This window comes from Ochlerotatus camptorhynchus, unplaced genomic scaffold (assembly GCF_037179485.1).
Source record: "Ochlerotatus camptorhynchus isolate MF236.1 unplaced genomic scaffold, CSIRO-AGI_Acam_v1.1 ptg000228l, whole genome shotgun sequence".
Taxonomy (NCBI): domain Eukaryota; kingdom Metazoa; phylum Arthropoda; class Insecta; order Diptera; family Culicidae; genus Ochlerotatus; species Ochlerotatus camptorhynchus.
In genome coordinates, this window is record NW_027040718.1 from 71716 (window position 1) to 207963 (window position 136248).

General features: G+C 39.6%; 1 protein-coding gene across 1 annotated transcript; it reads left to right on the top strand.

Annotated features, from left to right (window-relative positions):
* The first annotated feature begins 46190 nt into the window (after positions 1-46190).
* LOC135704003 (calexcitin-1-like) lies at positions 46191-121026 on the top strand. The gene is made up of 6 exons (XM_065225367.1): positions 46191-46297; positions 60591-60643; positions 60718-60837; positions 85488-85564; positions 108024-108159; positions 120831-121026. Exons 1-6 carry the CDS (start codon positions 46237-46239, stop codon positions 120939-120941), a joined length of 558 nt encoding a protein of 185 aa, XP_065081439.1. The 5' UTR covers positions 46191-46236; the 3' UTR covers positions 120942-121026.
* Positions 121027-136248: the final 15222 nt, after the last annotated feature.

Sequence of the window (136248 nt, forward strand, 5' to 3'; positions counted from 1 at the left end):
GGATGAGGTGAAGGAAAATATTAAAAATTTTGTTTTGGGACGCACAGTTGACAAGCCACAAAACAAGCGTTTCCACACCGCTAAATCTGGTGATAATCCTATGTAAACACCCAGCTAGGTCGTTCGACGATCGGTTGCTCACAGCTTCATTCCACACACATGCCAGAACAGGAATTGTCTGCGTGTACCTCCCGACAGGAGCGAAGATTTCATTAAAGGCTATTAGCCTTTGTACGAACACAACTGTCATCAATCCATCTAGACGAGGCAGCTGAATGACCTATTTAAAGGGGAAACAATGGTTAGCGTAAGTTCATAATCACGACCACCTATAATTATTCATTAGAAATGCCTTTTGTAAATCAACCGCCAGTACAACATGCCCAGATATAACGACATCACCATCCTCACGGTACTCCGAGCGGGATGCTTTGGCTAGCTGAAGATGTTCACTGTATTGCTTACATGTAGCACAAAAGTCGTTTGATGGTGGAGCATTTCTCGTGTCCAAGTTTTACCATCGATATGTTCATATTCTTCAGGATACGCCCGTAAAATTGATAGCTGACACCGATCTCGTGAGTTGCCTGGTAATTTTGGTGCAGGGCCGTTTTAGTTAAATCCGATGGCAAATACATCCGATTTGGAGCATGAGCACGTCGATAATGTGATATGGTCGGTTTGTATTTATCAATAGGTGCCCTGACTGAGCAGCATTGTTTTCAGCATCATCAACGAATCGGTAGATAATATTTCTGCAATAAGGTCAAAACAAACAATAGGTCTAACGCATTAGTTCTATGATCAACGTATTGAGAAAGAATTTTGTACACACGGTCGGCGATTCGTCCCTTGCCACAGCTCGAATGTGAAAATCATACGAGTGACGCTTCCTGAGCTTATCGACGGTGAAACGATGTCGGGTATGTCTTTGCACGGCTTTACGCTGGACCCTTGCTCGTATGAAACATCCGGCGTCCAACAAAAAAAATTGTTGGTGTCGATCCTGTCATCTTTGGAGACCAATTTGGCACATTCCTTGGTGCAGTCACAATTCTTCAAAATTGCAGCATGTGCACGACTCCATTTCTCCACCATATCGAGCTTCCGGATTTCTTTTTTGGTCCTTTTTCTCGGAGCTTGGCTTGACTCCTCGATATCTCCGTCCATCTCAAAAAAGCTGTCATCCAAATCATGAACGTACTTCAGTGAACACCGGTTTTCTGACAATGAATCGTTGCTGGGGATCTTTTCTGCACCATCAATGGAGAAGATTCGAAAAAATACCGTTGCAAAGTCTCATGCTCGTAACGCGAAAACCACTCACAGTCCCTAACTTCAAGATCGAATCCTGGACACTCTTCATCGGAACTTTCCCCGTACCCGTAAGTTTTTATCATTTCCAAAGCAGATATTGTGTAAGAACCCAGAAAGAATTTCTTTTACACAGAGAAGAACGCGACAGATTTTATTTTCGACCGTATTAAAACGCCGACAGCAAACTAAAAGCATCAAGGCATGCTGGGACTGATATGCGGTTACTTTGTTCCATGATAGACAAAATAACCGCGTGTCAGTCCCATCGATATTTTTTTCTCTACAATGGATTAAATTTTAAATTTATTTCACCTAATTGTATCAAAAACATTACTTCTCATAGTATAACGTAATAGCATAATACAAAAAACATACGAAACAGAGTTGGTTGGAAATGCTAACATGAAGCTTTTAGTGTGATGATTTATTAGCTAGAGAATGATCTTTAGAAGAGGGTAGGTGGATACCCAAGTAACATTGCAAGTTTTATAGTGGTTTTAAAGCATGCTACAAGTCTAAATCATGGTCTACAGAACCCTCATAAAACCAAAATTGTTACTTGGGTAGTTCCGTTAGAGTACGGCAGTTTAAAAATTGAATAGAAGTTGAAAATGAGCGAAGGGCCATTAATGCGACAGTTTTTTGAAGATAGACGCACATCTTTTGCCTAACCCGTACGATGTACGCGGAGACTTGAAGTATGTCTCCAAGTCTACAGGCAAGAAATGTGCGTCCCTCTTTTGCTCATAAACTGACTGCGGCTGTGGAATAGTTCTAGCGACGTTTTCATCACTACCTAAAGCCCCACGTTTGCGAGAGCATTTCCAGTCGATGGTGTGTTATAATGCAATTCTTCTTTACCCAACTATTGTGTTGCTCCTCTCGTCATGACCAACGTGATCATCTCAGAGAGAAAGCAGTAGGGTGGTTGTTGCGTGCTGTACCATCATCAGGCTGTGAAACGATTAAAATGATTTCACCTTTCATCGCTGTTTTCTTGGTTTGTTAGTTTTTCATATGATTTGATTTGATTTGATTCTAGGCAGTATCGGCTACAGGAAGCTATTACTATTAAAATAGTTAACAATGCCTTCAGAACCAGATCAGACGTACGTCACATTTGTCTAAATATACATATTACTCTCCGAATCGTTCCACTGATTTCTATTATTAACGATTTTCTAAAATAGAGACTTGGATAGATCAACTCAGTAATGTAACGAGGCTTGGGTTTTAACCCATGATCTTTTACCTAAAGGTTGCTTCATAGTCACAATCTACGACCGACTTAACAAAAAGCTTTTCAAATGAAGCGACGTCCCCGAAAGCAGCCTGCAATATCTTCCAAACTGTATCACGCATACACCCTTTCTGATATTCATGGTTTAAACAATTAAACTTTTGGTTATTAACTGCGCTTTATGCTCTCGGAACCCAATGATGGCGGTTTATTCTGTTGCGAGAGAGCTTGGGATTAAACCCATGATATTCTGCTCACTAAGCAAAAACGATCCTTCCGATCCGATATAACACCATGGCAAAGCACCTTCTGGATCTTTATGCCCGCTATCTGTCCTCTGTCTTAATACTTCCTTCAGCGAAAATAAACTTTCTTGCATTGCCATGGTAATCTGGGAGGAGGTTTGCGTCTAGTGCTTTCCCCATTCGCGGCCACCAGCTACCAACCGTCCACTCTTCGGCGTTTCCATCGAGGCATCCTTCAAATTCCTCGCAATCTCCGAGCACTTTTGCAAGCGGAAAACATGCTGATTTATGGCAACGTTGGCACCAGAATCACCACCAAAACCCAGATTGTAGCCACAAAGCAATAAGATATCTTTTATTCTCAAAACATTTTTGGAATATCATTCAGAAATGGATTAGGAAACCTTCTCACTATCGCCATGAAATTTTCTTCAGAACAATCAATAAATTCAACTCTGAACTCTCTTTAAATTTCCCACCTCTGCACACAATTACCAAGGAACTCTTCGTACAATTGACTTGGAGTTTTAGTCAAAGCTCTTACCGAAACCCCCTTTTCTAAAATACGTTTGGTTTTCCTAATGGTTCTTCCAAGAGACTGTAGCTTGGAAATCCCGTCCTTTACACTGATATTGAAATTTTTACAAGATCAAGTTTATTATTTGTCTGGATAGAACCCAATTTGTCGTCTAAATTCATGGGCTACTCTTGTTTTTCTCGGTGATTTCGGATTCGCGGCATTTCCTGATTTCTCGATTTCCTGTCAGCGTGAATTTGTCAATGAATACAGCAATTTTATCATGAGTTTTTTTCTGATTTGGAGAAATTTTTATAAAATTCAAATAAGGTCAATAGAATACAGAAAAAAATCAACAAAATTTAGAGAAGCTTAGTAGCCTCAGATCTTGATGTATTGTCTGTTCCTGATTTTTCATATTATTTCCCGTGGAATCCTTTAGGATCTCATTTGAATTTTCGTAAGAATCTTTGTCGAGACAAAGTAAAAACGCGTGGACTGTCCTTGAACGTTTTGTTAATTCTGGTTGATTTAAGAAAGGTACAACAGGAGTGTACAAACGAGGGGGAAGACAGTGAGATATTAAGAGCAATCCAGAGTAGCTCTGAGGAACTCTGATGAACGATTTTATTATCTCGATTTTTTTGACAGCGCAGCCCAAGCAATTCAGTGCCAACATTTCAAAGGGGCGTAATTGCTTTTGTAAACAATGGCTTTAGCCGCCGATTTCTCGCAAATAAAAGCCCACCCTTCCAAATTACCAATACTAGCTGGTACAAGAAACATTTCTCTACCTGCTGGTGTCATTCATTTTTATGGGTGAGCTTTGATTTGCGAGAAATCGATGACTAAAACCATTGTTTACAAATGCAATTACGCCCCTTTGAAATGTTGGCACTGAATTAAGGGGGTAGTACAGTTTGAACGTCCAAAAAGTAAGGCATTTTCGTTAATTTTTTAAACAATAAAACACTCGGGGAAGGCAAATATGTTATAACCCATTTATTAGTCATCTTTCGAACTACAATTTGTATTTTTTTAAACTCGATTGGCGTCTCCTCATGGCCGGTGCACCAGGTCGCGTGGGCGTCCTCGCGTGGAAGTCGGAAAACGGCGTGGGAAAATACTCCTTTCCATGTGATCCTGGAACATAAATCAAACAAAAATCCTGATTAGTAATGAAATTTGGGTTAGAAATACGTATTCCGATTTTTTTTAAATAAATTTTTTTCAAAAGTTGTGGCCTTAGAAAAATAAGTTCATTTTTTCACGCTAAAAATGCTTACAAAATCGTGGATTAAAAATCCATTTTTGACAAAATCGAAAATGAGGATACGTATTTCTAAGCAAAATTTAATTCTGAACAAGAAAACCTAGGCGATATCCAAATTTGATGATAACTGGTTAGAGTTATTTCCCACGCCAGTTTGAAAAACCCCGTTTCGAGATAAACGCGTTTAAAGATAAAAATGCTCTCTCAGCGCGCCGGTACATGTTTTAGGAAATCGCTTCGTTAAGCGGTAAGGAATATTCTGGCGGACATGGAGTCTTTTCTAAATTAAAGTATACATCCCAAGGAACATTTTAAGCCAAAAAATGCATTTCGTTGAAAAATCAAAGTGTACTCCCCCCTTAATGTGTTCGGTGTAAAAGAACTATATTTTTTCAGCAGGTGATCTATGCCGTAAAATACGCTCAATTCATCGGAGAACCTTTAGCAAAACAAACATCACGGTATAACGTTGCTGTTTTGATACAAAATAAAAGGGGCTTGGGGGGCGTCTGTGGGGGTTTGGTGGAATAGTTTGTATGTTTGTATTTTCTTGTTCTAGCAACCGAGACCCTCACAGGATTCATTCTCAGGTACATGTCCCACAGGAGCTAGTAGCCGGAAGGGAATATCCATTCGTTTGCTCTAAGCATCTGGATGCCCAGTACTACGGTAGCAAGATCCTGGTCATTTTCATTACAATTTCAAAGAGAAAAATGCCCTGCAGAAAGTTTTCGTTTCGTTATCGAACTGACATTTGCATTATCAGATTCCAAAACTATATGCCCTACTAATTTTGTTTCCGTCACAAATTAGATCAGATCCCACAGCAAACCAGAATAGCTCTGAGCAACTCTGAGTAAAAGAGGTACTCAAATGAAATCCTTCTTCCCCCTCGTGTACGAATGAAATCTTAAACGGAAGTAGAAACAAAGAGCAAAATAAAAATTACTACAAATTTAGTTCAGCGTTATACATTTCTTCACTGCATCTGTCATCATCAGTGGTGCGTTTCAAAATCCATCGGTATGAGGGAACATGCTCGCCATTGGATTTCCTGGAAATTTAATGAGCCACAAGCTGCTTCTCTTAATCATCCAACGGAAGTATCGCTACTTTCGCCGTCGAACGTTTGACCACTCCTGCCGTGGTTCGCACCGATCCCAAATAACATTGCAAGTTTTATCAAGGTTTTAAAGTGTTCTACAAGTCTAATTCATGGTCTACAGAACCCTCATAAAACCAAAATTGTTACTTGGGATACCACGTTACCGCGTTACCTTGTCATTACCTGGATTGGTGTCGACCACCCTTCCAAGTTTCCATTGAGCTGCTGCAACTCTGCCAAATAGTGAACTAACCAACGCTTCCAAAAATCCGTTCACATTTTCTGGATGTTCTGCCATCTAGAGAGTGTTCCTGGTTTGAGGTGATCGTAGCTTGGTTCAGGAATTGAGTTGATAGCACGACCAATCAGCAGATGGCCTGGTGTAATCACGTTGTAGTCGCTTGGATCGGAAAATTGTGCTATGAGTTTAGTAAGCCTTCAATCTGAACCAGCAACGTACTCTTCTGTTAGTTTAGCTTCTCCTGCCAACCTCCCATAAACCTCCTACGTGTGGTCATCGTGAAGGTATGAAATTCCAATTAATCTCTCGTGGCATTCTGAATTCCTCAATGGCTTGGATTGTCTGTTGTTGACGCAGAAGCACGTAGTGCAGTTCCGAGCTGGCGCTGGCAAAATTAGTGGCGTTGTCGCTAAAGATGTCGGCTGGAAGCCAGCGACGACCAACGAATCTTGACTCAAGTTCGATATGGATGCACTTTGTCGCCATGCATATAAACAACGCCACGTATCCTTTCTCGTAGACCGGCTTCCTTGGGTGTCCCTTCCGAACGTAAATAGGTCCCGCAAAATCTATTCGCGTACGCTAAGATAGGTGTGCCTGGGTCACCCTGCAGCTTGGTAAGTTTCCCATGTAGATCTTGGAATCACTTGGTTGACCTTGAAACACACTATACATAGCGTTACGACCGTTGAAAATCCAGAAACGCGTCTGATAATCGGGAGGGTACCACTTGGACCAACGTGAAGGTTCTCGGTGTGAATAGCTTGTATCAATAACTTCGTCACTGGATACTCAGGAGGAAAGATAGAAGGATGCTTTTGACACGTTGCACACGTTGGCATACTTGATTCTTCCGTTAACCCGAAAAATTCCAATTTCATTGATCCACGGATTCTCATGGCACGAATTAAATAGCTTTAGCAAAAAGTTGGAGTGTGGTTTACAAGACACGACCGCATTTTTGACGTAGGACGAAATTTAGGTTCGATTTTCTAGTTTGATGTTTCAGATATTGTTTTGGAATAAAGTGAATTACATAACTCCTCTCTTTTGTAGAAAGTTGTGGTGGCCCTGAAAAGAGCCGATGGTTTGGGTGGTTTTGTATAACAGTGTAACGTACAACGCAACGAACACTCCGGTTTATCACTCGGCAGTCAAAAGATGACTATTCATCGCATGAGTAACTTATGCTTTAAAAATTTCTTTAAAAAAATCCCTCTAAGAATCGTTGGGTATGATGACATGGTAACTCGCAGCGAGGTGAGCTGTAAAACTGCGCTTTTGAGGAGCATTCACACAAGACCGGACGTGCGCGCACACGAATGGGATTCCGGCCGGAGCACGTTCTGGGTACGTGTACAGTCTGTATAAATCGTTTATCGGTATCTTTGGCGCATGAAGCTTATTCCTTGCTTGCCGAACGCATCAAAACGATACAAGCTAATCACGCACTATTACTCAAGTTTTCTCTGGACCGATTTGTGTCTGCGTCTGGTTGTTTTACATTGGTGTGAGGTGTATTTATTGAGCTGCTAGGAATGCTACGAGTTGCTACGCATCACCGAACAAGTTCGATGTCGAACCTTGCAACGTGGAATGATTGTGAGGCTTTGACTTGTGTCATTAGGATCAACTTTCTGATGGCTGTGTTAGGGGTGAGCACCTTGCAGTCGAAGAAACTGTGTGGGAAATTTGAATATTTCTTCATTGTAAACGATTTTCATTTTCATTTCAATCCAAAGCCGACGATAAAGGAAGGGTAATGGCTGAATAGTCTATGCGGACCACTTGAACGCCATGGGAAAAGGAAGTGATTGAAGAGGTTGGTTATTTGGAGGGTTTTGAGGAGATGACACATAGTACTAGATTTCTGCTGCAAAATGTAAAGAAACCGAAAATCCATCTCCCACGAAGATTTTGAAAATGGTGTTTTTGAGGATCAAGTTTGTCACTGACTAAGTGAAAAACAATCTTGGAATTTCGCGCGAAAGTCAGACAATGAAAAATCTCGTCACTGGTCCTAAGGGCTCTTGGCGGCGATGCCTCAATAAGCGAATTAAGCAAGGCAATCGGAATTTGAGCAAGGCAGTTTTTCATATTGACCCTTTGCTCTAAGAATCTATCACTATCTAGTGCGATCTTGAGGCATATCGAATTTTACGGAAATGTTAATTAGTCGGCTGGCACTATGTTGATCCTAATAAACAAAACTAAATTTGTTGCAGCGATTTAGTGTCAATCAGTTTTAATCAGCAAATTCAAAAGTTTATTATTACCAAAATCGAACCCAAGCGTAAGTGGTTTGCTCGATTAAAGGACTAATATCCAGCAGATGGATTCAAATTGACTGACTTTTGGTTTACTCTTGTGCAGTTCACGTCACCATAGACCTTTCCAGTTATACAACATAGCCCGTTCTAATTAAGATTCATGGCAGAAAGCGCACTTTTTCACCTTCTACGTAGTTAAGTTTTTTTTTTGGCTGTACAGATCGTTCCAAAACTTTGGCCCCCTGGCTCGTTACTGACCGTGACTACCGTTTATAACAATCTAGATGATGACGTATAATTTTACGAGATGTTATAAGTTAGCCACCCCATAACTGCCACCAGCCGAGCGGGCGGCGTATGGCCAAAGGACTAACTTTCGGCATTTCATTTCCTTGTCAGGTGTATGTGTGGCACAGTGTGAGTGAAGTGCCGTCAGACGGAAGGCATAAAATTACTAGAACCATGTAGCCACTGGAGAAATTTTGGATAAATGTAACAGAACGTGAAAAGCTTGCAGGGCGCGGATGGAGCTATGCGGGATGGAAAGTGATGGAGCGGGGGGTTCGTTTGCAAACCTTTTGTTTCTTTATTACGCTGGGGACTTTACGGTATGTATATGCTGGAAGTAGCGGAACCATCTGGCAGCAAGCGGTTTATGGAAAGCAGAGGCTTGCGTGAAGTTTAAGCGGAATATTTACATACATTTTCAAGAAGATTTGCACGGCATGGGAGGGATATATGCACTCGGTTGAAACGATGTCTTTGTTATAGAGTAAATCTAAATTTGGTGTCCTTGTGAACAAGAATTCTAACAATATAAAACTTTTTTTTCGAAACAGAATACTTTGTAATGTCCAGGATGTGACCCTACGTTGCTTGTTTATTTTTGCTCAGATTTGTGGTTGAAGTAAAAGAATACAGTTCACTTTCACTATTTATTACCTCCGTCAGGCAGAACCCTGATTTGGGGTCAATTTCAAACTAAATAGCGAATTACGATACATATTTCCACTTATGTATATAGCTAATTGATAATATTTCAAAATATCGCAGAATAACTATCACTTCAAAAACATAAACAATACAGCGAAGGCAGAACAAAAACATAAAAATCATGCAGAATGATGATGTCAACAGTAGCCGCTGGTCTTCTCGTGTGAATCACATTGATACCACCGAGGGACGTTGATCTTTAAAGCTTTCACAAATTTAAATTAATTAGGAACCGGCGCCGATGGTGCGATGAAGCATATGCAGAGGACGTAATAAATACAACCTTACATTGTATGTAAGAGAAATTAGTTTTGCGTGTACACGCATTTCCGTAGATATTCTTCGGAATAATTATCTTCACAGCATCCGGCACTACTTAAAACATAACACCACAAACTTTTCAGCAAAACAAAATTCCATCGTGTTGTGAAAAGCATGCTTAAATCATCCCTTCAAGGGACGGATATGGCCTTGATAATAACTGAAAAACATTCCGTACAGTTTCAGTTGAATAACATTTCATTCAAAGAACAATTATTTCCAGTCCAATAACCTTCTCATTAGAGTCGATTAAACTCGAAGAAAAGTTAATTGATAGAACAAAATCACATGACACCCACGAGAGCACCCAAACCGATCTCTAATGATGAGTGAAAGCTATCCAATCCATTAAGTTTTCAAGTGACACTTGTTGGCACGTTCTCGCCTCATCATTCTAGTCGTCACCTTATGCTCTGTAGTTAGTACCATCTACAACTACATAACGGAAGCAAGCGGGACAAAACACCGATGAAACCCGTCGGGAAAATCGACTATCGGCTGCTGCACTCTCGTTGAGCAATGGACGCATTAATTTGGCCCGTTTCACCCGAACGGACGATGGATCTCCCGCGTTTTTCGATGATATATTTGCACGAAAACCAGCAATAAATTGTTTGTGCAAGCTGACCGGCTCTCGGAGCATTTATGACGCATGTTGGAAATTTTCCGAGATTTGAAGTGCACGGCAAATACCATTTCGTACACAGTAGTTGCGGCGCTTTGGACAAGGAATACAAATGCACGTGATTAAGATCGGGTTTCAGGTGTCGATGGCAAATGTGTGAGCAGAATCTGTTGAATCAGAGCACAATACAAACTGTCAATTGTTTATTGAAATAAATAAACATATTTAACGATGGATTTGCGACCAAATAAAGTTCGAGAGGCTGGAAGGTACTTCTCAGGTTAAGAACGTGATATTTTCGCTCAAGCGGCACAAATTTGGGTTCAAATTTACCGCAGGGCCTCCCATAGCTCCGTTTGGGAAGGTGCAGCTTAAAAGAAAGACCAGAATTAAAGCAGCGAGTTAGAATCTCGGTTCGGCCAATGATTTTTTCTGTTGGAAAATTTCATGACTTCCCCTAAACATACAATACATATCAACCCGTCAATGCAACAACTAGGTATATTTTATATGAAATCCAGACAAAGATACCTAGTTTTAGCACTAAGGGGACGATATACAAATCCATAAAAGGAAACAGGCCTATAAAACCCTCCATTAACAACTGTGGAAGAGGAAATTGAAGAACACCGAATTGATGGCCGGCGTTAAATTACAGTAGGGACGTAAAAGCCATATAATTAGGAAAATAATAAAAAGAAGATAATATAGATGACCTACTTTTCATGTGATGTACACCAGGGTGTTTCATTAACACAAAAGTATTTTCAATCCAATGCACACTAAAAAATAATGAAAATTACATGCGACGCATGTTACAAACGATAAAATTTGGAGCATGTATTGAAATTGTACATGTAATTTTACAGCTTTTGTTATGTAACTGCTTCAAACCTGTAAATTTACAAGCTTTCCATGTAAATTTACATGCAAGTCGTGTAAACTTACATAATGAACAAGTGCATAATGTTAGCGTCTCTGTTAAATGTTGTAGATTTACACGTTTTCTCCTGGAAATTCACATGTTTTTACATTGGAAAAAAGTTTACATGAAAAAGATGGAAAATCATAACACTTGTTATGCTCTGCGTGCAAAAAATGGTAAAGATCAATGAAGGTTAAGAGGTCACGCTAATTCAATGGTTCGAAGATATTTCAAATCTGAGGAGGAAAATCTGTCAGTAAGTTTTGTCTGTTTTGAGCTTGATTTGGTATTGGGAATTTGTTTTCCGCTTCTTGTTAGCCATGAAATATCGGATTTTGTCTTGTCAAATTCTTTCAGGGCAACTTTTATCTGTAACCTTGTGTGCTTGGTTGCAATGTAGTGTAGTGTAGTTTAGTGTTTGGAAATATCTGATCTTTATGTTCTAGCCCACAGTTTTCACACCCAGCGTTCTTACTTTTACAGGCCATTTTCCTGTGACCACGTGACGGAATCCGTCTCTGACATACAAGATGAGACGTAAACAAACTTGTCTTGTAATATTAAGTGCTCCGAAACTGAAAAGTTCGTTGCTCGATGAAAACTACGTTTAATTGAGATATATTTCGCGTCTGTTATGAATGACTCAAATTTATGTCAAAATTGACGCTCGTATATGTCACTCTCAGAGCACCTAAATTTACATGATTTTTTCTAAGTGTGCATATCTCCAGCATCTATTGCACATTTTAAAAGGGAAGATATAATCTTCCACTTTTGCATTAACACCGTAAATCGAAATAAATTCTGCAAGTTCCTGGCCGTTAACATAAATCTTGATTGTGTATGTAGGAATCAGATTTACATCTATCATTATGCTTATGCGTTCCACCTTTCCAACTTTCTTTTTACCTGCCTTAATGTTTTGTTCTATTTCCTTATCTGTTATGGATTGTTTCGAATTGTAGGGGACGTATACTTGTAGTGGAATTAATTAACGAGAAGTTTTGAGTTAATCAAATTTTCCGCTTCTCTGGCTCGATTGAATGAAATTATGTACCTTCCCTGTCCTGCAAACTTCAGTTCTTTGTAGTTTTTGATTTTGATGTTGTGTAGTATCTTCGAAATTGCCATGACATTAGTTGGTTTTTGATTTGAGTCCGTTCTCTCAATAAAAAACACCTTGTGTGTTGTGTTCTTAGTCTACTTTTATCTGTTTGAGTTCTTATTATGTCACCTTTTTTTATTTTTGGATTCCTTTCTTGAATTTGCGTAATTCTTTTGAGTTAGGTTATGTTCTATCTCATCGTCCATGTTCATGTTTTCTTCTGACATGTTTCTTTGTTGGGTCCCACTTTTCCCGAGTCATCATTGTTTACTAACTTCCTCCTAGTGCTAACGTTCAGATTGACCAATTATGCCAAGCTTACCTAGAAGCGAGAATTGGTTTGGTAAAAGCAAATGCTCAAATCCTGGAAATTCCGTTCCATTCCCACTCATTCACCAGAGCATACACGTCTTATACCACTAGCGAAAAAAACTTAATAATTAACCTAACCTTACTTACAAGATATATTTCTTTCAGATTTTTGAAATTAAAGATTGAAAGAAGTCAACGAAAAAAAAAATAATAAAACGTACCGTGAAAACTTGATTTAACCATTTACACCATGAATATTTCCACCACTTTCACAGAAGAATTTTGAAATTTCCAATTTTTCAAAACTGCGTGTTCGCAGGCAAGCCAAAACAAAACGAGGAATTCACTTTCCGATGTGATTGCTTTGAACGATTGTGCGCGAGTGTTGGTTTCTAGACTTGATCTAGTAGTTTCTTCTGACTGACATTTGCCAATTCTAACGATTTATCTTGAAAGCTCCTTCCGAGTTCCCCCAGAGGTCCTGCTGACATACCATGCAAATGTCTGCCGACTTTTTCTGAAAGTTTCTTCCGACTTGCCCCAGAAATTTCTTCGGTTTTGCATAACGGGAGTCTGTCAGCTTCCAGCTGCTCTGGAAGCTCTTTCCAACCTCTCAAAAAAGATTCCTTCAGCATCAGTTCGAAATTTCTTTCAATTCATTAATAGTTCTTCAAATAGTTAATTTCCCAGGAATGTTATATTTAGATTTTGAAGTAGGATTACGTTTTTTGGCCGCGTTATGATAAGTGGTCAGGTTTTGACCACTTATAAAGCTGTCAATAGCGGATGGATTTTAATTTTTTCAATTGGTTAAGAAAAAGATGCGAAATTTGAAATGTCAGTAAATTTGGAAGGAATTAAACCTAATTGGATTTAGGAATGCATCCATTTATGCAGTATACGTTAAAGCTATTAATAAAAAGATAAATTACGGTTACACGACAAATGAAGTCGACTCAAAATTGAGATTAGTTCACTCATATTCTTGAAAACGTAGTAAACTCATAGACTGAGTAAAACTTTCTGAGCTTTTACAGGAATTTGTTTTCTAATATGAGCAGCATCTCGATGTAAATATGAAATTAGTCTAGAATGAGTACAAGTTAACTACGTTTTCTAGAGTTTGAGTAATTTAAACTTAAATTTGAGTCGATATTATATGCCAGGTAGGGTTGAAATCCGTTAGTTATTTAGTCATTTTGCACACCAGCATCGGGGGAACGAGCACATATTAGTGAGAGATTCAACTTTCCACCCCCTAAATATGGAGAAAAAATAGCAATTTATAAGCTTATAAATACGACTCTGAGCCGGCGCCGGTGGTGTAGTGGTAAGCGTTACTGCTTTCTAACACCCCAATGGGTCTGGGTTCAATCCCAGCCGAGGTCGGTGGGATTTTTCTGAGGCATAAAAATCCCTGGTCATGTCTTCCTTCGGAAGGGAAGTAAAGCCGTTGGTCCTGGCCCATGTGTGTTGAATGGGTGCGATATCCCACACAGGTGTGGAAGCTGCCTTAATGCACATTCGATTGCCGTCAATGGATGGCAATCGATGTCCGTCGGTGATTGGCACTAGATTGCAGAGCAGAGACCGAGGTTAAATACAAAAAAAAAATACGACTCTAAACACGTCGTGCTCAAAAAGTGTTGATGAATCAGGATTAAGGTTGCTGAAACGATTCAGATAGGAAGGAATATCGAAATAAAGTCATCGAGAAATGGAGAGTACTGTACAGCAAAATCAAGTACTATGAATTGGCGCTAAAGACTAACAGTTTTGTAACGATTTTTACAAATACGGTTTTATTTATTTATTTATTTTATTTTATTCTTAGTTCATCTGACTTTTTTCAGTCTTAATGAAATCTAGGATGAGGAAAAGCCTCTTTGAGTAAACCATTCAGTTGGCTCAAAGAGGCGTACAAACCCCATGTCTTTTCATACATTTAACAATAAATAAAATTACAAATAGTCAATACACAGAATACGTTGAATAAAAATGAATACAAATGACAAACATATTAAAAGCTAAGTCAATAATCTAAAATAATTGAACACAGCCATCTGCAAATGCGTCGCAGCTCACGCGTCGGAGGGTTGGAAACTCGGCGTAGTGTTGTAGAAGGACCATGTAATAAAAAAAACAGCAGGTAATACACACTTTCGAAGTAGCAGTGATTGGACAGATACTCAGCGCTGTGCATTGAGGCGGCGTTGAAAAGTGACAGCACAATCATTGAAGTCAAATTGTCCACTAACATCGTTAAACCGAGAAGACATTATCCTGATAGGATCGTGTTGACCATAACGGCTGTTCCGGGTAGCAAGGTGCAGGAAATTACGTTGCCTCAAAGGTCTTTGCGGTGCATATACGTGCAATTCAGCAAGAATATCTGGGGCATCGATTTCATTGGTCATTACCTTAGTGACGAAGATGGCTTGCAAATTGGATCTTCGCTTCTCCAGAGTATCGATGCCTAACAGCATACAACGATGTTCATATGGAGGAAGATTTGACGAATCACGCCAGGGTAAGTGGCGAAGAGCGAGGCGCACAAACTTTTTCTGCACCGCTTCGATACGGTCAATCCAGTTTCTGTTGTACGGGCACCATACCAGCACGGAAGATTCCAAAATAGATCAAACCAGTGCACAGAAAAGGGACTTCAGACAGAGAGGATCACGAAATTCATCAGCAAGCTTAAACATGAAGCCGAGCTCTTTATTGGCTTTTGCAATCACGTCTTCGTAATGCGGTCGGAAAGTGAGTTCGCGGTCCAATATCACACCGAGATCCCTAACCTGATACAAGCGCTCGAGAGTTTGTCCACACATGCTGTAGTTGAAATTGATTGGTTGCCGCTTCCTGCTGAATGATATTGTGTTGCATTTGGCTATGCTTTAATCGAGTAGGTTTCGCTTGGTCCAGTCTTCGAACAAATCTAATAACCTCTGCAACTCCAGGCAATCCTCAGTGCACGTGATGATCATAAAGATCTTAACATCGTCGGCATAGAATATTCGCTGTCTACGTGGCAACACAAAGGCAATGTCATTTATGAATAATGAGAAAAGCAGCGGTCCAAGATTACTCCCTTGCGGTACACCAGAAGGAATCATAAACGGCTCCGAATGTGACGAACCAATCCTTACTTTCACGGATCTTTCAGACAGATATGATCTAAAACAGCTAACAAGCACAGAAGATACCCCCAGCTTCTCGAGTTTTTGCAACAGGATATCATGATTCACACGATCGAATGCAGCCTTGAAGTCCGTGTATACGGCGTCCACTTGTGAACCAGCGTCCATAGAGCGTATGCAGAGTGAGGTGAACTGAGTGAGGTTAGTAGTAACAGATCGTTTCGGGTAGAATCCATGCTGGGCACATGAAATGTAGTTTTTGGTGGCTTCAAAGAGAGCGTTGTTTACAATTATTTCAAAAACCTTAGAGCAAGCGCTCAAGGACGTTATTCCACGGTAGTTGACGACGTTACATTTGTCACCCTTTTTGTGAATCGGTGACTGAAACGAAGTTTTCCATCCAGCAGGAAATTTTTGCTGTTGGAACGAGAGATTGAACAGTTTTACTAACGGTGTCATCAGAGAACTCGAGCAGTTTTTCAACACAGATGAAGAAATCCCATCAGGACCGGATGACACGGAATGTTTGAGCTTCCGTAATGCATTTTCGACATGCTCCTCGCTGATCTGGAAAATTCCAAAGTCGATGCTGTCTAGCGGCGTATCACGAACAGCAGCCTCTATCTCCGATGGCGTAACAGGCGTATTTGAGAAGACATTCTTGAAGTGTTCAGCAAAGATCTCACATTTACTAGAGGCTGTGCTAGCAAATTGGTCGCCGAAATACATGGACGTTGGCAATCCAACTTCCTTGCGTTTAGTACGAACAAAAGACCAGAACTGTTTGGGATGTAGACGTAAATTTCTCTGCGTACGATCAACGTATCGAGCATACAATAGACGGTTATACTAACAATCAATACGAAACTAACGATTTTAATTTGGCTCACCACTTTAGTAGCCTATTGGTCCCAAGCAAACGATTAACGTACCCTATTCTAGTTGAAATTCTATTACTACACTATGTTTGTTTTGATTCGCTATGAAAGTTTGACAGATAACATCAGGGGTGTGTGGATTCATGCAAAACATGCAGGAGTGAGTGAAATAGCTTGGGACTGCTTGGGACCGTTGTTCTGGTACTGAGTGAGCCAAAAATAATAATGATTTTCTTCGGGACCCAGTGGTCTTAGAGTTACCTCTATGGTTATACCGTGTGTACTTGTTACTGGCCATTACAAAGCGATGTTTGGAGTGCTGCGAACGACTCCGACTATACGTTCGAAGTGCAGATCGCCTACGGCGCTTCAACTGGTGGTTTTAAAATAAGATGTATAAAGCAACATATTCATTACATTTCGCAAAATAATTACACACCTGGGGGAGAAAAACTTGGCTAAATATAACACAATATGCTGATACCAACTTTTTTTCCATTCTCCTCAAGTAAAATTGCAAGCTTTATCGAAGTTTTAAAGAATTCTACAAGTCTAAATGATGGTCTTCAGAACGCACATAAAACCAAAATTGTTACTTGGGTCGGACACCAAGGTGTACCGAAAGGCTATGATATCATTTCTTATACACAATTTCGTTCCAAAAACCGGAGAGACGGATGGAATATACCAATAGATTATCTCAACGGGTTCGAAAAATTTTCTGTGTGTGTGTGTTTATATGTATGTATGTATGTATTTAAGTTCGTATGAGTGTAACCATAGAGGTAACTCTAAGACCACTGGGTCCCGAAGAAAATCATTATTATTTTTGGCTCACTCAGTACCAGAACAACGGTCCCAAGCAGTCCCAAGCTATTTCACTCACCCCTGCATGTTCTGCATGAATCCACACACCCCTGAGGTTATCTGTCAAACTTTCATAGCGAATCAAAACAAACATAGTGTAGTAATAGAATTTCAACTAGAATAGGGTGCGTTAATCGTTTGCTTGGGACCAATAGGCTACTAAAGTGGTGAGCCAATTTAAAATCGTTAGTTTCGTATTGATTGTTGGTGTAACTCACTCAATTTTTGCATAGATGGCTAGACCAATTTGAGTGGAACAAGTTCCAGAAGATGTGTTTCAGATCTTTATAGATTTCTATTGATGGTTTCGTAGAATTCTTTAACGGCGCTGGTGGTGTAGTGGTAAGCGTGACTGCTTTCTAACACCCCGATGGGTCTGGGTTCAATCCCAGCCGAGGTCGGTGGGATTTTTCTGAGGCATAAAAATCTCTGGTCACGTCTTTCTTCGGAAGGGAAGTAAAGCCGTTGGTCCCGGCCCATGTGTGTTGAATGGGTGCGATATCCTACGCAGGTGTGGAAGCTGCCTTCCTGCACATTCGATTGCCGTCAATGGTGATTGGCACTAGATTGCGGAACAGAGACCGACGTTAAATAAAGGAAAGAAGATGGTTCCGAAGAATTCCACTGGGGAATTCGCAAAAGATTGATATATCAAAAACTCATCATGCGACACCTTAAATCACTCTAGAATTTTACCACAAGATAAGATGCTATGGTGGACATGTTCAGACCCACAATAGCTTCTTTCAGATGTACCGGGTACCCCCGGGAAGTGAGCAGAAACTGACATGCGCCGAAATGCATCGTGCGGTACCTCAAATCATTCTGACCAGCGGTTTTGGAAAAGTATAAGTAACAAAACTTATCGCTTACCTGATCCTTTGAAAAGTTTAGTATGGGGTTTCCTCTCGGGTTCCCTTTGATTTTTCTCGATTTTTTCCACGACTCTTATTCAGGTGAAAACGGCGAAAATGGCTGCTTCGTTCAGCACTAAAACTATAGACAGTTAAGTTATAGACCGGCCAACGTGGGTTGACATATCCAAACAAACTGGAAAATGTTCGTTTTGAATATTGCTGATTGCATCTGAAACTGGACTGCCCCGAAAATGCAAAAAGTGTGATAAAAGTGCACCTTTGCGTCAAATCGTTTTGGTGTCTTCGGAGCACTTATTGCTTGCATCATAAGAAATAAGTGCACCGAAGACACCAAGACGATTAGACGGAAGCTCGCACTTTAATCACACTTTTTAATAAGTGAAAACGCGCTTATTAGTCCAGTTTGGTGTGAAATGCGCAATACAACATGGCAGCACTTTGACATGTCTATAACTATGACAGTCTACACGTTATTTTGAGGCTACTCATTTTTGAGTCATAAACGCTTCAGTCCAGCTAAAAGGGAAGTTACTCAAAAATGAGTAACCAAGCGTTTGCTCAAATTTGAGTAAACGTGCCTATTGAGGGAACTGGGTAACGGTTACTCAGATGATGACATTTATCAACTGAGTAAACCTTACCCATTTCGATAGAAACGAATGAATGCCCCATGATTGCTTTATATATAAATGATTTCGTCCAGGAAGAATATAAAAAAAAAACATCATGAAATGATAATTAAGTATTTATTGATACCAACACTAACTGACTGCTTATAACTTTCGCCATCCAATTCCATCCAACCGGTGGAAACTAACGATTTTAAATTGGCTCACACTGGTCTAGCCTATTGGTTCCAAGTACATCAATTAACGTACCAGAGCAGAGCCAAAAAGTTGAGCACATTTCTTCGGGACCTTCTGGTCTTAGAGTTACCTTTATGCTACTACGTAGCTGCTTAATTTTCACTGCTTCACTTCTAAAAACTAATTTAGGCTCATTGCGCAAAAATCGCCTGTTCACAACTTCAAAGTGCCCCATTTTAAACATAGGAAAAATTGATATCCGAACCATTTACCCAGACTTTGAGTAGATTCCCCTCATCGGAGCAATACCAGTTTTTGACAACTCCATACAGGATGCAAAAATGAGTGCGATCTTCCCAGTCACTGAGTAGCCTCAAAATAGCGTGTACTCAACGTTGGGTTCCCACACTTTACTACCCCTGTTGGGTGGTTTTGCTCCTCCGTTTTTGACAAAATTAGTAGGAGACAAACTAGTCAAAAGTAGGTAAAAGTGAACTGGCCGTTGGGTACTTTTTTCTTATCGTGTAGGTGGCAGCCCTATCTTGTTTACCTTGCCTTAACAAGAGCAAACATCACTGCGGGCCCCACTGACAGCTCATTATTTGTAAACAAATAGAAGATTCAAGTCAGAATTTCAAAAAAGGCATAAGTGATATTTCCGATACTCTTAATATTTTTGCTTACATTTTGTGAAACATAAACTTAGAACTCAAACAGCATTATTTTCTGATTTTCTACCACGAATTCAACCATTTATATGACATAAAAGGGAAAATAATTCCATTTGATATAAATAAGACAATCCGGTCACGCCATTTTTGCAGTTCACACTTGAATTGTGTCGTATCCGATGTTGGTTTCAATAAAATGGTGGCATATCAGCCAGTTGGATCAAACATGTAAAGCAGTGTAACCAAATAAATTTTAAAATTTTCCCTTCATTACAAAAGTCTGTAAATATCTGTGAATAAACCAAAAAGTCTGTAAATTTCTGTAACGAAAAGAATGTCTGTGAAAAAATTAAAAGTCTGTTAATTCACATACATGTCTGTAAATCTGGCATCTCTGGTACCCAGCAACCAAACGTTTGAGGTCAAATGCGTAACAGTATTGCTGTGGTACATATAAATTATCTCAATTACCGAATACCACATGACCTTGTTAATTAACCAGAAACACTTCGAGTTAAGGTAGGGTTTTCTCCAAGACTCTTGAAAATGCAAAAATAAAAATCGAATTTATTTATATGTTTGATCCGGAATGAAAAATTTTAGCAACAAATTCCTCCAATCAATTTTCAGTCTTGGTAGCAACCTCTTACTTTTTCCGGAAAGAATATTCCTTTCGAAATTGAAATAGGGGAATTTACTTATTCTCGGCAACCTAAGCAGCGATAAACTTTCAATAGTCTTTTTCTCTAAGGAACGCAGACATATGCATTATTGGTTTGTTTACAATCTTTTGCTGCCAGCTGCTCTAACAATTTCAGTCGAAAGAATTATCAACAACTGTTTTGAAACGCTTTTACAAAGCTCCAATCTTCTCTAGTGAGAGCGACTATTGTGGGCAACATCGTTTTATTCGGCAACCTTTCTATTTGAGCTGCGTGTTAAATAGCTGTGCTTTCATCGGCAACTCGAAATCAGCAGCATTTTGTAGTGCGTGTGTTTAATTTCATGAAAACCCTGCTAGATTGCTTTTTTCAGTGGTACAAATATAATCAAATTGAAGCTGAAAGCCTAAAGAATCGTTATAATGCATTCAGCGAAGCTTTTTCGTAAGAAAATCCAGTGAAATTAGCGTTTCAATTTGGGTTACCGAAAATAGTCTGTCATGCCGAAGCCGTCATTTCCCCTAGCTTCCATAGAATTTGGTGAAATTAGTTAAAATTGATTCCCAGGATGTCGGTGGTACTTCAATAATAAATTGCTTTTTTTTAATTAAGTCATTTTAACAAACCCTCCCTTCCAAGACAAAAATCTTGGCTGCGCCACTGATCCTCTCTAGTCATATTGAACTGACAAACCAAGTCAGGATGTGTGATGAAGAACGAAAAAGAGTTATGTATGTTCTGTTCATCGTCGACTGATACTGAGAAGCTAGAGCGGTTACAAGCACACACAATCGGTTAGGAGACGAGTGCGCATACTGTTCGGGAGCAAGTCCAGTCGGTGCCGCCGACATGTTCTGAGGCATAACATCTCTGATCACGCCTTCGGAAGGGACGTAAGGCCGTTGGTCCCCGGTTCATGAGTTGATGGGTCGATAGGTAGGGTCCAGGTGTGGGAGCTGCCTCCCTGGCGTCGGTAGCATTGGTGCTCAGCTCGGAAAACAAGATCGATGGAAAACAAATCAAGGAAAAAAAAAAGACAATATTTATGTATTCACATCATCAATCTTATTGTCAATACATGTAAGTATTGACATTATTTCTTACCGTGTATGTACATTTGTATGAACAAGCGAAACGATCAAATCGCTGTCGCCTAGCTTGATCGATGACCATCTATCCTCTGCTCGGTGTCTAGATGAGAAAACAAAAATCGATGCAACATCCGCGAAAGTACGTCACATTTGTGCATCAACAGTACGAGGATGTAGCTAGGTAGGGCTGATGTAAGTCTCAAACATTCAACACCCACACTGCAATTCAAAATTCCTAAAAAAAAAATCCTCTTCTAATGCGAACGGGAAGGGAAAGGATTTGGGTCTACGGTGCTAATTGTTAGTTCGTGATATTAATTGTTGGCTTCAGCGCTTAGACCTGCCCTGCAACTGGCACAGATATTCCCTTCGCCACCTTCTCCAGAAATCCTGCAGCATCCGTTGGATTAACTGGAACTTAGTCAGACGGTTCGATGCGAGGCCTTTCAGATTCGGTTCGGGGAATGACTGTGTAGTAATGAAGAGCCAATCAAGAAGTGGCCAGGCGTCAGAGGCTCACAATCAGCGGGCTCATCAGACATCGGCGTTAACGGTCGTGAGTTGAGGCAACCTTCAATCTACACCAGAAGTATGATTAAATCTTCGGTCGACAACGACCCACGACCTTGATCAAGTGGGGTTTAGTTGACCGTACAGCTGCCTCCCACAGTCTTCCAAAATGTGGTGCATTGGGTGGATTGAAATTTCCGGGCACTGCTTGACAACCTTTTCCCGGTGGTCTGGCTCCAATGAAGTTCGTCCTATTATCGGAATACAGGTCTTGACATTCTCCTCTCCTGGCAATCAAACGTCGGAGAACTTGCAAGAATCGGTCTGTGCTCAAGTCCGTTACCAGATCTAGAGGAACCGCTTTAGTACAAAGACAAACGAAAACTGCAGCATACAATTTGACTACCGGTCGTCGGGGAACGGGTCTCACGGGTCTCTTGGTACTGCACAATCAGATATCTGGCGGGCAAAAATCGAAAAATAGATTTTCACCAATCCTTTTTACGAAATATTTAGTCGATGGTCAACAATTCAACTAAGAGAAACCCAAAGTTTAAACTTTTATCATTTTATCTGAGATATCAATCGTCAAAGTAAAAAAGAGAGAAAAATGTTTGCTTTTCCAAGCAAACACGTGCTTCAAATGGAATCAATTTTTGACCATTATTTAAAAAAAAAACCACAAGTTTATTTAACTTCGTTAAAATAAACCTTCTAACGATACTAAAAAAAAAATTAATTTGTTAACATAAAAACTTAGACAAATAAAAAGAAAACACAACATTTATCTAAAATTTAAATTTTAATTTTCAGCTGCAGATAATGTTAAGAGAATACTCTAACCAGAACTGAAGAGATCAGTTGCACAAACTTGCATATTTTGGAAATAATGAAAATTGAATTTTTTTGGTCACTATGCGAGTTTTTATGTCATGCTAAATAGGGCTGGTGGACAAATATTTAAATGATTATTTTGTAACTTTTAGAATTTTATAAGGCTGGGATAATCAAAATATGCTGCATTTTTTGAAAATCTAATTACCAACTTTTAAAAAAGGCCTATCTATTTTACTTAACTATACATTTTTGTGATGATCGCTGCCTGATGTTATTAACGGCTACACTTCGTTCAATTTGTACCTGAATTACTCTTAAGATAGTACCTGATTCATCTGCATTATAGTAGGTAACTTTGTATCATATATACCTATCATGTATACCTATTATATATACCTATCATATATACCTATTATATATACCTAACCTTGTATTAATGCTGCTGCTGCTCAATGCAAAAGCAATGATCTACTTTCAAGTCCAAGGGTAAGCATGTATATAGAGCCATTTTTAATTAGTATGATACGAAATTAACGCATAATGAAAATGTGCAAAGAGCCTTAAAATTGATATGTGAAAACTTTAAAATTTCAGTGGAGAAACAGAAACGTCCGAATCACAAGATTTATATACTCGCAAATTGATTATAAATAAAAACAAAAGTGGCTTGAAGTTAATCGCATTAAGCAGCAATTTGAGACTTATTTTGGAGATTGGCTTAATGGAGACTTTGGCATCGAAGAATTCATCGAACAGGAGCAGTGCATTGCATCAACCTCGGCCTTAGGAACAAAACGTGGAAGACCTTCAAAACCTTTCTCGGATTTGAGCGAAAGAGAAAAACGCCGCGTCATAGTAAATGCATGTTTATACTTTTTTACGGTGCACCCTGTATAAACAAATTGTAATTTGTCGTTGTATTGTATGAGCTGTATTCTTTGAAATTTACAAGTTAAGCCCTTTTCAAAAGTTAGTCATTAAATGTTGAAAAATGTTTATGAGCAATGTCATTGATGAAACCAAGCAAGAATAATTGCAAATATTGAGAAAACAAACAATAAATATATATTTGTCCGGCTGCTTGTATGGGAATCCCTCATAGTGCACTGGCAGCTCTCCCATGAACTGATGAATTGATGAAGGTTTTACCCGAAAAGATTTCAAGCATTGGTGAACAATCTTTCTTGCATCGCTTCGTCCACCCAATGGCCAGAATCGTAGGCGAACAACCCTGAGTAATAAGTGCGGACCAGCATGCATCAGCTGCAGATTATAATGTTGGAGGACTATTCGGGTGAACTTATGTCTCCCGCTCTACAGAATGATCAAGTCGCCCTCCAATTCTTATGACGTTATCGCCGAAAATGTATAGATTAAACCATTAAAGTGGAGATCTTCGCTAATGCTGGCATCCTTTCTTGTGGATCGGTTTGTTTCCGAACGAGATCCGTGTATGACGTAAACTTCTTCAGGTACCAATCGTTGAACTCCGTGTTCACCGACAATGCACAAGCGTCGTCGTTTCTCTTGCTCTGCCTCCTCCTATGGCAATTCATTAGGAGAAACAAGCCAGTAATCCGGATCTTTCTTCAACCAATCTGGTCCCTCCCACCAGAAAGTATTATTGGTAATATCTCTCGGATATATCCCTCTGGAAACCAAATCCGCTGGGTTTTCCTTACATGGGACGTGCCGCCACTGAGATGGTTTATTGGATTTTCGCGACCCGATTCGCAACGTAAGTGATTCAGACGGTTGGAGAAGCTGGTATCCACCACTGTCCAGAAAAATGATTGAGCGGGAATTCTAATGGAGTCTCGAATCTTTTCATACAGCTGCGCGGTCAGTAGAGCGCCACTCAGCTCCAATATTGGAATATAAATACTGTGTCTTAAAGGGTGCCTTCTTGGAACAGTCGAACCACTAGTCTCCCTTCTTAATCTTGACTTCTTATATGGACACATCCACCATATGCTTTGTTCGAAGCATCGGAAAAGCAGCGAATTTCAATCAATGTTGCTTCTGGAACAATGACGCAACGATCGATACGAATGTTGTTGAACAGAGGAAACTCGTCTTAGTATTTCTTCCACATCTCACCCACCATCAAAGGCAAAGTAAACTAATCGTGGAACATAGGTGGAAACGTTGCAGTGAATTGAGATCTTTAAAGATTGAAGGAACAAATGCTCTTGATAGCATTAGAACAATTATAATTTATTTGTTCTGTTTATTCTTAGTATGTATACATTAAGTACATCCCTCGTTTTTCCTATACCTTAATGGATCACCTTAAAGTAGCGTTAATTTGTGTGAGCTATAGGGTAGACCGCTACTTCGTCGTAATCATCCATTTCCGTTCTATAGATCATAAAATATCAATATTATCAATGATTTAACCGTGCAAAAAACAATGATATGTTTGTTCCGATGCGTTAGTTCATTAGCTACATCATTAATCCTATTAGAGCGCATTGTACGAATATTAACGCTCATTGTTCTCAAAGCAAAAGAAGCGCTCCTAGCGAATCCCCTTTTTCTACGTTTATCCGTAGGACGAAGAAAATCTAAGGACGTTTCGGAATTGAAACTCGTAGAACGAATTTAGAATCTAGAAGCAGTGTTCAATATCTCAACAATTTGTGACTCTTTATCGAATCCAATCGATTATTCGTATGGAAAGGTGAATAAGCTTAGGCTGTGAACCATTTGCCGAGTTAAATTTAACTCGTGGTTAAAAGTGACATTTCGAAAGTTATTTTCTATGTTCGAAAATCCCTGTGCTGTCGATCGACCGGTTTTCGAGAAGAACTCAGCCAAAGTTGTCAAAATTTAACTTCTTGTCTGTCAGAAGTAACCAAGCTCGGATAGCAGGGTTAATCGATAACTTTCCATCTGTCAAATTTTAACCAAAAGTTAAAATAATCCACCAAATGGTTCAGAGCCTTAGAATTCATCTTTGACAGGAATATTCTATTTTTTGTTCGAACCCGTTCAAAAAAGAGAGGTAAAGCGCCGGTTTTTCTTAGTAGGACGAAAATTAGATCAAAAACCCTAGAATGATGGAAAATTCTCTATTACTGCCAAGCACTCCACTCCGGGAGAAGATAATTTTCCCGAAAATGTCTAGTAATCTTCCATCTACCTGACATGCAAAAAAGGGAAACCCTCACCGGCGATGTGATGAAAGAAATTGGATATCGATCAAAAGAGTGTCACCCGTCGGTATGGAAATTAATATTCCGGAACTGATTGCATTTCTTTCCTGCCAAGTCATCACTCAAGAGAGAGAGAGAGAGGTAGTGACGAAGAACATAAAAAAGATGTTTTCAATTGCGTCACTTTCGCGGAAGCTTAAACCTGCGTTGGTGGAAAATACAAATCTGTGTCAAAAATGTAATTTCAATTCCATTGCTTTTTTACAAGATCCGCATACATCCGAAACAACCACCCTCAAGTCTATTGATGTGAGCTACATTTGAAACTATGGTCCATTATCATTAGGAGAAAGGGAATTACCTTCTGGAAAGCTGGAAAGTAGCACTAATCACGCAAACGTCGTTAGAAAATTACATCCAGAATTCAGTGGCAGACAGCCAGGCGGGTAGAGTAAAGTTGATTAACTGGAGCAACAGCTGCGTTGCAATCCAGTTCAGAAGCTTGATGGTTCAACGTTCTTTCCGGGCTATAATTAAAAGTGTGGTTTTTTGCTGGTTTTTACCACCAGCTACCGCTCCATTTCCTGGGGCTTACTCACTCGTTTAGTGCGGTGTGGAGCATCCTACATTGGAGGATGGAGAGGGAAAGGTTATTTGATGGAATGTGAAATGTGATCCCATGTGTGTAAATAAGCTTGAGGCACGGGTGAGTTTGTGTGCTACAGAAAGAAGGGATGCTGAGGTACAGGCTTTGAACTTGGGTAACGATGTAACCACATGAATCAGAAATTAAATGAAGAAGAAGCAAATTTACACATGTCCATGATGTATGAACGATGTGGCACGGAATGTGGTTGAATATCAAACATTCATGAGCCCAGTAATCGTGTGGGGGAGTTATCATCATTCATTTGAAATATTAGGTAATCTGATTTCTTTAGGCTTCATACAATTTCTCTTTATAGCCATTCAAGTTGGACAAAAAGCGACTAATTTCATTCATAGCCAATAATTTAATTTCGGTGAAGTTTAGAAGATTGTGTATCCCACACTTGCTAATACTTCCATATTGTCGATGCATGCCTCCGATATGAATCAATAGGGGGAGAGTGGACACTACGGTGGGTCAAGTTTGTATGGTGGATTACAACCCCCTGTTCCCCACTACTCTTCCGATGTGTATGTATTGAGGTTTCCAACAACGGTTTCAAATTTGAACAAATTTGGTTATGATCTGGATTTGCGGGAGAATTATAAATTTTGTATGGGAAAAATGTATTCACACGTCCAGTAGCTGAATTTTCGGCTTCCTGTCGTGGTATCTGAATAGGTATACACTATTTTATTGATCCACTGTCGGTCTCTATTCTATGTACCGTTGCACAATCAACTTCATCAAATGTACGTATTTGGCAAACCACATGCACCAAGCTTGTTCATTAGACTGATTATTAAGCCCACCAAATGCCAATCGCGTGCAATGTAAATAGTGCATGATACAATTTCATATAAACCTATCATGACCAACACACATGGAACACTACAGTAAGTACCTCAGTTGTTATTTTGGTGTAGTGAACAATGAGAGGTTAACGTCCAGGATATATTTTTCTTGGTATTTCGTTGTTTCGCTAATCATATATATTTTTAGAGTGTTAGCACTAGCACAGAGTATGTATGTTGCCCGTGCTCCATCTTAATAGACAAGCTTCCCCATAGGAATTAGGATCCCGGTGGTATCGGCCAAGAAAAGTACATTGATTAATGCGATTGGGAATAATTATCCACCAGAGCAGGCAATATTAATCCGGATTGTTTCTATACACTCTCCTTGGGGAAACTTCCGCGGAGAAATCACGCAAGCTTACACATTTTGATGCTGAGCAACTGCTTTGGGAAATATTTTGTTATCATCAAGTACGGTTATTCAAATTATCTCCACCACCATACACGTCAGCAACACGAATATGAAGGAGAAGTTTCTCCATCGTCGAACATTGTTAGTGGAAATGTTGGTTCAAAAGTTTTCTTCCGGCACACAGCAGACAGCAATTTCTGTTCGAATTCATTATCCTTGTTTTCCCTCCTCATTGACCGTAATTGGAGGATGAGCGTTGAGAGCAACAGCTGCATAGCTCCAAAAAATGTACAATAGAATCCGTTGGTTAAACTTGATATCTCTTAACCGCTGGATGATTTGGATTGGCTTTTGGCTGTTTCGATGCGTGTGAGCATGAATTTGATGGGTCAAAGGTGACTGAATGTCTCGATCAGAGCACAGAATATTACATTTCACACCTAAAGTAAAGATTGTGCAAAATCTCGTCACAATCTTTCAGATAGCTTCCAAGCAAGAAGTGCTTTGACAAAAAATTATGGGAGCGGTCGTGGAAAATCCACGCCAGTCCCATAGGTGAATCGCGAAACAGCTTAAAATCTACAATTTGACCATGTACGGTGTGGTAAAATCGTTCAAGGAGACCCATACGACCCAACATCAAGCGAAGACGACCTACCCCGTGAACGCAAGTAAACTATGTCCGGTTTGCATAGCTTTTAACGGACTTGGTTGTCATTGAGTAAGTGGTATCTGGGTGCCGAAACGAGTCCGGGCCAGAGCACTGGGAATCTTTGAGGTTTCGGAATGTGGTGTCCTTTCGGAGCACATTGAAAGTCACGCCTCGATGGTTGTCGAAAGACTTCGTTTAATTCATTGTTCAGATACTCTTTATAGCTAATTAATGATGATGTTTGCAATTTTACAAAATCGATTCTCTATGATGGATAGAAACGCCTGGGACGGCGGTGACAATATTTGATAATATTAAACGATAATAATAAACTACCTTCGGTACGCAACGTTGTTTTGAAATATGATTCTTTACTCGCCGTGGAACGAACGACCGCCAGTAGGTAAAAGAGGAAAGTCAGCAAAACATACCGTATGCACTTTTGCAATACTATTCGTTCGTAACTGACCTACCTTCTCTACTTTATCTGAATTGGTGATTCATCCCGGCTGTTTAGGCAAATGTAAATATAATTTAATATGTTTTACGGTGAGAGATGTTCTAGACAACTTGGGTACAGCACACCTCCCCCCTTTTTTTGAATGATGTAATAGAATGAAATCATTCACCTATTGCCTGTCCCAGATGCTTTTACATAAAAATTAAAATTTTGGTTTCTAAAATCTATGCGATCAAATTGATTTAAATCTAGGGTAACCGAATTATTCACTCCTCAGCTCAAGGCTGGGAAATTTCACCTACCTCAAGTTTTACTATTTTTTGAATTTTTTTTTTTTTTGAGGTGGCTTTTCTTAAATTAACACTGTTTTCTTCCAAATATCTTTTTTATAAAGGTTTTTCGTTATTTTGCATACATGTTTTATGCTTTTATCAGTCTATTTTTGTGTACAATGATTGTTTTTCCTGAATTTAGATGCTTGATTTCACAATTTGGGTTGTTAATTGACACTATTTCATATGGTCCAATGTAGTATGAGTCTAGGTTTTTCCTGTTTTCGTTTTTAAGGTATACAATATCTTTGAACTTTATGGAAATTGGGTTTATATTGTTATCAAATTGTTCCTTTCTCTGTAACTTGTGTTCTAGCAATTTTTGTTTAACTATTTCATGGGATCTTTGTAGTTTATATTTAAGTTCATTTTTGTAACTATCGAAATTGTAGATTGGTTCGTTGTTATTACTGATAGCATCTTGCGGAAGATTTGCTTTCCTACCGAAAACTAATTCGAATGGAGTGAAACTGTGATCTGAATGTGGAGTAGTATTATACGAAAATTCATAATATTTTATCCAATCATCCCAGTCTACTTGATGTTCGTTAGTGAAAGATCTCAGGTATTCGTTAAGACACCTGTGATTTCTCTCCAATGAACCAATTGACTGTGGGTGATATGGTGTTGAAAATGTTTGTTTTATTTGTAATAATTTACATATCTGTTCAAGTACTTCGTTGTTATATTCAGTTCCTTGATCAGATCTCATTTCCAAAAAGTGTCCATAAATCAAAATAAAATTCTCAACTAGTGCTCTTGCAATCAAGAAAAAGAACAACTTCAAACATTTCAATTGCATTAGGAAATCAAACTGTAGACAAATGTGAAAGAGTTAGGGATTTAGGAATTATCTTAGACTCTAAGCTAACTTTCATAGACCATTACAATACAATTATTCACAGGGCAAATAACATGCTAGGCTTTATCAAGCGCTTTTGCTATAACTTTCAGGACCCTTACACAATTAAAACACTATATATTGCCTATGTGAGGTCAATACTGGAATATTGCAGCATTGTATGGTCTCCATTTTCAATCACGCACGAAGAAAGATTAGAATCAGTACAAAAACAATTTCTATTATACGCTCTTCGTAAATTAGGTTGGACTTCATTTCCTCTTCCATCATATGAAGCACGCTGCATGCTTATAAACATACAAACATTAAAAGAGCGTCGTGAATATGCAATGGTTTCATTTGTAAATGATATCGTTTCGCAACGAATTGACTCAACAGAACTTTTATCAAAATTAAATTTCCATGCACCCACTCGGCAACTCCGAAATCGAAATTTATTTGCCATAAAACATCATCGCACAAATTATGCAAAATATGGGCCATTAAACCGCATGATGGCCTCTTAAAATAAACACTGCGAAACCATTGACTTTACAATGTGTCGGCATAAACTAAAGCAATATTTTTATTCCATAAGAAATAACAACTCATAAAAGAAAAGACAAGAAAGCTGACACTGCTTTTTTATATAAATATATATTTAAGAAAACAAAACTGTATTAATTGTACTAGTCTACGTTGGTTGACGAAATAAATAAATGGTGTTTGCTTCTTTGTTTTGTATCGGGATTATTGTTATATATTTTGTTAAATCGCACTGTATCGTAATGCAATAGCGATTATTATTATGCGTTCTAGGTAATGGACCTACTGTGTCTATGGAAATAATTTCTAATGCTTTCGACGGTGTTGTTGTTATCACCATCGGTTCTTTTGTATGCTTGATAATCTTGTTTCTTTTGCACAATTCGCAGGCCTTTACGAATTTTGCAATAGTACTTTTCATATCTCGCCATCTATATTTTTCTCGGAGTCTTAGGTACAATCGATGTTGACCAACGTGACCTCCGGTGGGTGTATTATGATGATTGATTAGTATGGTTTGAATATCGTTAATATTACTTATAAAAATTGGTTCTTTATAAATTACAATTTTTAGTGTTTTCAATGCATCATTTGCAATCATCTTGAATAAATTTATTGGCATTATTTTGAAAATATTATCGTCTGCAGATATTGCCAATTGCTTTGTATTATATCTTTTTGTAATCATTTCAATTTCTGGAAGAGCAAGTTCTAGAGCTTGACATCCATTACTAACGTCTTGATGCACTTGTGCAACAAGCGTTTTATTGTTTTTCTTTAAAATCATAAATTTCCTTTTATTGTTCTCTACGGCTGTCGACAGTTTTATCATATTCTTAGTTTCCGTAGGACATTCTGTTTCATATACTGAGAGTGGATCAGTTTCTTCATTTGCAATTGTAATATTATTTTCTTTTGTATTTCTTATTTGCGCGTTTCTACGGGTCATTGCCCTAGTATTGATTATTAATATATTAGATTTCTTTAATTCTTCTGATGTAGTAACTATACGCGATAATGCGTCTGCTGCTACATTCTCTTTACCTTTGATATATACAACGTTGAAGTCGAATCCTTCTAGATCGATTCGCATTCTGGTTAGCTTAGATGTAGGGTTTTTAATATTAAACAGATAGACAAGTGGTCTGTGATCTGTTCTTACTGTAAAACGTCTACCATACAAATAGGCTTCAAAATAATTTATGGCCCAATGTATGGCTGTTAATTCCTTTAATATTACTGGTTTGTTTTTTTTTTTCAGCTGGAATAAATGTTTTACTCGCGAATGCTATTGGTTGGTCTCCTGCTTCTGTTACTTGTGACAAAACAGCTCCACATCCTATGTCAGATGCGTCTGTTGTCAGTATAAATGTTTTCGTAAAGTCCGGGTATTGTAGTAATCTTGGTGACATTAAGTGTCTTCTCAACAGATCAAATGCGTATTGACATTTGTCTGTCCATTGGAAAGTTGCGTTTTTCTTAAGGAGTTGGTTTAATGGGTATGCAATGCTAGCGAAATTTTCTACGAACTTGCGGTAGTAGTTGCAGAAAGCAACGAATCTACGCACGTCGTCCGCGTTTTTCGGTATAGGGTAATTTTTTATAGTTTCATATTTGGATTCATATTTGTCGTGTTAATAAATTTCAAAATTGGTTGATTTGCTGATATGATGGTGTTCCCACAAAAGATTCCTGGTTGGATCTCTTGAGATTGCACCACCATATCTTCGTTTAATGTTAAGTATGGTACATAACGAGTTACCTCGTGTCTAGCTGGTAAAAATAAAGTTTGTTGAAAGTTGTCTTCTATGGGTATTGAAATTTCAGTTTTGGTTTACTACAAACGTTAGTAACCATGGTTCGTAATCAATTTTGCATTTAAATTTTGTAAAGAAATCTCTTCCCAATATTCCATCTGTGGGAATTGGGAAATCGTAATCTACTATGTGAAATTTGTGTTCTATTGCTATATTTTCAATGTTAATATTTGTTATTGTGGTGCCTTGGGAGTGTATTCCCTCGTGCCCGATTCCTGTAATAATGCATTTTTCATTAGGGTAATACAATTGTGAGCCCTTTACTTTATTTATTTTGATAATAGATATGTCTGACCCTGTGTCTACTATAAAAGTACTTTTTGAGTCCGACAGATCTACATCCAAGTTTACAAAATTGGATATGGACGCATTTATCGTAAATGCGGTCCATGGCTTTAACCTAAAAAATTTTGATTAACTCGTTGTGGTTGTACTGTTTGTTGTGGTTGAAATTGTTGGATTGGTTGTACTGTTTGTTGTTGTTGTGGTTGAAATTGTTGGATTGGTTGTATTGTCTGTGGGTTACTTTGAGCGTAGTATGACGCTTGTCTTTGTTGAGGGTTGAAAGGTCTGGGTGTTCCATACCCTCCTCTTCGATTTCCTGATCCTCTCTGATCTTGAAATCTATTCTGTTGTCTGTAGTTGAAGTTTTGATATCCTTGAGATTGGTTGTTTCTCCAATCTTTCCTTATGTGCTGGTTATAGTGTCCACGCACGCCATTAAATTTTCCACGACCACGATAATTTTTTCTGGTCATAAATATTTGTGCTTGTAAGTTGTTCGTAGTTCTATCTTGGTTACATTCTTGAACCTTTTGTGTTGCATCAGTTATCTTGTCGAACTTTCCAGCTCGAAGAATAATTTTTGTATCGTTATTATTGATACCATTAATTAGAGTATCAACGCCAGTTTTAGTTGCCATTTGATTAGCTTTATCAACTGGTATAGTTTCTTCTATGTAGGTTGTTGCAAGTCGTAGAGTCAATTGTTCTACTTCGTTGCAAAATTCGTCTAAATTTGAGTTTTTCTGCTTTAAAGCTTTAAGCTTAGACTCTAAGTTGCCAGAATTTATTTTAGAGGAACAATTTGTTTTCAATTTTTCCAATATTTCCTCTAGATTTTGCGCTCCTGTAATGGCTTGGCGGGCTATTCCCGTCAGCCGTGTCTTAATAAATTTAAACATTGTAGTATTGGCAGCTGCCTTTTGTGCTGGAGTTGCTCCATCAAATTCTCCTTCCACATTATCCTTGAAGAGTGCTACAGCATCCAAGAATGTGTTCAAATTTTCTGGTTTGCCATCATAGGCTTGCACCAGTGCTGTGCCAAGTTTTATATCAACCTTAGACATTTTTGTAATAATTGATGAAGAAAGTCGTTTGCAAAGTATTGTTGTTTTTGCGAGAGTTCTAAACTTAATTATAGGCCTTTTTGGCTCCAGGATAATTGAATTTTCCAGAATATTAATTGCTGCTTTATATTTTATTTTTACAATCTCGTAAGTTTCACATTCGTAATTCCAATTCTGTGTACTGAGTCTAAATTCTAGGTTCCTCAGAATTTCTTTATATTTTTTTATAGATTCATCTAGTGTTTTTGTTTTTATGAGAATATTATCCAAAGATCTTGCTCTATTTTTATTTTTATATAAATTGGTGTATTCTTTGGTTATTATTTCAGCTAGTTCTAATAGTTGTTTCGACATGAATATATAATATTTTTAGTGTGTATAGAGCATAACTCTGATATAATTTTTGGTGTAATTATTTATGAAAAATGGTTTCATCATTGTGTAAATTCTCTCTTTTTGTATAATAATAACTTTTTATGAGTTGTTTTTTTCTAATGTTTCAAATAAAAACTATTTAGTAATTTCATAAGGCATTACCTTTTTCACCAGGCAGGCAGTATGGTTGCTTTCGTCGTCTTCGTTGTCTCTCGGAATTGCTGTTGATGCTTGATGGATCAATCGTATTATTTCTCCTCTGTAGAAACTCTTGATGACTTTTACCATTTCAAACTTCACTGGTTGCAGCTTAAACGGTCGTGCTCACTACTGAATTTAGTACTGTGTTCCTTCTTATCAGCTCCGCTGTTCTCATCCGTTCGTATTTAGTTATTATACGATGAGCTGCGTATAACAGAGCAGCGATTAAGAAAATAACACCTACGTATGCGAGAACTGTTATTGCACTTGCTGTTTTTTGAACGTGAACTGTTTGTTGCACGTTCGCGTTAATAATGCGCACAACGTCTTCATGCACTGTCGGCGGCTTCGGTGTTGTCTGTTCGTTACCCATTTTTGTATCACTTATTTCTTTACTATTACGATATTTTATTAAATATGGTTTATTATTTTTAGGTGTTAGTACACAAGGCCAACAATCTGTCCACCTGTATTGCTTTTTAGTGCCGAGTGGTGGGTTTGTATTCCCATTCTTGTTACCATGATCAAACTACCGGTCAGTGTCTAGTGTGTAGTAGGTGACTATGGCCCCTGTATTGGCACACACCACTGTCACTTTGGTAGCGTAAAAATCCATGTTTCTTCTTTGCACTGTGTTCGACAAACTGTTAAATTTGCTTTTCTTCAATCACACCGATTACTGTTCGTAGCACTTCCAGTTTATTTGCGCTTGCTTCCATTCGTCGCACGATGATCGAAATTCACATATACTTTTACGCGGCACTTTTTTTGAATTTGTACACGGTCTGACTCGCGGGCTACTCAGGTTCACAGTTGGGAAAAATTTTCACACAACTGGCCAAACGGTCGCCATAAACTATGTCCGGTTTGCATAGCTTTTAACGGACTTGGTTGTCATTGAGTAAGTGGTATCTGGGTGCCGAAACGAGTCCGGGCCAGAGCACTGGGAATCTTTGAGGTTTCGGAATGTGGTGTCCTTTCGGAGCACATTGAAAGTCACGCCTCGATGGTTGTCGAAAGACTTCGTTTAATTCATTGTTCAGATACTCTTTATAGCTAATTAATGATGATGTTTGCAATTTTACAAAATCGATTCTCTATGATGGATAGAAACGCCTGGGACGGCGGTGACAATATTTGATAATATTAAACGATAATAATAAACTACCTTCGGTACGCAACGTTGTTTTGAAATATGATTCTTTACTCGCCGTGGAACGAACGACCGCCAGTAGGTAAAAGAGGAAAGTCAGCAAAACATACCGTATGCACTTTTGCAATACTATTCGTTCGTAACTGACCTACCTTCTCTACTTTATCTGAATTGGTGATTCATCCCGGCTGTTTAGGCAAATGTAAATATAATTTAATATGTTTTACGGTGAGAGATGTTCTAGACAACTTGGGTACAGCACACAAGTAAGGTGAGGGATTACTTCAAGCGCAATCCGAACCTTTCGATTCGGGACGTGGCCAAGAAGGTCAACTCTTTCGTCTAGTCAGCAGACAATTAAGTGGGTTTTCAAGGTAAGGAAGGTGCCTAACCGAACCGATAAACAGAATACGGTGGCCAAATCCCGCGCCAGGAAGCTGTACCGCGAATGACTGGTGCAGCCGAAATGCATCGTAATGGACGACGAGACGTACATTAAAGCGGACTGTATTTGTTTTTACGTTGTAAAAATGAAGTGAGAAATGCTCGCTGCATATTTCGGACTTTGAGTGTAAAAATCCATTAAAGGGTGATACGGTCAAAATTTGGTCAATATCAACTTGACGTATTTCTTTCAATTTTGCATTTAAAAAACCTGAACACCCCTCAATTTGAAGGTGTGTGTGTGTAGAATGTTGCTCCTATTTTGATTTTGGAATTCACTCTTCAGTTGTCAAAATGCCGTCCAAGCAAGAAGAGCAGCGTATCAAAATTTTGCTCGCGCATCGCGAAAATCCGAGCTACTCGCACGCAAAGTTGGCAAAATCGCTCAAAGTTGCCAAATCAACCGTTACAAATGTAATTAAAGTGTTTGGGGAACGTTTGTCGACAGCCAGGAAGTCTGGATCGGGGGGAAATCGAAAACCGGAAGCCGCTGAGACGACAAAGAGAGTTGCCGGTAGTTTCAAGCGAAACCCTAACCTCTCTCTCCGAGATGCCGCAAATAAGCTGGGTGTATCGTCTACAACCGTGCATCGAGCCAAAAAACGAGCCGGACTATCGACTTACAAGAAGGTAGTGACTCCAAATCGCGATGATAAACAAAATACGACGGCCAAAGCGCGATCCCGGAGGCTGCACACGACGATGCTGACGAAGTTTGACTGCGTGGTAATGGACGACGAAACCTACGTCAAAGCCGACTACAAGCAGCTTCCGGGACAGGAGTTTTATACGGCAAAATGAAGGGGAAAGGTAGCAGATGTTTTCAAGCACATGAAACTGTCAAAGTTCGCAAAGAAATATCTGGTTTGGCAAGCCATCTGTACCTGTGGCTTGAAAAGCAGCATTTTCATAGCTTCCGGGACTGTCAACCAAGAAATTTACGTGAAAGAGTGTTTGAATAAACGTCTGCTGCCTTTCCTGAAGAAACACGGTTGTTCCGTACTGTTTTGGCCGGATTTGGCATCTTGCCATTACGGTAAAAAGGCCATGGAGTGGTACGCCGCCAACAACGTGCAGGTGGTTCCCAAGGACAAGAACCCTCCCAACACGCCAGAGCTCCGTCCAATTGAGAAATACTGGGCTATTGTCAAGCGGAACCTAAAGAAGACCAAAAAAACTGCTAAGGGCGAGCAGCAGTTCAAGGCAAACTGGCTTTCTGCGGCGAAGAAGGTGGACAAGGTGGTAAGGCCCGGCAATTCGGATTTGGAAAAGCGGAAGCCTAACTGAATATTTTTCCTGAATTTTATACTAATTGAACTTGAAAAAGAAATTTAATTTGATTTTTTAAATAAACGATTTCACCGATTTACACGCGTTTTCCCTTGACCAAATTTTGACCGTATCACCCTTTACTAGACATTTGCAGAAACACATAAATCAACTGCATACAGCAGAGATCGCGGGTACCCAACACGTCTCTGATAGGGATATAGGGTTGCCTTCCTTGGGCCTCGAGGGTATTCAAAAGTCGCTCTCTGGCGGTGTCATTATCCGTACATTGCCAAACTGCGTGAGCGATGTCGTCGTAACCGTTTCCACACCGACATATGTTGCTGTCCACGAGGTTTATTCTATTGAGATGCGCAGAGTAGTGGTTGGACATAAGTCTACTCATCACGCGAATAAAGTCACAGCTTAAGCCCAAGCCTTTAAACCACGCTCTCGAAGAAACATTAGGAATAATTGAATGTAACCACCGTTCAAGATTTCCATTGTCCCAATCGGTTTGCCAACTGGAAAGGGTACTCTGACGCACTAAATGGTAAAATTCATCGTGTGAAATTTGCCTGTCATAAAATTCGCCTTCCTGCGCGCCCACCTTTGCGAGAGAGTCCGCCTTCTCATTGCCTGGGATTGAGCAATGTGAGGGGACCCATACAAAGGTAATCATATATGATCTTTCGACCAGCACACTCATCTGCTCCCTTACTTTTGAAAGGCAATAAGATGAGTGCCTACCTTGTTTCATCGACCGAATAGCCTCAATCGAACTGAGACTATCCGAGAAGATGAAGTAATGGTCTATGGGCATATCGGAAATCATCCCCAATGCGAAGCTGAATGCTGCCAGCTCAGCAACAAAAATGGAACAAGGTTCCTGAAGTTTGCGGAAGGCGCTAGAGTTTTCATTGAAGACACCGAAGCCAGTGGATATATAGAGACGGGACCCGTCTGTAAAATATCTTTTCATGCAATTGACTTGTTGGTACTTTTCAGTAAAAATACGCGGGATAATAATAGGTCGAAGTTGATCTGGAATCCCATGAGTTGCTTTTTTCATGGTCAGATCATATTCAATTTAGGAACTGCGACTGGTGAAGTGAGCACGGTCTGGAGTGTAACAAGGAAGACACATATCTGACGATATGTAGTGGTGGTAGAAAAAAAACCCTGCTTGACCGCCTGAGAAATTTGAACAAGTTGATGATTTGTAGAGTGTCCTTTTTTGAACCCGAATTGTTCATGCGGTATAACGGTACTGATATCCAGGTGTCGGTTAAGTCTGGCAAGAATAATGCGCTCCAAGATTTTGCATAGACTGCTCAGTAGGCTGATTGGGCGGTAGTTGGAAGGGAAAGTAGCGTCCTTGTCAGCCTTCGGGATTGCCACTACCGATGCATGCTTCCACTTCGATGGAAAATTCGATTGGATTTTTGTTAGTGAGACAATTCCTTTTCTGGGCAGATGCTTCAAGGTAACCTAATCCCATCTGTACTTGGTGACTTTTTGTTTTTCATCGAACGGATAATACTCTTAATCTCTTTCGGTTTGACAAGTACTGATGGATCCACAGGGGCACTTGTGGTCGATAACCTAAGAATGGCCTTGTACACCTTGTGGTAGCCGTATCGCCAACCAGGGAGTTGTTGTAAGCATCTGCGAAGGATTTAGCGAGAGTTTCGGCTCGCAACTAGGCAGCCTAGGCCACTAGGCTTCAGTGGCGGACTGTTCGTAGATTTTTGGTAAGTCTTGGAGACTACTTGCTGCTGCCATTGTCCATATTTTTCAGCACTTCCCTAAAGTTTTTGAATCAGAGGTTAGCACATTTGGTGTGGATGTCTTCGTTCAGCTTTTTGACAATGGTTTTCAGAAAAGGATCACGGGTACGCATGTACTGTCTTCGTCTCGCGTTCCTTAGTCGTATCAGCAGTTTTAGTTCGTCCGGGAACTTTTCTTTCTTCGGGATAATCCTAGTAGTTGGCATGCTCTCAGCTTCAGCTTGCAAAACTATCGAGGAGAGATGTTCTATGGCAACATCAATCGCTTCTGGTTCGTCAAGGTTGTTGGCCAGATGAGATGTAAGGTTGATATTTTCGTCTACTTTGTGGGCAAAATGAGACAAGTTTATCTTGTCGTACACCTGTCCTACTGGCACAAAGGAAATATTCGTTTCTACTTCGAAGATTCCTGGCAGATGATCGGATGATAACTCTGGATAAAATAACGGCTCTTCCAGGACTGTACCTCGTCGGTCCATCTGGAAATTGAACATTAAAATTCGAGCACTGGTATACCTGATGGAGAAACTCACCCGCTTTATTAGTTCGGACACAATTCCACATTCTATGGCGAGTATTCAAGTAATCTACATCTATATATCTATATAGGGGAAATGGCTCTTATGTTGGCCTATGGATTTAAGATTCAGCCCATCGCTAAAAATCTGCTATTTATCAATTTTATCTAGGATGAACGCCTCATTGGGACGGTACTAATGTATATAATGTAATGGTCGCTATTGAAAATTTAGTCGATTGCTGAATTTATGTATGGGCCCAAATTAGGGGCATTCCCAAGTAACAAATCTAGAGCTGCTTGGCTATATTCAAAATTTATAAAGGTTTTATTACAGCTGCAACCATTACCTACAGCTTTATCACGGTCATGTACAATGCAAGTCATGAAACATTCTTATAGCTATCTACAAAACCCCTATAAAGCTAACTAAAAAACCAACTGATGCTTATGCTATTTTCACTTATGAAAGGTTTTATGATTGCTTTGAAGTATACAAAAAAGTAATATGTATTACCCTTATAAAACCAAAAAATAAATCCTTTCGTTGCTTTATAAGTAAGCGCAATAAAACTAGTTGGCCATGAAACAGTTATTTTAAAACAATTATAAGCATTCAGTTGCGACTTGTCAGAAATGTTAATAGGTGGTTTATTTTTACACCATAGAAAATAACCAAAACTTTCCGGTACTTCTAAGCGGAGTGCAAAGAAAATCAACAAAATTGTTAGCATGAGCTTGAAACCATTTCGTGTATACGTATACGCGACGTAGTGTGCGTAAGAAAACGTCAGCAATCTCCATGATTCTTCCGTTCTCGCTCGCATATACATGGGGTGACACGGTCGAATCTTGGTTGAAATCACGCATAACTTTTCATAAAGATTAATGTACCATTCAAAACTTTTCTAAATGTTTGTTAAATTCATCGGTTGCACCCGTAGAATAGGAATATACATTTGCCCTCAAATAAAAAAAATGAATTCAAGCTGAACATTGCATTAGGTCCTAAGTAATATCGACAGATTCGCTTCGTCAACTCGACATTCCCAGGTATTTTCAGCACATAAATCGATAAAAGAAGCTTTTATCTAGCATCCAATACGACAAACACATCAAGAAACGGTTCTGTGAATAAGTTATTAACGAAAGAGAAAGTCGACGAAGAGAATCGATCAATGTTACTTAGGACCTAATGCAAAGTTCAGCTTGAATTGCTCTTGTAAAAAGAAAATAGTTCTCGTAATAAAATCATGCATTATGCTTTTCTGTTCTGCTTTCATCCCATGCACACTGGGCCAGGAATGCAACCTAGCGGAGCAAAATTAATAACTCCGAAACGAAGCATTTCCGCGACTTGGTGTCTTGGGCAAAATTTCTCGTCATAATAAGGACCATCTATTGACATAAACAAATAGTTCAATACTCTTCCGCAAAGATGGTGTCACAATCTAACTTCTTTCTCTGACGTTTTGGAAACTTGATGTCTTCGGCAAAGTTGTTTATCTTGACAAAATGAACAGCTCTTTCAAAGACGTTAAATTTCCACAGTCTACTGGTTCCAAGTTATATGGAGTTAAAGAAAAAAATGTCGAAAATATGGTTTTTTCTGTTTCGGTTTTTTTGCTTACAGCTTTATAATGTCATATTTTTCTCTTATGCAAATACATTAAATAAATAGCTTTTGTGAAGAAACATATTGGATTAAGCTTCAAATTTTAAAGATATTGTTGAAAACACGAGAAAATAAACACCATTTTTGACCATTAATATCTCCTAAAGCGCAAAAAATCGCAACCTGACATTTCAGCAAAAATTAAGCAATACTCGATAAACAAAATATCAAAATTTGAGAGAGGTATATTTTGGTGTTTTGTAGATTTCTTCATTTTAATAGAATATTATTTTTTTCTATGACTTTTCTAATGCATTGAAATGGCGTTTTGAAGACTTGACGACTTTGGCAAAATTGTTTATCTTGATAAAATAAACAACTCTTCTTAAGACGTTAAAACTTCACAGCCTACAGCTTCGACCCAGTGTGCAATGTTAGCATTAGACATTTTAAGAAATTGCGCTTGGTGTTTTTCTTGCCTGCTGTCCTCTGTCGCCATATTGTCATTATGAAAATGCCATTAGCCTTGGAATAAAATCCAAGAAATTTCAACAAAATAATGGCTAAATAAGAGATCCGAAATGATTTTCAGTGTGCATTGGTATGAATTTATGTATTGAGATCTATTTTCTGTAAAATTAATTTGATTCCATCAAATTCATTTGATTTCTGAAACAATCTTTTTTGTTAACTTGAATTATTTTGGAGGAGCATTTATTTAAGGCTCATATTATCTCAATATACACGATAACATTTCAAGCGCATATGTTTTGGAACTTCTAAAAAGTAATATATTTTCTTTAAGATTTTCACTAATGTCGCCATGAAACAAAATTGATTGCATGGTGATCTTGACACCAACACTCAAACCTATTTTTACCGCTAAAGATTTCCATTTGGAAAAAAAAAGTTTCAGCAGAACAGAACAACAACAAGCTAATTTATGGCGGTTGCTTTGAAGCCAATAAAAATTAAATTGGCTTTATAACTGATTTTCACCAAAGCGTAATAAAACTGCTTGGATACAATATTACTCTTATAGAGGCTATGAGAACCTTTTGTAGAGTATGAGGCTTCCTGACAAAAGGTTTTAAGACAGCTTTATTGTTATTCTCAAACATGCTTTATAAACCTTATCAAGAGTGGTCCACTAAGCTGTATGACGATCTTATAGCGGTTATCAAAAGGTTGTGCTGGAGCTATTATTTTTATTGGAGGTTTTATGAAATTGATCTCAATAACCACTAATAGAGTGCAATAAAACAAGAAATGCTACTTGGGTTTAGACATTACATCCATTTCCCCTATATAAAAATGATTTTCTGTCTGTCTGTCTGTTTTTCTGTTTGACCCGTATAGACTCGGAAACTACTTAACCGATCGGCGTGGAAATTTGTATGCAGGGGAAATTTGGGGTAGGGAAAGGTTCTTATGATGGTTCCAGACCCCCTATGTAAGGAGGGGCTCCCATACCAATGAAACAGAAATTTCTGCATATCTTGGCTCAGCTATTTAAATCGTTAGCATTTGGAGTTTATGCATTAAATCTGGTTCTCCCTCGGTAGAGAAAATTGTTCGGCTGCCTATCAGTTGATCCTTCGTTCCTTCTACTGCTGTCAGTTCTGAGTTGACCTACAGAGTCACTTGGTTGCAAGAATTTACGCTCGTTCGGCAATCTGTTTGTAGGTGAGGATGGCTATTTTGATTCGGTGCTGTTCGCGTGTGTGAATGATTTTTCCCATGCTTGAACTCGAGAACTAATCAAGCAAATTGAACCAAATTTGGCATGGAAAGGTCATAGGGGGTAACCCCTTAGATAAGAAGAGGGGGTGCGCATAAACTCAAGCTAATATTGAATCCCGAGCAAGGCCGGGCACACTCAGCTACTATACTATAACGTCTGTTAGTTTACGGACGTCACTTCTGAAGCGGCTATGGTCTACTCTTTTACTAGATCCAGGATAGTAAACCGCAGTTATGTTAAGTGGAACAACACCGCCATATAACTTCACGCTTACAGCTTCCATCACCTTTGTTCACACGTCGGATTCGGAGCAAAAATTCCTTTTTTAATGAGAATAGATACACCCCCACCGCGATCTGCCTCCAAGCTTCGTCTGTCTGCACGAACTATTTTATAATTTTGGTAATTGAGAGAATCAATTCGTTATCTTAATGGACGCTCTATTTTCCATGGTAGATGTATTTGATGGTATGTTCGGACAAAACGAGAAATTGCATAGCCTTGGACTGGCACTTCACGGGCTAAGCTCATGAATTCCTCTACGGAGAATAGATCACCGTTTTTGGTTGTATCTGCATACGACAAATAATCAAGTGTTGTTGTTGATGTTTTGTTAGGTGTAGGCGGCGTAGATGGTTTAGATTACTGACGTTTGCTCGGAAGCTGGCATTTCTCCGTCAGATGCAGTTCACCACACTTAACGCATTTCGCTTGCAAATTACAGTTTCGGATACCGTGGCCATATTTTTTTTTATTTGACTTGTTTTCCGTCGATCTTGTTTTCCGTGCTGATCACCAATGCTACCGACGCCAGGGAGGCAGCTCCCACACCTGGACCCTACCTATCGACCCATCAACTCATTAACCGGCGGGGACCAACGGCTTTACTTCCCTTCCGAAGGAAGACGTGATCAGAGATGTTATGCCTCAGAACATCCCGGCGGCGCCGAATGGGATTGAACCCAGGCCTGCTGGGGTGAGAGGTAATCACGATTACCACTACAAAACCGGCGCCGCTATCGTGGCCATATGTTGGCATCTAACGCACTGTACTGCATCGGATTTCTTCCTGGTTTGAACCATTACTGGACGATAACACTGAAGAGCGAGCGAACCTTCCTTAATTCTATCAGTTTTACACTTCCCTTCGGGAACAGGAGCAAGTACAGTCTTTGCTTTTAGATGCCACCATAAGTCTAACTTCAGACGGCGTAACCGAATTATTGTTGAGTTCTATTTTCACGACGTTTGATATTTTTGGTGAAGTTTTCGTGCTTACAAAATCTCTTTTTTCTGAACTTGTGGGTGATACAAAACAGACTTTCGAAAGCACTGCTGCTGTTGGTGGTGATGACAACCGACCGGACACCACCACACACGGACACGGTGATTGAATAAGCATAGTGCGGCGAGACTGGATTTTGAAATCTCTGTTAGGGAAAGCGCTTTTTGCAGGCAATCGGTGATCAGTTTGATCACCATTGCAACAGTTGGATATTTGAATAATTTTCAATAGTGACGTATTGAAAATTGATAAAGTGTTCATTTTAGCAGATTTGTAGAAATATTTTCAATCGATTGGCTTGTTTAGAATTAAAGTCCATCCAATATGGACAGAGTTATAAGTGGTCAAAACCTGACCACTTTTCGTAACGCGGCCGATTTTGGTTTTTTGAAATTGCACCTTCAATATGTTGCTGAAAAACGTAATCCTACTCTAAAAAAACAGTTATCACACATTCAAAGAAATCTTTTCCGTAAGACGTAACAATTCGTGTTTGTTGGCTGAAGAGCACGCTGGTGGAATATAATTGTGCAATTGAAACCATATTCAATGGAACCGCCCATACCGAGAGACAAATTGCATTTTTCGTAATTGTTCTCCATTTCAGCAGAAGAGTTTGATTTGTTAAAATAAGATGGTAGTGAAATGGGAACCAGCACACTGATAATCAATGGAATTCGTTCGACAGGTGTATGGAAAATATCTAGATTTTCGACGACCAAACCTATCATGCTTTAATTTTTTTCACAAGCAGCCAAGCATGTTGAGTCTCAAATCAGTTCAACAACGATTCGACAAGTGGCTTTGAGGAGCTAAAGCTACTTTAACTGCCTTATATGTAAATCATAAAACTTTATTTGTTTTTCTTAAAGATCGATTCCAGATGTTTCTTGGAGCGTCTTCAGACTCAAATATGAACGTCAGATACCTCGAAAGGATTGGAATGTTTTAGCTGCAAGTGAAAAAAATTTCCGCAAAATACCATAACATTACATAATATAACGAATGGTTTATAACGACCATATAATGCAAAATTATACATGCTCATACCAAATCTCATCAAAAAGGATTAAAGAACAGAACATCGAAGTTTTCCGATCCTGCGAAACCACCTGTGGAAACTATTTGTCAAATCAATTTCATTCCTTTCCAGCAGTCAAACCCAAACCAATCTCGACAAAGCTACCGAAGAGGCCAACCTAACGCATAATAGAACAATAACAGAATAGAAATCTCCATTTTGGTCGATTATCCCATTTCCTGAACCGGAAGTCGGATTGGGGCACAGGGTTTTTTTTGTCATTCTTTTTCACTTTCCCATCTTTCCTCTTGACGAGAGTCGGAATACAATCCATTGGCAACTCCGTTGGTGGCTGAATAAATTCGGTGGATTGAAAATTTGAATAATGTCGTCGGACTGCTTTTCATCCTCCTCACTGGGAACAGAAAAAAAAAGTGACTCTGTACGAAGGAAACGCACCCGAATGGAACCGTATTGAATTGTATTAAATATAAATAAATGATATTTCAAAGTAGAACGAAACGGCAGTCAAGTTTTCGTATGCAATTTTGCGATTCGTTTCTGGTTCCCGAAACTGGAATTGAAAATATAGAAAATTTCTATGTAAACTTGGCTTTGCATCCGAGGGCCTTTCAGCCACTAGCTTTTTGCTTGCTCGTTCGGTAATTTCGTTACTCATTCTGTGCCTCTCCATTGAATACGAGAATGACATGGATGAAAACAAAATATGATAACTTGTTTGTCGTTGGAAGACGAACGGCTAAATAAATAAATTCTGCAGAATCGTTATCCGAGAGGGATTATTATCGGGAAATATTCGTTTCGTTTTTAGATTTGATGACTTTGCACAGTTGTTAAAATTATTTAAATAAAATTGTCTTTTCTTGTTCATACTTTCAGATTACATCAACCACCTGGATCTTCCTTTTTTCACTTAATAGATAAAACCGGTTTTTAACGCAACAAAAACTACAAAGATGGCTGCTATCTCGCAATTCCGCAAGAAGAAGCTGCTGTATGTGTTCCATGTGTTTTTCGGTAAGTGAAGGAGCCTACAAAGTGATTAAATAAAATATTAAAATATCCAAATCAACCCTTCATTTCGAAACCACAGGATTGATGTATCGTATCCATAATACTGTTTTATTATTGAAATTCCTTAAAGATTCCGCATCATATCCTTAAATTTGAACTCTTTTGAACTCATAAAATTACATCGAAAGCCTACCCTAATAAACTAATACCATAAACGCCCAAATTGTCAAACTTTTCCACAAATGGTTTGGATGATACCCCAATTTGCATGAAACTTTGCATAATTGTTTGCAGGGATGGACCGCCGTCGACACAATTATAACTTTGCATAATTGTTTGCAGGGATGGACCGCCGTCGACACAATTATATCAGCGCGCCGATGTTTCATAAATCGTCACGCCACCGGTCTACGATTTCCAACGCTGACGGTCAATTTTTTACAGTGTAAGCACATAACATATGTGGAACTCGATCTTCAAAAATCGACCCCATTTCAATGATTTAAAGTGGTATAGAAGGACATTGAGCTGTCAAATTGATTATACCAGCTGTTAAATGAGAAGGGGGATCAAGGGGGTAGTCAATTCTTTTAAAATAATTCTAACGTATCCTGATTCTGAATTCATGTCTTACTATTCCTTTAAGCATTTGTATCATTCATTTAAAATTATATAGCCAGCTTTAAAAAATTCATCACCTTGCTTCATACAGTAAAACTGCGGTAAACTTAGAAGAAAAATGTAACATTTTCTTCTTTGGACATTTACTAATTTCATGGAACCAATTGCATCAAACATTGATGACTTTAGGTTTCGTAGGAGGTGAAATACGACCGCGTAAATTTGGAGTTATGTGCCTGCAGTTTGAAGTCTAGAGAGAAGCAGCAAAATTTTGCAACAAGTTGTCAAAGTTTATACAGAAGTACCTTTTGAAAAATATGCAGTGTTTTGAGCTGACCTTGCATCGTTCCATTCGCAAGAATTTTGCAAGCAGGGCGATAAATGAAATCGAGCGCTTATCGATACCTGCAATACCCAAGATTTCAACACTCCCTTTGTTTCTCAATCGCCGTCAATTGAAAGTTTCTTCTCAAATCTCAACACAAAGAACTACTCCAATTGATCACTTTGTCAAGCAGTTTTGGCGTGACTTTCTACCAGCGATTTCAGAAAACTAGACCAACTAATTTCTATTTTTTTTATGAAACGCATAAATGTTGGCTACTTTTCTCGTGGTTCTAGATGAAAAAATCTCAGAATATTCTTCTATTACGAAGTTCAAGTGGTAGTAAACGTAATTTTAACTGCTCGAATGAAGTGGTTAATTACTTTGTATCATTACTTTGATCAAAACGGCAAAGGGCAACAAACTTTTTTTCGACTGCTATGGCTAAGGTCCTAGGGTGGGACTCATAGCTAGGTGTATCAAAGTTAAGCACTATTTACAAACGAAAATAATAGTTAGGTTCTATTAGAAGTTGTTCATAGTTTTTTTTTAGAAAAAAAAAATGCCTTTTTTAATGTAAACGTTGATATGCATCAACAGGATATTTAGTGATGTAATCAGAAGTTGACGCACTAAAAGCACAGTTACCAATATTTCAACATATCGCAGACAAAATGGTAGCTTCAACGTAATCATCAAATCGTCGAGCTATTTGCATCAAATTCCATTCAATTAACGTAATTTCCGTAATTAATCCAATGCAATTAGATCGAAGAGACGAAGAAATATTACATCTGTAAATAGGCAATACTGGATAACAACGCTCTTGATTGGCTTCTGACTGTCTTGAAAATGTACTAGTTAAAAAATCCTTTGAAAAGCCCCCTGTCAAGCTAGTCGAAAAAAGAATGCCCACACGTCAAACTTCGTCAAGCATTAAAACAGTGGAGGAACAAAAGAGATGACAAATTATATGCACGGAGATGAAAAACAACCCAAAATTAAGTACTTTTCTCTCAATTCCGGCGTTCTGCCCAATAACCCAAATTTGAGTAAATCGCATATAGTAGTTTCCATTTAACACCAGCACAAAAAAAATTACCTACTCTTAAGTATATTCTACCCAAAATTAAGTTTAATTCACGCAAATTTGAGAATATGCAATTTACTCAAAAGCAACTGTTTGGGCACACGTCGAACATATGTGCAACTACCCTACACACTAAAGATGTATCCATCCACACACAGATGACGTTGCTTGTATATACAGTGTCTATAGTCTTGTTCTGTACTGTGTAGTATTGTATTGTATGATAGACGATAACAAATAAAAAGTCAATAGTACGTATGCCTCTGCCATTGCAGTACGGCCAAAATAATCGGTCGTCTATTTCCTTTTATCACACAACGTAAAAATCGGGTCCTGCCGTGCGCGATCAGTAACTTATTGGGCTGAACTTCCTTTTTTGACAACAATAACGAGTTCAAGTGAGAGGCTGAAGTCAATATTAAGTAAAAAGAACTCAAATTTTGGGTAGTATTTTTTCTCCGTGTGGGCCTTAATTGTTTACATCTCATTGTGCATTATCTTCACTATTGGCAATTCGCCTTTCCGGTCACTCTGTAACTCCATACTCCTATGATAAAATCTCATAAGCAATCATCAGTCTGTGCGTGAAACATGGTGAACATTTCCTTACCCTTTCACTCCTATGAAAAGCCCATAAGATTCTGTCAATCTTTGCGTGAAAAGACGGCGGCTGGCTGGTACCATGGTGACAAAGTCCGCAAGATACCATGCACAGATTGTTAGATGCTTATGGAATTTAACCAGGAGTAAAGAGTTGCAGGGTCGCCGTCAACGTCAATGCTTATTGACCATACAACCATACCATAGAGGTAACTCTAAGACCACTGGGTCCCGAAGAAAATCATTATTATTTTTGGCTCACTCAGTACCAGAACAACAGTCCCAAGCAGTCCCAAGCTATTTCACTCACCCCTGCATGTTCTGCATGAATCCACACACCCCTGATGTTAGCTGTCAAACTTTCATAGCGAATCAAATCAAACATAGTGTAGTAATAGAATTTCAACTAGAATAGGGTACGTTAATCGTTTGCTTGGGACCAATAGCAATTTAAAATCGTTAGCTTCGTATTGATTGTTGACCATACTTCAGCTTTTCTTTCGTAATGCCCAATGCCGCAAACGTAAACCATTACTTTTTGCGTGAATTTATCGAAAATGAAAACTCACTCAAGTAAACCACCATGATTGGGTAGAGAAAGAGTCCTCCTATCCGATAAAATGGGAGGCTTACATGGATTGATTTTGACATACAAAATGACATACAAAAGACGCCATTGTTTTCGACATTGGTCCTTATGAACGCTCAGTGTCGGTATCACGAAAATTTTATTTTGACAGATCGATATATATATCTCTATCTCTATCTTTATCTTTATCTTTATCTTTATCTTTATCTTTATCTTTATCTTTATCTTTATCTCTATCTCTATCTCTATCTCTATCTCTATCTCTATCTCTATTTCTATCTCCTCTATCTCTATCTCTATCTCTATCTCTATCTCTATCTCTATCTCTATCTCTATCTCTATCTCTATCTCTATCTCTATCTCTATCTCTATCTCTATCTCTATCTCTATCTCTATCTCTATCTCTATCTCTATCTCTATCTCTATCTCTATCTCTATCTCTATCTCTATCTCTATCTCTATCTCTATCTCTATCTCTATCTCTATCTCTATCTCTATCTCTATCTCTATCTCTATCTCTATCTCTATCTCTATCTCTATCTCTATCTCTATCTCTATCTCTATCTCTATCTCTATCTCTATCTCTATCTCTATCTCTATCTCTATCTCTATCTCTATCTCTATCTCTATCTCTATCTCTATCTCTATCTCTATCTCTATCTCTATCTCTATCTCTATCTCTATCTCTATCTCTATCTCTATCTCTATCTCTATCTCTATCTCTATCTCTATCTCTATCTCTATCTCTATCTCTATCTCTATCTCTATCTCTATCTCTATCTCTATCTCTATCTCTATCTCTATCTCTATCTCTATCTCTATCTCTATCTCTATCTCTATCTCTATCTCTATCTCTATCTCTATCTCTATCTCTATCTCTATCTCTATCTCTATCTCTATCTCTATCTCTATCTCTATCTCTATCTCTATCTCTATCTCTATCTCTATCTCTATCTCTATCTCTATCTCTATCTCTATCTTTATCTCTATCTCTATCTCTATCTCTATCTCTATCTCTATCTCTATCTCTATCTCTATCTCTATCTCTATCTCTATCTCTATCTCTATCTCTATCTCTATCTCTATCTCTATCTCTATCTCTATCTCTATCTCTATCTCTATCTCTATCTCTATCTCTATCTCTATCTCTATCTCTATCTCTATCTCTATCTCTATCTCTATCTCTATCTCTATCTCTATCTCTATCTCTATCTCTATCTCTATCTCTATCTCTATCTCTATCTCTATCTTACGCACTTCAAATCAGCCAACCGCGAGCTGGTTCGCGTTTGACAGAAAAGTGGTTCGTTTTCGCTTCCGTATTGTGTCTTCTTCCTCTTAGGATAGTTGTGCTTAATAGGCCGGGAATGGGGTAGTTGACCCTATCATAATTTAATACTTAACTCGCGTCATAAGTTTTTCGTTCGTCGCCAAACTGTTATATCCACCGTTCTGGTACGGAGGGAGTAAAACAAAATTAAACTACTACAGTTAACTTCTGGGTCGTCTCACGAACCAGCCGGTATCTATTGATCATGAAAATAATAGAGTATGCTATAGCATTTCCATTTTTATTCAAAGTATATAATCATTTCTAATAGGGTATCTTCAGTATCCGGGCTTGTTCAATTGTCGATCGTAGTTTGTTGTTGTCGGTGGCCATTAGACTGATGCAAAATTGACTTTTTCGCTCCACAGTGCTTAAATGGTTTCAAATCGGGTCCTGATAAGCCTCCCAAAGTTACAACTCATTTGGTTAGAAACAGACTTCGCACAAGCCATTTGAAGTTTACATGTAAATTACTATGGGAAATCTCAACTTTTTGTTCATTACCTTCTAGTCTTATTCCATATTGAGCTGCGAAACAGTTCGATAACTATTCTTATAGAAAATTTTCTCAGCTACAACTTTGCTGAGAATTGTTTCTATGTTAAACGCGACAGGAAAAAGTTATTAATTATTTAAGAGATTGGTAAACTTATGACATGATCAAGCAGCTGCTCTGTAGGCAACACTGTATTTTGCAGTGTGACATAGTAGCCATGATTTTTGTGTCCTATTCAACGCCCCATAAACACCAATGTTGCCTGCTGAGCAGTTGATTGAGCATGATCATAAGACATCAGCGCATTGAACCATTGATAACTTTCGATCCTTGCATTTAATCAAAAAGTGGTTTTCAGCAAAGTTGTAGCTTTCCTGCAAGAACAAATGAAAGTTTTTGAAGCAGACCGATATGGTGAATTATTAGATAGACATGAACAAAAATCTTGGTTTTCCCATAGTAATTCCCATACAAACTTCAAATGGTTTGTGCTATCTCAGTTTCTCACCAAATGGGTTCAAATTTTGAGAGGTTAGTCAGGATCTGATTTGGAATCGTTTAAGTATTGTGGAGCAAAAATTTCAAATTTTGCATCACTCTAGTGGCCATAGAGCGACCGTTTTTGCTTACTAAGAAGAAAATCGTGGGTTAGAACCCAAGCCCTTTACATTACTGAGTTGATAGGGTTGCGTCATTTGCTTACCATGCTTTAAAAGATCGTATAACTTTCCAAAGTGTATCCAGTCCATCCCGTGACAACCGTGGAGATGCAGAGGTGTTCTCGGTCACTGGTAACAACGGGTGTCGAACTAACAATCCTTCCCCACCCACATGACCGTTAAGACGTGGCCGGCGCTGTTATTAACCTGTAAAGTATTGATTCACCGAATTCGCCCTATGGTTCTTTGTGCAAATGTCACTGGATCTGTTCGATCACGACGTAGTAACAACGAAGTGTATGTCGTCAATGCTCATGTATCAATGTCTGTTTAATTGGCACAATTACTGGAAAACTAAACATTTTCTCAACTGAAATCTTTCCATTTTCAACTGTGGACACTGTGTTCAGAGTTCAAAAAAAAGTTACAACAAGAACGTAACAAGCCAAATAGACCCTCCAGACTCCTACGTTGCTTCTATCTGTTTTCCGGCAACCTTTTCTTTTCCATGTTATTAAAGAAGCCTATACTTTTATTACATTCTTCCACTCGTGTACGATATAGGACAAGTCATCAAAATTTCATACGAGCGCTGTATTATTTCATTATATCTTTCATCAGTTTCTTCACAAAGTGAAAAACAAAAGCCCCCTTGTGTTTGAGCCCATTCACCAATCAGGCAGAAAATTATAAATGACAGCTTGCTTTTTGATGTGGAAACTTTATGTTTTATGGCGTTTCGGACTACCACCACCGTCCCGTAACGTAGATTCACATCGCCCAACATATAGCTCCCTACATGACCGTCAAATGCTGCTGATCAGCTTATACAACGATGATTTTATTACTCCGGCAAGGGACACATCAGAGCGTATAATCAGCAGAAAATTCGACTTTGATTGATTCCGGCTTCCTGCTGGGAGGAGAATTTCCGTAATACGGACCCGGTGTTTTAGTCGTAGTTCTACCACAGATATTTTTCTCCGAACTGGTGGAGGAAACTGTCTAAAAATATCTCGTTGGTTCTTTTTTTTTTCGTTGGTGAAATTTTGGAAACAAGGAATTTTCCTACGAAGGAAGAATGTTCATGTGGGGGAAATTTACGGCAATCGGTTTCATTTCCGTCCAGGTGCTGTATGCTTCACCGGATGGAGTGAGTTGGATACATTTCTTTGGAGTAGAAATGGTACTCGCAAGTAAAAAGGCTCATTTTCAGTAAGGTGTCATCATGGCCAAGGAAGACATATGTGAAAATTTATGGCCCTTGATAAAGTGCGATGCGGTATGGCTTTCATTTTAGTATGTGCCTGCTTTGAGAGGTGAAGCATATGAGCAAATGTGAAGCAAAAATAGGGCAAATTCATTACAAGAAAAAATGCTTTGAACAGCATACCTAGAGATGAGTAAACGAATAATGCCTTGTTCAGACTACAGAGTTATAACATGTTATAGCGCTATCTTGATGGTGGTTTCTGTGTTGCAATTATTTGACAACTGTTATAACATGTTATAACTGCTCAGTCTGGACCGCGCTTAACTCTCGCGCAACATTTCGGTTTGTTTTTTTTTTTTTTTGTTAATAACGCGACTGCGAAAGCAATTCCTGAGTTATTTGTTTCAGATATTGTCATTACAGCTGACAATTGGGAAACATCTCTAGCGAAAATCGGGTTTAGTCTCGTTCTATACGTTATACATTGAACTGATGCAAAATTTTAAATTTTCACTCCACAGTGCTCAAACGGTTCCAAATAGGGTCCTGATAAGCCTCCCAAAATTTTAAATCATTTAGTGATGACGATACTCGCCTTGCGTACTCGAAGGTCTTTCTTCACTAGCCAAGTGAACTAGCACCGAAAAATGCACTCTCTAGAAATGCTTCACTAACCACACAAAATTCTTCCAAGTCCCTTTTTTACGGGAGGACTGTGTCGTTCAAACACACCGATTCAGTCATCGAAGGACCAAAGAAAAAATGAGACACCAAACCGGCCGTACTGTGCTCTTCAACGTGTATATTGTTACTGGATTATTTACAAATTGTGCAGACCCCTTATCTACCTATCCAAATGTTGACCATCGGCTATCGTCGTTATAATACACTCTCCCTCTCTGTGTTCACAAATTCAATTAAAACTACAATCCATGTCATTTGAAACTGTTACTATATATAAATTCAAATTTCTAATGTATTAAAGGGTGTCCACGATGAAATTGCTACACTATGAAATTGCTCTAACTTTTTAACCGTTCGGTAGAATTTAATGAAAATTTGGGTGGATTTAGTTCATAGTGCATTATTTACATCCTGCAAGTTTAAAAGTCCTGTGATCAAAATTCGCGGAAATGGAGTCGAAAGAACAGCTTGTGCGTGATAAAATCTTGCGCATTCATCACGAGAACAAGGATCTCTCGCATCGTTCCATCGCTAAAACGTTGAGAATCGCAAATTCCACGGTATCGCGAGTGATTAAGCGGTTCGAGGAACGGTTGACCACCGATCGGAAGCCCAGAAGTGAAGGAAAAAGTATTCCGTACAACACCAAAAATCACAACCGCGTAGTTGGGGCCTTCAACCGAAATCCGAACGCCTCCGTTAGGGATGTGGCTAAGAAGCTGCACCTAAGCCGAAGTTTTGTCCAGAAGGCCAAAACTAAGGCTGGGCTTCGAACGTTCAAGGTACAAAAGGCCCCTAATCGCGACGAGAAGCAGAACAAGTCCGCCAAAACCAGTGCCAGGAAGTTGTACCTCAACATGCTGACGAAAGTTGAATGCTGCATCATGGACGACGAAACATATGTGAAGGCCGACTTCAAACAGATCCCCGGCAACCTGTTTTTCACGGCCAAGGATAAGTTCAGCGTTCCGGAGCATGTCCGCACTCAGAAGATGTCCAAATTTGCGAAGAAATTCCTGGTTTGGAAAGCCATCTGCACGTGCGGGAAGCGGAGTGCACCTTTCGTGACCCAGGACACGATGAACGGACAGGTGTACATAAAAGAGTGCCTCCAGAAGCGGCTGCTTCCTCTCCTGAAGGCCCACAACGTCCCAACAATCTTCTGGCCGGATTTGGCCTCATGCCACTACTCCAAGGACGTGCTGAAGTGGTATGCGGACAATAAGGTCAATTTCGTGCCGAAAATGTTCAACCCTCCCAACACTCCGGAGCTCCGCCCCATCGAGAAGTACTGGGCGATTATGAAGCAGCACCTTCTTAAACGACCTAAGGTAGTGAAGACAGTCGAGGAACTGAAGAAAGTATGGGTTTACATGCAAAAAACGGTTGATTCACAGGTTGTGCAGAATCTTATGGCCGGGGTTAAGGCCAAGGTGCGGGCATTTGCGTATGGACTGTAAATAAAATACGAGTAAAATGGTAAAATGAAGTTTAATAGTTATTTCTCAATCCCTGAAAATTTGATGGCAATCGGATGAAAACTCGAATTTTGCGAATCAATTTTGTGTGTGGCAATTTCATCGTGGACACCCTTTAACTCTAACATTCCGGCCACCTTGAAATATGGAATATTTCAACTGATCTTTAATCTACTTATTTATAAAAAAAAACCACCCCTTTTCCCTTTCACTGCAAGAATTCCGGCTGCGCATGATTCTCCATTTGCACGCTTAACCACGGGTTCACGGGTTGATCCAGTGGTAGATGTGGGATGATTATTCCTCGACGGAGACCGGGAACAATAGAAGGAACAGGTAGATCTTACGAGGCAAGTGTAATTTATTGGACCTACAATTACCTGTGCAATGTGCAGGTGCGCATCGAGCAAATTTTCCCGGAATGGGTTGCTCTACCTGGTCACAAGGTTGATGATAATTTTATCGACGGAAGTAACGCGATTCGTGCTACGGGGCGCACGACTTCTTTAGCTGATGCTGTTCGAAGAGTCACCACTCGTACAACACCATCTTTTCCAGGATGAAGCTTGATAATTTTCCCCAACGGTTAATTTGTTGGTGGAACATTGTTTTCCTTTATAATGACAATGGCACCAACTTCGATGGTGACTGTCGGATTGCAACCCTTAGTTGCACGAGATTGTAGCTGTTATAGATACTCCGGGTACCAGCGCGACCAGATCACCTGCAGCCGTTTCTGGGTCAATTCCCAATGGTCCAAGCGATTATCAGCAGTATCCTTCCAGTTCGGTTCAGGAACCGCTTGTAGGCTGCTTCCAACAAGGAAGTGTCCTGGCGTTTGGACTTCTAGGTCAGATGGGTCCTCGGGTATCGGCGTAAGCGGACGAGAGTTAAGGCACATCTCGACTTGTGCTAACAATGTCAACAGGTCCTCGTAGGCTAAGTTGACGTTACCAACGGTCTTCAGCAGATGCGTTTTCGCAGATTTGACAGCGGCTTCCCAGTGGCCTCCGAAGTGTGGAGCTCGGGGTGGAATAAACTTCCAGACGATTTCATTTTCGGAGCACCAATCGAAGATTTGCGCACGGTCAGCAGCTTCAATCTTTAGCATTCGGTAAATTCTATTCAAGGCATGCGAAGCACCTTTGAAGGCAGTAGCATTGTCAGAATGGAGCTCGACGACTTTTCCTCGGCGGGCGACTAGACGACGTAGTGCAGCTAGGAACGCAGGAGTGGACAAATCGCTCACTAACTCGATGTGAACAGCTTTGGTTGAGAAGCAAACGAATATGGCCACGTATATTTTTGTAGGACCACGCTTTCGAACTGCTGACTTGATGTAGAATGGTCCACAGTAGTCGATACCCCACACGGAAAACGGACGCGTCGGTGAAACTCGCGATACCGGCAGATCGGCTGTGCTCTGCTGGACTAGAGTTGGCTTGCTTCTAAAACAAGTGTGGCATTGGTGGAAGACGGATTTTATGAGGTTTCTGCCGCCCAGAATCCAAAACTTCTGGCGGAGAGTGGCTAGCAGGAGTTGTGGACCTGCATGCAGTAGCTTTTGGTGGTAACTGCTAGCCAACAGAGCAGACAGCGGATGTTTAGCGGACAGAACGATCGGGTGTTTGATTGCGTCAGATAACGCGGCGTTACGGATACGACCACCGACGTGGATGATACCGTTTTGGTCTACGAACGGGTTCAGCCATTTGAGCGAAGATGACTTAATGACGCGTTCGCCATTTGCAAGATCGCAGAGCTCCTCAGCGAAAGCCTTGCGTTGTGATAAACGGCACAGTAGCTGTTCGGCGTGTTGAAGCTCGGTGGTAGTAACTCGTGAAACGGATGCGGCTTTATCTCCTTGAAGTACTAGTAGTTCAGCGAAACTGGGATCGGATTTGCGCAGGAGAGAACGATCTTTCAGGCACTGTAGGTAGCGTTCGCAGAGTGCCAAGACTCGGCGTAGTTTGCTGTAGCTGGAGTACCGTGCGAACAGATCCTCACAGAGAGTTGCTTGTGCAGCAGTCATTGCAACAATCGGAATTTTGCGCCCTTCCTCGGACGCTGCGGGGGAGTACTCCTGATCGATGATGGTCTTTAAGCCAGAGATCAAGAGTTTGCGACAACCATGGTGGGCCATGCCACCACCGATAACGGTGCAGAATATCCGTTGGATTCAGGCCACGAGAGATATCGTCCGCTGGATTCTCGAAGCCTGCGATGTGTCTCCAGTGATTGATATCCGTGGTGGTCTGGATCTTAGACACGCGATTGGCGACGAATGTCTTCCAGCGATTTGGAGATGCACGCAACCACTGAAGCACGGTACTAGAATCCGACCAAAAGAATGCCGTTGCTGAAACCTTCAAGGTCGCTTCTACTTTCTTGTAAAGTTGAGTAGCTAGATGAGCGGCACAGAGCTCAAGTCTAGCGATGGAATGATGTGTAGACAACGGGGCGACCTTAGACTTAGATGTCCAAAGGTGTACAAATACTCCTACCATTGATTCCGTGCGAACGTAGCAGCACGTACCGTATGCAATGGAGGATGCATCGGCGAAGAAATGCGGCTAGATACTGTTGACTCCGGAAGCCAACACCAATCGAGGAATACGGATATCAGGGAGAATGTGGTGGGTAGAGTGAAACTGCTTCCAATCGGCTTGAAGTTTCTCTGGTAGTGGAGAATTCCATTCACAGGAAACACCATTTCGCTTCAACGTCCACAAATGTTGCATGAAGAGCTTTGCCTTGGTTGTCGTTGGACCCAATAATCCCAGTGGGTCGAATATTTGAGCTATATACGACATCACTTTCCGCTTTGTAAGGATGGCAGCAGGAAGAGGTAATTCAACCTTGAACCGTAGCATATCGGCGGTTGGCTCCCAAAGTAGACCAAGTGTGAAGATTGTCTGCTCATCCTGTGGCGGAACATCCTCTAGCACTTCATGGGCATTCGACGCCCACTTCTTCAGTATGAACCCAGCGGAACTAAGCATGGCAGTGATTTCTCGGCGGAGAATAATCGCAGCTTCCACATCCGATGCTCCAGACAAAAGATCGTCGACGTAGAAATCTTCAACAACCGAGTTGACTGCAGCGGGATACAAATGCTCATGATCCTTCTCGATCTGCTGAAGTGTCTTCGTTGCCAAATAAGGAGCGCTTGCTGTTCCGTAGGTGACAGTCTGTAGTTCTCATGTAGCGATCGGATCGGTAGGACTTCTACGATATCGTATGCGGAGGAATACTAGGTCGATCAGATGATGCAGCACTTGTCGATACATCTTCTCGACATCTGCTACGATGGCGACAACTCTTGTCCGGAATCTCAAATAGATCGAGTAGAGATCTTGCTGAACAACAGGTCCAAGGAAGTGTCGTTCAAGGAATAGCCCAACGAAGTCTTGCATGACGCGTCGAAGACAACCCTGACTTTCATGGTCGTACTGGATTCCTTGAATACGACGTGATGTGGAATATAGCAGTGTTGAATGTGGTCTATTGGGTCTGTTGATCTGATGACTTCCATAGTGAATCTGCTGTTACTGTTGCACATTCAGTTATGATAAGCGAGCTGCTTGTTGTCCATTGTTGACCGATGAAAAGAGTGTGCACTGTTGTTAACACGTTGTGTATTGAGTATCCGACGTAGACACTAGTCCGTTGAAATTGAGCATCTGCTGCTAGCCAAATACTGTGCCGTCTGCAGCAGTACCGTAGGGTGAGCTAGACCCGGTGCGAGATGCTCTGCCAGATGGCTACTGTAAAGCCACACCATCGTAGCCGGTAGTGTAGTGGAATCCTTCATAGCACTGGTGTTGAATCACAACAAGTGTTCGACGTTTTCCGATCGGTCACTTTCACAACGGTTCGCGCAACTGGTCACGGTACCATTATGATCGCGCACGGATAGGACCCAATTTGTACGTTGTGTGATAGTTCAAAATAATGATTTACGATCGATTTACTGACCGTCCTGCCATGGCGCAGGTAAAAGTACTGCAGACGTTTATTTACTGTAACATAACAAGAACAGTACATAATAAGCTATAACAATGATACGGGGACAAGTGGTGACATCTATGGGTAGGCACAGTATCTATTTTATGTTAAGGGTAGAGGCAGTAGTAGTCGCCTGCACGAACAGTTACAAAATATTAACCATAGAGGAGGAGATGTAAAGGATTCACCCACGTTGATACATTTACGTTGGTTTTATTTTAATGTAAATATCAGAAAGCCAGTCCTGTATTATTCGGCTAAGCTTTTTACACTTCTGAAGCGAGCGTTTTCGCGGCTGTCAACTTAGTGTTCTATATGCACTTTCACAGTTATAATTGAGAGCTTTCTATGCGATCCAATGCATGCATTTGTAAATTGTGTGGCTAGCACAATGATGCTCTATGCCCAGGGAAGTCGAGATAATTTCCATCCCGAATCGAACCCACCGCCTCCGACTTGGTAATACCGTACCTTTAACGACTAGGCTATCGATCAGCCCTTTATAGCAATGGAAAGGAAAAGCTCTTCCGAAAATTCCAAATACCATTCTACTCGGCTCACGTTGAACATTCATTGCTATTGTCCAGTCAGCAGAGCAACAGCATCCCCCAACTGGTGGACGCCCAGCCAGCGGAACACTTTCTAGCATTCCACTCTACAGAGAAAAATGCATCTCCTCTTTGATTGGATTGCTGCACCCGAACCGGGTGCACTTACCTAGCTCTATGTAGAGTGTAGAACATTAGAAAGAAACGATAATTCAACGTGTCCCTCCTCGAGTTCACTACATTCACTTCCTTTTTTTATTCCGAGCTTCTCAACCAGTAAAATGGATTACTAGCTTCCATCCAGAATGGATGGTTTGATTTTTTTTTCTCATTGCTTACACTTGTAGCAGTAACAAGTGAACTTCTGGGTCAATCTCGAACCGGGAGATAGGAATCGGGTTTCAAGGGCGGTTGAACCTGTACACATAGATAGAATGGTCCGGTGGATCCAGAACCGAGTGCAAGAGAAATGTAATCGAGTTGAGTGATTTGAATAATCGGTTTAGAATAAGCTTCCGCTAGTCAGTATGTGATCGATTAGATTTTTTAACCTGAAAGGCAGGCCAACACTTTGAATAATTGATTGATTTGGTTTTACGCTGTTTTAGAGTACGCTATTATTCATGTCTAATTGCTCCAATTTGCTTATTTTCAGATATCAACCAGAGTGGAGAGATCGACCGCAAGGATTTCGAACTTGCTATTAACGTATGTACCCCAGCAGCGGAAACCTTTTCCAGTTTTCCCATTGTTAACGTGATTCATGTTTCAAAATCCAACAGAAAATTTGCGAACTCCGCGGCTGGCCGGAGGGACATGCCAAGAACAAGGAAACCCATGATGCCATGTTCAAAATTTGGGACGGCCTGCGGACGAAGGCCGACAAGGATAACGATGGCCAGGTAAGCAGCATTTTCTTTTTTAACCGAATTTATTGGTGTCCAATGATGCGCATCATTTCCTGTTCGCACTGGGGAAGATTAATGGGATGAGCCATCCTTGAAGATGGGACCTAACGAGGGTCTTTAAACAAATTCGTTAGCAAATTGACATTGAAGTTAAGTGGTTTGCCTTCGTCACCTTGTTAGAAGAAAGCAAGAGGTTGATTTAACTACTTTATCTCCCTTTGGGGTAATGTTGATAGATCCGATGAAGTAAATTACCTATAGACAATTTTATTTTCAGGATGATACGCATTTGATTGTAATCTTCAATATTATGACATTTTCCATCGATATACTCAGGATGACAGGTAGCTTATGATTCATTTGAAACAGGGCGATGGAGTACCTTAAACAATGCAAAAATTGGAACGGTTGTTTTAAAGGTCACAAAAAGTTTTACAACAAGTTTTTGTAATGATTGTTTCCCGGGGATCCTTGTTCAGCCATAGTAAGATGTGCGCGTGCTGAAATTAAATCGTGTCGACCAGCTTGTTGAAGTGCACGCAGCACGTGACTTGATCATCATTGTTCTTTGTAGTGCAGTCAATTCCTGGGTAGGATCTGTTAAGTCATTGCCATTGTGTCCTTCTGACAATCGATGTAGGAGATTCAACAAATGGGGCCACTTCATCTCATTTGCACTAAGTGTGAGAAACAAAGTAGGCTTTCCCAATTTTAGCATCATGGTGAACACATTTCTCTTCCTTTGTTGCCAATACTGTACTGAATTCGATATTGATTTGAGGAAGGATAGATTTCGCTCAATGCACTGCTCCATGAATAAGGCGGTCCTAAGGGTTGATACGTGTAATGTTAGCGGTCTCGTGCACTTAAAAGTGCATTGCAAGCCTTCGGAAACTCTAAGCTGAAGAAGTTTCATTGTCATATGTAACAAATGGTGTGGTTTGGCTACACACCTGTCTTGACGACGAGTTTCAGTGGATGCCATCATGAAATATGTCACCCGAACCCCTGGCTTGAATTTCCGTAGATGGCCGAAACATATGGCAGGAAAAGCTATCTCTTCGCCGTGCTCGTCATATATTAATGACAGATGAGTCCTGTTTTGCGCGGGAGCGATCTCCAGGCATTTTTCATCATTCCAAAGGAGCGTTTCCTGTTTCCCAAGCAGCAATTCTGTCTCATTATCCACGACAATGGTTTTCAGCTCAATTTCAGGATCCACTGCAGCGGTTTCAAGTCCATCTATGGCGATTTGATCAATTGTGATCCCGTAGCGGCGGTACAGTGGTTTCGTAATCTAATAAGAAAGCCACGTTTTATCCATAGTTTCCTTTATAAAGCCGGACAAGTACGACGACTTATGGATTACGTGCTTTTTGATGAAAAAGTTGAAGGCCTGATCATCATCGAGCTGACGGGGAAGAGAGCGTCGTTTCTCTTACACAACGCAACCGGTAGAACAACATTCGAGCAAAAAGAAAAGTATCAAATAAATATCATATAACATATGTGATTTCGTTCTAATTCCTCAATTTGGTGTAAATTAAACCATTTCTGATCAGAAATGTTATTACTAGGACATCGTTGCTTGCTATTTTCAGAATTCACACAAGCACAACATCAGCAGCTCTTATTATGAGAAAAACTAAAATACATATATTCGTGACGGCCTTCGGCAACAGTATCGTATGACAGAGCCTGTCGTATGACATTTGCCAGACAACCAGAAGTCGTATAACAATGTACAGACAGTATCGTAAATTGCTACAGTTTAAGTCAAAATTGCATATTAGAATGGCATACCTCGCATTATGTTTAAGTTAAATCGTATAGAATGCAAATTTCCGACTTATATGCGATGACTCATTTTTCCGTCGTACTGTATCACAAATTTAATCGGATTACATCGTAAGACTTTTCAAAATGGATTTGTTATTACAGATCAAATTGCATATGATGTTAAATCAACTCGTTTAAAATTAAACGAAAATATGCACGTATATGGCCTCCACTTTTGTACGTATAAGCCATTTCTTTGTATTCTATACGACTTGTTTGTTTGTATATCACGAAAACAACTTTGAATATACGTGCATTCTGGTTGTCTGGGTTTAGTTTGGTAATGTACTATGATAGCATGTTCTGCAAATGTCGGAGGCAAAGGCAGTCAATTGTCACAGAAATGTGTCGACTACGGTGACCGCTTACAAGACTGGTCTCGACTCTATTTTGATAATTATCTAGGAAGATTATGATATATTTCCGGAACAACATGAAGTGATATTCGACACCGTTTTTGAATAAGGTAACAGTTGTTGAGAAATTTGAGTCTTCAATCAATAGGTGGCGTAATCTGAGGTTAGGACAACAATGCAACCTCACCCTTTGTTCGATCATAATATTACAAGGGCACACACTATATCCAATAATTAGTGTATGGGATCGATATTTCAACGCTTCGAATTCTCATGTCAAACCCTAAGGATTCAAACTACTAGTTTATAGTGCTCTGGCTGATCACTGAATAGTAGCTTTACAAAGACTTAATTTGTTACTTTGCTCAGGCGGAGTGACATCAGCTCTGGAAGTATGAATCCTTAAGGTGGCCCAGGTAAAAACCGGACTGGTGAAATATTTACTTTTTTTGGCGGTAAAATCAATATCTTTTTGCCCTAGATTACCATAGATTTAATCGCACAAATTACCATTGTATTTTGGGCCGTTGTAAGAATGGATAATTATAGCGATTTCACTACGTCGGTTTCACAACCGGAAAACTACTTTCAATCATCATTAAGAAAAAATATTTAAAAATAACTTCTGATTATAATGCAAAGCCTTCTTTCGAAATTCTGATAAAGAACAAATCAAAGGCTTCACCTGAACAACATTACACTATCAGAAATCGATCTTATTGAGTTCTTCAATGTTCTGCACCCATAAAAAATCAAAATACTTTAACATAACAATTATCAAGTGCAAAATTCTCTGTGGTCCTTTGGAACGACTACGGCCACGCCAGCCGCTGTCGACATCGTCGTTAGTCACCATCGTCATCCACCGCTCGTAATACTATCGCCCTCGTCGTGGTCTTCCTCACCACCGATTTCTCCGCTTTTGCCAACGTAGTCCAAAAGTATTTTACAACGTGTCAATAGCATGACATTTTGCAGCATGGTAGTTGCTAGATGGTTGCAACAACGCTTTACAGTAACTCCTTGAGCCAGTTGGTTGCAAATATGGAATGCCTGAAATCGCAATAGTATCCGAGATTAACTTCCTACACACTTAGGTTTTTCTTAGAGATAAACTAGCCTTCGGCGAAAAATCCCTTAAATAAAAAATTAAAAAAAAAAAGACTTAGTTCTTTCTACCGAGCTCGGCTGTCCAAATCTCGGCTAAAAAAGTTTCACTGAGATCTCATCAAAAGTGACATTTGATTGCTGAGTCTCGGATAATACTAAGCTGAATCTCAGCAAACAAATGAAATGTTTGCTGAGATCTTAGTGAAACTTTTTTTTGCCGAGATTTGCACAGCCGAGCTCGGTAGAAAAAACTAAGTGTGTAGAAGACTCGAAGTGGCAAGTGCAAGTGCTTATGATTTGTGGACACAGGATCATATCACCTTAATTGGAACAAGATTGCAAATAGGTTCTTAAACACATGTTGGTACGTCAACATTATAGTACCATTTCAAAATAGTTGCTCAATAGGTGCAAAAAACATATAATTCTGTTGCAACAATGTTTCAAGAAACATTATGTTTTAAGGAACTCTAATTCATTAGATTTGTTGCTCAAGTGTTTCACACAATATCACGCTGCATATAACTTCACTCCAATTTGAGAGTAACATGTTTGCTCCTCCCATTTGACGCATAATTTGAGAGTTCATTCAAGCAGGTTCCAGGGTTTCAACTAGCAGGAGTTAGCAACACGCTTTGCTCGATCGGTAACATAAATTGGCGAAATTCGGATGTAAATCAGGCACTAAACGTTCAAAACCGTGTTGGTACTTGCCTGACATAGCTAGAAGCCCGATCCATAGCTAAGCTCAGGGCCAGGCCTACATTGAAGAGCGCTGGCTGGAATCAGCACAACTGAGTTGGAGGAACCGAGGGCTTCTAAATTGCTTTTTACGGTGCGAAGTATCTTCATCCGTCTACAGTTCAGCAGCCACGTAATTCGCTTCAATCGGATCCGAACAGCTCATGATAATCTGCGTGCTGGAAAACTCAACACACCATGAAACATTGGAACTATAATAAGACTTCGTCACCGACATAATTGGTCTTTGAATCGCTTAAACATTGATGTCGTCGGCTCTTTATTAGTCAATTTGGTGATGCTCAAGGTTCACGAATATTCTAACCAGGCCAAGAATCCCAAGAAAGTGCCAAGTCACGCAGTTCTGTTTTCACACTAATACGAAGTATAGCGTGGATTTCTTCCTTTTGGTACCAACCTTGGTACCAATTGGTGTTTCAGTCCAAACACTCACGAACAAACGTTATCAGCATTCTGGGTGACAGTTGAAATCTTCTAGCTTGGTGGTTTTGTGTAAGGTAATTTTTGCGTTGCAAGTTGGATCAGCGTTTTCATAGCCATTGCAGCGGTCTTTGGTAATTTTTGTGATTTTTGGCCATGTTTTTTTCATTTCTAAGGTCATTTGGCGTTGCAAATTGAATCAGAGTCGATATCTTTATGGCTCATTTAATTGTTTTGAAAGTTTTTTTTTAAAGCTTTATTAGCGAGATTTTTAGCTGTTTTGAAATGATTTTCTTTTTAGTTGTATACTACTTTGTCAATAAGATGTGTTTTAAGTGTTTTCAAATAATTTTTGCTCAAATTTTTTGTCGTTTTTTGCATTTTTTTTTGAATTTGTTGTTCTTGTTTTTAAGCGTTTTCAACACGTTTTTATGCCCTTCTGTTGTTGAGATTCATTTTGGAGTTTTTAAGATCATGTTGCCTTTACAGCATCTGTTTTCAATGTCGGTGAATCACGAGCATAAGGTACACCGGGGTAAGTTGGAACGGTTTTTTCTAAGTAGATCTTTAAGGCTCTCTGGATCGTAAAGTATCATAAACCGGATATTTTTGCACCAAAAGTTTTGTAAAAGCATCTATTATTGTGAAAAAATAATCAACTATAGTTTAAATCCATAAAACCTACTTTTTTATGAGGATACAAATATGGTGTGCGTTGTTTCATATTGCTCCATTGTATGGGTAAGTTGTAACACACATATTACATCAGTTTTACGAAGAAAATTCTCATCCATTTTCTTCATTTTTCATTGTGACAGTTAACCCAATTATAAATAAATTTAATTGGTGAAATGATCATATGATTACCTCAATTGGTCTACCACCACTGTGGGTTTACAATACATTTATGTTTTATCATAAATTTCAACGATTGGACAGTATTAAAATATGTCGTCGATCAGAGTTTCTAAACAATAAATTTTTACTGCAGAACAGCTTATACAGCCAAATAATACTGTTTACAAAACAAGCTTAATGTGCTTTTAAACAGATAAATGAACCAGCAGATTTATTTTGATCACAGAGAACAGACGTCAGGCAAAACAACTCGGAATCGTGCAGTCAACGGCGATTCGTGTGATTAAACGTTACTACGAAACTCTGAACATCGGACGGAAGGAGAAATGCGGTCAGAATTGATATTATATTAGTGATCAGGATCACAAGCGTGTCGTGAAAGCGTTTAAGCGGAATCCCAATGCTTCGGTCAGGGATGTGGCCGAAAAATTTAATCTGTCCAAGTCTTTCATTCAGAGAGCCAAGGACCGGGAGGGACTGCATACGTACAAAGTGCAGAAGGCTCCAAATCGTGCCGAACGGAAAAATACGGTGGGTAAGTCACTGTACACCCAGATGCTGACGAAGTCTCATTGTCTCATCATGGATGATGAGACTTACGTCAAGGTGAACTTCCGGCAGCTTCCGGGGCTACTGTTCTTCATCGCCCAGCATAAGTTTGATGTTCCGGAGGAAGTAAGGAAGCAGAAACTTTCAAAGATTGCCAAGAAATACATTATTGGACAAGCGATCTGATCATGTGACAAACGGAGTGGGACTGTAAACGGGGAGATTTACCTCAAGGAGTGTCATTATTCAAATGTTGTCCTGGAGTGGTACGAAGCCAACGGGGTCACTTTCGTAACCAAGGATATGACCCCCTCCCCCCTCCCTCAACGCACCGGAACTAAAGCCCATCGAAAAATACTGGGCTGTAATGAAGCATCCCAAGGAGTTCAAATCTGAGGAAGACATGAAGAAAAAGTGGGTTTCCGTACAGAAGAAACTGCAGCCAGATGTTGTACAGAACCTAATGAGTGAAGTTAAGCGTAAGGTGCAAGCGTAAGGTACTTACTAATGGGATACATTTTATTGTCCTAAGAGATGAACTAGCCCCAGGCTAAAAATCTCTATAATAAAGACTAAAAAAAAAAAAAAAAAAAAAAAAATTTTATTGTCCGAAATTTTGAAAAGGATCGGTCAACTACAGCGTTTTACCGTGATGCAATTTGATGTGGGACACCTTTTAGATGCTCTGAACCACAATGTATCCACATGCCAAAATTGAGCTCTCAAGGACGTTGTTTACCCCCTGACTTTAAAAATAGAATAAGGTATTGCTACTTAAGAAAACTCTACCTCCCGTTTCTATGATATAAAAATTAAAGTTTAGTTTTTTTAAACTGTAGTTTTTTTTTTAAAGGTACCCATCGCTGTCTCTTGGCTTTCCTTCAATGTATTTGTTGATTTATTATGCTGATAATGGGATATCCACCACTTCAACTTGCCCCTTTGTACTAATTTCGATTTGCCCCATAGAGTGTAAAAATGTGGGGTAATTTTATAGACTTTAAATGTTGAGGATATGTTGTGTAACTTAATTTATAAACGAATTTTTTATATCATTGCTCTAACTAGCCTCCACTGCTTTCCTAGTGCATACAAATTCTTTTTTTTTTAGAAGATTTAAGCAATGGATAAAAAATGTTTATTGAAAAATCTTTGTAAACAACATTGTTTACAAGTTGCTCGGTTGTATGAAATAAAATACAAGTACATCACTATTAAAATTCAGAACTTTTATCTGTGTACGGTTAAAAATAATCACAGTGATTACTCTCTTCCACATATAGTTACGGCTTCCGTTTCAACTTACCCGGCATTTCAACTTGTCCCGGTGTACCTTACACAATTGTTTAAAGGCGACCCACTTTGTAGACGCTTTGTTAGATTATCCGATCTTAAGAAAAACCTTTTATTTCCTTGGATATTTTCTGTTGGTATCTACGATCCGCCACGTAAGTGCCAATCAGTGACTTCAGGGAGGTAACTTCACCTGAACCCTCAAACCTACAATATATGGGCTGGGTCCAACGGCTTAGCTTCCCTTCCGAAGGAGGATGTGACACCAGAGGTTTTTAGCTTCAGAAAATTACAAATGACCAGGCGATTTAACGCCGGCCTACCAACAATCAATACGAAACTAACGATTTTAAATTGGCTCTCTACTTGACTAGCCTATCGGTCCCGAGCAAGTCGATTAACGTACCCCATTCTTGTATAAATTCCAGTACTACACTATGTTTGTTTTGATTCGCTATGAAAGTTTAACAGATAAAATGAGGGGTTAGTGGATTTTCTTAAGTTTCGAGGGGTGAATCGATTAGCTTGGGACCGAAGATAGTACCAGAGCTGAGCCAAAAAGTTGAGCTCGTTTCTTCGGGACCTTCTGGTCTTAGAGTTACCTCTATGGGCCTACTGTGGCAGCCTCCCTCGTAGCACGCTTATCACAAATCAATTGCAGAAACTTATATACGACTTATATCAGTCATAAACAAGTTGCTGTAACTTATTGTGATGAAAGTGTGCTACTCGGGCTACACCTCAACTACACGCAAACCAAAAATCTATTACAATGAATGTTAGTTCCGTTTCCTATCATCCTCTGTTCATGAACATCGCAACGAATGTTAGAAATTGACCATGCAGGCGATGTAATGGTTTTTTGTCTTTTTTATTTTGTGTTCCATCTACGCTTTCGACTATACCAGTAAGCTTGTAGAACGACGCACATTGTAGAACATTGTAGAACGACGCACACACTTGTCTCGAATTCTCCAGCAGAAAAAGCAACGAAGTCGAGCATTTTTATTTCGTGTTGCATCTACGCTTTCGACTATACCAGTAAGCTTGTAGAACGACGCACATTGTAGAACATTGTAGAACGACGCACACACTTATCTCGAATCTCTCCTGCAGAAAAAGCATACGAAGTCGAGCATGCGAGAAAATGAGCGCTTCATGTTTGCTTTTAGGCTGACCATTTTCAGAAGCATAGAGAGAGCAGTGGAGAAAGCACAGGTCTGATAGTCGCAACGTCCGTGGTTCGAGTCCAGTCGGCAACCTTTTTTCTATATTTTCGACATAATTAATTTCACTCACTAATACACTCCACATTTTTCGGTCTCCAATTTTCTTACATCGGACCGCAGCTAGGTATATCGCATCCTCGGTTCATGCGGTCTCCACTTACATCCTCTGATGATGAATCCCACATAATTGTAAGCGAATCTTACATCCACCGGTTGGGTGTACCAGCGCCATTTAAGAACTAACGGTAGTTCATCAGTGACATCACATTCCAACCGGTACTTACCGTTACGTTGCAAGTTTTATCAAGATCTAAAGTTATAGTCTAAAGACTTATCATAAATACCCAAATTGTTACTTGGGAAGTGTAATGATTAGATGAAAAAAGGGCATGTATCAGCGAAAACTCATCCACACAAGCGCAGTGATAAAAATGAATTCCTATATTTTCCATTGGTATTGGTTTGATGCACTAGTTGAAAGCTAGACTCTTTCATAAATAACTAAACTGGGAATAAATCGACAATTGCTGCAGTTTGCTATTCCCGTCTGAAAAAGAGATAGAACTTTCCATCGCATTTCAGATAACTATGAACGAACGAGAAAAATTCAAATCTTTTCTGAGGTACAAAGCTTATTTTCAACCCGTTTGTTGAAAGAAACAAAGCAGCAGAGCTGAGCATTATTTTTGATTGCATTGAAACATAAAAAAAAAAAAAAAATTGAAGATGTTTTTATTTCTTATGACGGCGAACAGTTTCGAATAATACCACATCAACCTGTCATGAGAAGGCGAAACCGCAAGCTAACAGTTTGTCGCGGATTTCTATACAAACATACGCGCGAAGAGATTTGCTTGTCTTGTGGTTGTTTGTGGTGCCAAATTTTAAGTGATGAAATTAAATTCCTATCACTTCTTGGGAACTCGCCGGGTTTCGAGCAAGCGTTCTCTTTGCATTTGGTGTAGAATAAGTTGTTTGTTATTGTAGTAACTAAGGTGAATGACAGATATTTTTGTGAATTGTAGGTAATATTGTCGAGCTATATTGGTGGTTTACATATAATTCTAACACACCCATCCTTGCTGGTCAAGAAAATAAGAGAAAGAATTACTTTCATTTACACCTGTGTCAATACATCCAATCGTCTTAACTATGTGCTGACACATCGAATGCAACACGTTTTCCTCGGTTACGACCAATCTTTTACGTGTGGCATCGTAAAAAGTTCGACAAGAAGATTAACCTCTGTTAATTTTTACACCACTACACGGGTGCAACAACTTTTCCTCAGCAGAGTTTTTTTTTGTATATTGAACTGTTTACTTTAGTTTACATAAGGGGAAAATTAGCCTTCCTACAGCAAAGGATAAAAGCTTCCAACTTTATGTTCTCGCTTGAAATTAGTCCAATGGAAAGTGCACCAATTTTGCAGTTTTGCTTCTTACAGGCTTTCTTTGCTGCACACGGACCGGTCGATAGATGATGGATATTACTTTCATGACTTTGAGGAAAAAAACATGATGCATGAACGATAGCCATGTTCAAAGAGTTTATTGCCACGAGTAAAGGATGAAAGGGTTTATGGGAATTACCTTAGCCTATCAGGCGTGCTGAGGTAATCTGGATATTTTCGTGACTTGACGCAGTATTCATACTGAACAAAGAGTGCAATCAAATAAATTATTACATTGATCACATTTAATGGTTATGTTTGGTTATGCAATAAGTATCCATGCTAATCCAGGATTTAAGCTCCGTAGGTCACGATTGACTCAAACTTTATACTTTAAAAGGGTGCGACGTTCACTCACTGAAATCTTATTTACTGTTGTGGTAGCAATAGCTGGCAGAACTACCTCCTATGTGTAGAGCGCTGAAACTAGGAACCTTCGCAATACAGCTATCCTCCGATGAACGCGTTACCCACTGAGTTGCACCCACTGCTGTTTCCCCGCGGTTTTCAACCAGTCGGTCTGATTTTTTGCATGTGAGTAGTGCCAATGGAGAACTAGTCACTCGCAGAAAATCAGAGCGCTTGGTTGAAAACCCACCGAGATAAAGCGGTGGGTAGAACTCAGTGGGAAACGCGTTCTTTGAGGGAAAGTTGTATAACCCAGATGGTAGCCAAAATCTAAGAAGCCAAAATCAGCGAGTTATTTTTTAATGTCCTAATTTTCGTTTAATATTCAGTGTTTTCTGAATCCGTGCTCTCTTAACTGTCTACACAAACCTTTGTGTGTTTTTTTCGGTGCGGGTCACCACCAGCCTGTTATTCGATTGCAACTATTGTTGCGGTGCTTGCTCATTGTGTCAAGTTCGTTCGCATCTGTCGATGCCCCGTTGACAGTACACATCTGGAGATGTCGGTGGAAATAAAGCTAGCTGTCCAAGACCCTCAATGGACGAAATTGCGACCTTTATGAGAACGCTGGCTGCGGATCCCACTCAAATGATCGCTACATATCGTATTGTGGAGGAAAAATCTATGTTAAAATCAGAGGAATCGATGCTTATTGCACAACCGTCAATATTTGATTTTCCATTATGCCGATGGAAAATCAGTTGAGGTAGCATGTGGCCGGTGGATGGCACCGATTAGTATGTGAGAGGGAACGACTTACCACCAGAAGTCCCGGATTGCGGTCTAGCATTGGTGCTAGGGAAACACGGTGATGTAAAGCGTGTAGTTTGAAAACTACAAATTCGGAATAGAGGACTATATCGAGAAGCAGCGGTTAAAGACGAAGAAGGGGACAAGTCGCGGGCGCTGCTGAAGAAAAAAAAAATTGAAGAAGTAAAACAGTTGAGGGCACGGCTGAAAGTGGAAACTAAGCTCAAGTCGTCTCCCAGGCAAAGCTGGTAAATATCACGACCTTCATGTGACAATAAGAAAACAGGTCCTCTCACTATCACGAGACGAAACTACCTATCAATATCTTGCGTGTCATTTTCCAATGATCAAGCACTCGTGAGAATAGGTAATTATTATTCGTTTTTGACATCAACATTTGTAACTGATTTAGTTGCTTCTGCAAGCAACCGTATGTAATCGGTATAGTGATAATAATATATGATTTTCTTGGTACAAGTAACTTCAATAGCAATAAATGAGCTAATAATTACGATGATCACAACACTGTCACTGATAGGGTATAGAATTTGATTGGCGGGGTAACATAAATAGTCCATTCTATGTGCGCGAGTATTGATGGTCCAAAAGTGAGAATAACAATAACAAACCAACATTTTTGGCTGGGGTGAAAGTGAGGATAACAAACTCAAAAGGTCAGTTTCTTTTCCACTGGTTCCGCTATACGCCTTTTTAATAGCAACTAATCCCATTTTGGGGGCCTCCCTTAGCTCAGTCGGTAAAGGCACAGCTACAAAGCCAGACCATACTGGAGGTGGCTGGGTTCTATTCCCGGTCCGATCTAGGAATTTTTCGGGTTGGAAAATTTCTCGACTTCCCTGGGCATAGAAGTATGATTGTACTTGCCACACAATTATACCAATGCAAAAATGGTACAGGCATCGAAAGCTCTCAATTAATAACTGTGGAAGTGCATCTACAACACTAAGTTGAGAGCACGCAATAAGCAAATATGCGATATGCAATAAGCTTGTAATGCGAAGAAGGAGAAGCCATTTAATTTGAAGTGAACCCTCACCAGGGTTTCAACCTAAGAGCTGTCAAACTGATAGTTTGAACGCCAGTTACTAACCTAGGTTCACCACCAAGCAACCTGAAAAACGACTACGTTTGAACCCGAATTTTTTAGAGTTTCATCAGTTTCAGGCATGCATTCAAAACTTATGGTATGGGTAAAAGTCAAAAAGGTAAACAATACAAAATCAGTCTGGCAGAAAATATTTAATTGTTATGAACTTCTTTATCAATTTTTACCTTGCGATGGTATTCGGGTCTTTTTCGGCCCAAACGACTGTATATCTGAGGCCAAGTGGTGAGTTTTCTTAACTTCTGGTAATGTTTCAAGAGTTTTGGAGCACGTACAGTGTCTCAGAATAAAAAAGCCACTCGCCCGGCTTCTGGGTCTTTTAAGATCTAATATTGCTTCTGCTATTCCCAATTTTAGTGCGATTTTCAATCTAACTGCAGCAGGAGAATTGTGACACATCTAACTACACAAACCTCTTTTTGCCATTCAAGCGGTCTTTATTCCATTAGGTCATCATGACCGCACGAAATCAATCCCGGAGTGGGTCCGGGAGAATCGAAACCGGCTGTTCTGCGAAGAATTTTTTTTTGAAAATATGATGCCGCGCCATATGCCATATGAGCCATATGAGAAATCGATTACTCCGAGAGAACTAGTCTCCAGAAGATCCAGAACACCCGTAAAAATGGTAAAATCATGAACATCAATCTAAATCCTCGTGATTACGACGTGTAAACATTATGGCCTCACGCTGGTCCTCCAGAAAATCCGGAAAATCCGTTAACAGCCAGAAGTCCAGAACTGCAAGCAGCGTATCTATTCATATTAGCATGATTGGTTCATGGCATTGTGATGATAGATTTTGTTATTTAGCCATCAGATAGATATGGGAATCTACTTTCAAATGAAATAGAAAGTTACCGGATTGGACCTGCATTAGGTCAACTGTATCCTGGGACTCCTGAGCATAATGCGTATCGAATAATGTTGGCATGGCTGGTTCTCAGCAATGCTTCCATCAAATTTTGAAATTGATTCCTAATTAGAAAGGTATTGACTTTTCAGCAAAACAGATTGGACTTTGTTGACCAGCCGGGCAACCTAGCGAGATAATTATGCGGTCAATTCTTGAAAGTCAGCCTTGAGATAACAGTTTTTTTTTTAATTTGCATACAATATTTAGCGTAGATGGAATATGCAATCCTCATACCGATTCACTGGATGGCAGAAAAACGGATCTCCAGATTTCCAGAATCACCGGGAAACGGTCAATTCCTGAAAGTCGTCCTAGAAATACACGATTCTTTCTAAATTGCCTAGAATCTTGAGCATAGCTATAACATGAAATCCTCAGACCGATGATGTAACTGGTTGGCCAGAAAACGGTTCTATGAATATCCCGAATCACTGCCAGTATTGTCAATTTTTAATTGTGGTACGAGACAAATGAGGTTGTTTTGAAGTGCACACAATTTTGAGCAAGGTTAAATATGCAATTTCAGTACCGATTCTGCTACTTACTGTCCATATTCCTCAAGCATATGTAATCATCCTGTTGAATTATGTCTCCTTCAGCAGCGAGCAAGGGAATGCCCAGTACACATTTTAACTGAAAACTGATGTTGAGGAATCCCTTGGCAGCTAGCTGTTATTGCCTTTTTGACTTTTCTATTCCAAGTCACAAATACACATGTACACAACATTTTAGTTCACCGTGAGAGTGATAGTTTGAAGAAACTAACCCAGTTTCGAACCTGGTTCACCAAACTAAAACGGCATAAGGGAACGATTCAACCTCTGGTGGTGAATTGGAGAGCTTTAAAAAGAGTGTTGTGGTGAGCAGATATTTTTGCCTTGAGGCATAGGAAGCTGAACACTTTTTCACGTTTCTTGATAAATTGATTCATCTGAGATGCTCAAAAACTTGATCTACAGTTGAAAAATTTAATTCTATATAGTTTTTGGAAGGAGACTGCTGGTGTTCAGGAATATTTTTGTAGAGAAAAATGGAAATTTATAAAGTTTCTGAAAAGTGAAGTTATGCTTCTTCGGCTAAAAAATTGCTTATTCAGCTGTTAATCTACTCAAATTGTTTGTTGGGTATGATCATCCGGATTTCTTGTGTGTGCATAGTTGAAGCGCAAATCAGGTCAGATAGCACAGCATAAACCAGGTGGCACAATGTCGTAGGTGGTACGAGCTCAAAACTGTTGTTAAGAAGGAGACCTACCTTCATCCATTGCTGTTAGATAGGAATTTGTGATTAATTACTACCTCTTAGATACAGGATATGTCTCCCTCCAACAGACCAGAGCTGCCCTGCCCACGTCCTTGCATCTGGTGGGGAAAGGGGAGGAATGTTAGTTCAACACTTACTTAAGAGAGATGCAGAGAACTCTACGACCCCTAATAAGTGTCACGGGAAAGGGGGATTTTTGTTAGTAGGGAGGGTAAGCTATAGGATACACCCAGCCGGCGTTGCTGGCAATCGTTATATCAAGCATTTAATAAATAGAAGCTGTAAGTAGTTTATCAGTCCGTTGTTACTGCCCATTATCTAAAAATATTATACAAAACAGTCTTCAGATTTTGGAATTAAGAAACGATATCAGCTCAATCCTATTGCTCTTTTGCACCTGAAAATGTTTGTTGGACCTAAGCATATGCACAATTCATTCTGATCGATAGGAGGTTCTCATGTGTAAAAGGTTATTAATAGTATGTGAAATCGTAGATTAGAAGATTCGCCCTTGGCCTTACTCCCACTGTCTGGCAGTGGCATTATGGATAAAATCTGCCTGCAATCAACGGAAATATCCTAAACTACAATATGGAACCAAAGTTTCTAAATAGGAAAAAAAAATCGTAGGGAGTAAATTTAATCATTATGTTATACTATCAAAGTTACCCACTTTTTCAAAGATACCCCGTTTTACGGTACACACAACAAGTAAAAGCCCAAACCTAGGGGAAGGACAGCTCCAAGTATCGGCATCAATACCGATGGTGGAAATATTAAATATTTTAATATGTGTGATATTTGCGAATCTTATACTTAGTCTGACAGTTGTTATATTGTGTTTGACTATGTTTGGTTTTAAGTGTACATTTGACATTCGTTTAATCAAAAATGGATTTCACACGAGAGGCAAGTCATTCCTTGATGATCTTGCTGGCCACCGCCACCGAGATCCACTTCTTGTTCTAATAAATTCGGCCGCACTTCCGTTCCCAGGAAATAGCCATTAATTTCCACGTCTGCGAATCAATGTACTGTCCTCCGATGGAACGGGAATCGACTGACTACGCCGTCCCTGTAAACAGAGTCCCAGAGTGATGGTTCCGTGGTCGTATTACTCTCGATTCACCATGAGCCTGTAACCTGGAGAAATTTGCCGCTGGGGGAACGTCCAGTGTCGTTTTTATCATTAAAATCCGAAGCCGAAAACGATCAGAGCTATCAAAAACGAAAATCTAGGCAAAAATGATGACAAACAGAAGCTGCAGTAAACATAAACAACAACGGTGAAACGTAATTGAATGTATGCGTTAAAGTTACACTGTTAATTTTTTTTGCTCTGTAGCTTTCCACTTGACAGTTAATATCATTAATATTTATACTAAAATCTATAATAATTACCATTTTGTGCAATGTTTACACCAAATATTGCTTCAGATCAAGTTGTACTTCCCCTAGGCCCAAACGCAATGTGGGCGGAAGCAGAACGGAAACGGAAAGTTTGACAGTTGTCACAAATTACATCAAGGTAAGTCGATTTGATTCTAGCTAGTTTTCAATCCGACAAGTAAGATTACTCAGATCGGGCTTTTCCGCTGCCGCTGTCATTGCGCTTGGGCCTTAAGGAGCAGGTATTTTATCTTTTTATCCGCGATAACTATCGAGGTTTTCGCATTATCACTACGGATTTGTTACATTCCAAGGTAGCCAGATAGTGCAGTACTACAATAGTTGGATTCACCGTTAGATTCACCCAGGATTACACGATTTTCCCGGGAAATCGTATACAGTGGAAGCCTGGAAGCGTACCTAACATGTTCCCATCATCCATGGTCGTCTCAGTGGCATTAGCTTCGTCGCCGTCGCCGTCATTGCATCTGTAGAAAGGAAGAATGGATAAACCCGAACCCGAAACTACCTGCCCATCCCGCCAAGTTTGCTCTCTTCCTGGGAACTCATAAACATTTTCCCTCATTACTATTTAATGTTATTAAACAAAATTTAGTGGATTTCGGCTCCATGGAGTCCGTTGGACATTTGTGGCTAACAAATAACCTAATTTAAAATTGTATATTTGTTTGGCTAATTGTTGTCAGAAAAAGTAATTCGCGGAGTGGAAAATGTAATATAATTGTACTGTTTAGTGTTTATCTGCACTTGAAAAAAAATACAGTTTTAAGCAACAAAAAATTGAAACGTTAGCACAGAAAACAGCAAATCCTGTGCTCTTATCCACTATCCACTCATTTAATTTGAAACGACATTTCCATTCTCGTACTTTGTCACCGACGTAATCACCCGCATCACCACACATTCCTGCCACCCTCCACAAGTCAAGCTGAACATTGCATTAGGTCCTAAGTAACATTGATCGATTCTCTTCGTCGACTTTCTCTTTCGTTAATAACTTGAGCACATGACCGTTTCTTGTTGTGTTTGTAGTATTGGATGCTAGATAAAAGCTTCTTTTATCGATCTGTGTGCTGAAAATACCTAGGAATATCATTACATGGCCGTGAAGAAGCAAAGAGAAAGTCGACGAAGAGAATCTGTCAAAGTTACTAAGGGTCAAATGCCATGTTTAGCTTGAAGTAACAGAAAACGGTCAGGTCGTAAACACAATGCAGAAATAAAACATCATAATGCACCCAATCCCTGCTGATTGCAGCCTCAGCTGATGCTGCTGGTAAGCATAAGGCGTACCATCAAATGACATCTCGTTGCTGGTAGGTTTGTACACGGCTAGGCAAGTCTATTTTCCCACCGTAATCCCTGATCGTTTTACGGGATGTTTGAGGCGGAAAGAATGAATAATGACCATTTAATAGCGTGTAAAAGGGTCCATTATCCTGCTTTCAGAAGTTTATTTTACGTGTGTGTCTCCTGTCGTGACAATGACCATAATCGTATAAAATGGTCTAATTCTGGTGGGTCGTGTAAAACGTGCTGGTAATAGCATGTATTATTACAGTGCATTAGAGTAAAATGGGTTGGAACGAGATTGAAAGTGTTAAGTGAACGAAATTCGAGAGTGGTATTTCAATTACATTCAAATACTCTTCACATATCTTCCATAACATTGATTTTCTTAAATGTTTGTTGATTACGACTCAAATTATTAACATTCCTAGAAATACCGTAATACGGGGGGGCAAAATGATTACCGGGGTGAAATTGATCATTAGGCATTGCGTTTTTAGTTGACGCGTAGAAAATTTTCGGTGACTGATATCAAAAGAAATCTTGAAAGCATTTCATCATGAGACTCCAATGATTATTTTTACGAGTTTCTCATGACAAAAAAGTAGATTTTACTAATTTAAAATTTCAGCTTTATTCAACTGACGTGCAATTCAGCTTTTTATGCTATAATATTATAAAAACCGAATCATCCCCATTTGAGGTTAGACGCACATTATGGCAGCGGTGTAGCAAACCTTGATTTCACAAGAATTAGACTTTCATAACAAAGCTGTTTTTTTTATTATGCAGTGCTATACGAGTGTAAAAGTTACATTATTGTGAACTCCTACGAAGGTCAAAGAACTGCTACAAATTTTTGCCTTCAAATTTATCTACAAATGTATGAAGGCACTCCGTAAAAAATTCAATATGATATATAGTCACACGCTCTGGGAAGTTTGGTTTAACTCGCCAAAAACCAAAAAATCGTACGTCAGTATACTAGCGCATTTGCTGTAGGGGGCCCTACAAAAAAGACCCGAACGCAGACCGGAGCGTCAATGGACGACACTGAAAACCGCGTGATACCAAGCAACCAGTTCTCGATGCTCGAGGAAGACAATGGAAGTGTTGTTGATGCCGTTGCCATAACAAAAAAGGAGCGGATTCCTCCGTTATTCACTTCGAGGAAGGGTGTAGACCAGCTTATAACTGTGTTGACAGATCACAACCTACAGCCTCGTTTCAAGCTTTGCAGCATCGGTACGAACATTATGTGCTCCAGAGTGGAGTTTCCTGAAGGACAACAAGGTGGATTTGAAGCCACTGAAGGTGGTTTTGCGACGCGGCCATTGTGAAGGCTAAGTTGGAGCGGCTTGGTCTAAAACCAGAGGCAGTGTATCCCATGAATCGGTGACCCTTGCCGAACATCAGCTACCGGGACCAGTTATTCCTGGTCAACTTTACGAAGGGCTCCACCACACACTTACCGGGCGGAAGGCCAACATCCGGGATCTGTTCCAGGTCATCATCTCTCGGAGTAAATTGTGACACTCGTGGCAAAGGTCAACATCATCCTGCGCACTTGTAGGACCCGATATGAACAGCTTCATGCTGCCCTGTCCCTCGTCACTAAGTATGGACCGTGAAGTTATAAAGATTGCAAATTGGAACGCTTGTTCGCTGAAGAACAAGCACATCGAACAGCTTGACTTCCTTAACACCAAAGAGATCGACATTGCCATCATCACCGAAACCCAGCTAAAGCCGGAAACGAACATCTACCTATGGGACTTTCGGCTCTTGAGACACCGACAAACCGAAATGACATTTAATTCTGACTTATGCCCGGAAATCATAAACGGCCGATTTAAATGTGCAATAATCCGAACTGTCAAAACCATAGGATTTTTTGATCTAGATAAAAATAATTTGTCCATAATAGATCATAAACGAATCAATTCATAACCTTTGCATGCGGGTTCATGGCTTAGCTAAATATTTCCCGCGAACACGCAGCAAGATGTCAGTAGCGTGCTTTGGAAAGAAATTTTATTGTTTTTGCTGTGGTCATTCATGTCAGTTTGTCGGTGCTTGAGACTCGACAGAACCAGTGCAAGAGAAGGGGGAGTAGCTGTTGCTGTCCCAACTCAAAATTATCGTGGCCATCGGGGTTAAGGTCAGCACATTGCTTCGCCCCATCACCATCATTGTGGCTTACTGACCCAGACAAGTCAACAACAGACGAGATATCATCAAGCTGACTCTGCGGCGGCAAAAATTTATCATCGCTTGGGGCAACAGTCGGCGCAACCGAAATGGAACTATCTTGAACAATGACCTTCAAGAAGCACACTACAACATCTTGAGTCTGTACTCTCCCACCCGGCTAAGTCAGTCCGTGCTCATGCCACCATTGACATCTACATCAGCAAAATGGCCCACATCTCGCAAACAAACTATCCTGTGGTGGCTGAGTTGGGATCCTCCGTGAACCGATTTGAAACATTCTGGCGAAACTATCATCGTGTCAACTGGGAACGGTTTCAATACTGCTTCGATGCATCGACGGGGTCTACATACCATCGAGTAGGCGATTTTCCAGGCCAGGGAACAATCAGTGCCTTAGGCTTGGCTACTTCTCCTCGCGCTGGAAGTTAGCTAAAGTCATACCCATCCCGCATTCTCCCACATTCTCAATCACCTACACTTGTTCCTTCTGATAATAATAAGATACGCTTAAACGGCTCAGTGGTGGAATGGTCCAAAGAGGTGCAGTGTTTTCAAACGTTTCTCTGAGCGGCATACTATCGATCGGCAGGATCATAGCAAGCGTCGTAGTGGAACTAAATATCGGAAGCTGCATTTGAAGGTTTGAGAAAACCCAGGGCTGTCAGATTACGATATCGCCAAGAGGTTCAATGCCAGCCAAAGCATCGTCAGAAGGATTCGTCAGCGAGAAGGTTTTCGATCTTTTCGGGCCAGTAAGCAACAAAACAGGATACTGAAGCAAAATCTAGTGGCTAAAAGACGTGCCGGAAGTTGTACAATGAGGATATTACAAAGTACGAAGGATGCATCCTCATGGACGACGAAACGTACGTGAAGATGGATTATGGGAAGCTTCCCGGACAAAAGTTCTATAAAGCCACTGGTCGAAGTGATGTCCCTAGCAAGTTCAAATTAATTTTTTCGGATAAATTTGCAAGACAGCTTATGCTCTGGCATTTGCAGTTATGGTAAAAAAAAACCCAGGTTTTTGTGACAAAGAAGACTATGAATTCCAAAATGTATAAGCAGGAGCGCCTTAAAAAACGTTTTCTTCCGTACAATTAGGCTTGCAATGGACCTGAAAAGTTTTGGCTACTACAGCGGAGAAGTTCTACAGTGGTATCGAGACAACGGGGCACATTTCTTCGAAAAAGACACCAATGCACCCAAGTATTAACATTTGTATTCTCCTGTGTTTTGTCTGTTCACCACTTTATATTACACTTAATTTCAGACCGCATTTCAAAAATATGATTCAAATATAGCTCTAAAATAGCATTCAAATGACCATCGCAATAAATCGCGCACTTGTGTCCACATTGTGTTTACTGCACATGAATTAAGAGGAATGTTTTACTGACACAATTTATTGATTTCAATTCTGCATTGCTGTATAAAACTCTTCCGGTTGCTATTATTAAACATAAATTTGACGTGCTTCAAGTTAATGATCATACTCTAGGGGCATCCCACTCTAAACTTTATATTTCTCGCATTATACTCAGAAAGTTCTTACTGATATCTAAGGTACCTGCAAATACTTAAAAATACTTAAGAAATATTGTTACCTCTGTTGCTAGACAGATTTCATTCGATTATTTACCCGATGTCTTCCGAGAATTTGTGTGTGCGTATTTAGAAAAATCAAGTATTATTTTTTTATTTATTCCAGAGACCATTTTGTTTCAAGGAATATAACATTGCCACATGTAATTCAAAGGAAGAATAAGGAACTATTTGGAAAGTTACTGTGGAAGAAACTGCGTGTGGAAGCAAATTCCATGAGCAAATGTGTCTATCCCAAAACCATGATTTTTCGTCCATTAGGTTCTTGACCGTTGGACGATAACTTCAGGCCTTTACGCTGATTGAAGCTGAATAAGAAGTTGTGAAAGCTTTTTGCATCATCCGCAAGATTGATTGCCTCCGAATAAGAAGAGAATCACATTTCCTCGGATTTGGAACCTTCGATGCTCTCCTGCTTAAGGCTTATTAGGGTAAAGAGCTACTTCGGCCTAATCGCCCATTTTGGGCCTATTCAGCAGAAAACATCAAATCAAACCATGATTACGGCGTTAACAAGTCAATTATGCGTTTGGCACGATACTTCTGTTCCAAATCTACCGAACGAAGTCAATAAGAAAGTGTGATATGAATGTTTGCACCCATTATTCTCAAAAAACAGAAGAGTGAATTAAATTGCGTTTGAGTGGCGTTTCAAGACGTTAGACCGAGTTTAGAATCCGAAGGCTGAGTTTGGCGTCAAGAAGCAGTGTTAGATTTTTAACAATATCTCAACATTGTGTTTCTCTTTATCAAATCTTACGATACGTACGGAAAGTTCAGTAAATTTGGAAGACATCTGCAGTGAGAACATTCCATTTTGTGAAAAACTTCGTTCTAAAAATAAAGGTAAAGGGCGGGTTGTGCTTACTAGGCCCAAAATAAGATCTAAGCCGTAATAAGGCTGGACATGGTCAAACCATCATATTCGCTCCGTGTTAATCTCAGAACCGTTCTCTAATTGATTCTATCATTCATCAGAAACGGCTATGTGTTAAAACTTTAATTTGGACTGTTTGGGGAATGGTTTGAAATAAATTCATACATTTTAACTTAGGATTATTTTACATGAAATTGGTACAAATAAGTAACGTGTTGGAACTAAATTGTTTTATTTGGTATATCAATGGTTTGTTATAAATTATAATTTCAGAACAGATTAATATTTTTCTTATCCTTACTTACTGGTAAAAGTAAGAAATTCATGTTGATTTCGCATAAAGCCTTCGGTTGCTATCAGTATACTCACTCAACTCCCTCACCAGTCCGTCATAACTCATCTTTACCGATGTAAATTTATCAAAATGCGGTACGATACGACCACCAGTGGCAATTGCAATTAGTTCAACTTCGAGCCCACCAGCACAACGAATTGCTGGTAGTTATGCTTCATTGGCCTCTGGCAAATAACCAGTGTAGTCCTAGCATCCTTGGCCGGCTTAAAGTCAAGAATTTCATAATAATGCAGCTTGCGATAGTTCTTAGCCGAATTGACATTCAACATACGCTTTTATTTTGGCAGTTCAGTTTGAAATCTAGTTGCACTACCGATCATAAGATTAAGGACACCCCCAAAAAACCATGCAAATATGTTTTGTTCAATGATCTCTCATTTTACGTTAAATTTTCGATCTCCAAAGGTTATTTGAATGGTATGAAAGGTATAGCATAAGTGTTCTACTACTACTTTTATTTCAAAATTTGGCCAACCCAATTCTGAGAAAATCAGTCACGATTCTTCAGAGTAAATTTTGAAAAATATTGTTACTTTGGGTGAACTTATATATACTATATATATATATATACTATAATTTGAAAATTATATTGAACAATTTGTCTACGAGGAAAGTTCCATTCAATACCTTTCAAATGATCTAAAGAGAACGAAAATTGGACGTAACATGACAGAGATATGAACATCATAAATTTGTCATGTTTTTTGGGGGTGTCCTTAAACTTATGATCGGGAGTGTACGAGTTCGGACGACAACGGCACCATTAACCTCCAGCTAAGCAATATAATTCAAAAGTTTGATATCGTACTGAACAGCCAGTTCGAAATCATAAATAATTCACTATCCCTGCTCTAACTGGTTCACTGAAAGTAAAATGTTTTTGATGAACTATTTCATATCTATAATTAAAATACTTACTTATAAACATGATCACACTACTTATATTAATTTAAAACATATGGAAACTAGTATTAATATGCTTTAATACGTGATTAAAAGTAATAAATTGACGGAATATACAACAACAAACAACTACATTAGTAACCGGTCACTACGATTAAAAAATCCAAATCTTAAAATTCTTAAAAATACTCCAGAATACTTATCAGATACTTGGAAATACTTAATTGATACTAGAGCTATAGTTTAGAGTGGGATGCCCCTAGATAATACTTTTTGCCACAAATGTGCTTATGTGGTACAGTGGGTAAAGTTGACACCTGTGAATCAGCGACTGTCGGTTCGAATCCCGAAATGTAAAGGTAATATTTAAACAACGTAAAAAATGTAAATCCAATTAGTCAGCAACATGCTAAACCAATCTCATAAAAAGTATAAGATATGAAGTGTTCTTCCATATATTTTTTAAAATAAAACAAGAAGGCTGAACAAGGGTTGGAAAATACTGATGTGTAATGCTTTTCATAATGTATATTGCTGTTGAGCTTTCGACTGATTAAAATCACCAAAGATAGACGTTTAAAAGCTGAACAAAGGTTAACTTGGTCTTTGTACATCAATTGTTCAAACAAAGGCTGAATTAAAATCGTTTAAACAACACTCTTTGAGCATCTAAATGTTACCTGCCTGTGCCATGATTTTGTACATCGATTTCTCACAAATCACAACACAACTACGCAAACTAACTACGCTATCTGATAGGGCATATCCTCTACTTGTGCTGGTAATTAGCCTGAGTGAGTTTTAATTCGCTTTCAATCAATTTTGGAAGCGATTCTTCACAGTTATTCAAATATTTTGAAAAGAGATGAACTAACCTTCGACTAAAAATCTCTATAATAAAGTTTAAAAAAAAATATACTTTGAAACGAAACTTGTTTGGTCATTCGTTCCGAATAAAGACTGAAACGCGCAAAAATTGGTCGACAAAAATATATGAATTTTGACTGAAAGTAACTTCAATCAAAATTCATATCACAAAAATCTTCTTATTTTTCTTTTGCAAGTTCAATTGATATATTTAAAGGAAAAAAAAGTCCGTTTATTCTTTTGGTTTGCCAAATCCGAACTGCCGTGCCTTCCGCTTAACCCCTTCCAGAAGGTGCCGAAGAAACGAGCTCAACTTTTTGGCTCAGCTCTGCTACTTTCTTCGGTCCCAAGCTAATCGATGCACCACTCAAAACATAGGAAAATCCACGATCCCCTCATTTAATCTGTCAAACTTTCATAGCGAATCAAAACAAACATAGTGTAGTACTGGAATTTATACACATCCAGCAATTTTGCCAACTTGGCGTGTGAGAACGTCGGATTCTATTGCTGCGCGAGCAAAATTTTGACACGCTGCTTCTCTTGCTTGGACGACATTTTGAAAACTGGAGAGCAAACGGTGAAAACTCATCATAGCAACCATTGTATATACACTCAACTTCCAAATGCAGCACGCAGTATGCATTTTTAACAGAAATACACCAATTTGAAGTTGACCAATTTTTGCGCGTTCCAGACTTTATGTCATGTTCTGGCAAAACCTGAAGGCCTGCAATAGGCATCATTTTAAGCTAGTTATTAAATAAAACACCTTTTCCTCTTTTTTTCAGGTCTCCGTAGAAGAATGGTGCAATATGTGGGATGCCTATGCCAAGAATCCGAATGCCGTCCTGGATTGGCAAGTGCGGTAAGTCGTTATTTAAGTTCGTGTTAGTTCAAACTCCATATTTTCTTCCTTGAAGTTTCCCACCTCCCAGAGTCCAAGATAATGCCTGCTCGACAGTTTTATGTTTTTAAGTACGATCCATATAGCGCTTGTACGGATCCTATCCAGGAGACGAAGACAGCAAAAATGGTGATGACTCGTAAACTGGTTCACCTCTGAATTTTTAATTAACAGTAATTACCGAAGAATACGTGCCTCCGCGGCTTGTTCTTCGTTGGCACTTGGGATGAATGTAAGGATGTTGGAAAAGCGGATTGGATTGTTTTTTTTTGCGCATGGATGTGCTTATGAATATCGGGTTTTCCTGAGACATGCTTGCGTATTTGTTCAGCACGTGAACGCAAGACCGTCGTCGTCGTGGTTCGCTGATAGCAAAACGTTGTCTGTGGGAATGGGTTCACCAAGTTTGCCATCGGAATACTATAATAACAGGTTTTATTAGCTTTACATAAATTATTCCCGTTTTTCGGGGAAGGTGACATTATGGAGTTTCTTCCGCATAGCTGCACACACACACATATCGGCAGCTATTAAGCCGCCCGAAATGATCCGTTGAAATTTCACTTCCTGGGAAGTGTATGATAAAGTCTCATGAATATAAATTGATTCCGTTTTGGGAGGTGGAATGCAGGGATTTGATTTGCCCCAGTAAAGTCATACGTTTGACTTTCGCAGTTTAAATAAATTCGTTCCAGCTTTTGCACGCTTTGAAAAGTTCGAAACTATTTCAGTGGCATGGCTCCTGTCTAAATTAGCTCATGCTCAACCACGTGTGATTCTTTCACCCATACGGATTAGTATCTTATGCAGTTCAATACAACTTGCACAAGAAATCGATATAAAATATCCTCTCAATCATTCGATTCCCAAAGTGGCACCGAAATCCATAACGAATGATCGCGTACAGATCGGGAGTTTTCCCCAAGGACCAGACACTCCCATGCTCAATTCACCTTCGCTTGAAGGTAGCAAATGGAGCCGCTTAGTGGATATGAATAATGCATTTTTTACTTCTATGTGGAACCTCGGAGCTTCTAACAAAATCTATATTCACGAGTGGCTGCCCCTACAGAAACTTTCTTTGTTCACCTGTGATGGCGGCCTTGACTGGGTATAGTGCCGGCATTACTTCCACACAGCTCCAGAACTAGTGGTATGCAGGAACAGAAATCCTCCGGATAGCGCGGTGGGTGGTGCGTCCACCCACCCGGTTGCACGGTTGTCCTTCATCAGATTTAGCTGATTTTTTGTTTGTGAGTAGTGTTAATCATAGTAGGCACCTACAAAAAATCACCTTAATCGGTTTGACGGCGACCGAGACATAGTGGTGACGGGATTTCACCACCCACCGCCTTATACCGGGGATTCCTGTATATGAAATTGAACAGTCGTAAAAACCATAACCCCCTTTATCAATCGTTGGCCCCGATGATGCTTCAATGAACAGATAAAATTCGCACCTCGGTAGTGGTTTTTGTTATCAGAAGCAGATTGGAAGCGGAAGGGAAACATTTCCACGACCTAACCAATTTTCGCTCGCTTGTTTAGCTTGTTAGAATGCAGCCGACGTGGAGAATTTTATGAGCTGCGAGATTTGATTGGATCGATCCGTTCGTTGGGTTACTGCTGCCAACACGTCATGCCAGTCGTTACCGTAGCTCTGAGCCGTGATAGGAGGACTGGTAGTACCGTTAGATAGGGGGAAATTGATCCTTCGTTACCGAAAATGCCGATATGTATTTTTTTTTGCAGTCGGATAAATCGACTAGGTAATTGTAAATTGTAATCATAAGCTACGTAGACAGTTTATGATACATTTTTGATCCGCCTCTCGCGACGTTAACAATCGGTCTTATTTTTTTTTATTTATATGAAGCGTGAACATCCTTTAATAAAAGGTTTATTATAGTATGGACAGCTGTAATTTGGGGCCTCCCTTACTTCAGCCTGTAAAGGCGCAGCTACAATGCAAGGCCACGCTGGAGGTGGAAGGGTTCGATCCCCGGTCTGGTCTAGGAATTTTAACGGGTTGGAAAATTTCTCGACTTCCCTGGGCATAGTGTACAATTATACTTGTCACCAATACTAATACCAATAGACCAATGTATCCACCATTTTGAAAAAAAAAAATCGAACCTGAAGTTCGACACTTTAACTGTTTAGAAACAATACATTTTACAATACCATTTTTAATGTAGTCAGTGAATAATAACGTTTAAAAAAATTAAGTAGAAACGGTAGAATCACAATTTTACTACAATAAAGAAGAAACCACATAGGACGTTTTGACAAGTCAAGTTGTACATCGAACATGTTACATTGGACGATTTTTCTCAATGATATAAGCAATGAGTGTTACATTGGACGTTTTGTCTACATGATACTAGATTCCCTTTCACAGATTTCAGAGTAGAGTACCTAACTTCAAATTGGCCGCACCTTTTGAAAATGAGCCCCAATCATTTTAGGCAGTCTGAATGACCGAAGTAACAATCATGTACCCATCATTTCAAATTGTACATTGGATCATGCTTGGCATGCACAGTTGCACACACCTACTGCTCATTTGTTGATAACTTTCCACTCAGTTGTTGATTTTTTTTTCTTCAAAGTAATTGATAGATTTGGATCATAGTTTACTATAGATATGCAAAGAGTAAATGAATCTTAATATTTGAATCAAAACCAATGAATTTTTACACTTAAAGCCCGAGATGTGCAGCGAGGTTTTCTCACTTCATTTTTACAACGTAAAAACAAATACAGTTTATTACTAGAATTAAAATCTACTTTTTTTCGTATCTATAACAAGCTTAAACTCTATTCTATCTACTGCTTCAAAAAGAACTATGTTTCGTAAACTGTGTGCAAAGCTATTAGCAAATGAGCAGCATGCATTAGATTAAATAAATGAAAGTAAACTTGGATGGATGATTTTGTATCACATACAATGATGGAAGAGCAATAGTTTGTATCGCATAACTCGATTTGTTTACATTTGTTTCTTAGGACCTTCTGAAAAGTGATGCGAGAATTATATATATGAAAAAATTGTACAGGCATCGAAAGCTCTCAATTAATCATTTTATCAAGCTTCTGCATTCATGTTCCATCAGATGTCACTGCTGTTGTTTGCGGTGGCATCTATCGAAAACTACTCATAATCTGTTTTACGTAAATTGCTCACAGAGGGGGCGACCCCGGCGTAGTGGTTAACATCCATTCCTCTCATGCCAAAGTCACGAGTTCAAATCTCACCCCCGGACAAGTCACGAATGACCCAAGAGTGTTAAAGTGACTATAATATAAAAAAAAAAAAAAAAAAAAAAAAAAAAAAAACAAAAAAATTGCTCACAGAGGACAGTGCAGTGCAAAACATCTCTGGTACTTCTATATATGCATTTAGATTAGTATTCAAAGTCCCTCCTTTTTTACACTTGCTGCACACAAAATAGCTCACCCCTCACAGAATTTCCCGCAGATTTTTATGTATGAAAGTAAATCTTTTGTGCAGAATATGTAAAAAAAAAAAAGGAGGGACTTCAAATGGTAAACTAAATGCATATATAGAGGGACTAGACATTAGACTGATGCAAAAATTGACTTTTTCGCTCCACAGTGCTTAAATGGTTTTAAATCGGGTCCTGATTAGCCTCCCAAAGTTACAACTCATTTGGTTAGAAACAGACTTCGCACAAGTCATTTGAAGTTTACTTGTAAATTACTATGGGAAATCTCAACTTTTTGTTCATTGCCTTCTAGTCTTTTTCCATATTAAGCTGCGAAACAGTTCGATAGCCATTCTAATAGAAAATTTTCTCAGCAATAACTTTGCTCAAGATCGTTTCTATGTAAAACGAGACAGGAAAAAGTTATTAATTATTTAAGAGATTGGTAAACTTATGACATGATCAAGCAGCTGCTCTGTAGGCAACACTGTATTTTGCAGTGTGACATAGTAGCCATGATTTTTGTGTCCTATTCAACGCCCCAGAAACACCAATGTTGCCTGCTGAGCAGTTGATTGAGCACGATCATAAGACATCAGCGCATTGAACCATTGATAACTTTCGATCCTTGTATTTAATCAAAAAATTAAAGGGTTGTGTCCTAGACACGACCGCAGTATGACGTAGAACCTATCTGTCTAGCTCTATCTATGATGCAGGATATATGCATTTAGCACAGATAAACAGACATAACTCTCGCAAGTAGTTTTTTTTTTTTTTTTTTCCGTCGGTCTTGTTTTCCGTGCTGAGCACCAATGCTACCGACGTGCCAGGAAGGTAGCTCCCACACCTGGACCCTACCTATCGACCCATCAACTCATGAACCGGGGACCAACGGCTTTACTTCCCATCCGAAGGAAGGCGTGATCAGAGATGTTATGCCTCAGAACATCCCGGCGGCGCCGACTGGGATTGAACCCAGGCCTGCTGGGGTGAGAGGTAATCACGCTTACCACTACACCACCGGCGCCGTTAGCTCTCGCAAGTAGTTCATCGAACAAGCATGTAACGGTCAATTTAAACGTATCGTGGTTGGTAGTACCGCCACTTGTGGCGCGCATAGTCAGTTCCCTTGCGTTTGACGTTTACACACTACCGCCATCTGTTCAGCGTACTACCCACCACAGTGTACTCAACAGATGGCGGTAATGTTTTAGCGACGTTGTTTTAAAGTGAGGAATATTCAATGTGTTATGTCTGTTTGTCTGTGCATTTAGGTTAACATCCGTTCATATTCTGCACAAAACATACTTTCTAAGCACCACAACTGACAGGATTTCTCGCCATTTTATTATGAATGGGGGCGGGGCAGAACGTTTCTTTTGTGCAGAATATGTAAAAAAGGATGGACTTTGGATGTTAATATAATTGCATATATAGAGGTACCAGTTATGTTTTACCGTCAGTTGTGTGTAATTCACCAACTTAATATAATTGAATATGTCTTTCAAGCAATTTTTGTTAAAGTTTGAAAGTTTTGGTGTGGGAAGAAATTAAGGGAAAAAGTTCTGTTTTTACTAATGATTGTGATTTGTTTAAAATATATTTCCCGGAAAAAAGAGATCGTCATAGTCTACGTCTTTTTCGGGTTATTGTTGAGGGGGGTGGTAGGAGAGGTTGTTGATGGGGGGAGGGGTAGGAAAGGTTGATGAATGGGGTGGGGGGGGGGGGGGGGGTAGGAGAGATTGTTGTGAAGGGGGGAGGGGGAGGGGTTAATGTGAAAGGCGGAGGGGGTTTACATATATTACTTTTCCTCATTGTGGTCACGCCGCGATCCACCTTTAGCCGCTGATTTGGTCCTGCTTACTGCAGGACCAAGTGCCACGCCGTCCGAAGTGACAATGAGCAAAAGCAATTCAATTCAATTTTTTTTTTCAATTCAAATGATCTTTATTTCTTGTGTTTGTTTGGTTTACATGTATGGATTATCAAGTGACACAGATGCGTCTTTTCAACTTTAGTACATTTGAAATTTTTAATTATTATTTACAGTTCCTAGTCCTATCAGGCCTGTTATTAGAGTATGACCACCTTGGTGGGATTGGTTTGTTTTGAATTTGAAAGAGGAGACTACTTATAACTACTATTTACAACAACAATTAACCTGTAACTACTATATACACCTAACCTACTATATACAAATTGCTTATCAAAGCATGTTCTGATGTAATGCATTTCTGCATAAACCTAGTCTTAATGTCATCAATTTTGAAATCTAATTTTGGAATGTTCGCCTCTTGGTGGAGGTCTGAAATTCTTGTGTCAAAGGGACGATCAAGGATCATCCTAAGCACTCTGTTCTGAGCAACCTGGATTTTGTTCCTGTGAGTCTGAGCACATGATTCCCACACCGGAGCTGCGTAGAGGATCGCAGGTGCTATGATTTGTTTGTAGACAGCCAGTTTGTTCACCCTTGAGAGGCGGGATCTACGACAAATCAGCGGATACAGAGACCTAACCAAGGTGGAACACTTGATTACGGTTTTCTCCACATGCGAGCGGAATAGGAGCTTTTCGTCAAACAACATCCCGAGATAGGTTACTTCGGCGGACCACTCAACCCTTGTGCCATCCATGATTACAGTACAAGAGGGAGCTGGTTTTAGTTTGGAAGATTGCCGATGGAGGAACATTATTGTTTGGGTTTTGGAAGCATTGATTTTGATTTTCCACGTGGTGGCATAATCAGCAAAGGCGTCAAGGCATCGTTGAAGCTTGTTTGTTATTTCACGAGGCATCCTTCCCTTGACGGTAAAAGCAGTATCATCTGCGAACAGAAATAACACGCAACCGTTACCCAAGGGAGGAATGTCGGAAGTGTAGATGCTGTATAGCAAAGGGCCCAACAGACTTCCTTGCGGAACACCTGCTGGGATGGAAAATGTGCTTGAATTGCAACCATTCAACGATACCCTGAACGACCTTTGCTGAAGGTAGTTACGGGTGATTTTAACAAGATGCAAAGGAAAGTTGAAGTTACAAAGCTTGTATACAAGCCAATTGTGCCAGACATTATCAAACGCTTTCTCAACGTCTAGCTGATCGCATGCGCTGTTTTATATCTTTTCAGGTTCAGAACCTGATAGGATTTCTCACAGTTTTTTTTATGAATGGGGCGGAGCAGAAAGTTTCTTTTGTGCAGAATATGTCAAATAGGATGGACTTTGGATGTTAATATAATTGCATATATAGAGGCACCAGATATGTATGTTTCACCGTCAGTTGTGTGTAATTCACCAACTGGATGTCATCGAACATGTCTTTCAAGCAATTTTTTGTTCAAATTTGAAAGTTTCAGCGTGGGAAGAAATTAAGGGGAAAACTTGTTTTTACTAATAATTGTGGTTTGTTTAAAATTTATTTCCCGGAAAAAATGATCGTCCTATGTCTTTTTCGGGTTTGTGTTGAGTGGTTGGGGGGGGGGGGGGGTCGTTTAGGAGAGGTATTTGAGAGGTGGGGGGTTACGAGAGGTTGATGATCGGGGAGGATAGAAGTTGTTGGTGAGTGGGGGGGGGTCAGGAGACGTTGTTGAGGGGGGGGGGGGGAGAGATTGTTGTGAAGGGGGGAGGGAGTTTACATACATTAATTTTCCTCAATGTGGTCACGCCGTGATCCACCTTTAGCCGCTGATTTGGTCCTGCTTGTTACAGGACCAAGTGCCACGCCGTCCGAAGCGACAATGAGTAAAAGCATGACAGCAGCGCTGTTTTATATCTTTTCAGGTTCAGAACCTGATAGGATTTCCCGCCGTTTTTTATGAATGGGGCGGAGTAAAAAGTTTCTTTTGTGCAGAATTTGTAAAAAAGGATGGACTTTGGATGTTATTATAATTGCATATATAGAGGTACCAGATATGTTTTACAGTCAGTTGTTGGTAATTCATCGAGTGTATGTCTCCTATTAAGCAATATTTTTTTGAAAATGTTAGCTCTGCATGTAAAAAATTAATTGTTCATACATTGGGGTTTGCTTAAAATTTATTTCCCGAAAAAAAATGATCGTCAAAGTCCATGTCTTTTTCGGGTTATTGTTATGTGGGAGGGGGAGGGGGTTGTTAAGCGGGAGGGGGTTTTAAATGCACGTTTTTTCAAGTCTCATTCCTCATTGTGGTGGATACGCTGTGATGCACCTTTAGCCGCTAACCTAGTCCTGCTTGATGCAGGACCTAGTGCCACGCCGTCCGAAGCGGTAATGAGCAGTGGCATGAGAGCAGCGCTGATTTATATCTTTTCAGGTTCAAGCAGAATGATGTGCAACCAAGTGGTATTCGTTTATGATGACTGGGTTTGGGAAAAAGGCTTATTTCATGAAATCAGTAATAAAATTATCATTTGTACATTTTCAAAAGTTTAATTACACAAAAATTGGAAAAATATTTATTTCAACAGGTTTGTAATGTAATATCCTATCGATTGGCGTATTTGGATTTTAATTTCATCTATAAATGACAAAGTTACAAGCGTTCAAAACCTAACACTCCTTCACCACATATATTTTTTGATTTGCACCCCAGTATAGTCGACAAAGACGTAGTTCTACGTCAAAAGTGGTCTTGGGCAATGTTGTAGCTGGGAAAATTTCCTACAAGTACAGTTGAAAGCTTTTGAAGCAGACCGATATGGTGAATTATTAGATAGACATGAATAAAAATCTTGGTTTTACCATTTTTTTAATTCCCATACAAACTTCAAATGGTTTGTGCCATCTCAGTTTCTCACCAAAGGGGTTCAAATTCTGAGAGGTTAGTCAGGATCCGATTTGGAATCGTTTAAGTATTGTGGAGCGAAAAAGTCAAATTTTGCATCAGTCTACTAGACATGTTTTGTAGTTACATTTACTCTATTTTGTAATCTGTGAAAGGGAAATATCAAATCGAGTGTCATCAAAATACATGGCATGTTGAGAGATTGCGCTCGGGAGAGAAAACTTTCGCTCTAAAATTTGAATTTTTTGGCTCTCTGGGGACTGGTAGTAAAGCAGGTAAAACTGTATGAGGAAAAAATCATGTTTATTTAATTGTAGCTTCTTGAACGTTAATTTCCTGAAAAAAAAAAACTATTCGACAAAGTCCCTGACTAATTTATTTAGGTTGTCGTTCACTTTTTTTTATTTGAATATGCACCAACAGTGAATTATTCCCACATTCTATAAAATTCTATACGGTGATTTTTATCACTTCCTACCAGCGGAACAGCGCCATCTCTGTGAAAAATGGCCGGGCTGCTATGTAGCAGAGCATTGTGGTACTCCTGACAACCTTCCACTTTACAGGTTATCCGGATGCGACACGATCGTTGCCCGTGGTCGTACAGACAAAGCGGACACAGGTTCAACCACTTCAATGTTTTCCATATCTCCTCCAAGCTCTGCTTCAGGAACTCCTGGCAATATCTTCCATAATGTCCAGGCTTCTGGCAGACCGAACACTTCAGTTCTCGTTGCTGCGGCTGACTTTGCGACCTCTGCTGCAACTGATTCGATGAACTCTGCTCCGTCTTCTTCTTCGACTTCTTCTGGCTTTGCTTGTCTTGGTTTCCTCCGTCTGTAGCATGAACGAAAGCCTTCATCTTCTCCTTTCTTTTGGCTTTTCCGTCCAACTCTGCTTTTTCCACCAGACTCTCCATAAAACCACCAAACGTCTCCAAATCGACCGTACTAGCGCGACGTTTGTAGTCCACCCACTCCATGGCATAATACGATGGCAGTTTTTCGACTAAACTCTGCATTAGAATTGGGTTCTTCAGGTGGTCAGCAGTCCTGCTGCCTTGAGATGCTGGGTAAATTCTTCAACCGCACTTCCAAACTCGATCACTGACTCCAAACTATCCGAGCTGAACTTGGTTGACAGAATTTCCAAGTTCCCGAATCTCTTTCGCAGCTTCTCAATGATAAGTGGCACGTTTTCTGGCAGCAGCAATCGGTTCCGAACCGTTTCCAACGCTCTACCCTTCAGCGCGTCTTGTAAGCGAACCAGATTCTCGGTGTTGGTGAATCCACACGACAAGTTTGCCTGCTCATAGGCGCTGATGAATATCGGCCACTCTTCGGCTTGGGTAGACTCCGTGGAAACACCTGTCGGGATGCTATTTAGAGCCGTGTTGGTCCTTCCACAATGACTACATCATCGGAGTCCCCGCCACCAAGGATTGCTCTCATCCTTTTCAAAAGAAGGGCGTGCCAGTACCGAATTCGATGCAAGCTTGGAACTCTTCTTCGTGGTGGGCAGCTTTGGTGCTGACTTTGGAGGCTTTTTTTTTACAACAGTTTCTTGAAGCGATCAGGTCCTGAATATCGTCTTCGGTACACCTTTTTCGTGGAACCTTAGGAATTGCTCCCAAACTCTTCGGGATCTGCTTTTTCCCGCTTCTGTTTGTCGATTCATCTGCGACTTCGGTCACTGAATCCGATTCATCTTCAGTATCCTCGTTGATTAGCATGCTCAATTCAATCCTCCTTTTGAGCGCTTCTTTCCGTCGGGCAATCTGCTTCCGTTGAAGCTCCAGAAATTTCCGTTGGTTTCCTTCTCGAGATCCAACTTATTTTTCTCCTGCAGTTCGCGAAGTTCCTTCAACGCACGAGAACGTGTCGAGGCAGACTTTGCCGTTGGTACACTGGCACTTTTCCGGAGTCCACTTTTACCGCTACCACTAGATTTACTCGATTGTACGCGCACGGGTTGACTATTACGACGATTCAACGATTTCAAAAGCTCACTCAAGAACTTTGCGTGGTCTTCTACTTTTTCATTTGCTACGTCTTGATGCTCTTCTGAATTTTCCTGCTCCTGATCTGATGTATCTGATTTATTGTTATCATCATCTTGTGCTTGGGCCCTACTTATGCGACGTTTAGTAGATGATATGTTCTTATTTGCTACCTTACCGACCTCTGTACTGCTATGTTCAGCATTAGCAGATGGATGATCAATCACCACCAGATGAATCGTGTTCCGGCCTGGTACTCCCAGCGACTCACGAATCGATCTATCCTCACCGATACAGGTCGAGCAGAACCATATGACATCTGCAACGGATTCGTCGATACCAACGCACTCGAAATGGTACCATTCTTTACATCTTTCGCACTGGACGCTGGCATCGTACGATTCATCGCAGTCACCACACGGGTACTTGTAGGTCACCGCCATGAATTTTGAGAATGTTGTTTGCAGTCCGTTCGGATCGAGCAATGAAAATGAATTTACAAAGTACGGTTTCACCGGTACTCAAATTACATACATAAATTAAGGTTGATGCATATATTATGTCACGCTCTGAGGGGGGAGGGGGGTTCTAAGATTTTGTAACAAGTAATGCATTAGGTATAGGGAAAACGTCACGATGGGGGGGGGGGGTAATTTTTTGATCGATTCAGTGTGACATAATTAACGCATGGGCCCTTAATAACAAATAATGGATTCGTACAAAAAACAACTTACATTTAGTTTCCTCCTACTGTGCAATCTAAATTTCTCGGCAACACTGGTTCACTCGGATCAAGGCCGGTAAGCAGCTCAAACAATCGTGAGCGCAGAACAATAAACAAATCTAACGTCGACCAACAATCAGCTGACGAAATAAAATCGACTTCACACTTATTCTACTATACAATCACTAGTGAAATTACTAATCTAATTTCCAAAATGAAAACTTTCACCATCTCGATCGATCTTCTTTTCTCCAATGTCAACAATTACAAATTGCGATGGCTGATCCTATTGCGCGGACAGCTGCATGCGCATAAAAATGATGCAAAATTTGAAATTTTCGCTCCACAATACTTGAACTATTTCAAATCGGATCCTGACTAACCTCTCAAAATTTGAACCCATTTGGTAAGAAACTGAGATCGCACAAACCATTTGAAGTTTGTATGGGAATTACCATGGTAAAACCACGATTTTTGTTCATGTCTATCTAATAATTCACCATATCGGTCTGCTTCAAAAGCTTTCAACTGTACTTGTAGGAAATTTTCCCAGCTACAACTTTGCTAAAGATTACTTTTTGATTAAATGCAAGGATCGAAACTTATCAATGGTTCAATGCGCTGATGTCTTATGATCGTGCTCAACATTGGTGTTTCTGGGGCGTTGAATAGGACACAAAAATCATGGCTACTATGTCACACTGCAAAATACAGTGTTGCCTACAGAGCAGCTGCTTGATCATGTCATAAGTTTAACAATCTCTTAAATAATTTTTCCTGTCTCGTTTTACATAGAAACGATCTTCAGCAAAGTTGTAGCTGAGAAAATTTTCTATAAGAATAGTTATCGAACTGTTTCGCAGCTCAATATGGAAAAAGACTAGAAGGCAATGAACAAAAAGTTGAAATTTCCCATAGTAATTTACATGCAAACTTCAAATGGCTTGTGCGAAGTCTGTGTCTAACCAAATGAGTTGTAACTTTGGGAGGCTAATCAGGACCCAATTTGAAACCATATAAGCACTGTGGAGCGAAAAAGTCAAATTTTGCATCAGTCTAATGCGCATGTATGCGTGTTTTTATTTGTATCATCTGCTGCCGTCGAAAACTGTCAGTTAACGGGCGCGTTCACAGTCTTCGCCCATTAGCAACTGGATGCTACTTTAGCCGACAAAAAACCCTTTCGCTGCTGGGCGCTCGTTTTTACCGACCGCAACACCAGCAATATAGTATTTTTACCAATGGATTTTGTTTCAGTGTACTGTTCGCTAAATGCGACGAAAATCGACTGGCGACACTCATTCTCGACGAAGCACGAGAGGTTGGTGTGCATCGGTGACACAACCACTTACGATCGGTAATCGAACTCGTGACACCTGAACAACTGAAGTGCCAGCACGCATCGCATGCATCACATTGGACCATATTTTTCACTTCATCTGGCCTGTTGAATCCAGTGCATCCATCTTTCTTGCTGGTGATAGAAGTATGACTCATCACTGATGAAAATTTTAAAGATTGTTGCGACAGGAAACGAAAGGCAACGCACTGATTTTTGCAGCTAGATTTTTATTCACATCAAAATAATTAGTTTAACTTAAGTTTAGGTCAAATTAGCATTTAGATAATAGCTTTCTTTTCAGTGGTCCTTGAGATTATATAGGCCTTTAAATTCACTGTCTAATTTTTAGGTTAGCTTTAGGTCCTACACACTAAGATTTTGTTTCCGTGTTCGGTAAATTTTACCGAAATGAGAACAGCTGAACGTTCTGTAAAACTTGGGATAGGGTGACCAACTTGAACGTACCGGTGTTAATAACAGGAGTTTAGCTAATTTTCTAATTTCTGTTTTCAATTCCAACTCGTCCCTGAAAGGGCGAAATCAGTTCCTACAAATAGTTCCTGAGGGTCTAAACATTTGTAACGTTTGAAAGTTAACGTATATCCTTACCTAAGCAAGAGAAGAGCTAGACTGATTTGCATGAGTATATAGACCATGCGTAGGCGCATCTTGCTGATCCTCAACAAACTTTTTTTTAGTCGATCGATCGTCAATCGGTTTGGACGCGTTTTTTAATCGTTCCTAGCCACGTGCGTTCTGTGCTTTTTTTTTGCGTACGTTTCGTTCTCGCTGTAGTAATTTCGCGCGATAGCTGTTGGTTCCGTTCATTTCAATATGAATTGTGAAATTTGTTCATTTGACTCTTCCGTTGATTCGCTGATGTGGAAATGCACTGGCTGCATACGCACATTTCATGCAGCCTGCGTAGGAGTGACCGTGCAGAGGAATTCACTACGCAGGAAGGACAATAAAAAAGTAGGGGATTTTAATTCTTATCTTCTACCATGCTGCGACTCGTGTCAAGAGCATCTGCAAGCAAAGTTAGAATTCAATCAATTAGCGGCTCAACAAAAACTTCTAACGGAGCAACTGCATGCCAACACAGAAGTGACACATCGTTTCGCGATGCAGCAAGAAAATCCTCGAATTGTTCACGAAGCTGTCGAAGGCCTGGAGGTACTGCTGGTAGGCATAAAAAATGAACTGTCTGCAATTAACAGAAACAGCACCTTAGCTGGCAGTGTCGTTGCCCTCAAAAATCACACTACATCGCTTTTCGATACAGCTATGATGGCAACAAAAGACAGTGTGTCTACGTCATTGAGAACTGTGACGTCAGATATATCAACCGAGCTCCGAAATATCAGTAATGAAATAAATCAACTGAACCAGCTGTCGCTCGACATTGCGGCAAGTTGTACCATGAGCTCTAACTCTATGCTGGAACTCGATATTCTTGACGAGCTGAAGTCACTGTCAGCAAATATAGCCTCAACACGGAGCGCTGCACCTTTGCAATCGCCATCTGACTCGCGCCCCAGCTTGGAGGTGGAATTAAATAACAACAACGATGACTCAGGGTGGCGTCTACTTGGTACCAGGAAGGTATGGAAGGCAGACTGGACCGAGTACGATGACCGAAAATCACGCCGTTTGATACAGCAAAAAATAGCTGGAAAGGCTAGAAGACGAAGGAAACAAAACTTGCTCAACAACAACAACAAAAACAACAATAACAACAACCACAACAACAACCACAACAACAACAACAACAATAACAACAACAACAACAACAAAAACAACAACAATAACAACAACAACAACAACAACCACAACAACAACAACAACAGCATTAATAACAACAACCACAACAACAACAACAACAATTTTGGCAACAACAACAACAATAACATATCTAACAATCATCGAAACAACAACACTAACCGTAACAGTTTCCGCAGCAGTGTTAGTCAGAATAGAAACAACCTACTGCCACCTGATCGAGAGCTTCTTGCGGCAGCGAAATATCGGTTTTCCAGACCGCCGCAGGCTAACTATCGACCCACGATGCAATTCCAACGAGGGGAAATCTTAAACCCCTACCCGGCGTGCGATGTATACCCACGTACCGTTCCAGCGCACTTGCATAACGGGATGGCTGCAACTGCATCATGCGAGGCGTGTGTATGCAGGAATTCGTGTTTTGTACGAAATTGACGCACCCCTTGGAGGAAGACAATGATCCGGCAGACCCCGACATTATCCAGGACTTGACGACTTCTCTACATCAAGGAGAGGCACTCGTTTTTTCTACAAAACTGACACACTCCATAGAGGAAGAAAATAACGAAGATCACAACACTTTGCAGAACGAAACAAATTCGGAACATGGATCAGGGGTAAATAATTTTGATAATAGTTTTATGAATGACAGGTTACCATCAACTTCTTCACCTAATCTTCAGACCAGTACAGAAATTTTGGTATATTGCCAAAATGTTAACCGCATGAGAAGCGCCGGTAAAATGAATGAAATTAACAAAAATATATTAAGTTCTACTTACTCTGTCATAATGGCTAATGAAACAAGTTGGGATGATAGTGTGAGAAGTGAAGAAGTTTTTGGTAACAATTATAACGTTTATAGAGACGACCGCAATTTTCAATGGTCTGGAAAAAAAATCGGGAGGTGGAGTATTAATAGCGATTTCGACCCAATTGAATTCAGAAATTATTATGGCTACTAAATTTAAAGAATTCGAACATGTATGGGTAAAAGCGCAGGTAGCAGACGAAACACATGTCTTTGTTTCGGTATACTTTCCTCCAAACAATGCTCATAAGGACACGTATGATAAGTTTTTTGGAAAAGCGGAAGAAATTTTGTCTAGTTTACCCCCTGAAGTAAAAGTTCATATATATGGGGACTTTAACCAACGCAATGTTGACTTTATTTCTGATATGGACAATGAAAGCATCTTACTTCCAGTCGTTGGGGAAAATGAAACACTCCATTTCATTTTTGACAAAATTGCAAATTTAGGACTCTATCAAATTAACCATGTGAAAAATCAACAAAATTGTTATTTAGACCTTTTATTAACAAATACTTATGAAGATTTCTGTGTGACTGAATCGTTAAGTCCCATATGGAGAAATGAAATGTTTCACACAGCAATAGAGTATTCTCTATTCGTTCACATAAATGAAAGAACCAACGACTGAGAATTTGATGAAATCTTTGATTACAATTCAGCAAATTATGATAACATTAGAAATAGATTGAACATTGTCGATTGGCAAGCAATATTAAGAACTGCAGGAAATGTTGAATGTGCAGTTGACGTATTCTACAATGTGTTGCTTGAAATAATTCTTGAAGAAGTGCCAACTAAAAGAAGAAGACGTCAGAGTCATGCAAAACATCCAGTTTGGTACAACAGGGAACTGAAAAATTTAAAAAATCGAAAGCAAAAAGCGCACAAATTTTATAAAAAATATAATAGTGAAGAAACTTTGGCATACTATTTAGACATTTGCGATCAGTTAAATTTGGCCGTGAATATGGCATTTGAGGAGTATAATTTAAAAACTGAACTTGAAATAAAATCTTGTCCTAGAAACTTCTTCAATTATGTGAAAACCAAATTAAAATCTGATAATTTTCCCTCAAAGATGCATTTGGACGATAGGATAGGTGAGAACTCGGATGATATATGCAATTTGTTTGCAAATTTCTTCCAAGAAATATATACTACGTTTTCAGAAGAGGACCGTGACCGTGAATATTTTGAATCATATCCAGAATTTTCAAGTGACATCAGCGTAAGTCAAATCAAGGTTCATGATATCTTAAAGGGTTTAAACAATTTAGATGCATCTAAAGGTCCTGGCCCTGACGGTGTTCCGCCAGTTTTTATGAAAACTTTAGCAATTGAACTTACTGCTCCATTATTTTGGATTTTCAATATGTCACTGGAATCCGGAAACTTCCCTAAAATATGGAAAAACTCGTTTTTAGTGCCTATCTTTAAATCGGGTAAAAAATCCGACATACGTAATTATCGTGGTATAGCTATTATCTCTTGCATTCCGAGGCGATTGTAAATGACTTTTCGAGGCGATTGTAAATGAAAAACTCTTTCTTCAAATTAAAAACAGAATAACTACTATGCAACATGGCTTCTTTAAAGGCCGTTCAACAACTACGAATTTGCTCGAATAAATTAACTATTCCTTGAATGCAATGGATAACGGAAACCATGTAGAAGTGTTGTATACAGATTTCAGCAAAGCGTTTGATCGAATTGACATACCCATGCTTCTTTTTAAACTTCAAAAAATGGGAATTCATTACGCACTCCTCAAGTGGCTTGAATCATATTTAACTGACCGTCATCAAATAGTAAAATACAAAGGAAAGATATCAAATCCCGTTGATGTCACTTCAGGAGTTCCTCAAGGCTCCCATTTAGGACCACTTTTATTTATTCTCTTCGTCAATGACATATCTTTCATTATTAAGAAATTGAAAGTTTTAATATATGCTGGCGACATCAAACTTTTTTTAGAAATAAAAGATGCCAAAGACATCGTCACATTCAAAGAAGAAATTCAAATATTCCATACTTGGTGTCAAAAAAGCCTGCTACAATTAAATATAAAAAATGTAACTCCATTACCATTAGTAGAAAACAAAAGCTACCCGATATAACAGTCACTTTAGGAAACCAGATCGTAGAAAAGTGTGATAGAGTCAGGGATCCAGGCGCTATCTTAGACTCAAAACTTACTTTCACCGATCATTATAACACAATTATTAACAGAGCTAACAACATGCTTGGTTTCATAAAACGTTTCTGTTATAACTTTCACGATCCGTATACGATAAAAACATTGTACATTGCTTATAAAAGGTCGATATTAGAATATTGCAGCATAGTTTGGTCTCCTTTTTCAATCACACACGAAGAAATAATAGAGTCCGTTCAAAAGCAGTTTCTATTGTATGCACTCCGCAAGTTAGGTTGGACTGTATTTCCTCTGCCATCTTACACAGCTCGGTGTATGCTCATAAATATCCAAACATTAAAAGAACGTCGTGAATTTGCTATGATTTCTTTCGTAAACGATATCGTATCACATCGAATTGATTCAATAGAACTATTGTCATCCTTAAATTTATATACACCATCTAGGCATTTACGAAACAGAAATATATTTGCTACAAATCGTCATCGTACGAATTATGCCAAATTTGGACCCTTGAACCAAATGATGGATACATATAATAAGCACTGCGATAACATTGACTTTACAATGACAAAAACTAAATTAAAGCAATATTTTAATTCGTCGCATAACGTCAACTAGAAGTAATGTTTTAACTTTTTCTTAAGACATATTATAAAAAATATAAACAAAGACAAAATTATAAAAATAGCACTTAAGACAAGAATTGTAAAACGGTCTACACTGATTGACGACAAATAAATAAATAAATAAATAAATAAATAAATAAATAAATAAATCACTATTTAGTAGCTTAAAAATTGCTATAACTTTGAAATTATGTGCGTTAAACTTCTAAAGACGAACGAGCCTAATAGTACAAACGAAGTGACAGACGACTAACTGGCGAAGAAATCAATTAAAATAATGTGGCTCGCTGTAATAGAATTTTCTTAGAAGCTTGTGCCATCATCCACCAGATGGGATAGTATTTTTGTTTTGGTTTTGCACAAAGCTAATTTAGTGTACAATGATTCTTTGACAGTGTGCAAGGAGTGTATCATTTTGTCATTTTTTTATGCATTCCAGTTTTGAGTAGAGTGAAAGAGATCGAACCAAAACATTCTAGTACATTTGGTGAAAATGCTAGTTCAATCCAGTAGTAGTGTTGCCATGTGGTACAATCCAGTAGTAGTGGTGTTGCCGTGTGGTACACTGAAAAATTGCAATAGCAGGTTAGTCACCAAAGTTTTCGAGCCGCTCCGTCTGTCACTTCGTTTGTGCTAATAGTACGTTCAGGCTCTAGGCTCTATATTACGTAATATAGAGTGATTCATGATATAGAGGCTATATCATCAACTATATTACATAATATCCCATATATCTGATACGTCATCCAATATTACTTGCAAAGGGTAATATAGATTATATCATTTTTTATATCACTCAAAATTGAACTCTTCTACAACTGGCAACACGGTTTATTTGGGTAGTGTCTTCGATTGAGTGAGAACTCAGTGAGAACAACAGAATGCTTAGATGTCAGATGTCAATTTCAAATTTGTTATGATCATCCTTTCCGGTTTGACGTTTTGTTCAGATCAAGTCTCGTTACTATGGAAGAGCCCGGTCCTTCGAAGCGGAAAAAAATCTAAAAAGCGCAACGTTTGGTCTGCGCCATAAATTGATCTGCTGCTAGAAGCGTGGGAGGACGTATCTTCTGTACTGGGTTATAACCGTATATAATATTTGGAAATCACTCATTTCAACAGATTGACATTGAACACGGAACCGATGTTTGTTTTTGTAAAAAAAAAATAATCACGTAAATTCCAGGCTACTTTGATGCATGCACATCCATTTGAAATGCAAACGTCAAACTATATTACCTTGCCGTAGTGCCGTAGAACACCTCAAAGTGATATCCATATAACAAAGCTATATTACATAATATACAACCTAGTCTGAACGTACTATAAGCATAGAGGTAACTCTAAGACCACTGGGTCCCGAATAAAATCATTATTATTTTTGGCTCACTCAGTACCAGAACAACGGTCCCAAGCAGTCCCAAGCTATTTCACTCACCCCTGCATGTTCTGCATGAATCCACACACCCCTGATGTTATCTGTCAAACTTTCATAGCGAATCAAAACAAACATAGTGTAGTAATAGAATTTCAACTAGAATAGGGTACGTTAATCGTTTGCTTGGGACCAATAGGCTACTAAAGTGGTGAGCCAATTTAAAATCGTTAGTTTCGTATTGATTGTTGCTATAAGGCCACTGGAATTCAGTTAAGATTTTAAATCTATTATTAAATGCCCACATTGAAGGGATTATGATAAGCGGTAATTTATAGCTACCCTTCATCTGCTTCTTCTTATTTTTCTTACTCTTACGCTTTTGTAGACAGCGTTTTGCCGACTCTCATCTTAGTATTCTAGATGCTCTTCCACAGTTATTAATTGAGAACCATAGGTGCGAGGAGTGGGTGGGACTGGTGAGACATGCCCTAAGTATAAACAAACCTGGGTGGGAACGCATGATGGGTGGAAACGCATGATGGGCTTTGGCCCTTAATAGCTAGAAACTGAGGCTGGCGGTTCCCCGTACATGGCTGGATGTGGCCAGTACAGCCCTGTGCTCTGATTATTACTACACAGAAAAACAAAACTACCCACCGCTTTGGTTTTTTAAACTCAAATTTGAGTTATTTGACCTCTGCCCGTTTCATTTCCTCTCGCTATTGTTGTCAAAAATAGAACGAAAGATTCGACTGAACCGTCTAGTTCCGTACGAGAAGCTAAAATTGAGTAATATGCGATATACTCTAATTTGAGTTAATTGAACTTAATTTTGGGTAGAAAAAATTGAAAATAACTTAGCGATGGGTAATTTTTTTTGCCGTGCTTAAATGCAAACTACTTTGAGCCGGTTTACTCAAATTTGGCTTATCGTACGGAACATGGGAGATGAGTGAAAAGAACTTAATTTTGGGTTGTTTTGAATTTCTGTGTACAATTGAATTATTTTTTGAATTCTCATGTCATTTGATGTGTCACATGATAGGTTTTATTAATTTCAGGCCGCATTGAATTTCATTGCATTTACAAACCAGTACATGTTCCAGCTATACATCTCTGGCACCATTACACGATTCCAAAAATATTAAAACAGTTCTATGAGACCCCAGTACCTTGTCCCACTCGCCTCTTTGAAGATGGACGCCGCTCTGTTAAGAGTTTTCTAAGCCAAGCAAATGCATGAATTTGTATATTATGTTGCAAACACAATAATACTCTATGCCCAGGGAAGTCGAGAAAATTTACAACCTGGGTAAATTTGACGAATAAAATGTTTACTTTTGTATTTCGTGAATAGTGTCCCCTCTAAACTATACTCTAATGGACATGTATTACGTTGGCTTCGAACGTCAGTTGTAGAAGTTTATTTTTTTTATTTTCACTTTACCGGTGTGTACTAACATTTTCATCCCTCAGTCTGTTACAACGTCAATTTCCTGTTGAAACGGAAAAACCATTACACTACAGAGCATGGCATTTCGCGCGTTCTATGAAACTTAATCAGATCGTGTAAACAGTTTTAATTCAGTTTGGAAACATTACGGTGTTCTTCGCTATATGAGACGCCCGAAACATGCCGGAAACAAGAGGTGTATCCATGTTCTACAACCGGAAAGACAGAAGCTATCTTCTTCACTCGATAAAATCAACATAAAGAAATGTTAACGGTTTCTCTCACTACTTCGTCTGTCGGTTATTCACAACCTCGGATAACGAGTACGGTGCTCTCTGACGGGACAAGATGAGCTTTCACGATTCAAACCCAAATGAAGCCACATCCCAGCAGATTTTCCTAGAAATAGCTACCACTAGGGAAATGAAGCTGTCTTATGAAGTTGTAATTGGTAGAATTAAAGGAGGAACAAGTGGGTGAAGCAGTGTGGTTGGTATTTTCTCAACATACATACCTATTAGGGTGGTTCAAAATAACGATTTTTCTCCACCTCGCTCAATCGATTCCAAATTAGGTACTGATCTCTACCAAAATTTGGAGTTGATATGGTAATTATGGCTGCTCACCACGTCCTAGACTTGCGCCATCATGATTTATGGATAAAATTACTATCTGTACTCAGATATAGGAACTTTGCTGAAGACCAGTTTTTAATTGATCGTCAGGATACTTAGATATTAATTAATTAGCATGATGATTTTCATCTAAACTGCTCCATCAACTGCTCAGCAGGCAACATTGGTGTACTTCGCTGAAGAATAGGTCAACAAAATCCAGGCTACTATGGCACAGTACAAGATCCAGTGTTGCCTTGAATGCAGTCCATTGATCATCTCTCCAATTAATTAAGTAGTACTTATATTGAATTTCATTCAAAAGTGGTATTCAGCAAAGTTGTACCTGATTGAACTTCACAACAAATAGTAAGCTTAAAGGCTAAAATGTACACTTTTCCCATAGCATTTCCCATATAAACTTCAAAGGGGCAGTGCAGTACGACTTCGCAACCTATAAATACTATTCAAGATCTGATTTGGATTCGATTGAGTAGGGTGGAGAAAAATCGATATTTTGAATCACCTATGTTTCTGTATCATTTAGCTTCTAGTGGAATCATATGTATCTATTTCAAGACCAACAATCTATTCAGATAGGAAATGTATTGTTCTGTGTATTTTTGTGAATCCAAAAATAAGTTTCCACTTGTGTGTTGAACAAAGCCGAATGGTAATAAATTGTGAGATGATTCCAGCTCAAGTCATGGACTGTTGAGCAAGTGTCACATAAATAATGTTTAAATATTTTCGAACCGGAAATGGCATCAGCTCATCGGCTCAGTAAACAAGAAATGAAAGTTGAATTTCCTTTTAGGTGTTCACTGAGAAGTGGGACAGCTGTGGTCGACCATAAGATACATAGGTAATGCTTGGGAGCAGAAATGAGGAACCAGAAATGTTGCGATGTTGTCCTGTTGAGCTGTTCTAAATTGAATTTCAAGGCTATGGTAAACAGCATTCATTTTGCGCCTGATTCGATTTATTGCCATCATGAACTTTCCTCAAAGAGCTGGAGCTGCCATCATCAAACAAAAGTGCGGGTTAATGTGTCACATTGTTTATTTTGACTACACTATGACGGTGGCTAGGTGGTGGTGAATGTTTAATTAGTTTCGACGGTGCCTTCTTTGAAGCGGAACGGCACCGTATAGATGTCTCCCCCGAGGGAAAAGTTAGTGATTAAGAGGTGTGAATATCAAGCGTATTGTTACAGCTGAGCTGTTAATTAATCTAATATATTTTCCGAAAGTGGGAAGAGCAAGGGGCAGAGCATGGAAGAAATTTAAACGAGATATTTATTTCCATTTTTCAGATACATGAACTTCATGTTCGACCTGGAGGACGCTTCCAACGATGGTACCATCGATTCGGGTGAATTCTCTACCGTCTACTCAAGCTACGGTGTCGATAAGAACGAGTGCCTGGAGGCATTCAAGAAAATGTCAAAGGTAATAAATCTTTTTATTTTTTGCATGGGTCTGATACTGAACATGTTGGAGCGGAAACGTGTTTTACAAACATATTGGTTGATTAACTTCCTTCAAAATAAAATTTTTCAGACCGAGAGCTTGGTTTTGGAGAACACTATTACTTCTATATTTACTTTTACTTAAACTTCACTCAGAATGAATCACGATCAGGACTGCATCAGTTTGCATCAAAGATTGTTACCCATTATAGGAACCACATAATATTTAGGATAATCATGATAACAAAAATGTATGCTTACAGAAAATGATGTGCCTAGTTCAATTACTCTATACAGGCACTTGATGAATATTCATAGCTCGGGAACGTGCCTTCAATAATGTTAAAAAAAAGTTAAATAACCGATAGTCTGATCGCAACGCTTTGTTACAACATTTAATTTAATCTAATTTAATCTAACACCAACACAGCCATACTTAACTGTCATAGGGGTTACCGTGATCATGAAGGTGGTTTCCCGAGGGTGGGGCCCTTCCATTACACCAACACAACCAGTTCATGAAAGCATCCTGGAAAATGATTGATATACCTCCATCATTTTTCTTGCCATCGAAGGTGCACCACACATACCAAAACACCCAGCCCTACTGTGCAGCATTTAAGGGGCAAGATGATTCAGAAAACATTCCGGTTTTGGTACATATAATTATTGGTCCTTGGAAACATCTAAGCTAGAAATGTTAAGTGATGCTCCATTTTCCTCTGACGGTTGGGACATGAGCAAAAGCTCTTGTCCTAGCCTTTTATGGCTCGCTTTCTGAAAAGAGAAGAGGGTTTCCATTTCCTTCGATCTGAAACCAACGATTATTCCTCAAAAAACATGTTTTGATCTAAACAAGCTTAACTTTGATTACAGTAAACACCTAAAAAATGCGGCTAATAGGGGAAATGTAAATGGAAACCACGTACACTGTGACCACTCAATTGATTACAACATGGGATATATCGAGATCCTGACCAGATAGATAGTTACTGTCTCCGACAAAGTTGTTCAGGAGATCATATCTTTGTCGCTGGCAAACAGTAGTTCAGAATTTTCTCACTACGTAGCGCTAGTATACAAGTAAAATTCTCGCATTGGTTATATCTCGAGATCCTGACCAGATAGAAAGTTACTGTCTTTCACAAAGTTTTCAGGAGGTCAAAGCCTATTGCTTGGTGTTTTCAATAGTTCAGAATTTGCTTACTACGCGACGCTACACGAAACGAAAATCAATTATTTTATTCATGTGTTTCACTTATACATTTTTTCCAAAACATCAGTTTTATACATTCCATAAGACAAACCACATAGGTCCTATAAGCATGCATAAAAGGTATGTGTGACCGCTTATACATTTCATTTGACACATGAGCTTTATTAACTTTTTGCAATGCGTCTGCTTATTACTTGACTTATACATTTTATGGATAATCAGCAATATAAATTTGCCAAAAGGTATAAGGAGATTTCTATCCAAATTCTCATATAAAATATCTCGAGTTCCCGACCAGATATAAAGGTACTGTCTTCGGCAAACTTGTTCAGGAGATCAAGACCTTTTCATAGGTGGACAGTCACTCAGAGTTTTCTCACTTCGCAGCGCTACTATACATGTGAAATTCTTGCATATAAAATATTTCTAGATCCTGACCACATAGAAAGTAAATGTATTCGGCAAAGTTTTTCAGGAAGTCAAGATCTTTTTTTTTGGGTGACAATAGTTCAGAACTTTCTCACTATGCAGGCGCTAGTATATACGTACCTTTTTCGGATATTCAATAGCTCGAGATCTTGATCAGCTAGAAAGTTGCTGTCTTGGGCAACGTTACTTAGGGGGTTAAGACTTTTTGGCTGGTAGACAGCAGTTAAGAATTTTCTCACCACGTCGCGTTAGTATACATGTATACTTCTCGCATATAATATATCTCGAGATCCTAACCAGATAGAAAGTTACTGTCTACGATAAAGTTGTTCAGGAGGACAAGGTCTTTTGGCTGGTGGACAGTAGTTCAGAATTTACTCACTTCATGGTGCTAGTATACATGTGAGATTCTCGCGTATAAAATATCTCTAGTTCTTGACCAGAGTTGTTCAGGATATCACAAACTTTTTGCTCGTGGACAGTTGTTTAAAATTTTCTCACTACGTAGCGCTAGTGAAATGTAAAATTCTCGCCTGTGATATATCTCGAGATCCTGACCAGAGAGAAATTTACTGTCTTAAACAAAGTTGTTCAGGAGGTTAAAACCTATTTTGTGGTGCACAATGTTTCAGAATTTAATCACTAGCGGCGCTAGTATACCTGTGAAATTTTCACGTATAAAATATCTCGAGATCCTGACCAAATAGAAAGTTACTGTCTTGGGCAAAGTTGTTCAGGAGGTCAAGGTCTTGTGGCTGGTGAACAGTAGTTCAGAATTTTATCACTGCGCTGCAATATGAATTGTCTCGCTACCACGTGCAATCCTCATATATGCGACAGCTTTGCCGGAGATAGTAACTTTTTATCTGGTCAGGATCTCGAAATATTTTGCATGAGAATTTCACGTATATACTAGCGCCACGTATTGTGAAAATTATGAACTGCTGTTCACCAGCGAAAAGGTAGTGATCTCATAAACAACTTTGTCGACGACAGTAACTTTCTATTTGGTTATGATCTCGATATATATCACATGCGATAATTTCACATGTATTCGGTAGCGCTACGTAGTGAGAAAATTCTCAACTACTCTCCACCAGGGAAAAATTTATGATCTCTAGAACAACTTTGCCCAAGACAGTAACTTTCTATCTGGTCAGAATCTCGAGATTTTCCATGTTGTATCCAATTAAGCCAATAACAAGGACTAAAATGTGTTCCCTTGTTGTCAGGACTAGAAATCGAAGATAGATCTTATATCTTATCTGGTTTGAAAAGAGAAAAAATGGACAAGAAGGAACGAACCAAGTTTAGCCAATTGAACCTAAAGGTAGCTTGACATGTGTTGATGTAGAAGTCCAAATTGCCGAATACCAACATGAACTAGTCTGGCTTGTGGTATAGCTTGCACGGAATGTCTTTCCTCGATTTGAGATAAAAGATGTTCCGATGTACTTGATTTTTGGTGTGCATTGGCAAGCCTTTATATGGCCAATAGCCTGGTTCAGCGCTGCGATTTAATGATGAGACGAATGATGGGATGAACTGAACTGACGATGAAGTGAACTGGCTAAGAAATTATAAATATACTGGGCCTGATTTTGACAAGATAAGCAACTGATTATAAAAACAAAAACTCCGCGCACTCGCAACGCTTTGTTAAAACATTGTCAATATCAACTATATCAATAACACTCACTCACACAAGAATGCTGAGCACCTCCAACGTGACAAGTTCCCGTTCTGGGCGGCTGATTTTCTTGATAAAAGTCTCCGTCATCGATAATTGACGACATCGACGATGGAGTTCAGCATTTGAATGTGTAGCTAACCCCTGGAGTTATAGTCGAAGTCAAGGAGTTGGAGTCGGAGTCGAAGTCAAGAAGTTGGATTTATAGGATTTATAGGCTAAACCTATGTAAAATTTCAGGATACGTAAGACCCGATTCTGTCAGCCCTCTTTTTGAATTTTTTTTTTATGTTCTGCGAAACGCATGCGATTTTCAGTGGTCTTATTCTGGGACGGGACTTGACGATCGGGTAGCGATTTCGAGCCAATTTGCTGTAAAATCCGAGCCAGTTTCTTATTGGTCGATTTGACAGTAGCAATTGTGGAATCAAAAGGACAGAGGGATCGCGTCAATCTGGCAGTGATGCCGGAATCAATGTTGACGTCAGTGGCGATGTTAATTGATAATATCTAGATAGAGCTGGAATTAGGGTGTAACAACTTTTGTAAACAATGACTTCTATCGATGATTTCTAGGAACTGAAGGCACGCCCACGCAGACCAACATAACCATCGAATAGGGAAAGTCTTTCCCTACCCGATGAGGAGGTTGGTTTGCGTGGGCGAGCCTTGAGTTTCTAGAAATCATCGATTGAAGTCATTGTTTACAAAAGCTGTTAGGCCCTAATTCCAGCTCTATCTCGATATTTGCGAAAGGAAAGTGGAAAAATTGAGTGCTCTGCGTGTTTTAAGCGATGGATATTGTTGTTTGTTTATGGCTGTTTTTATTGTGTTGAGAAGAAATGATGTACAAGCTGCTAAACTTCGGTAAAAACTTCGAATAAAATTCAAATAATAAAAAAAATCTACATTCCTGGCATCATTGGTCAACTCCGTCAAACACCACGCAGAACTTTCCGAAGGGCATTCTCCAAAAACATTAAGAAGAGTGAGAAGCTCGATTGTCAAGTCCCGTTCCGGGTCTTATTGCATCAAACTACCCAAGTAACCATATAGGAACATTATTTCGCCTTTTTACGGGCCTCATCAGAACTTGCAAACACTGATATAGCCGTTGTTCAGCTGGATATAGCCTATCTACCTTCAAACCGCTACATCTCGAAAACGGTGCGACTTAGCAAAATTTTACTTCGGTGTTTTTTTATTATTATAAATATGGTGTACTTTCATTATTTAAAGTTGAAATAGTAATTGGACCAAATTTTGCATATTTTTCCAAAACCTTGAGTTTCTTTTAAATCAGAACTTTTTTGTCCATCATTGCTCCATTGCATTTTTAGTCCCTTACAACATATCAACAAATAAAAAAAATATCAAAAATGTTTTTATGACTCTATTTTAAGGGGGTAGTACACTTTGAACGTCCAAAAAGTAAGGCATTTTCGTTAATTTTTTTAAGCAATAAATCACTCAGGGAGGGCAAATATGTTATAACTCATTTATTAGTCATCCTTCGAACTACAATTTGTATTTTTTTAACTCGATTGGCGTCTCCCCGTGGCCGGTGAACCAGGTCGCGCGGGCATCCTCGCGCGGAAGTCAGAAAACGGCGTGGGAAAATACTCCTTTCCATGTGATCCTGGAACATAAATCGAACAAAAATCCTGATTAGTTATGAAATTTGGGTTAGAAATACGTATTCCGATTTTTTTTTAATTATTTTTTTCAAAAAGTGTGGCCTTAGGAATGAAAAAGTCCATTTTTTCACCCTAAAAATGCTTACAAAATCATGGATTAAAAATCCATTTTTGACAAAATCGAAAATGTGGATACGTATTTGTAAGCAAAATTTAATTTTGAACAAGAAAACCTAGGCGATATCCAAATTTGATGATAACTGGTTAGAGTTATTTCCCACGCCAGTTTGAAAAACCCTATTTCGAGATAAACGCGTTAAAAGATTTCAATGCTCTCTCAGCGCGCCGGTACATGTTTGAGGAAATCGCTTCGTAAAGCGGTAATGAATATTCTGGCGGACTTGGAGTCTTTTCTAAATTAAAGTATAAATCCCAAGGAACATTTAAAGCCAAAAAAAAATGCATTTTTTTTTTGAAAAATCCAAGTGTACTCCCCCCTTAAATTAAAAAAAAAAGTTGGGTAAATTTTTTAAATGTGCATATTTTTTCAAAAAGTCTCATCTATTACCTGCAATATTGCCCAAGACACCAAACCGATCGGACAAACAGTTCTCGAGTAAAATTTTTCCGAAGATAAGCTTGATATTTTTCTATATGCCCTTTTCAAAAATAAGGCTGGATTCAAAATGGCGATATGAAGATGCAAAATGGCATTGTCGGTCATTAGGAACGTTTCCGCAAATTTTCAACCAAATTAAAAAAATCAAAAATAAACCGATTTGCGAATTCGTAGGGAATTGCTTAGTGGCAAGGAGTAGCGCTTTAACCCAGTGTGGATGAATTGCGTTCGCTTAGAATATCTTCGCTGTGAAGTACGAGCAAAACGAGCAAATGAGTTCGTTATACATCAACGAATATGCGTTTGTTGATATTCACTACTGCTTGATTATCCAACCCAAAATTGTCAAAATCAGAAGCGATCCTGAAAAGTAAAATAATCGAATTAATTTTGGGCATTCAATATTGTCGATTCCAGAGTCTAAAACCACCGACAAACAGACATAACTCTTTGAAAACATTGTATCTCAATCTCAATCTCAATAAAAAGGACATCAGTAACGACATCTCTCGGGCTTCTCACGGAAAATAAGCTTGCTCGCTATGTCGCTAACAATGTTGCATGCAAGGTAAACTGAATATGTAGAAACGTCACAGTGTTCCGATGCCAGCGCAAATAATAATATTCAAATCGATCGTAAAATGCATGAATGATGATCCAGAATTAAGTTTTACTTCTGTTAGTCTGTGCTAAAACCTCGACTCGACCTCGATATTATCATCAATTGAGCATGAGGCAATAATTTTCCATCAATATGTGTATAAAAACCAATACAACACGTTCTAGAGCGCTGTATTTGTGTATTATGAAAATAATCATTTTCCATTTGATCCTCAAAATCATCCCCACCAATATGAAGATGAATATTGATATTGACAGGCGCTTGTCCAGAGCCCAACCTTGTTGCAGCAACTGCCAATTAAGAGACTGATACCAAATTCTGGGTGTACTTGTCGAACATTCATCCAGATGTCAGCGATGAAACGGTTACGTGTATGGTGCGCTCAAATTTGGGAACGAGTGATATTACTGTAATTAAACTTGTTCCTCGTGGCAAAGACGTACGTTCCCTAACTTTCGTGTCCTACAAAGTTGAGATGGCAGCGGATCTGAAATCCAAAGCAATGTGTTTGGACACATGGCCCTCTGGCATAAGATTCCGGGAGTTCGAAGACACTGGTAAAAACGGGATTTTTTAAAGCCAGTCCTATTGAACCCACTATTATCGTCAGCTTCCGAGACAGCGAATGCGAGCAAGTAGGCTCTTTCTCTAGTCCCGCAAAAACGGTTCAAGCACTTCATCGTCCGAATCAACCAAATGCGCTCTCCCTTACATTTTTTTACCAGAATGTCCGCGGATTAAGAAATAAAACTAGCGATCTTCGTTTGGCATTATCATCTTGTAACTAAGACGTCATTGCGCTGACCGAAACGTGGCTTGGCAGCGACATATTAAACTCTGATCTCTCGTCCGACTATGTGATTTATCGTCTCGATCGGAATACAGCCACATCTCAACTGCTACGTGGTGGCGGCGTACTGATCGGTGTCAAAAAGCATTTACGTTGTAAGTTGATTCCACTTGTTAATGCCAACTGTTTAGAGCAAGTGGCCGTGTGTGTTTCGTTGCCAATGCAGTCGGTCTACACATGTTGCGTCTACTTAAGGCCTAACTCGGACTGCGCCAAGTACTCCAATCATGCATCTTGTGTTCAAGAATTGTGTGAGCTTGCTGAAACTACCGATAGAGTCATAGTTTTGGAAGACTATAATCTGCCTAGACTATCATGGCAATTTGATGCCGACATGAATTCTTACATCCCGACCAACGCTTCATCTGAACAAGAAATCGCTTTGACCCAGTCGATTCTTGCATGTGGATTACAGCAGGTTCAGGATGTACGTAACGTAAACGAGAGATTACTTGACCTGGCTTTCGTTAGTGATACTGACAGAATCGAACTTTTCGAATCGCCCTGTGGAATTTTAAATCTCGACGCTCATCACAAATCTTTTATCATCAAATTTGACTACCTTCGTAATAATGATGACGTTGGGCTGGACCGCTGTTATTACGATTTCAACTTCTGCAATGAACCTTTTATCAACGCCCGGATAGGCTCGATAGACTGAACGATGCTTTTGACTGATTGTGACGTTGACGATGCTGTTTTCCGGTTTTATGATGCCATTTTCGATATCATCCACGAATATACTCCTATTCGACGACATTGCCTTTGTGTTCACTACAATCAACCATGGTGGACCACGGGACATAGGAACCTCCGAAACAGTTTACGGAAAGCAAGGAAACGTCTTTTCAAACAACGGACTGATGAAAACAGGCGATTACTTCACGCAGGTGCCATATTATAAAAATCAAAATGTAAAAAGTTGTACATTAATTGAAATTTTTCAAACACCATCGAATTACCCCTTGACGCATGAAGCGTTCGCAAAAAGTTCACTCACCGAAATGTTCATTAGATGGTAAATGAGTTCTCTGTACCATTTCGGGCGCCAAAGCGCAATTCGATAGCCAAACGAAGAGTCTAAGCAAACCACGCGTAAACGCACGGACATCGACCTGCACAATTCTGCTTTCAGGATTTGTTGACCCGTCCCATCCTTTCATGCACTTCGGGTGGGAAGCGAATTGGCATATGCGTTAACTTGATAGAAGGAGAATGCCTTCCTTCGTAAATTTTTACAAAAAATTAGTATGCGTGAAGGCGATTTTTTGAACTTCGTGAAAATCAACTTCGTTGATTTCACGTAATTTCCGGCGACGAAGATTGCAATTCTTGCGCCTAATCTGAGGACCTTCAGACTTGATTCTTTCACTTCGTTCTGGTTTGTGGAAGAGGCGAGAGCGGTCCGAGTTTCAGTAATCGCGCCGTGGTGTGAAATTAAAGGTGAATTAGTAAACGTGAAATTGTTTTTAAGTTTGTTAATTTAGATTTTCTTTATAAATTCCCTCGATTAGTTCGTTAGTTTTCGAAATTAGAGCAGAAAGTGCTTAGTGCGTTAGTTCGGCGGTTAGGAGTGTGCGAAGGTGTATTGAAACCGTGGTAATTTTGTGTGCATAACTTTGTTCAGTGTGCAGATGTTGAATGCCACGCGACGGAATTTCTCTTTGGCAGATTTGTGGCAAGTTGCGAAGCTCGTCACACCACCCACATCAGTCAGCGACCGTTTTCGACCCCATTTTCCAGCTTCGAAGAACACCCGGTGGTACCAGAGGCCGGAAAAGGGCAGCAAAAAGGTTTCCGCGCCCTAGGCACAGTGAGCAGCAACCCACTGGTTTCGAACCGGTGACCTCCCTCTCCAGCGGCAACCACTTTCCGCAGTTTCCCGTCGACGGTGACGACCATCGATGCGACGGCCGTACCCCGTCTAGGTAGAAGACCACAACTCAGCGTGTGAGGCGTAGTTGGAAAACTACATCGGCTATGTGCAGTCCGCAGTAGCATAGTTTCGGAGTCCGTAGGAGTATCACGTGTGGTACACGTGGGTTCAACCGGCATCATCGAGCAACCGCCAATTCCTCCACGCAAGTAGCGAGTCAAAACGTGAGTAACATGCATGTTCACAAAATTCCCATGCGCATGGTGAGTTAAAGCCCCTAGCATAGCATAACCGCTAGCGTGGCCGCTGTTCATTCAGCCGTTACCCATTCCGATCCGCGCAAGCGTCGGTAACGCCAAACAGCTTTTTGTAGCACACACAAAATGAACACCATTCGTCGCACGTTTTGACTGACGCACACTAAATAAATACCGTCAGAAGAAGAAAGAAGAAAAGGATAGCTAACTAGAGGGAATGAATTTGAGATAGGCCTAGAATAATAAATTGTCGGTAACGTAGAAGTACAAAAATAAACCATCATGAACAAGAGGTAGTTTGAATATGAATAGGAGGCGTTTTCAATAAACCAACACACTACAGATAAAAAGTTTTTGTTCATCATTTCCTAAACTGATCTAGAAAAGCGAATGTAAGGCTTTTTCACGTTTCCGGTCGTTTTCTTTTGAAGTTTTTGCAGAGTTTTACTGGGGAAGTTGGCCCCGAAACCAGCCAGGATTTCTCTCTATTCGAACGGGATCCGTTCGAAGTGTTGTGTCAAGCCTGCCCGTGATGATAAAATCCGCGAGAGCAATTCATCGGTGGCAGAAATCGTTTTCATGAATGCTTCATTCTTTTATTTGATTCTTTCACGACCATAGGTCGTGGGCATTCCCGTCCTTACAGTAATCGATCAACAGCCAACTTGCTTCCCGCTCATTCATTTGAGAAAAACAGAACCTTCCCTGAAAGGTCTCATATGGTCGGGCAACCCTAGTCTCGGTAGATGGTCTCCCTCGGGAGTGGCGCTTAAGCCATTTTTACTAAAAACGGGAAACTCGTAAGGCTGTCGGGTTACAAGCGGGATCCATCGTCTTTTTGGACCTACGTGAAGAAACTTAGGCGGAATGGTGGTATACCATTCGATATGTCCTATAACCCCTCCCGCTCATTCTCCGGATGATCGTCGTGACTGGATGAGCAGCATAGCTCATTACAACTTGCATTTGCCGAAGTTGGATGTATCTGTTGAAGAGGTGATGAAAGTTCTTTCGTCTGTAGATCCTTCTAAAGGCCCTGGTCCAGACTGTTTGCCGCCATCGTTCATTAAGAAATTTTCTGCATCTCTCGCTTCACCTGTGTGGTGTTTTTTCCACAATGTGGAAGGTTGCGTCCATCACACCTATTCACAAAGCTGGAAACATCCACAACGTTGAAAATTATCGCGGAATTTCGATTCTAAGCTGCCTCCCAAAAGCTCTGGAGAAGATCGTATATGAGGTCGTATATCAAGCGGTTAGGCCAATAATTACCGCACATCAGCACGGCTTCGTGAGGAAACGCTCTACAACAACCAACTTAATGGTGTTTGTCAACTCGCTGATCAACTCCATTGAAAAACGACGACAAGTTGATGCGATCTACGTGGACTTCAGTAAGGCGTTCGATAGGGTTCCACATGTGCTTGCAGTGGACAAAATGAGGTGTATGGGATTACCTAACTGGGCCACGAAGCGGCTACAGTCTTACTTAACTGACCGCTCAGCCTATGTGAGCATTAACGGTGTTAATTCGCCTAGTTTCGAGATACCCTCTGGTGTTCCCCAAGGTAGCCATTTGGGGCCTTTAATTTTCATCCTGTTCGTGAACGATCTGTGTAGTCGACTGTGTTCTTCGAAACTTATGTTCGCCGATGACTTAAAGATCTTTCGTACAATTAAGTCAAGACTTGACTGTTGCGCACTCCAGAAGGATATTGATTCCCTTTTGCGCTGGTGTACATTGAACGGTATGCAGGTTAATGTCACAAAATGCTGCGCAATATTTTTTTGCTGTTCACGCGAGCCCTTACGACATGACTATAGGATAGGACTCAGTAGTTTGCTCTTCGTTTCTTCAGTTAAGGATTTGGGTGTTATCATCGACTCTAAAGTCAGATTCAATGAGCACATCTCCATGATAACTGCTAAAGCATTCGCCACATTAGGTTTCTTGAAACGAAACACAAACGCATTCCAGGACATCTACGCGCTGAAATCACTATACTGTGCTCTCGTCCGCAGTCTTCTAGAGTATGTGGGCACCCTTTCACGATATTCAAGCTAACAGAATCGAAGCCATTCAGCGAAACTTCATAAGATACGCTTTACGTGTTCTGCCCTGGAACGATTCGGTAAATTTGCCGCCTTACGAAGAACGGTGCAGGCTGATTGACCTGGACACGTTGGCAGGAAGGTGGAAACTACTTCAGCGACTCTTCGTGTTTTGATTGCTTAACGGTGACGTGGATTGCAACTCTCTTGTGAGCCAAATTTACATCAATGCTCCTCAAAGAGTTCTACGTAGTTACACGCTTCTGTGGCAACCTACCCATCGGACCAACTATGGATTCAACGAACCGTGGACTTTGTGCTGTCGTGTGTTTAATGAAACGTTTGATGTATATGGTTTTAACATTAGTAAGTCTACTTACAAACATAGAATTCGACACCTAGCCTAGAATATATCTGTACAACATTATGTTGAAGATTTAATTAAATAAAAACAACAACACAGGCGATAATGAACTTCCAGCCACGGCCACGAATGAACAAAAACAAATGTTGACTTCGATACTCAGTGGTTGCCTTGATCAAGAGAATGTGTTTATGTCAAAATTATTATGCAGGTAGTTGGGCTATCTGTTAAGGTTGTCTTTTTTTTCAGTTATTGTCCAAAAATATAAGTGTTAAACGTACCTGACCAACAAAAACTAACTGCTCAATATTCCGTGTAATCAACACAGTTCAAGTGCAATCATTTCATTTATACTCCACCGGAAGAATTCTGTAGTTTACCCATCTCCGTGTTTCGACAGTGATCGTCCCAAACTGATCAAATTTACGGCACCGACCCAGATAGGCGTTATTTAGAAAGTAAAACAGACCTTACAAACTATTTCGACGTAACTGTCGTGACCTGATTGAGGTTTCAAACCTCGGCCATGTGTTTTAACAAAGACCAGTCAGATGCACATCCGTGCGCTACAACATTTGTTAAATGACTGATTCAATTGATGAATTTAAGCAAAGGTAAAACTGGCCATTCGACACCTTGTTTTCAGTTTTGCAATTTCAAAACTGATGATGTACTAAACGTATTCCATACGATTTGAAACGTCATTATCATTTTTCACATCATTTCCATCTGCTGGCTGACCGTAACTTAAATTCATCAATCATGCGAAGCGATGCACTCAAGGCTCAGTTCGTTTACTCCTTATTGTATTATATATACAATATGAATTGTAATAATTACCATTATTGTTATTATTATTTTGTTTGCCATAGTAACGAACAACAAATGTATGGCATTTAAGTATAATGACAATGGTTTATTTTAGAAATTTTATACTTTTTCCAGGAACCTGATTCGTTTCAATAATTTTTCTATCAGCACTTGACGATCCACAGTGAAATGCCATAACCATCTTTCTCCTTTTTATTTCATTTCACAGGGTGCCACCGAGGTGAACCGGGACCAATTTGCTGTATTGTGGCGCGAGTATTTCTCCTCGGATAACTCAAGTGCTCCGGGAAATTTCATCTTTGGCAAGACCACCTTCTAACGTGCTAACTGCCAATATCCAAGAGATGCTTCCTTCTAGCCCTTCGTGCTCATCGAAAGTGTTTAATCTTACATCACGAGAATAACATAATAATACTACAATAAAATAACCGCACAAGAGCGTATAACATATTTTGTGAACGAATGAGAAATACAGACAACAAAATTATTAGGGAGACACGATAGCCCTGCTCCAAATAACCTCCCCGTTTCCGGCCTATTATATGTTCTTAGCTAAAAACTTCATCTGTTCAATGGTGAATGTTTGCAAATTTAAATTGTTTTAAAAATTGTATTTTTATAAAGATCTTGACGCAACTCCGAGATAGCCAGCGAAAACTTTGTTTTTGATTTAATATTCGCAATTTGTTTCGATTTGTTATGCAATGTGTCAAAAAATTAAAAAGTATCGAACACAAGATGTCACCGCTAGAATAAAAGTGTGTAACGAAAAAAAAAAAACGGATCATTATTACTTGAAAAAAATCCATCTAATTGAACTGAAAAGAAATAAATCAAATAAATTTCCTCCGGAGTATAATCAATTCTTCCATCAAACTGCATTGAAACACACTTGTTTTCACAGCTGCACAAAAGTTATGCCTCGATTTGCATTGAAGTCATAAATTTGTCGAAAACTTTGAGGCTGAAGCATATGTTTCAATAATTCATTCCTCAAAGAAGTAAAAGACGGGGAAAAGGGAGTACCTGAGGATGAAGCAAGAAGCTATCATCGTTACTCTAAGTTTTCGTTGTTGGAAAAGATAAACTTTTCAACAAATCTGTGCAGCAGCTATCAATCAGGGGTTTTTTTTTTAAAGGTATCTTTCACAAATCTTTCCTTTGAGCGGAATAATGCTGTCGGTCGGGATGAATCCCAGGTGGATGATGCAGTATCCGAAATGGACGTGAAGAAAACGATAATTTAAACCAGTTATGGCATGTAGTAGAATAATATGTTCCTTGCGAGTAGCTATGTACAGCAAAGTTTTGCTCATGGGTGGCAATAGTAGAACCCAAGGTGAGTACATATAGGTGTTTCAATGTGTCAAATTTATGATTCGACCATGTTAGATTTTTGTTTGGAGGAGCCACCGAATTTGTTTACAATTTGCTCTAAAACCACACTTCCTTCCTCGTCCATGATCTCCTTGCCAATATACTGTCAAAGCTGTACTCACCATAAGTACATTATTTATGATATCTGATACAATCTGAAATCTTAATTGTACAATACAATGTGTTTTGATGACGTCTATGTTCTAAAGACACTGGATTGCTCACTAGTCCGTTCCCAAGCAGGGGGAAATAACGAACAAATACCTAATTCTGCTCCTGATACCAAAATTTGGTGTCATTCAGCCATACGAGGTAAAAAACCAAAAAATAATACTAAAATTTTTTAAAACAAAATTTGAAAATAACAAAATTTTATATTTTGATACCAATGCCGAGCAAAGTCTGAAATCAAATTCAGATCTAAATCTAGGTCTCCAACAGGCACACAGTCGTCTCCAAGGCGAAGATACAGTCGATATTAATATTATTCTTGGTCAAATTGTGCCCCTTTGTAAACAAATGTTTGCTGCAACCTTGGATGTAAATTCATAATGAAGTCCTTTATCACACGATACTTCAAAGCTACCCAAATTTGGGAAGAATCCACCCAGATCAGTCAAAACTGAACCTTCCCAAAAATGGATAAACTATGTTGGGAGTGAAAAGATGACGAATTTGTTCATTTGTCAACTTGTCACTCCTAACATAGTTTACCCATTTTTTAAGAAGGTTCAGTGTTGACTGATCTGGGTGGATTCTACTCAAGTTTGCTAGCCTTTTATCCCTACGGTGTTCCTTAACCCGTAAAGTACGAGGACAAGATTTTTTTTTCAAGATGCTCGTTCCCAGCGATTTTACAACCGATTTTGACTTTTATTGAAGGGGAATAGTGGATAGAACTTTTGACGTAGGTTTTGCTCCGCTAGACCCCTCCCCGCGTTTGAAAGGTGCAAATATGTGTTTTTTTTTTGTTATTCACAGGTAAACCCGAGCAGGAACGAATATCTCGATACCTTAAATTGGTATGGGTGAGCATTAGACTGCCAGGGAAAATGGTAATTTTTAATTTCGCCAACAAGCCATAGACAAAATGTTTATTGCCTCGAAAAATGACCCTATGCAAAATTTGAGCTCAATCGAACATGATAGGGGTGGCGCAAACGCGTTAAAGTTTGACTTTTTTCACTCTCGAAAATCTCCCAAGAAATTTCGGAAATCAAAAATTTTTTTTTGATGTCAAATGTTTTAAAAATGCATGAAACGTCGAGATTTGGTGTTATCTTGAAATTTTTTTTTCTTCAAAGATCGACTTTCTGGAACTTAGAATTTTTTTCATGAGTTCTATATGGAATATAGAAGATCGATGAGTCGGCTTCTAAAACTGTTCACAATTGTCTCCAACCTGCTTATATATCGAATTAAACCACCATTTAGGATCTAATACGAAATAATTCACTAGGATGGTCCAATTATTCTTCATTAGGGTGGTCCAAAAATTCAAAAATATATGAAAAACCACAACTTTTCATCAGAAATTCCTAAAATCAATTATAAAAATATCTTGAATTGCGTTAATCTGTTTTTTTTTTTGGGAATCATGAGTTTTACACAAGAGGAACATTTGCCTCAGCGGCGTCGGTGGTGTAGTGGTAAGCGTGATTACCTCTCACCCCAGCAGGCCTGGGTTCAATCCCAGTCGGCGTTGCCGGGATGTCGTGAGGCATAACATCTCTGATCACGTCTTCCTTCGGAAGTGAAGTAAACGCGTTGGTCCCCGGTTCATGAGTTGATGAGTCGATAGGTAGGGTCCAGGTGTGGGAGCTGCCTCGCTGGCGTCGGTAGCATTGGTGCTCAGCACGGAAAACAAGATCGACGGAAAACAAACCAAGGAAAAAAAAAACATTTGCCTGAAAAGATAAAAAATACTTGTTTTATACTTTGCCATATATTTCCTTATAAGCTACACCAAATCAGATTTCCTGGTACTCTTATAACTTTTTCGATGATCTTCAACTAATTGTAAAATGCACTGCTTTTGATCTTCATCCGTTGATAGTTTTGAATTGTATGTTTTAATCAATGCTATACCACGCTCTGCATTATCATTAACTACTTCCAAACATTGAACCCGTCTTTTGGCTTTTTTAAACTCGATGGAACTACTCCACTGCTCCATATCGACATTCAGCAACGACTTCAGAATTTCGAGAGCTTTGAATAAGTTTTCAATACCACTGCTGCCTTGTACAAACGAGTGTAGTTCAATCGTTGAAATATCGTTGGATTCAACAATGGATCTGGCTGTAATGTTTTTATGAGTATCTGTAAAAAAAAATCATTAGAAAATTAAATGCAAATGTATCAAATAAAGCATTTACCTGATAGAAGTAAGGCTTCGATGACCTTTTTCTTAACCGGGAGGTCTACATTTTCGTCGAACAGACATAGTCCGATAAGGCTGTTGTCCAAATATTGCAAGTGAGTTAAAATTCCTTTATGTACTGCTTTCGCAACATATTCATCAACAGTTTCATACTCCTTCAATATTTTTAACAGGTTCAGATCGTTGTTGGGTGCCATCGCAGCACACGGAGAAAGAAACCAACTTTTCAAATAATTTTTTACAATGAACACACAAAATCGAGCTAGTTGATTTTTAGTTTTATCTGGCAAAGCAAATTCATGCCGAAGAATAAACATTTTCAAAGAATAAATGATTTTGGCCATCCACCTTGGATTGTGAAACGCACCAGGAGCTCTTATTTGTAATTTTTCATCAATTTTTCTACCCAAATATAAAATGGCAAGTTGTAGAACCTCTCGGTAATCACCACGGTGGTGTTGCTCTCTAATTTGTTTTTCATAAAACTCCAATAACGCCAATCTTTCTATTTCCGACATAGCTATTTTAAAAACAATCATCATCCATACCTGAATGGAATGAAGTCTTTTACAAAATGTGCCATTTTGATTGGAATTCCTTAAAAATCTCAACATTTAGAGACTTTGACGTTTCAAATTTCAGAATTTTAAAAGCTTTGCCAGGTACCAGTTCATGTATGTGATGTCTACCAGGGAGGCCTATAAGCTGCCTTTTAAACAATTTGTCCAGGTACTGACACGTACCTTTTTTCTACCGGTGTTTGATGCAGTAGTATCAAAAGATATAAACATAATTCTGAAAACAAACGATAAAATAGTCAGAATTCTAAGGTGAGAACATACAAGATTTAAGATCATACCTGTCCGCAAGCCCCCATTCGACGACTGCATTGTACACCGCTTCTGCTTGTTGTGCCCCCGTAGAGTTTTCGATGGGTGGAATAGCCAATAATTTGCTAATGCCTTCGCCTGATACAACTATGGCCAAGCGCTCGGTTTTTGGTAGAGCTTTGGATGGTAATAAATTAGGTAGCAGCTTAGAATCCCACTGTACTGTTAAATTTATATCTGGCTTAAACGACGCTTTTAAATCATGTTGCATTTGTAAGCGAATTCCTGCTCTGGCGATTCTGACAGATTCCTTGTTCAACAATAATGATGAAACATCGTGCCCTAAAGCTTTAGCGATCGATGATATTAGAAACACAGCATTTCGATCACTAACTTTACAGCGGTTCAATGCAGCAGCTACCTCAACTGTAACAACTCGTATCAGTTGCGATTTACGTGTCAAAGCTGGTTTTGGAGAACCTAGAACGTTCAAAATATATTAATATGGATGGTAATAGGTGTATAATCTAAAAGAAAAAAAAAACATTAGTAAAACATCACAACGTACATTCCGTATCGAGCGCTGAGCCAGTTAACAGCGTCCTGGTCTCTTCATACGACACTCGTTTTTTTTACCGCGTTTCCATCGCTCTCGAGTTAAAAAAAGTGTTCAGGTGAATCGCGCATGGTTTTCGGAAGCAGCTATCGTAAGCTGAGTCTTACGTATAGACTGTCCATCTTTAACCCAGTGATTGATCATCATAAAATCATCACCATCATCATCGCACCATCTCCGTCAATAGCAGCAATAGTAGCAGCAGCAAACGGAATACCTAGCTGCACCGGCTGATAGGTTGTTTACACAACCGGCACAAGTATAGTACAATACATTTTGCAAGTCCATTGCCTCCCTATTGTAGTTTTGTTTTGACTCGTGGCGCGTGGCTCTGTCTCTCACCCATGGTAAGGGAGTATGGTTCATAGTGAGACAACTTGTTGCAACTAGATATAAGTTTTTTTTTTCTCTCGATTTTTTTTTTCTCTTAAATTTGCTTGTACGCCGTGCAAAACATTTAATTAAAAGTAATTGAAATTAATCAATTGGAGAAGGTTTTTTATTTTTTTTTCCTTCTTAAGCGGTTGCGCACCGCTTTTGCGCAACACTTATGGAATCTTCCGATGCCAACGTTGCGCGAACCAGGTATTACCAACCACTTTCGAAAGGAGCATGGGTTGTCTTTTTTCGGCCTAAAAATAAACCCTTGAAAACTCTCGATATTTCGAGAGACTTGCTGCGTAAGTATCCGGGAATCTTGGTACATAAGGAGAGATTCAACAAACTGCGTGTAGAAGCACCGAATTATGATGTAGCAAATAAAATTGCTGATCACGAGTTGTTTAGTGTTGAGTACAACATCTACATCCCTTCTCGAGATGTGGAGATAGAAGGCGTGGTATCCGACGCGAGTCTGTCTGTCGAGGACTTGAAACGTGCCTCGGGTTGTTTTAAAAACAGAAAAGTCACAAGCGAGCTTGTAAAGATACTGGATGTTAGGCAACTGCATTCAGTGTCTTTACAAGATGGCAAGAAAGTTTATCAGCATTCAGACTCGTTTCGGGTGACTTTCGCTGGTTCAGTTCTCCCAAACTTTGTCAAAGTTGATGGTGCTTTTTTTCCGGTGCGGTTGTTTGTACAGAGGGTTTATAATTGTACCAACTGCAAAAGGCTGGGACACTCGGCCAGCCATTGCGGCAACAAAACTCGTTGTGGCAAATGTGGTGAAAACCACAAAGAGGATTCTTGCCACAAAGAATCAGTAAAATGCGCTTACTGTGGCGAGAATCCTCACCCCTTGCAGGAGTGCCCCATGTACAAGCAGCACTCCGATAAAGTGCAGCGTTCAATATCTGGACGCTCCAAGCAGACTTATGCGCAAATGGTGAAGGCTGCATCAGCCGTCCAAGATGCAAACCAATTTTCGATTTTGTCAGCTGAAGAATCGGACTCTGACTCATCGGATGAAGGTGATTCTACGGTGGTACACGCACCTTCAAAAATGGACGGATCCTCAAAAAGAAAATGCCCCTCCCCGAAAGTGCGCCGTAAGAAAACTAAAGTCACCTCCAGACGATTGCCAAATTCCCAGGGTAATGGGGATGAAAAAACAAAACCGAAGGCTCCTGTTGATCCAATCCCTGGATGCAGCAAGAATTTTCCGCCATTGCCCAACAAAGATAAAAAAAATAAAAAAATGCTCCTCAAACTTCTCAAAAGAAATCCAAGTCCGAACGAGGTTTGCTAGCTTTTTCGGACATTGTGGAATTCATATTAAACATGTTCAACATACAAGACCCTCTAAGAAGCTTAGTTTCTGCCTTGCTTCCAACGTTAGAATCATATCTTAAGCAATTGACTGTTTCATGGCCCCTCCTTGCATCAATCATATCTTTCGATGGATAATTCGTCGAACGAGGTTGAAGATATGATCACTGTGCTACAGTGGAACTGCCGTAGTCTAGTGCCTAAACTAGACTCGTTCAAATTTTTACTTCACAATTCTGATTGTGATATATTTGCTCTCTGTGAAACATGGCTTTCTTCCGATAAAGAACTCAACTTCCACGATTTTAACATTATTCGCCTGGATAGAGACGATTCTTATGGAGGAGTACTTTTAGGGATCAAAAAGTGCTACCCTTTCTACAAAATTTCCCTTCCTGCTCTATCAGGCGTCGAAATCGTCGCTTGCCAAATAAATGTGAAGAACAAAGACCTTTGCATAGCTTCAGTTTATGTTCCACCAAGAACCTCCATTAGCCGTAGTCAACTCTGGAATCTAGTTTCGATTCTTCCATCCCCAGTATTAATTCTAGGTGATATGAATTCCCATGGTACTGGGTGGGGCGATCTATACGATGACAATAGAGCGGCTATTTTTTACGATTTATGCGACGATTTCAACTTGACTATTTTGAACACTGGTGAAGCGACACGTATAGCAAAACCTCCGGCTCGAGAAAGCCGACTCGACCTATCTTTGTGTTCAAGATCGCTATCATTGGATTGTATGTGGAAGGTTATCAATGATCCCCATGGTAGCGATCATTTGCCAATCATCATTTCAATAAAGTGTGGCCCTCACTCTGCAGAACCATCTCGGGTTCCATTTGATCTTACAAGGAACATCGACTGGCAGAAATATGCAGCGGCGGTGACAATCGGTGTCGAATCAATAGATGCGCTTCCACCATTGGAAGAATATCGATTCCTAGCCGATTTGATTTACAAAAGCTCATTGGAAGCACAAAAAAGAAAAGTTCCAAGTGCACCCTTTAAAAGGAGACCAGCCACACCTGGTTGGGACGAAGAATGCACAAAATTGTATGTAGAAAAATCTGATGCTTTCAAAGCTTTTCGTAGACACAAAACCTCCACATACTTCGAGGAATATACAAAGCTTGAAACAAAGTTGAAACAAATAATCAAAGCAAAAAAACGCGGTTATTGGCGCAATTTCGTCGAGGGACTCTCACGAAAAACCTCAATGAACACCTTGTGGAGGGTGGCTCGCAACATGCGTAACCGCTCATCTTCTAATGAGAGTGAAGAATACTCCAACCGATGGATATTCGATTTCGCTAAAAAGGTCTGTCCGGACTCAGTTCCAGCACAACACATTCTTCGAGAAGCGTCTCCGAGCGGCAGCTCTCTGGATAGACCATTCACAATGCTGGAATTCTCTATGGCTCTTCTTTCATCAAACAACTCCTCACCGGGAAGCGATATGATTAAATTCAATCTTCTGAAAAATCTCCCAGACATCGCTAAAAGACGCTTGCTAGACTTATTCAATTCCTTACTAGAAAATAACATTGTACCGCCTGAATGGAGACAGGTCAAAGTAATAGCCATTCGAAAACCTGGCAAACCAGCGTCTGACCATAACTCATACCGTCCGATTGCTATGCTTTCGTGCATTAGGAAATTGTTGGAGAAAATGATCCTTCGGAGACTCGATCAGTGGGTCGAAGCAAATAACTTGCTATCAAATACACAGTTTGGGTTCCGCAAGAGCAAAGGAACAAACGATTGTCTAGCGCTGCTTTCCACAGATATTCAACTGGCCTTTGCACACAAGGAGCAATTGGCTTCAGTATTCTTGGACATTAAGGGGGCTTTTGATTCAGTTTCCATTGAAATTCTGTCAGACAATCTGCACAGATGTGGACTTTCTGGAATTTTAAATAATTTCTTGTACAATTTGTTGTCAGAAAAGCAAATGAACTTTTCCCTTGGACAACTGACAACTTCCAGAATTAGCTACATGGGCCTGCCCCAAGGCTCATGTCTCAGCCCTCTTCTTTATAACTTTTATGTCAAAGATATCGACAACTGTTTGGCAGAACAATGCACGCTTAGACAACTTGCAGATGACGGTGTGGTTTCCGTAAGAGGTCCACATGCCGTGGACTTGCAAGGACCATTGCAAAGTTCCTTAGATAACTTGTCGTCTTGGGCTAGGAATCTAGGGATCGATTTCTCGCCGCAGAAAACTGAACTGGTAGTGTTTACTCGAAAGCGGTACCCAGCCCAAATGCAGCTTAATCTTTTGGGCAGAAACATTACCCAATCATTGTCTTTCAAGTACCTTGGGGTCTGGTTTGATTCAAAGTGCACTTGGGATGCCCATATTACGTATTTGAAGCAAAAATGTCAGCAGAGGATCAACTTTCTCCGTTCAATTTGCGGCACATGGTGGGGTTCTCATCCGGGAGACCTCATAACGCTTTATAAAACAACTATTCTCTCTGTTCTAGAGTACGGCTCTTTCTGCTTTCTCTCGGCAAGAAAATGTCACCTAATAAAATTGGAACGAATTCAATATCGTTGTCTGCGTATTGCTCTAGGCTGTATGCACTCAACACATAACATGAGTCTCGAGGTTCTGGCAGGAGTAACACCCCTCCAGAACCGTTTCTGGGAGCTCTCTCTCAGAATACTAATCAAATGCGGAGTGACGAACACACTTATAATTGCTAATTTTGAAGAAATTCTTGGGCTGAACACACAATCTCGATTTATGAGAATCTACCACCACTACATATCATCAGATATGTGTCTTCCTTGTTATACTCCAGACCGTGTTCACTTCACCAATCGCAGTTCCTCAATTGAATATGATCTGACCATGAAACAAGCAACTCATGGGATTCCCGATCAACTTCGACCTATTATTATTCCGCGTATTTTTACTGAAAAGTACCAACAAGTCAATTGCATGAAAAGATATTTTACAGACGGGTCCCGTCTCAATGGATCCACTGGCTTCGGTGTCTTCAATGAAAACTCTAGCGCCTTCCGCAAACTTCAGGAACCTTGTTCCGTTTTTGTTGCTGAGCTGGCAGCAATCAACTTCGCATTGGGGATGATTTCCAACATGCCCGCAGACCATTACTTCATCTTCACGGATAGTCTCAGTTCGATTGAGGCTATTCGGTCGATGAAACAAGGTAGGCACTCATCTTATTTCCTTTCAAAGGTAAGGGAGCAGATGTGTGTGCTGGTCGAAAGATCATATATGATTACCTTTGTATGGGTCCCCTCACATTGCTCAATCCCAGGCAATGAGAAGGCGGACTCTCTCGCAAAGGTGGGCGCGCAGGAAGGCGAATTTTATGACAGGCAAATTTCACACGATGAATTTTACTATTTAGTGCGTCAGAGTACCCTTTCGAGTTGGCAAACCGATTGGGACAATGGAAATCTTGGACGGTGGTTACATTCAATTATTCCTAATGTTTCTTCGAGAGCGTGGTTTAAAGGCTTGGACTTAAGTCGTGACTTCATTTGCGTGATGAGTAGACTTATGTCCAACCACTACTCGCTAGATGCTCATCTCAATAGAATAAACCTCGTGGACAGCAACATCTGTCGGTGTGGAAACGGTTACGATGACATCGATCATGCAGTTTGGCAATGTACGGATAATTACGCCGCCAGAGAGCGACTTTTGAATACCCTTGAGGCCCAAGGAAGAAAACCCTATGTTCCTATCAGAGACGTGTTGGGAACTCGCGATATCTGCTATATGCAGTCGGTTTATGTATTTCTTCAAATGTCTAGTATAAGAATTTAATTCCTTTGTCTTTTGTCTCTCTTTATTAGTTTTTGTTTGTCTTGTCCCCCCGTCTCGATGAGTCTCATCGTCGCCCACTGGTCACCCACCATAGCCGGTCGAACTCCAGACGAAACTAGAACCGCACTACCATTCATACTGGCGACAACGCTCTGATGAGACAACGAAACCTTACTCCCAAGCTCCTCCCTTGATCCTATCCTTCGACAATGTACCTCTCTAACCTCGAGTAAGCCGCGAGTATTCGGTCCAACTCCTACTAGACATAGAATTAAGTGAATTTTGTTACAAACAAAGAACAATGAACTATCGGCTCCGTAAAGCTAACGCGATTGAGCCTTCCAAATAAACATACTGGTTAAAAAAAAAATCACAACGTACCTGTTTTTGGAGAAGCTCTTTCGGATGTACTAGGCGAGTACACTGACCCAGCCTGGCTGTCGTTTTGTGTTGATGTTTCAATTGAGGTTACTCTACAAATTTGATCCGGTCTTTGGCTTGACCCTTCATCTTCAAAATCGCTACACGAAATGGTTTCATTGGTAGGGAGAACCTCAGTTTCTTCTTCAAGATGAGCTTGTTCCCGCTGTTTTTGCAAATATTGCATCGCCTGCTTTTCTTCACGGGTTTTTGCCTTAAAATTCTTCAAACAAACTCCGCAATGATCCATGAAATGTGTTCCTTTTTTCGACGTCTTTCTTAGCCATTCTAAGTTTGCATTTTAATAAGGCTTTCCAGGTATTGAAAAATAGCAACAGTTTTTTCTTTATGCTTATGTCATTTACCAAATGTGTTTAGTTTTTTTTCTTCCAAGCATCCTCTAATTCCTTTATTGTTAGGAAGGCACTAAGCTTACATTTTTTTTTTTTTCAGCACGCAAATGAAACATATATTTACGAAAAACTTCACTATACGTCGGCAAGTTAACAGAATGGCCGAAAGACGGCAGATATTCTCCAACTAGCCAAATGTCAACCATTTTTAACAAACTGTCGTATTATTATCTATCAGTTCTCTGCTTGTTGTCTTCTTCAAACGCACTATTGATTGATCATACATCCTCAGATCGCATCCTTTTTACCGTTCTTACAAAGAAGGGTATAGATATCACTTGAAAAACCGACTATCGATCCGAGTATCATATACCATTCGACTCAGCTCGACGAGATCGGAACATGTCTGTGTGTGTGTGTGTGTGTACGTGTGTATGTGTGTGTATGTAACGAAATGAATGCGCTCACGTTTCTCAGCAACCGCTCAACCGATTTGGACAAACTCGGCGCCAAATGATAGGTCTTGGGGTCTCATTGAACGCTATTGAACGGTTTTGGAATCGGTAAATCGGTTCCGGAGATATGGCCGGAATAAGATCCGGTGAATATGGGCCTTCACGCTGGATTTAACGGAAAACGTATCAAAACCATCATGCGACACATCAAATTACTACAGAATTCAAAAATAAGATCAATGCAAGTCGTGTTAAGTGTTCCAGGCCACATTGGACACACTTGGACATGTTCCGGGTACCCCGGGGAAGTTGCTTGAATATGAATTGAATTAAAACCCATTAAATCACATTAAAATACGATGATAAGGTGATTGGTAGCCTCACCAAATAGACTACGCCCGGATATATTCCGGGTACCCCCAGGCAGTGGCGTAGCGTCACTGGATGACACGGGGGTGGGGGGCTTGGTCACTGATAATGACAATAAAATAAATAAACTTGAATAAGTGAGAAGGGTCTGATCACACCATAGGTGGATAAATTCGGGTTTTATACTAAAGCATAGGTAGAAAAGTTTACGTAGAAATAAGTACTTGAGACCGTTGCTTGCCTGTCGGAGAACACTGTTAGTGTTTGTTTTTTTAATTAATGCCCAAAAGGAAGCCAGATAAACAATATGCTTTATGCGGTTACTTTTTTGGCTCCTCTATAGGGTAGGAATTTAAAGGAAACACATATAAAGGCTTGTCCCGTATTAGGTGGATACTTTAAAAAGTCACTGTACTTTCGTCAGATTGTACTGTTAACTAAACAGCACTAACGGTTGTCCTGTACAATTTTCGGAATAATTCTACAATTTATGTCTGTCTATGCTTCTATTTTACGTGGTCTCAGATACTAAAAAGTAATATCATCAAATGTTTTGAAGTTTGGATTCTTAAAAATTCCAAAACACAACATGATGATATTTTCAGATACATGCGTTTGGTAAAAAGTAATGGTTTTTACATGCCTAATTTGATTTTTGGACCACCCTAATGAAGAATAATTGGACCACCCTAGTGAATTATTTCGTATTAGATCCTAAATGGTGGTTTATTTCGATATATAAGCAGGTTGGAGACAATTGTGAACAGTTTTAGAAGCCGACTCATCAATCTTCTATATTCCATATAGAACTCATGAAAAAATTCTAAGTTCCAGAAAGTCGATTTTTGAAAAAAAAAAAAACATTTCGAGATAACACCAAATCTCGAAGTTTCATGCATTTTTAAGACATTTGGCATAAAAAAAAAATATTTTGATTTCCGAAATTTCATGTAGAGCTTGGGAGATTTTCGAGAGTGAAAAAAGTCAAACTTTGACGCGTTTGCGCCACCCTTAAATCATGTCCGATTGAGCTCAAATTTTGCATAGGGTCATTTTTCGCGGCAATAAACATTTTGTATATGGTTTGTGAGCGAAATTTGATGGTCAAATTTTTTCTATACATTCATTGGCAGTCTAGTGAGCATGACATAAGAGGTAAAATACCAAACAATAATACCAAAAAATATTCCCACAAGACCATTCCAATACCAAATTATGATAATTCAATACCAAAACTATACCACACTGGTATTCTCTTGGAATTCAAATATCAATTTTTGACATTTATGAAGTATTTTGCTTGTAATTTTTTGGTATTATTCGTTGGTATTTCAAGACCAACAATTGAAATGGCCTTAACTCCATTTTGTAAACAAACCTTGTAAGGCCATTTTCTCGCGAACCGAAGTCCGCAAAGGCAAACAAACATAATGAACAGGTAGGGGAAATTCTCCTCTACCCGATTGTGGTTTAGGTTTGCGAATGAAGGTTTCAGTTCGCGAGAAAATGGCCTTACAAGGTTTGTTTACAAAATGGAGTTAAGGCCATTTCAATTGTTGGTCTTGATTTTACCTCTTATGTCATGCTGGTCAGAATTAGGTATTCATTAATTATTTTCTCCTGCTCGGGAACAAATGCTATTTGTTGTCTGACGAACCGTTATCTGGTGCATTGCATGATACCAAATAGGTGGAATACGGAAAGTAGGAATGCATTTACTTGTTTCTACGATGATTGGCCACGATATTATCGATTCCGGGAGTTATGGAACCCGGTTCTATAAAACAATAATATTCCTGGAAATCGAATCATGCAACATTTCAAATCATGCCAAATAGGTAGAATCAAGCCAACGAAGACCATTTGAGGTGTATCCGGTGACATTTTGCCAGTTTAACATCGGTTCCGGTTTTCTGGAATTCGGTTCCGTGAATTCCAAGACAGGGTTTGTTTTAACATTAGTTCGCCATATCATGGGGCATGTCAAATCATGTCAAACTGACAATAGGGCTTCTGACATCTGGTCACATTGACATCGGTTCCAGGGGTCCCGGAATCCAATTCTATAGGCCATCGTTATATTCGAGGCAAATGAATCAGCCAAATCATATCAGTATGTCAAATCATATCTTATAATAAGTGAGGTCAATGAAGACTATTTGAGGTGATTCCTTTGACATTAATCCACATTGGCATCGGCTCCGGGGCTCCGAAATCCAATGTTTTGAATCCCGGAATACGGTACGGTAAGCTATAATTATATTGAAGAAAACCTTATCATGCGGCACTTCAAATGATAATAAAATGTGAATATTAGGTCAACGAAAGCAGATCGATATGTATCCGATGACATATGACCACAGTGGCATCGGTTCTTGGGGTCCCGAAATAGTAGAGCTTGAAGTAAAATAATAGAGCAGCAAGTTAAATCATGCAAGTACGAATGCGATATGGAAAATGCAGACTGCGATGCCTTCGCAGACTGCGAGGCTGGGAACGTGCAGTCACAGATCGAGTTAAATGGAGACGACTGTGTACAGAATATATAGCAATGCATACTTTGATCAAATTTACACAGCCATCAACTTTACGGATAGCGGTGCCGGTGCACAGTGGTGCCAAGGGTATCAAAACATGTGCTTTTTTATTTACGCTGAAATTGATGAGTAAAGGACCTAGGTGTCTTCTGAGAGGTTTCTCGGGTGACAGCACTTCTATTGAACTACCGAAAAACAAAAGTGAGGTGTGCTCCGGGGATGCTCTGCAACTTTTGGCCATCACAGATGAAAACGGCGAGAACAGTGATATCGACGAAGAAGAAACTGCAAGCGCTCTTTGAGATTCGTACAATTTGAATCGGAACGTTATAAACATTAAACATGAAAGATTTTGGTATTGTTTATTGACAAAATCGAAAAATATTTAAAGTACATATGCGATTCAGGCAAGGGTCGTTTGGGGGTGGTCTGGTTTTGATCCCGAGTCATTTTGTTAGTCACTAGAAATAACCCAGGTTGCTTGGTTATCCATTTGTATGCCTCTTTTCACACCTACTCGATAACAGTCCCGTGGTTTCACAAAATCGCCATTTCAAATTCTGAAAAGTGACAATTTTCAATGCAAGTATTTCGGTTAAGGGTCACGAGGGGGCGATCTGGTTTCTTCGCCATTTTATTGCATTTTCTTGTACTTTTAATTGCTCAGAGAATGCCCTGCTCATTTTTGCCCGTTTAGAAGTTATTGGTATTGGAAGTTGGGTAATTTTCAACCAAAAAATGTAAATAACTTTTCAAATATTAATG

What these genes read in the sequence shown, in the direction of transcription:
- LOC135704003 (XM_065225367.1), top strand. Translation starts at nt 46,237, where the DNA reads ATGGCTGCTATCTCGCAATTCCGCAAGAAGAAGCTGCTGTATGTGTTC. An exon ending in GTCCTGGATTGGCAAGTGCG is followed by an intron (nt 85,565 to 108,023) that starts GTAAGTCGTTAT and finishes TCCATTTTTCAG; the next exon opens with ATACATGAACTTCATGTTCG. An exon ending in CATTCAAGAAAATGTCAAAG is followed by an intron (nt 108,160 to 120,830) that starts GTAATAAATCTT and finishes TTCATTTCACAG; the next exon opens with GGTGCCACCGAGGTGAACCG.